The 128,718-nt window shown below is 47.1% G+C and overlaps 1 protein-coding gene across 2 annotated transcripts; it reads right to left on the bottom strand.

Moving 5' to 3' along the window:
- Positions 1 to 59,008: 59,008 nt before the first annotated feature.
- SSH3 (slingshot protein phosphatase 3) lies at positions 59,009 to 114,638 on the bottom strand. 2 transcript variants are annotated; one of them, XM_063958382.1, is made up of 14 exons: positions 114,330 to 114,638; positions 112,404 to 112,441; positions 112,091 to 112,250; positions 99,433 to 99,551; positions 98,409 to 98,480; positions 98,249 to 98,314; positions 97,973 to 98,161; positions 96,188 to 96,269; positions 95,941 to 96,069; positions 92,320 to 92,366; positions 91,542 to 91,688; positions 73,201 to 73,401; positions 68,652 to 69,174; positions 59,009 to 59,524 (listed from the first exon to the last, which is right to left on the bottom strand). In XM_063958382.1, exons 1-14 carry the CDS (start codon positions 114,390 to 114,392, stop codon positions 59,264 to 59,266), a joined length of 2,097 nt encoding a protein of 698 aa, XP_063814452.1. In that variant the 5' UTR covers positions 114,393 to 114,638; the 3' UTR covers positions 59,009 to 59,263. The 2 variants fall into 2 exon arrangements, with proteins under 2 accessions (XP_063814452.1, XP_063814453.1); XM_063958383.1 differs by lacking the exon at positions 114,330 to 114,638 and adding an exon at positions 114,194 to 114,224.
- Between the last annotated feature and the right edge of the window lie 14,080 nt (positions 114,639 to 128,718).

The following is a 128,718-nucleotide window of genomic DNA, read 5'->3' as shown; positions in this document are numbered from 1 at the left end:
AACAGAACAAGAGAGAGAGAGTAAATCAGTCAGGGGGCAGAGTGGGGAAAACAGGGCGTAAGAGGTGCAAAGAGAGAAAGATGGGGGAAGAGGCAGAAAGAAACAGAAACGAGATAGACAGAGAAAAGGAGAGAGAGATGGGTGGAGAGAGACAACGGAGGGGAAGTGGAGAAAGAGTGGGACAGAAAAACATCCGGGGAAGAAAGAGAGAGAGATGAGAAGTGTGGAGCGGAAAGAAGAAAAAAGCCCAGTGATGCCAGGAACAGCTCGCAACTTGCTGAATTAATGGTCTGTAATCAGTGGCGTAACTACAGAGGGTGCAGCTGCTACGGGGCCCTGACTGCTCTCCCTGCACCCTGCCACTGGGTACCTCCGAGGCCCGCCGCTCCCCCTTCACCCTGTGACCTCACATTTTAGTCTCTCTCTAAACTCCGTCTGCCTTAGTGATGACTAATGACAGTGACAAATTGTGTTGCTGCTTATTTCCAATGGCATTGATATCTCCCAGTACCTTACAAGGGAAAGGTGAGGGGACAGTGGATAGTTTCTCATATAGATATGTGATTGGCAGCACTAACTAGGTTTTCTCATACGTCCTAGAGGATGCTGGGGATGCTTCAATAACCATGGGGTAAAGACGGGATCCGCAGGAGACATGGGTACACTATAAGACTTTGAATGGGTGTGAACTGGCTCCTCCCTCTATGCCCCTCCTCCAGACTCCAGTTAGATTCTGTGCCCAGTGAGACTGGATGCACACTGAGGAGCTCTCCAGAGTTTCTCAGGAAAAGACTTTATTATTACGTTTGTTATTTTCAGGGAGACCTGCTGGCAACAGGCTCCCTGCATCGTGGGAGTGAGGGGAGAGAAGCAGACCTACTTCTTAAGAGTTCAAGGGCTCTGCTTCTTAGGCTACTGGACACCATTAGCTCCAGAGGGTTCGATCACTTGGTACGCCTAGCTGCTTGTTCCCGGAGCCGCGCCGTCACCCCCCTCACAGAGCCAGAAGATTAAAGCCGGGTGAGTATGAGAAGATCAGAAGACTTCAGTGACGGCAGAAGACGCGTCTGAGGTACCGCGCTGCACGCCATGCTCCCACACAGATCAAGGCACTGAGTGTGCAGGGCGCAGGGGGGGCGCCCTGGGCAGCATGGGGGGACCTCAGACAGCACTGGCATAGTAGTTAACAGTGCCGGGCACTAGTTAAGGGACCCCCGCCAGTATAAAGATTTTGAGCGGGACGGAAGCGCACCATGTAGTGGGCGGGGCTTAGCCCGCACAGCTCTGACAAGCGCCATGTTTTCTATTCACAGAAGGCTGCAGAGACGCTGGCCCTGACCTCCACTGTCACGTCTGGCAGGGTTTGAGGATCCGGCAGCTGAGATTTGCCCGAGGAGGTAGCAGGCTGTGAATGAACCAGATGAGGGGGCTGGATATAGTTCCTTCGCATGGGACACGGAGCAATGAAGAACGTAGGCGGGGTTTGAGAGTCAATGGAAAGTATTTATTATGTACAGAGCTGAGGTAGGGAACTGAGGCTGAAGCACAATGGTTAAAGACGTGGCTGGAGGTGAAGAACTGCGCACTGTGATTTGAAAGACGAGACTGTAGATGATGAACTGTGGATGGTAGTTGAAAACGTGGCTGGAAACAAGGACTGTGGACTGTGGTTTGGAAAACGAGGCTTGAAGATAATAATCTGCAGGCTGTGGTCAGTGGTACAAAGGCGTGGCTGGTGAAGGAGATCTGTGGAGTGTGGCTTGAAAGACGAGGCAGAAGACCCGGGGCCGACTGTGCCCAAAGAGTCTTACTGGACCGGGTTTTCCAGGAGCGCTTCCACAGGCAGTAGCAGGCAAGAAACGGCAGGGCTGCAGCAGCAACAGAGAGCCGACCAAGCAGGATCAGGAGGAACCAAGATACAGCAGGAATCCTGGGAGCACAGGCTAAAGCACCTACAACAGGGTTGTAACTTGAAGCACTGGCATCCCTGTCCTAAACCAGCCCCCTTTTATAGGGAGAGCTTCCCCTGGATTGGCTGGAAGAAACAGGAAACAGGAACTATGCTTAAAACTTAGTCTCCAACATGGCGGCGCCCAGTAATGCAGACCTTTTTGCAAAGCCACATTGCTCACTGCCCCTGGTCTCCAAGCAACGGTTCAGCAAGAGCGACCCGCTGTAGCGGTGTCCCGCCGCCACGAGCGGACCCCCTCACCTCTGCTACTGCTGCCCACGGATCCGGCGCAGCAGCCCACCTCCGCCGCTGCCCGCACAACGCCAAGGAAGCCAGCCCCGCGGCCCCAGCGTACCGGTAAGACTCCGGACGCTGACATCCACACTGTGCAAGTAACAGGTGCAAAACGGGGGGGGGGGCACTGGCATATTTGGTGGTTTATTTTATATGATAAAGCGCTAGCAGGTCTGGGCAGTCTTATTACTGGCCTCGGGCAGATTTATTAAGCTCGGTGAAGTGATAAAGTGGAAGGTGATAAAGGACCAGCCAATCAGATCCTTACTGCCATGTCACAGGCTGGGTTTGAAAAATGACAGCTAGGAGCTGACTGGCTGGTTCTTTATCACCTTCCAATTTATCACTTTGCCGAGCTTAATAAATCTGCCCCTCAGTACCGGGATAGGCGCTGGGTGTGAGTTGGCAGAACTCTCTCTGTGTCCCTCTTGCAGGCTTTATTGTGGGTCTATCTCCTATAGCCCCAGTGTGGTTGTGGGTGTCGGTACGTGTGTGTCGACATGTCTGAGGCTGAATGCTCTTCCCAGGAGGAGGCTGGAGTGGGGACAGAAAATAATGTGAGGGGGACCGTGTCGGCACCGCCGACGGATGATTGGGTGAATATGTTGAGTGTTTTAAATGCAAACGTGACTAAGTTGACTAAGAGATTTGATAAATCTGAGTCTAAGAACCAAACATGGAGGAAATCCATGGAAGATGCTTTGTCACAGGCCCAGACCCCTTCGGGGTCACAGGAACGTGCATTTACCCAGATAGCAGATACAGATACCGACACGGACTCTGATTCCAGTATCGACTATAGTGATGCCAGATTACATCCAAAGCTGGCTAAGAGTATTCAGTACATGATTGGGGCGATAAAAGACGGATTACGTATCACTGAGGACCCTGCTGTTCCTGATACTAGGGTCTGTATGTTTAAAGGAAAGAAACCTGAGGTAACGTTTCCTCCCTCTCATGAACTGAACGCGCTTTTTGAAAAGGCTTGGGAAAATCCTGACAAAAAGATACAGGTTCCCAAGTATGGAGAAGGGGGATTTTATGGTGTCGGTCGACATAAAAGATGCCTACTTACATGTCCCCATATATCCTCCACATCAGGCTTACCTGAGATTTGCTGTGCAGGATTGTCATTACCAATTTCAGACGTTGCCGTTTGGTCTGTCCACGGCTCCGAGGATTTTCACCAAAGTAATGGCAGAAATGATGGTTCTCCTGCGCAAGCAGGGAATCACAATTATCCCGTACTTGGACGATCTCCTCATAAAGGCGAGGTCCAAGAAGAAATTGTTGAAGAATGTTGCCCTTTCACTGACGATTCTGCAACAACACGGTTGGCTCCTAAATTTGCCAAAATCACAGTTGGATCCAACGACACGCCTGTCGTTCCTGGGTATGATTCTGGATACAGAATTGCAAAGAGTTTTTCTTCCAGTGGAAAAAGCTCTGGAAATACAGAACATGGTAAAACAGATTCTGAAACCGGCAAAGGTGTCAGTTCTTCACTGCACTCGGTTGCTGGGGAAGATGGTGGCGGCCTACGAGGCCATTCCGTATGGCAGGTTCCATGCCAGGGTGTTTCAGTGGAACCTGCTGGACCAGTGGTCCGGGTCTCACCTGGACATGCATCGGAAAATAATTCTATCTCCCAGGACCAGAATTTCCCTTCTGTGGTGGCTGCACAGTTCTCACCTTCTGTAGGGACGCAGGTTCGGGATTCAGGATTGGATCCTGGTGACCACAGATGCAAGCCTCCGAGGCTGGGGAGCAGTCACACAAGGAAGAAACTTTCAGGGAAAGTGGTCAAGCCAGGAAGCTTGTCTACACATAAACATTCTGGAATTAAGAGCCATCTACAACGGCATACTGCAAGCAGAACATCTTCTTCGAGGTCTGCCGGTCTTGATTCAGTCAGACAACATGACAGCAGTGGCGTACATAAACCACCAAGGCGGAACAAAAAGCAGAGCGGCGATGGCCAAGGCCACGAAGATTCTTCGCTGGGCGGAAAGACATACCAGCGCTCTGTCAACGGTCTTCATTCCAGGAGTGGACAACTGGGAAGCAGACTTCCTCAGCAGACACGATCTCCATACAGGAGAGTGGGGTCTTCATCAAGAGGTCTTTGCAGAAGTGACAAGTAGTTGGGGAGTTCCTCAAGTGGACATGATGGAGTCCCGCCTCAACAGGAAACTTCAGAGATATTGTTCCAGGTCAAGGGACCCTCAAGCGATAGCGGTGGACGCCCTAGTGACACCGTGGGTGTTTCAGTCGGTCTATGTGGTCCCTCCACTTCCACTCATTCCAAAGGTGATAAAAATTATAAGAAGAACAAGGGTTCAGGCGATCCTAATTGTTCCGGATTGGCCAAAAAGGGACTGGTATCCAGATATTCAGGAGTTGCTCATAGAAGATCCCTGGCCTCTTCCTCTTTGGGAGGACCTGTTACAACAGGGGCCGTACGTGTATCAGGACTTACCGCGGCTGCGTTTGACGGCGTGGCGGTTGAACGCCAAATCCTAGCGAAAGGGTATTCCCAGTGAAGTCATTCCTACACTTCTTCAGGCTAGAAAAGAAGTAACGGCAAAGCATTAGCACCGTATTTGGAGAAAATATGTGTCTTGGTGTGAATCCAAGAAGGCTCCTACGGAAGAATTTCACCTGGGGCGTTTGCTCCATTTCCTAAAAGCAGGTGTGGATGCGGGCCTAAAGTTAGGCTCTATTAAAGTACAGATTTCGGCCTTGTTGATCTTTTTTCAAAAAGAATTGGCCTCCCTTCCAGAAGTTCAGACCTTCGTAAAAAAGGTGTGCTGCACATCCAACCTCCCTTTGTGCCCCCAGTGGCACCATGGGACCTTAATGTGGTGTTGCAATTCTTGCAATCACATTGGTTTGAACCTTTGCGCAAGGTTGAGTTAAAATTCCTTACTTGGAAAGTGGTCATGTTGTTGGCCTTGGCGTCTGCAAGGCGAGTGTTTGAGTTGGCAACTTTGTCTCACAAAAGCCCCTATTTCATTTTCCATGCTGATAGAGCGGAGTTGAGAACTCGTCAGCAATTTCTGCCAAAAGTGGTTTCATCATTTCATGTTAACCAGCCAATTGTGGTGCCAGTGGCTACTGACGCCTTGGCGGAGTCAAAGTCTCTCGATGTGGTCAGAGCTTTGAAGATCTATGTCGCCAGAACGGCGCAGATTAGGAAAACAGAGGCTCTGTTTGTCCTGTGGGCTCTCAACAAGATTGGGGCTCCTGCTTCTAAGCAGACTATTGCGCGCTGGATTTGTAATACGATTCAGCAGGCTCATTCTACGGCAGGATTGCAGTTACCGAAATCGGTGAATCCCATTCTACCAGAAAGGTGGGCTCATCCTGGGCGGCTGCCCGAGGAGTCTCGGCATTACAACTTTGCCGAGCTGCTACTTGGTCGGGTTCAAACACTTTTGCGAAGTTTTACAAGTTTGATACCCTGGCTGAGGAGGACCTCTTGTTTGGTCAATCGGTGCTGCAGAGTCATCCACACTCTCCCGCCCGTTCTAGAGTTATGGTATAAACCCCACGGTTCTTGAAGCATCCCCAGCATCCTCTAGGACGTATGAGAAAATAGAATTTTAATACCTACCGGTAAATCCTTTTCTCTTAGTCCGTAGAGGATGCTGGGCGCCCGTCCCAGTGCGGGCTGTATCTGCAGTTTGGTTATAGTTACGCTCATGTTGCGTTGAGTTCAGTCAATCTGTGACTGTTGTTGGTCATGCTGTTGCATGCGTTGTTGTTGAATGCCATGTTGTACGGCGTGTTCGTGGTGTGAGCTGGTATGTATCTCACCTTAGTTTAAAATAATTAAATAAATCCTTTTCCTCGAAATGTCCGTCTCCCTGGGCACAGTTCCTATAACTGGGGTCTGGAGGAGGGGCATAGAGGGAGGAGCCAGTTCACACCCATTCAAAGTCTTATAGTGTGCCCATGTCTCCTGCGGATCCCGTCTATACCCCATGGTTCTTGAAGCATCCCCAGCATCCTCTACGGACTAAGAGAAAAGGATTTACCGGTAGGTATTAAAAATAAGAATTTACTCACCGGTAATTCTATTTCTCGTAGTCCGTAGTGGATGCTGGGACTCCGTAAGGACCATGGGTAATAGCAGCTCCGCAGGAGACTGGGCACAACTATAAAGAAAGCTTTAGGTCTAACTGGTGTGCACTGGCTCCTCCCACTATGACCCTCCTCCAGACTTCAGTTAGGATACTGTGCCCGGAAGAGCTGACACAATAAGGAAGGATTTAGAATCCCGGGTAAGACTCATACCAGCCACACCGTATAACTCGTGATACAATACCCAGTTAACAGTATGATAACAACTGAGCCTCTCAACAGATGGCTCAACAATAACCCTTTAGTTAAACAATAACTATATACAAGTATTGCAGACAATCCGCACTTGGGATGGGCGCCCAGCATCCACTACGGACTACGAGAAATAGAATTACCGGTGAGTAAATTCTTATTTTCTCTGACGTCCTAAGTGGATGCTGGGACTCCGTAAGGACCATGGGGATTATACCAAAGCTCCCAAACGGGCGGGAGAGTGCGGATGACTCTGCAGCACCGAATGGGCAAACTCTAGGTCCTCCTCAGCCAGGGTGTCAAACTTGTAGAATTTAGCAAATGTGTTTGACCCCGACCAAGTAGCTGCTCGGCAAAGTTGTAAAGCCGAGACCCCTCGGGCAGCCGCCCAAGAAGAGCCCACCTTCCTCGTGGAATGGGCTTTTACTGATTTAGGATGCGGCAGTCCAGCCGCAGAATGTGCAAGCTGAATCGTACTACAGATCCAGCGAGCAATAGTCTGCTGTGAAGCAGGTGCACCCAACTTGTTGGGCGCATACAGGATAAATAGTGAGTCAGTCTTTCTGACTCCAGCTGTCCTGGAAACATAGATTTTCAGGGCCCTGACTACGTCCAACAACTTGGAAGCCTCCAAGTCTGTAGTAGCCGCAGGCACCACGATAGGTTGGTTCAGATGAAAAGCTGATACCACTTTAGGAAGAAACTGGGGACGAGTCCTCAATTCTGCCCTATCCATATGGAAAATCAGATAAGGGCTTTTACATGACAAAGCCGCCAACTCTGATACACGCCTGGCCGAAGCCAAGGCCAACAACATGACCACTTTCCACGTGAGATAATTAAATTCCACGGATTTAAGTGGCTCAAACCAATGTGACTTTAGGAAATCCAACACCACGTTGAGATCCCAAGGTGCCACTGGAGGCACAAAAGGGGGCTGAATATGCAGCACTCCCTTAACAAAAGTCTGAACTTCAGGTAGTGAAGCCAGTTCTCTCTGGAAGAAAATCGATAGTGCCAAAATCTGGACCTTAATGGAACCCAATTTTAGGCCCATAGTCACCCCTGACTGTAGGAAGTGCAGGAAACGGCCCAGCTGAAATTCCTCCGTTGGAGCCTTCCTGGCCTCACACCACGCAACATATTTTCGCCATATGCGGTGATAATGGTTTGCGGTTACTTATTTCCTAGCTTTAATCAGCGTAGGAATGACTTCCTCCGGAATGCCCTTTCCTTCAGGATCCGGTGTTCAACCGCCATGCCGTCAAACGCAGCCGCGGTAAGTCTTGGAACAGACAGGGCCCCTGCTGCAGCAGGTCCTGTCTGAGCGGCAGAGGCCATGGGTCCTCTGACATCATTTCTTGAAGTTCCGGGTACCAAGCTCTTCTTGGCCAATCCGGAACAATGAGTATAGTTCTTACTCCTCTTCTCCGTATTATCCTCAGTACCTTTGGTATGAGAGGAAGAGGAGGGAACACATAAACCGACCCGTACACCCACGGTGTCACTAGAGCGTCCACAGCTATCGCCTGCGGGTCTCTTGACCTGGCGCAATATCTTTCTAGCTTTTTGTTTAGGCGGGACGCCATCATGTCCACCTGTGGCCTTTCCCAACGGTTTACAATCAGTTGGAAGACTTCTGGATGAAGTCTCCACTTTCCCGGGTGGAGGTCGTGCCTGCTGAGGAAGTCTGCTTCCCAGTTGTCCACTCCCGGAATGAACACTGCTGATAGTGCTAACACGTGATTTCTCTGACGTCCTAGTGGATGCTGGGAACTCCGTAAGGACCATGGGGAATAGCGGCTCCGCAGGAGACTGGGCACAAAAGTAAAGCTTTAGGACTACCTGGTGTGCATTGGCTTGGCTCCTCCCCCTATGACCCTCCTCCAAGCCTCAGTTAGATTTTTGTGCCCGGCCGAGAAGGGTGCACACTAGGGGCTCTCCTGAGCTTCTTAGTGAAAGTTTAGTTTTAGGTTTTTTATTTTCAGTGAGACCTGCTGGCAACAGGCTCACTGCATCGAGGGACTAAGGGGAGAAGAAGCGAACCTGCCTGCTTGCAGCCAGCTTGGGCTTCTTAGGCTACTGGACACCATTAGCTCCAGAGGGACCGAACACAGGCCCAGCCTCGGAGCTCGGTCCCAGAGCCGCGCCGCCGGCCCCCTTACAGAGCCAGAAGCAAGAAGAGGCCCGGAAAAATCGGCGGCAGAAGACATCAGTCTTCAACAAGGTAGCGCACAGCACTGCAGCTGTGCGCCATTGTTACTCAGGCACACTTCACACTTCGGTCACTGAGGGTGCAGGGCGCTAGGGGGGGGCGCCCTGAGCAGCAATGTAAACACCTTGGCTGGCATAAATACACCACATATAACCCCCAGGGCTATATGGATGTATTTTAACCCCTGCCAGAACTCACCAAAAAGCGGGAGAAAAGGCCGCCGAGAAGGGGGCGGAGCCTATCTCCTCAGCACACGGGCGCCATTTTCCATCACAGCTCCGCTGGAAGGACGTCTCCCTGACTCTCCCCTGCAGTCCTGCACTACAGAAAAGGGTAAAAAAGAGAGGGGGGCACTAATTTGGCGCAGTTTTAATACTAACAGCAGCTATAAAGGGAAAAGCACATTTTATAGTGGTATTCCTGTCTATATATAGCGCTCTGGTGTGTGCTGGCATACTCTCCCTCTGTCTCCCCAAAGGGCTAGTGGGGTCCTGTCCTCTATCAGAGCATTCCCTGTGTGTGTGCGGTGTGTCGGTACGATTGTGTCGACATGTTTGAGGAGGAAAATGAGATGGAGGCGGAGCAATTGCCTATTATAGAGTTGTCACCCCCTAGGGAGTCGACACCTGAGTGGATGAGCTTATGGAAGGAATTGCGTGACAGTGTCAGCTCTTTACGACAGACAGTTGACGACATGAGACAGCCGGCTACTCAGCTTGTGCCTGTCCAGGGGTCTCAAACGCCATCAGGGGCTTTAAAACGCCCGTTACCTCAAATGGCAGACACAGACACGGATACTGACTCCAGTGTCGATGATGAGGAGACAAACGTGACTTCCACTAGGGCCACACGTTACATGATTGAAGCAATGAAAAATGTATTGCATATCTCTGATAATACAAGTACCACTAAAAAGGGTATTATGTTTGGTGAGAAAAAACTGCCTGTAGTTTTTCCTGTATCCGAGGAATTAAATGAAGTGTGTGATGAGGCGTGGGTTTCCCCCGATAAAAAACTGATAATTCCTAAAAGGTTATTGGCATCGTACCCTTTCCCGCCAGAGGATAGGGCACGTTGGGAAACACCCCCTAGGGTGGATAAAGCGCTCACACGCTTGTCTAAACAGGTAGCACTACCCTCTCCTGATACGGCCGCCCTAAAGGAACCTGCCGATAGAAAGCTGGAGAATATCCTAAAATGTATATACACTCACACGGGTGTTATACTGCGACCAGCAATCGCCTCAGCCTGGATGTGCAGTGCGGGCCTGGCGTGGTCGGATTCCCTGACTGAAAATATTGATACCCTAGATAGGGACAGTATATTACTGACTATAGAGCATTTGAAGGATGCATTTCTATATATGCGTGATGCACAGAGGGATATTTGCCGACTGGCATCAAGAGTTAGCGCGCTGTCCATTTCTGCAAGAAGAGGTTTATGGACGCGGCAGTGGTCAGGTGATGCGGATTCTAAAAGGCACATGGAAGTATTGCCTTATAAGGGGGAGGAGTTATTTGGGGTAGGTCTATCAGACCTGGTAGCCACGGCAACTGCTGTAAAATCCACATTTTTACCCCAGGTAGCTTCTCAACCTAAGAAGACGCCGTATTATCAGGCGCAGTCCTTTCGGCCCCATAAGGGCAAGCGGGCAAAAGGCGCCTCATTTCTGCCCCGTGGCAGAGGGAGAGGAAAAAGGCTGCAACAAACAGCCAGTTCCCAGGAACAAAAGCCCTCTCCCGCCTCCGCAAAGTCCTCAGCATGACGCTGGGGCTTTACAAGCGGACTCAGGCACGGTGGGGGCCCGTCTCAAGAAGTTCAGTGCGCAGTGGGCCCACTCGCAAGTGGACCCCTGGATCCTTCAGGTGGTATCTCAGGGGTACAAATTGGAATTCGAGACGTCTCCCCCTCGCCGTTTTCTAAAGTCTGCTTTACCGACGTCTCCCTCAGACAGGGAGGCAGTATTGGAAGCCATTCACAAGCTATATTCCCAGCAGGTGATAATCAAGGTACCCCTCCTACAACAGGGAAAGGGGTACTATTCCACACTATTTGTGGTACCGAAGCCGGACGGCTCGGTGAGACCAATTTTAAACCTAAAATCCTTGAACACTTACATACAAAGGTTCAAATTCAAGATGGAGTCACTCAGGGCAGTGATTGCAAACCTGGAAGAAGGGGACTATATGGTGTCTCTGGACATCAAAGATGTTTACCTACATGTCCCAATTTACCCTTCTCACCAAGGGTACCTCAGGTTTGTGGTACAGAACTGTCACTATCAGTTTCAGACGCTGCCGTTTGGATTGTCCACGGCACCCCGGGTCTTTACCAAGGTAATGGCCGAAATGATGATACTCCTTCGAAGGAAGGGAGTTTTAGTTATCCCTTACTTGGACGATCTCCTGATAAGGGCAAGATCCAGGGAACAGTTGGAAGTCGGAGTAGCACTATCTCAGATAGTGCTGCGCCAGCACGGTTGGATTCTCAATATTCCAAAATCGCAGCTGATCCCGACGACACGACTTCTATTCCTAGGGATGATCCTGGACACAGTCCAGAAAAAGGTGTTTCTCCCGGAGGAGAAAGCCAGGGAGTTATCCGAACTAGTCAGAAATCTCCTAAAACCAGGCCAAGTCTCAGTGCATCAATGCACAAGGGTCCTGGGAAAGATGGTGGCTTCTTACAAAGCAATCCCATTCGGCAGATTCCACGCAAGAACCTTCCAGTGGGATCTGCTAGACAAATGGTCCGGGTCGCATCTTCAGATGCATCAGCGGATAATCTTGTCACCAAGGACAAGGGTGTCTCTCCTGTGGTGGTTGCAGAGTGCTCATCTTCTAGAGGGCCGCAGATCCGGCATTCAGGACTGGGTCCTGGTGACCACGGATGCCAGCCTGAGAGGCTGAGGAGCAGCCACACAGGGAAGAAATTTCCAGGGCTTGTGGTCAAGCCTGGAGACATCACTTCACATAAATATCCTGGAGCTAAGGGCCATCTACAATGCTCTAAGCCTAGCAAGACCTCTGCTTCAAGGTCAGCCGGTGCTGATCCAGTCAGACAACATCACGGCAGTCGCCCACGTAAACAGACAGGGCGGCACAAGAAGCAGGAGGGCAATGGCAGAAGTTGCAAGGATTCTTCGCTGGGCGGAAAATCATGTGATAGCACTGTCAGCAGTGTTCATTCCGGGAGTGGACAACTGGGAAGCAGACTTCCTCAGCAGACACGACCTCCACCCGGGAGAGTGGGGACTTCACCCAGAAGTCTTCCACATGATTGTGAACCGTTGGGAAAAACCAAAGGTGGACATGATGGCGTCCCGCCTCAACAAAAAACTAGACAGGTATTGCGCCAGGTCAAGGGACCCTCAGGCAATAGCTGTGGACGCTCTGGTAACACCGTGGGTGTACCAGTCAGTGTATGTGTTCCCTCCTCTGCCTCTCATACCCAAGGTACTGAGAATCATAAGAAGGAGAGGAGTAAGGACTATACTCGTGGCTCCGGATTGGCCAAGAAGGACTTGGTACCCGGAACTTCAAGAGATGCTCACAGAGGACCCGTGGCCTCTACCTCTAAGAAAGGACCTGCTCCAGCAGGGACCCTGTCTGTTCCAAGACTTACCGCGGCTGCGTTTGACGGCATGGCGGTTGAACGCCGGATCCTGAAGGAAAAAGGCATTCCGGATGAAGTCATCCCTACCCTGATCAAAGCCAGGAAGGATGTAACCGTACAGCATTATCACCGTATTTGGCGTAAATATGTTGCGTGGTGCGAGGCCAGGAAGGCCCCTACAGAGGAATTTCAACTGGGTCGTTTCCTGCATTTCCTGCAAACAGGACTGTCTATGGGCCTAAAATTAGGGTCCATTAAGGTTCAAATTTCGGCCCTGTCGATTTTCTTCCAGAAAGAACTGGCTTCAGTTCCTGAAGTTCAGACGTTTGTCAAGGGGGTACTGCATATACAGCCTCCTTTTGTGCCTCCAGTGGCACCTTGGGATCTCAATGTAGTTTTGGGGTTCCTAAAATCACATTGGTTTGAACCACTCACCACTGTGGACTTAAAATATCTCACATGGAAAGTGGTAATGCTGTTGGCCCTGGCTTCAGCCAGGCGTGTCTCAGAATTGGCGGCTTTATCCTATAAAAGCCCTTACCTAATTTTTCATACGGACAGGGCAGAATTGAGGACTCGTCCTCAATTTCTCTAACGTCCTAAGTGGATGCTGGGGACTCCGTAAGGACCATGGGGAACAGCGGCTCCGCAGGAGACTGGGCACAAAAGTAAAGCTTTAGAACTACCTGGTGTGCACTGGCTCCTCCCCCTATGACCCTCCCCCAAGCCTCAGTTAGATTTTTGTGCCCGAACGAGAAGGGTGCACACTAGGTGGCTCTCCTGAGCTGCTTAGTGAAAAGTTTAGTTTTAGGTTTTTTATGTTCAGTGAGACCTGCTGGCAACAGGCTCACTGCATCGAGGGACTAAGGGAAGAAGAAGCGAACTCACCTGCGTGCAGAGTGGATTGGGCTTCTTAGGCTACTGGACATTAGCTCCAGAGGGACCGATCACAGGCCCAGCCATGGATAGGTCCCAGAGCCGCGCCGCCGGCCCCCTTACAGAGCCAGAAGACAGAAGAGGTCCGGAAAATCGGCGGCAGAAGACGTCCTGTCTTCAACAAGGTAGCGCACAGCACTGCAGCTGTGCGCCATTGCTCTCAGCACACTTCACACTCCGGTCACTGAGGGTGCAGGGCGCTGGGGGGGGGGCGCCCTGAGACGCAATAAAAACACCTTGGATGGCAAAAAAATGCATCACATATAGCTCCTGGGCTATATGGATGAATTTAACCCCTGCCAGAATACACAGAAAAACGGGAGATAAGGCCGCCGAGAAGGGGGCGGAGCCTATCTCCTCAGCACACTGGCGCCATTTTCCCTCACAGCTCCGTTGGAGGGAAGCTCCCTGGCTCTCCCCTGCAGTCACTACACTACAGAAAGGGTTAAAAAAGAGAGGGGGGCACTAATTACGCGCAGTAATAAAAAATACAGCAGCTATAAGGGGAAAAACACTTATATAAGGTTATCCCTGTATATATATAGCGCTCTGGTGTGTGCTGGCAAACTCTCCCTCTGTCTCCCCAAAGGGCTAGTGGGGTCCTGTCCTCTATCAGAGCATTCCCTGTGTGTGTGCTGTGTGTCGGTACGTTGGTGTCGACATGTATGAGGAGAAAAATGATGTGGAGACGGAGCAGATTGCCTGTAATAGTGATGTCACCCCCTAGGGGGTCGACACCTGAGTGGATGAACTGTTGGAAGGAATTACGTGACAGTGTCAGCTCTGTATAAAAGACAGTGGTTGACATGAGACAGCCGGCTACTCAGCTTGTGCCTGTCCAGACGTCTCATAGGCCGTCAGGGGCTCTAAAGCGCCCGTTACCTCAGATGGCAGATATAGACGCCGACACGGATACTGACTCCAGTGTCGACGGTGAAGAGACAAATGTGACTTCCAGTAGGGCCACACGTTACATGATTGAGGCAATGAAAAATGTTTTACACATTTCTGATAATACGAGTACCACCAAAAAGGGGTATTATGTTCGGTGAGGAAAAACTACCTGTAGTTTTCCTGAATCTGAGAAATTAAATGAGGTGTGTGATGATGCGTGGGTTTCCCCCGATAACAACTGATAATTTCTAAAATGTTATTGGCATTATATCCTTTCCCGCCAGAGGTTAGGGTGCGTTGGGAAACACCCCCTAGGGTGGATAAAGCGCTCACACGCTTGTAAGAACAAGGGCTCTACCCTGTCCTGAGATGGCCGCCCTTAAGGATCCTGCTGATAGAAAGCAGGAGGGTATCCTAAAATGTATTTACACACATACTGGTGTTATACTGCGACCAGCAATCGCCTCAGCCTGGATGTGCAGTGCTGGGTTGGCGTGGTCGGATTCCCTGACTGAAAATATTGATACCCTAGATAGGGACAGTATATTATTGCCTATAGAGCATTTAAAAGATGCATTTCTATATATGCGTGATGCACAGCGGAATATTTGCCGACTGGCATCAAGTCTAAGTGCGTTGTCCATTTCTGCAAGTAGAGGGTTATGGACACGACAGTGGTCAGGTGATGCGGATTCCAAACGGCATTTGGAAGTATTGCCTTATTAAGGGGAGGAGTTATTTGGGGTCGGTCTTTCAGACCTGGTGGCCACGGCAACAGCTGGGAAATCCACGTTTGTACCCCAGGTCGCCTCTCAACATAAGAAGACGCCGTATTATCAGGCGCAGTCTTTTCGTGGGCAAGCGGGCAAAAGGTTCCTCATTTCTGCCCCGTGACAGAGGGAGAGGAAAAAGGCTGCAGAAATCAGCCAGTTCCCAGGAACAGAAGCCCTCTCCCGCCTCTGCCAAGCCCTCAGTATGACTCTGGGGCTTTACAAGCAGAATCAGGCACGGTGGGGGCCCGTCTCAATGAATTTCAGCGCGCAGTGGGCTCACTCGCAAGTAGACCCCTGGATCCTTCAGGTGATATCTCAGGGGTACAAATTGGAATTCGAGACGTCTCCCCCTCGCCATTTCCTAAAGTCGGCTTTACCGATGTCTCCTTCTGACAGGGAGGCAGTTTTGGAAGCCATTCACAAGCTGTATTCCCAGCAGGTGATAATCAAGGTACCCCTCCTGCAACAGGGAACGGGGTATTATTCCACACTGTTGTGGTACCGAAGCCGGACGGCTTGGTGAGACCGATTCTAAATCTAAAATCTTGAACACTTACATACGGAGGTTCAAATTCAAGATTGAGTCACTCAGAGCAGTGATTGCGAACCTGGAAGAAGGGGACTACATGATGTCTCGGGACATCAAGGATGCTTACCTTCATGTCCTAATTTACCCTTCTCACCAAGGGTACCTCAGGTTTATGGTACAGAACTGTCACTATCAGTTTCAGACGCTGCCGTATGGATGGTCCACGGCACCCCGGGTCTTTACCAAGGTAATGGCCGAAATGATGATACTCCTTCGAAGGAAGGGAATTTTAGTTATCCCTTACTTGGACGATTCCCTGATAAGGGTAAGATCCAGGGAACAGTTGGAGGTCGGTGTAGCACTATCTCAGGTAGTGTTGCGGCAGCACGATTGGATTCTCAATATTCCAAAATCGCAGCTGATTCCGACGACTCGTCTTCTGTTCCTAGGGATGATCCTGGACACAGTCCAGAAAAAGGTGTTTCTCCCGGAGGAGAAAGTCAGGGAGTTATCCGAGCTAGTCGGGAACCTCCTATAACCGAGCCAAGTCTCAGTACATCAATGAAATGGTTCTGGGAAAAATGGTGGCTTCCTACGAAGCAATCCCATTCGGCAGATTCCACGCGAGAACTTTCCAGTGGGACCTCCTGGACAAATTGTCCGGGTCGCATCTTCAGATGCATCAGCGGATAACCCTGTCACCAAGCACAAGAGTGTCTCTCCTGTGGTGGTTGCAGAGTGCTCATCTTCTAGAGGGCCGCACATTCAGGACTGGGTCCTGGTGACCACGGATGCCAGCCTGCGAGGCTGGGGAGCAGTCACACAGGGAAGGAATTTCCAGAGCTTATGGTCAAGCCTGGAGACATCACTTCACATAAATATCCTGAAGCTAAGGGCCATTTACAATGCTCTAAGCTCAGCAAGACCTCTGCTTCAAGGTCACCCGAAGTTGATCCATTCGGACAACATCACGGCAGTCACCCACGTAAACAGACAGGGTGACACAAGAAGCAGGGGGGCAATGGCAGAAGCTGCAAGGATTCTTCGCTTTGCGGAAAATCATGTGATAGCACTGTCAGCAGTATTCATTCCGGGAGTGGACAACTGGGAAGCAGACTTCCTCAGCAGACACGACCTCCACCCGGGAGAGTGGGGACTTCACCCAGAAGTCTTCCACATGTTTATAAAACTCGACAAGTATTGCGCCAGGTCAAGGGACCCTCAGGCAATAGCTGTGGACGCTCTGGTAACACAGTGGGTGTACCAGTCAGTGTATGTGTTCCCTCCTCTGCCTCTCATACCCAAGGTACTGAGAATTATAAGATGGAGAGGAGTAAGCACTATATTCGTGGCTCCGGATTGGCCAAGAAGGACTTGGTAACCGGAACTTCAAGAGATGCTCACGGAGGATCCGTGGCCTCTACCTCTAAGAAGGGACCTGCTCCAGCAAGGACCCTGTCTGTTCCAAGACTTACCGCGGCTGCGTTTGACGGCATGGCGGTTGAACGCCGGATCCTGAAGGAGATAGGCATTCCGGATGAAGTCATTCCTATCCTGATCAAAGCCAGGAAAGATATAACCGCAAAACATTATCACCGCATTGGCGAAAATATGTTGCGTGGTGCGAGGCCAGTAAGGCCCCGACGGAGGAATTTTTCAACTAGGTCGATTCCTACATTTCCTGCAAACAGGAGTGTCTATGGGCCTGAAATGGGGGTCCATTAAGGTTCAAATTTCGGCCCTGTCAATTTTCTTCCAAAAAGAACTAGCTTCAGTCCCTGAAGTTCAGACGTTTGTGAAAGGGGTACTGTATATACAGCCTCCTTTTGTGCCTCCAGTGGCACCTTGGGATCTAAATGTAGTTTTTGGGTTCCAAAAGTCACATTGGTTTGAACCACTTAAATATGTGGAGTTAAAATATCTCACATGGAAAGTGGTCATGCTGTTGGCCCTGGCCTGGGCCAGGTGCGTGTCAGAATTGGCGGCTTTATCCTGTAAAAGCCCTCATCTGATTTTCCATTCGGACAGGGCGGAATTGAGGACTTGTCCTCAGTTTCTCCCTAAGGTAGTTTTCAGCGTTTCACCTGAATAAACCTATTGTGGTGCCTGCGGCTACTAGGGACTTGGAGGACTCCAAGTTGCTAGACGTTGTCAGAGCCCTGGAAATATAGGTTTCCAGGACGGCTGGAGTCAGAAAATCTGACTCGTTGTTTATTCTGTATGCACCCAACAAGCTGGGTGCTCCTGCTTCTAAGCAGACTATTGCTCGTTGGATTTGTAGTACAATTCAGCTTGCACATTCTGTGGCAGGCCTGCCACAGCCAAAATCTGTAAAAGCCCATTCCACAAGGAAGGTGGGCTCATCTTGGGCGGCTGCCCGAGGGGTCTCGGCTTTACAACTTTGCCGAGCAGCTACTTGGTCAGGAGCAAATACGTTTGTAAAATTCTACAAATTTGATACCCTGGCTGAGGAGGACCTGGAGTTCTCTCATTTGGTGCTGCAGAGTCATCCGCACTCTCCCGCCCGTTTGGGAGCTTTGGTATAATCCCCATGGTCCTTACGGAGTCCCCAGCATCCACTTAGGACGTTAGAGAAAATAAGAATTTACTTACCGATAATTCTATTTCTCGTAGTCCGTAGTGGATGCTGTGCGCCCATCCCAAGTGCGGATTGTCTGCAATACTGGTACATAGTTATTGTTACCAAAAAATCGGGTTATTGCTGTAGTGAGACATCTTTTCTAGAGGCTCCTCTGTTATCATGCTGTTAACTGGGTTTGGATCACAAGTTATATGGTGTGATTGGTGTGGCTGGTATGAGTCTTACCCGGGATTCAAAATCCTTCCTTATTGTGTACGCTCGTCCGGGCACAGTATCCTAACTGAGGCTTGGGGGAGGGTCATAGGGGGAGGAGCCAGTGCACACCAGGTAGTTCTAAAGCTTTACTTTTGTGCCCAGTCTCCTGCGGAGCCGCTGTTCCCCATGGTCCTTACGGAGTCCCCAGCATCCACTACGGACTACGAGAAATAGAATTATCGGTAAGTAAATTCTTATTTTTCCGCCCATCGGAGAATCCTTGTGGCTTCTGCCATCGCCGTCCTGCTTCTCGTGCCGCCCTGTCGGTTTACATGGGCGACCGCCGTGATGTTGTCTGACTGGATCAGTACCGGCTGGTTTTGAAGCAGGGGTTTTGCCTGACTTAGGGCATTGTAAATGGCCCTCAGCTCTAGAATATTTATGTGCAGGGAAGTCTCCTGACTTGACCATAGTCCTTGGAAGTTTCTTCCCTGTGTGACTGCCCCCCCAGCCTCGAAGGCTGGCATCCGTGGTCACCAGGACCCAGTCCTGTATGCCGAATCTGCGGCCCTCTTGAAGATGAGCACTCTGCAGCCACCACAGCAGAGACACCCTGGTCCTTGGAGACAGGGTTATCAGCCGATGCATCTGAAGATGCGATCCGGACCACTTGTCCAACAGGTCCCACTGAAAGGTTCTTGCATGGAACCTGCCGAATGGAATTGCTTCGTAGGAAGCTACCATCTTTCCCAGGATCCGCGTGCAGTGATGCACCGACACCTGTTTTGGTTTTAGGAGGCCTCTGACTAGAGATGGCAGCTCCTTGGCCTTCTCCTCCGGGAGAAACACTTTTTTCTGTTCTGTGTCCAGAACCATCCCCAGGAACAGTAGACGTGTCGTAGGGACCAGCTGTGACTTTGGAATATTTAGAATCCAGCCGTGCTGTTGTAGCACCTCCCGAGATAGTGCTACCCCGACCAACAACTGCTCCCTGGACCTCGCCTTTATCAGGAGATCGTCCAAGTACGGGATAATTAAAACTCCCTTCTTTCGAAGGAGTATCATCATTTCGGCCATTACCTTGGTAAAGACCCTCGGAGCCGTGGATAGACCGAACGGCAACGTCTGGAATTGGTAATGACAATCCTGTACCACAAATCTGAGGTACTCCTGGTGAGGATGGTAAATGGGGACATGCAGGTAAGCATCCTTGATGTCCAGTGATACCATGTAATCCCCCTCGTCCAGGCTTGCAATAACCGCCCTGAGCGATTCCATCTTGAACTTGAATTTTTTTATATACGTGTTCAAGGATTTCAAATTTAAAATGGGTCTCACCGAACCGTCCGGTTTCGGTACCACAAACATTGTGGAATAGTAACCCCGTCCTTGTTGAAGTAGGGGCACCTTTACTATCACCTGCTGGGAATACAGCTTGTGAATTGCCTCTAACTCTGCCTCCCTGCCTGAGGGAGTTGTTGGCAAGGCAGATTTGAGGAAACGGCGGGGGGGAGACGTCTCGAATTCCAGCTTGTACCCCTGAGATACTACTTGAAAGATCCAGGGATCCACCCGTGAGCGAGCCCACTGATCACTGAAATTTTTGAGACGGGCCCCCACCGTACCCGGCTCCGCCTGTGGAGCCCCAGCGTCATGCTGTGGACTTAGAGGAAGCGGGGGAGGACTTTTGCTCCTGGGAACTGGCTGTATGCTGCAGCCTTTTCCCTCTACCTCTGCCTCTGGGCAGAAAGGACGCGCCTTTAACCCGCTTGCCCTTATTGGGCCGAAAGGACTGTACCTGATAATACGGTGCTTTCTTTGGCTGTGAGGGAACATGGGGTAAAAATGTAGACTTCCCAGCTGTTGCTGTGGAAACGAAGTCCGAGAGACCATCCCCGAACAACTCCTCACCCTTATAAGGCAAAACTTCCATGTGCCTTTTAGAATCTGCATCTCCTGTCCACTGCCGAGTCCATAACCCTCTCTTGGCAGAAATGGACATTGCACTTATTTTAGATGCCAGCCGGCAAATATCCCTCTGTGCATCCCTCATGTATAAGAGTGCGTCTTTAATATGCTCTACGGTTAGCAATATAGTGTCCCTGTCTAGGGTATCAATACTTTCCGACAGGGAATCTGACCACGCAGCTGCAGCACTGCACATCCATGCTGAAGCAATAGCTGGTCTCAGTATAACACCTGTGTGTGTATATATAGACTTCAGGATAGCCTCCTGCTTTCTATCAGCAGATTCCTTCAGGGCGGCCGTATCCGGAGACGGTAGTGCCACCCTAGGGGATGTTTCCCAACGTGACCTATCCTCTGGCGGGAAAGGGTACGCCATTAGTAACCTCTTAGAAATTACCAGTTTCTTATCGGGGGAAGCCCACGCTTCTTCACACACTTCATTTAATTCCTCAGATGGAGGAAAAACAACTGGTAGTTTTTTCTCTCCAAACATAATACCCTTTTTTGTGGTACCCGGGGTAACATCAGAAATATGCAACACATTTTTCATTGCCTCAATCATATACCGTGTGGCCCTATTGGAAGATACATTAGTCTCATCGTCATCGACACTGGAGTCAGTATCCGTGTCGACATCTGTGTCTGCCATCTGAGGTAGCGGGCGTTTTAGAGCCCCTGATGGCTTTTGAGACGCCTGGGCAGGCACAGGCTGAGAAGCCGGCTGTCCCATATTTGGTATGTCGTCAAACCTTTTATGCAAGGAGTCGACACTGTCGCGTAATTCCTTCCACAGAACCATCCACTCAGGTGTCGACCCCGCAGGGGGTGACATCACATTTATCGGCATCTGCTCCGCCTCCACATAAGCCTCCTCATCAAACATGTCGATACAGCCGTACCGACACACCGCATACACACAGGGAATGCTCTGACAGAGGACAGGACCCCACAAAGCCCTTTGGGGAGACAGAGAGAGAGTATGCCAGCACACACCAGAGCGCTATATAACACAGGGATCCCACTATAAATGAGTGTTTTTTCCCTTATAGCTGCTTATATTATATATATATATACTGCGCCTAAATTTAGTGCCCCCCCTCTCTTTTTTACCCTTATGTAGCTTGACACTGCTGGGGAGAGCCAGGGAGCGTCCTTCCAGCGGAGCTGTGAGGGAAAAATGGCGCCAGTGTGCTGAGGGAGATGGCCTCGCCCCTTTTCCGGCGGACTTCTCCCGCTTGTTCTGGAATTCTGGCAGGGGTATTTTTACACCTATATAGCCTTCCTGACTATATATAGTGTAGATTTGCCAGCCAAGGTGTATTATATTGCCCTCAGGGCGCCCCCCCCAGCGCCCTGCACCCATCAGTGACCGGAGTGTGAGGTGTGCATGAGGAGCAATGGCGCACAGCTGCAGTGCTGTGCGCTACCTTGTTGAAGACAGAAGTCTTCTGCCGCCGATTTTCCGGAACACTTCTTGCTTCTGGCTCTGTAAGGGGGCCGGCGGCGCGGCTCCGGGACCGAACGATCGAGGTCGGGTCCTGTGTTCGATCCCTCTGGAGCTAATGGTGTCCAGTAGCCTAAGAAGCCCAAGCTACCACCAGTTAGGTAGGTTCGCTTCTTCTCCCCTTAGTCCCTCGCTGCAGTGAGTCTGTTGCCAGCAGATCTCACTGTAAAATAAAAAACCTAAAATATACTTTCTTTCTAGGAGCTCAGGAGAGCCCCTAGTGTGCATCCAGCTCAGCCGGGCACAAGATTCTAACTGAAGTCTGGAGGAGGGTCATAGTGGGAGGAGCCAGTGCACACCAGTTAGACCTAAAGCTTTCTTTATAGTTGTGCCCAGTCTCCTGCGGAGCCGCTATTCCCCATGGTCCTTACGGAGTCCCAGCATCCACTTAGGACGTCAGAGAAATCCTATTTTCTCATGCAGTAATATAAAGAATTATATGTCGCCTGTTTATGTAGCAGCAGTTAGACACAAATTAATCCCCCCCCCCCCCCCCCCCCGAAATATTTACTGAAATAATTGATCTCCTTTGCAATACACAAAATGCAAATAAATGATGTGTATGCTTGCAATGCAACTCAGAAAATTGGTTGCTATGGGCAACATCTCTACTTCTAAAAACTCGCACTTTAGTAAATATACCCCCTAATGTTTTTGCAGCATATAGAGTGAGACACTTGGCGAGACTTATAACTTAGATGTTCCCCCAAGTACTTTTCCTGAATTTTGCATCTCATTTGCATAATAACCGGATACAGTCACTTATAGGGGGGTATCCAATTGGGTGCAAGGATTTGCCCGCAAAAAATCCTTGCAGACCAATTGAAAAAAACATTTTTAGGTGCAAGAGACGCGTCAGAATCCGGATTCCGTTCCCCATGAATCAGAATTCCACTGAGCTTTTGATACACCCAAGACAAAAACAGGTATTTTGATTGCATTGTCGTTGCCCTGTTCCCCCTGTGAAGTGCCCACTTCCAGGAAATCCAGAATAGCACAGAGATACGCAAAAAAAGTATTAATACGCATCTGCATATGCGCTGCATGCTAAAACTCTCCATTTACATCTGTGCCCCAATAATTCATTACATCCAAAATGAGTAAAGGTGTCTCCAACAGTCCCGGTCCTGGTTTAAGAGTACCCAGTGGTGCGAGTACGTGGGTATGCTCGGGTACAGCATATCTTTAATAATTTGGCAGTGGGTACACAGTACCACCCGTCACACACTTTGCACCCATGACTGCCATTATCACAATTATAATGTGCCACCGGGCAACAAGATCATGGAGCTTGGTAGCATGACGGCACCTCCCACTTTGTCAGGGCTACTGGGAGCGAGATGGTGACGTCATGAATTCACATCACGCTTCCTCCTCTGGTGGCTGTGGCTGACGCAAAGAGAGGAGCCTCGGTGCACTTTCCCGCGGCGCCCCTTGCTGGGAGCAGCAGTGCAGCTGTTTCCCTTCACTTGGCTCGTGTGACGCATCGGCACTGAGCGGCTTGTTCTTCACAGGCTGAGCATGTCTCTGGCTTCACTGTGTGGGGTACTTAATTTCTAATATAATGTGGACACTACTATTTATTTCTATTATACTGGAGGCAGGGCTGCCATCAGAAATTGTGGGGCCTGGGATTGACAAACTAGGCAGGGCCCCTCCCTCCCAGAAAAAAAAGATTCCGCCGCACTGCTCCACCCCTATGTGATGTCATACATTGTGACGTTACATATAGGTGGGGTGTTGCGGACCTACAGGAACAGTTTACAGAGAGTTGATGCACAGATAAGGCTTGTTTTAAGAAGTTCTCCCTGCCCATTAGCCTGCTGTTGATTCACAGACTGGTGCAGCTCTACAGGTATTGGTGGTAGGAGCCAGGGGTGGGCCCGGGATACCAGTCCCCACAGTTTTCCCCTGATGACTGCCCTGACTGGAGGCATTACTATATATTTCTATTGTAATGTGGACACAACTATATGTTTCTATTATACCGGGGGTACTACTACAGTATATATTCCTGCTATAATGGGAGCATTACTATATATTGTTATTAAATTGGGGGCATTACTATATATATATATATATCTATATATATCTATATATATATATATTATACAGGGGAATCATATGGTCGAACTGGGCCAGTATGCGGCGGGATGGCATATCGGCATTTCTTTCCACTGACCCGCAAGTAATTTTTTTAATTTAATTCAAGTGTGCAGCAGGAGGCGAGGGAAGTGGCCAGCCTGCTTCACTGAAAGGGTGCTGCTCCCGTCCCTGCTCGGCGCCCACATCGACTAGGTGGCTGCGTAGAGTGCCGGACCTGTGAGGCTCTCTGCCGCTTGCCACTCACAGCCGCTGACCGCTCATCGCCGCTGACCACAAATGGCAGTAGTCAGAGGGACCTCACTGCCACTGCACTGACGGCCTCCTTCTCACCACTGCCCCTGCACATGGGCTCCTCCACCGCCGCATAGCCGCCGACCACAGCCCCTTCCGCACCACCACTGCTCATCTCATCAGGTAATGTTCCCCTGCTTCCCTATGTGCCTGCTGTCACTCTCCCTGTCACTGCTGTCTGTTAGATATTGGAAACTGGCTTTGTCAGATTCACATTACTATGCATTCTGTGTTAGACTTGCAGTACCACTGTTTTGTTATTCAGTGCTATTGTGCAGCTTGCTGCAAAAGTGTGTTGCTTTATGTTCGTTTGCAGTTAAATAAAGTTGAAGCAGCATGCTGATATCAGCTCCTGGTCTCCATGTCTGTTTGTGTCAATGAGCACTTACACAGACACCACACTGTCACTCTCCCTGTCCCTGCTGTCACTCTCTCTGTCCCTGCTGCCACTGTCCCTGCTGTCACTCTCTCTGTCCCTGCTGTCACTCTCTCTCCCTGTCCCTAAATTGTGGATCATACTGTGTGGCATATTGTGAATTTTGGCTCATACTGTGTGGCATATTGTGAATTTTAGCACATTCCATGTGGCGTAATGTGAATTGTGGCTCATTCAGTGTGGCATAATGTGAATTTTGGCTCATTACGTGTGGGATAATGTGTAAGGGGCACCGGTACTAGATAGCATAAGGGGTCCTACTATTGTGGTGCATAATGTGTATATGGTGTGGTACACTACACTTATGGACATGCCCCCTTTTGAGTGACCTCACCCCCTTTTGAGTGGCCACGACCCTTTTTTTAAGAGCACGCGCGCATAATTACAGACTTCACTTTTCCATACCCCCACTTCAAAATTTCCACTTAGGCCACTGGGTATCACTTTATATTTCTGTTATACTGGAGGTATTAATATATTTCTCTTACGTCCTAGAGGATGCTGGGGTCCATATTAGTACCATGGGGTATAGACGGGTCCACCAGGAGCCATTGCCACTTTAAGAGTTTAAGAATGTGGGCTGGCTCCTCCCTCTATGCCCCTCCTACCAGACTCAGTTTAGAAAATGTGTCCGGAGGAGCCGGTCACAGCTAGGGGAGCTCTACAGAGTTTCTTTAGAAAAGTTTTTTTTAGAGTTTGTTTTTATACGGGGAGGCTGCTGGCAACAGCCTCCCTGCATCGAGGGACTGAGGGGGGAGGAGCAGTGTCCGCCCTGCGGGGTCTTGCGCCACTGCCTCTGCTGACTGGACATTGAGCCCCAGAGGGGACAGATCGCGCCCCGCCACAGGGGAACGCTCACCCCGGCAGCCAGCCGCCACCCCCTCACATAGCTGAAGTTTGGCGAGTTAGTCACTGTCCCCTTACAAGCGGGGGGTCAGTGTGAAAAGGACGGCTTAAGGGTGGGAGCGCGGTTTTAACCGTGCTCCGGGAAGGCTCACCGGTACTGCGTTGCGACGCTGTGAGGGGCGCCCTGAGCCAGCACAAAACCCTACACTGACCACATCAAGCCTGTCGGGGTCTGCGGATCTCAGCCAGCACAAAATTCCTCAGGCCAGTATAAACTTCAAGAGCGGGAAGACAGCGCCATTGAAGGGCGGAGCTTCTCAGAGCGGACCCAGCAGTGTTCAGCGCCATTTTTCCTGCCTACAATCACTGCCAGTGGATGTCCAGGTCCCTCCAGAGCAACTCCAGCTACCTGTACGGTACCAGGGGGTTGTAGAAGGGAGGGGAGGCTGTATAAAGGCTGTGTCTCCTATTAAGGAACTCAGTCAGTGCTGGTTAGGGTCTCCCTATACCTCTAATAGCGCTGTGTGTGGGTTGGCTCCAATTTCTGTGTCTCTCTGCCATTCTTGAGGGACAACTGTCTACCCAATACCCTGTGTGTTTGTGGGGTGTTTGGTGTGTGTGTGACAACATGTCTAGGGACACTGTTTCATATGCTGCAGAGGATTTATCTTCCCAGGAAGACTGCATACCATGTAAACAGGATTGCAATGTTGTAGCGCAGATCCCAGCTAGAGAGCCAGAATGGTTAGTCTCTCTGAGGGGGACTATTTCTCAGATTTCTGATAGGGTTGCTAGGACTGAGCATGCCACTCAGGTCTTACAATCCTCTATGGTCGTATGGTCGGATACTACTTCCTCGGGGTCCCCTGCGGTACATTCTCACAAACGTGCACTTGCAAAGCTTATGCAGGATGATACGGACACCGATTCTGACGCTGCAGACGGTGACGGGGATGTGTCGAGGGGGACGGCATCACTTGCTAAGGGGGTGCAGTTGATGATTGAAGCTGTAAGGGATGTGTTACACATCACTGACACAGCTCCTGAGCAGGTGGAGGAGGCCTTTTTCACAGACAGTAAAAAGCCTCCCTCACCTTCCCGGCATCCATAGAATTGAATGCTATCTTTGAAAAAGCCTGGGAAAATCCGGAAAAGAAATTCCAGATCCCTAAGAGGGTCTTAGTTGCTTTTACTTTCCCAGAAGAAGATAGGAAAAAGTGGGAGTCTCCGCCGATAGTTGACGCCTCTGTCTCCAGGCTGTCCAAACAGGTGGTATTGCCAGTCCCAGGATCTACCGCGTTGAAAGACCCAGCAGATCGCAAGGTGGATGCTAGGCTAAAATCCATTTACATGGCTTCAGGGGCTATTCTGCTGCCAACTATAGCCTGTGCTTGGATTGCAAAAGCTATTGCCAGGTGGTCAATCACTCTGCAGGAGGAATCGACTACGATGGATAAAGGTGACGTTGATTTATTTTTTACGCAATATTCAGGATTCGGCAGGATTCCTGGTAGATTCCATGAAGGACCTGGGTTCCATGGCTGCGGGGATCTCCTCCATGTTCGTCTCGGCTCGCAGAGGTCTCTGGCTGCGCCAATGGTCTGCGGAATCCAGAAAAAGTGTGGAGGGTCTTCCTTATACAGGGCAGGCTCTCTTTGGGGAGGCACTAGATGCGTGATTGCCACGGCTACAGTGGGTAAGTCTCCTTTTCTCCCCTTAGCTGCACCGGGTACAAAGAAGCCTTTTACACCAGCCACGTCACGGTCCTTTCGGCCCGCGAGGCCTAGAAAGAACAAGCCTTCGAACACCTTCTTCAGAGGTGGTCATGCTAAAGGAAAGAAGCCTGCTCCCGCTGGCTCCCAGAACCAGAAGCCCGCTTCTGATACCCCAAAGTCCTCCGCATGACAGTGGCTAGCTGGGCCTGGAAGAAGGTCAGGTGGGGGCAAGACTCCGGCATTTCAGCCACGTCTGGGTGTCGTCGGGCCTGGACCCCTGGGTACTGGATATAGTGTCCAGAGGGTACAGGCTGGAGTTTCAAGATCTCCCGCCTCACCATTTCTTCAAGTCAGGCTTACCAGCTGTGTTGGCAGACAGAACAATTCTTCTGGAAGCTATCCAAAAGTTGGTGGTGTCCAGGGTCATTGTTCCGGTTCCACCTCATCAGTGGAACAAAGGTTACTATTTGAACCTTTTCGTTGTACCGAAGCTGGATGGTTCGGTACGGCCAATTCTGAACTTAAAATCTTTGAACCCCTACCTCAGGGAGTTCAAATTCAAAATGGAGTCTCTGAGAGCTGTCATCTCAGGTCTGACGGAGGGAGAGTTCCTGGTGTCCCTGGACATCAAGGATGCGTACCTCCACGTTGCCATCTGGTCTCCACATCAGGCATATCTCCGGTTTGCACTGTTGGATGATCACTATCAGTTTCAGGCGCTGCCGTTTGGCCTCTCCACAGCACCGAGGGTCTTCACCAAGGTGATGGCGGAGATGATGGGTCTCCTGCGCAAGCAAGTGGTGAACATAATTCCGTATCTGGACGATCTCCTGATCAAGGCGTCATCCAGGGAGAAGTTGTTGCGATCCATTGCTCTCACGACGCATCTGTTCAAGGAGCACGGTTGGATTTTGAGCCTTCCGAAGTCTCATCTGGAGCCGACAAGGAGGCTGTCTTTCCTGGGAATGATCCTAGACACGGAAGTGCAGAGGGTGTTTCTGCCGGTGGAGAAAGCATTGATGATCCAATCAATGGTCCGGAATGTCTTAAAGCCTACCCGGGTCTCGGTTCATCAGTGCATCCGCCTTCTGCGGAAGATGGTTGCCTCCTACGAGGCTCTACAGTACGGAAGATTTCATGCTCGATCCTTTCAGCTGGATCTCTTGCACCAGTGGTCAGGATCTCACCTTCACATGCACCAGAGGATCCGTCTGTCTCCGAAAGCCAGGATTTCGCTCCTCTGATGGATACAGCTGCCTCACCTTCTGGAAGGCCAAAGGTTCGGCGTTTAGGACTGGATCCCTCTAACCACGGATGCAAGTCTAAGAGGTTGGGGAGCAGTCGCTCAGGGGGAAACCTTCCAAGGACGGTGGTCGGATCAAGAATCCCTTCTCCCGATAAACATTCTGGAGCTAAGAGCCGTGTACAACGGCCTTCTGCGAGCAGCACACACTCTACAGTATCGGGCTGTTCAGGTGCAGTCGGACAACGTGACCACAGTGGCCTACATAAACCGACAAGGTGGAACGAAGAGCAGAGCTGCCATGTCAGAGGTGTCAAAAATCCTCCTCTGGCAGAAAGGCACGCGGTGGCGATGTCGGCAATCTTCATTCCGGGTGTAGACAACTGGGAAGCAGACTTCCTCAGCAGACACGATCTCCATCCAGGAGAGTGGGGCCTCCATCTGGAGGTGTTCAAGGAGGTAACCGGTTGGTGGGGGGTTCCTCATATAGACATGATGGTCTCCTGCCTCAACAAGAAGCTGCGGAGGTACTGTTCCAGGTCGAGAGATCCACAGGCAGTGGCGGTGGACGCACTGGTAACACCGTGGGTGTTCACGTCAGTGTATGTGTTCCCTCCACTTCCTCTGATACCAAAGGTTCTTCGACTGGTAAGAAGAACAAAGGTTCTGGCAATCCTCATTGCTCCGGACTGGCCAAGGAGGGCTTGGTACGTGGATCTGCTGGAAGATCAAAGGCCGTTACCTCTTCGGGAGGATCTGCTACTGCAGGGGCCGGGCGCTTATTAAGATTTACCATGGCTACGTTTGACGGCATGGCGGTTGAACGCCAGATCTTAGCTCGGAAGGGTATCCCGAGTGAGGTCATTCCTACTCTGATACAGGCTAGGAAGGGGGTAACATCTAAACATTACCATCGCATTTGGAAAAAATATGTTTCTTGGTGTGAGTCCAAGAAGTTTCCTGTGGTGGAGTTTCAACTTGGACGTTTTCTCCTTTTCCTGCAAGTAGGGGTGGATATGGGACTGAGATTGGGCTCCATCAAGGTCCAGATCTCAGCTTTGTCCATCTTCTTCCAAAAACAATTGGCTGTCCTCCCTGAGGTTCAGACCTTTTTGAAAAGGGTTCTGCACATCCAGCCTCCCTTTGTGGCGCCAACGGCACCCTTGGATCTTGATGTGGTGTTGCAGTTCCTGCAGTCTGCTTGGTTCGAGCCTCTGCAGGAGGCTGATCTCAAGTTTCTCACGTGGAAGGTGGTCACTTTGTTGGCCTTGGCTTCTGCACAACGCGTGTCGGAATTGGGGGCTTTATCTTGTAAAAGCCCCCATCTGATCTTCCATGAAGACAGGGCGGAACTTAGGACTCGTCCACAGTTCCTGCCTAAGGTTGTATCGGCTTTCCATATCAACCAACCTATTGTGGTGCCAGTGGCTACTGACTCCTCAATTGCTTCAAAGGCCTTGGATGTAGTGAGGACTTTGAAGATTTATGTGAAGAGGACAACTCGTCATAGGAAAAGTGACTCTCTGTTTGTCCTCTATGATCCCTTGAAAATTGGGTGTCCTGCTTCTAAGCAGTCGATTTCACGCTGGATCAGGTTCACTATCCAGCATGCTTATTCCACGGCAGGATGGCCGTGTCCAAAATCTGTAAAGGCCCACTCTACTCGTAAAGTGGACTCTTCCTGGGCTGCTGCCCGGGGTGTCTCGGCTGTACAACTCTGCCGAGCAGCTACTTGGTCTGGGTCGAACACGTTTGCCAAGTTTTAAAAGTTAGATACCTTGGCCTCTGATGACCTCAAGTTTGGTCAAGCAGTGTTGCAGGAGCCTCCACGCTCTCCCTCCCGTACTGGGAGCTTTGGTACATCCCCATGGTACTAATATGGACCCCAGCATCCTCTAGGACGTAAGAGAAACCGGTAAATCCTTTTCTCGTAGTCCGTAGAGGATGCTGGGCGCCCACCCAGCGCTGCGTTTTCCTGCTTTGGTTTTATAGTTCAGTACTGCCTGGTTCCTAGGTAAGTTCTGCGTTATTTACTGTTTCAGCTGTTGCTGAGTTATTCCAGCATGTTAGCCGGATTTGCCTGTTGTGTGAGCTGGTATGAATCTCGCCACTATCTGTGTAATTCCTTCTCTCGAAGTATGTCGTCTCCTCGAGCACAGTTTCTAGACTGAGTCTGGTAGGAGGGGCATAGAAGGAGGAGCCAGCCCACACTATTAAACTCTTAAAGTGCCAATGGCTCCTGGTGGACCCGTCTATACCCCATGGTACTAATATGGATCCCAGCATCCTCTATGGACTACGAGAAAAGGATTTACCGGTAGGTAATTAAAATCCTATTTTTTAAAGCCCCCCTCTGCAACTGACCAAGTGATGACCTCAAAACATTGAAGCAGGAATTAACTTTTGTCATTTGAGCGGCAGTGCCGTGCTGTATGAAGTTGATAACACATCATCCAAACCTGTTACATACATACACACACACATATATATATATATACTATTTTTTTTTAAACCCACTCACTGCCAAGTCAAGGGGGCCCCAGAGATATCAGGTATCGGTCTCCAAGATTTCTATTGCCGGCTCTGATGGTGGCTGCAGCGACAGGAACAGCGCTGGGAGGGTGACTGTGTCTGCTTCCCCTGGAAATAGCAATGGAAGACAGGAGCAGGGAGTCAAGCTGCATGCGGACGGAGATAGAGCCGCGGGTTGGCCACCACTGAGTTAGACAATGACAATCCTGTAAGAACCAGTGGCACAGATACTAGTACCTTAGAAGTGTTGCCATCCAAAAGCCCACCAGAAATCAAATTTCATAAAATGGCACCCCTGCTCTTCTCTGCAAACTGGCACTCCTAGCTCTGCTGATGCCCGCAGGCTGAGTCACATTGGCAATAGGCCAGGCTCTCAGCTACAAAGTATTGGTTTTGCTGTCAAACAGGCATCTTCGTACCCTATCCTCTGATGGGGTCACTGGTATTGCTCCGTGCTTTATTTTAGAAGCAAGTGAAAGTCCTGAGAAATCAGAATTATGTGATGAGCAGAGCTCCAGTGATGACATCTGCACTGCTTGTGCCCAAGCCTCGCCCTCGCCCGACATAGGTTAGATAAAATACCCTCAGTTGCTTTAAACCAATGAGGGTCATCGCTGGATACGGCAAGGAATTCAGTATCGGCCATCTCATTACAGACACCCCTTTCCTCAGATGTCATGGCTTGTCTGTCCCCATTAAACAGATTATACAGCACACCTGCCTTAGACGCCTAATTGGAAAATCATTCCAATCAAGCTCTGGGCTGCAAGCCCTGCTTCTTTCTCCTTTATCTTCCATCATGGTGACCTGTGCTTCTGGATCAGTTCCAATGTTGGATAATTGACGGGTTGGCCTACCGCCGGCATATCAACTGCATCGCTAATTGTCACCAGTGATCCCGAAGGTGCATAAACTAATGACAGATCTGGAGGGGCAGCCTGTATGTCATCCTGCATTTGCTTCTGTTGCAGTTTTATGTTCTGTAATTTTCACAGGGATCATTATTCCAGTTAAATTGTGAATCTCCATTGAAATCCATCACGCAGATGTGTGCCAGGATTCGGGCATAAACACACAGAAACTTCAAGTAGTAATGACATTTCTTAAGTCTTCAGTTCCTGGATGGGTGGTGTTCAATGGCTGGATGCAGCAAAGGAAAAAGCAGCAAGCAGGACAAATCCAAAGTCTACACCAGAAGAGACTTGATAACATAATATGCAGCAGGAGCAAATGCAAAAGAGTGAAAGCAGCACAGAGGTCATCAGCAGGAGAGGCTTAAATGCTGGCACAGTCACCGGTAACCAGGGATGCATACCTCCCAACATGACCCTCTCCAGGAGGGACAGAATGCTCTGCTCCTGGACTTCCCTCTTAATGTATGATTGCCATCACCTGTGCTGAAACACCTTTCTTATCCATTAACCTGTTCAGCACAGGTTCCGGCAACCATACATTAAGAGAAAACTCCAGGAGCAGAGCATTCTGACCCTGGAGACGGTCATGTTGGGAGGTATGGGGATGTAAGAGGTTAGGACAAGTACTTTACTAGAATAGCTCTTATAACAGATTGCAGCTGATCAGTAACCAACACAGTCTGGATGCTGGGAGTGTGTTTAATGACCCTCTGACTGCAGGCAAGCATGTCCACCTGCAGGAGGGTGCAGAGCCATAACTACACATTTTAGTGCCCACCACTCCCATATTTCCTGGCCTGTGTAAATAAAAAATTATATATATCATTTAAAATAATCTATGAGTGTCTAACCGTTTTTCTTGTGATGGAGTGACATGGATCCCGGCACTGTCCAGTCATTTGCACCAGCTAAGTCCCCCTTGGACATCAGTAAGAAATGTACATATCAGACAGGAGCGTATCTATTAGTTGTGCAGGATTGGTGTAATAGACCCTACGCTTGTAAATAGGAAAGGGTAGAGATCTGTGCAGCAGACCCTATTCTGGTAAATAGGAAAGGGCAGGGATCTGTGCAGTAGACCCTATTCTGGTAAATAGGAAAGGGTAGGGATCTGTGCAGTAGACTCTTTTCTGGTAAATAGGAAAGGGCAGGGATCTGTGCAGTAGACCCTATTCTGGTAAATAGGAAAGGGTAGGGATCTGTGCAGTAGACCCTATTCTGGTAAATAGGAAAGGGTAGGGATCTGTGCAGTAGACTCTATTCTGGTAAATAGGAAAGGGCAGGGATCTGTGCAGTAGACTCTATTCTGGTAGATAGGAAAGGGTAGGGATCTGTGCAGTAGACCCTATTCTGGTAGATAGGAAAGGGTAGAGATCTGTGCAGCAGACCCTATTCTGGTAGATAGGAAAGGGTAGGGATCTGTGCAGCAGACCCTATTGTGGTAGATAGGAAAGGGTAGGGATCTGTGCAGCAGACCCTATTCTGGTAGATAGGAAAGGGTAGAGATCTGTGCAGTAGACCCTATTCTGGTAGATAGGAAAGGGTAGGGATCTGTGCAGTAGACCCTATTCTGGTAGATAGGAAAGGGTAGAGATCTGTGCAGCAGACCCTATTCTGGTAGATAGGAAAGGGTAGGGATCTGTGCAGTAGACCCTATTCTGGTAAATAGGAAAGGGTAGTGATCTGTGCAGCAGACCCTATTCTGGTAGATAGGAAAGGGTAGAGATCTGTGCAGTAGACCCTATTCTGGTAGATAGGAAAGGGTAGGGATCTGTGCAGTAGACCCTATTCTGGTAGATAGGAAAGGGTAGAGATCTGTGCAGTAGACCCTATTCTGGTAGATAGGAAAGGGTAGGGATCTGTGCAGTAGACCCTATTCTGGTAGATAGGAAAGGGTAGAGATCTGTGCAGTAGACCCTATTCTGGTAGATAGGAAAGGGTAGGGATCTGTGCAGTAGACCCTATTCTGGTAGATAGGAAAGGGTAGAGATCTGTGCAGCAGACCCTATTCTGGTAGATAGGAAAGGGTAGGGATCTGTGCAGTAGACCCTATTCTGGTAAATAGGAAAGGGTAGAGATCTGTGCAGCAGAACCTATTCTGGTAGATAGGAAAGGGTAGAGATCTGTGCAGTAGACCCTATTCTGGTAGATAGGAAAGGGTAGGGATCTGTGCAGTAGACCCTATTCTGGTAAATAGGAAAGGGCAGGGATCTGTGCAGCAGACCCTATTCTGGTAGATAGGAAAGGGTAGAGATCTGTGCAGTAGACCCTATTCTGGTAAATAGGAAAGGGTAGAGATCTGTGCAGCAGACCCTATTCTGGTAAATAGGAAAGGGTAGGGATCTGTGCAGTAGACCCTATTCTGGTAAATAGGAAAGGGCAGGGATCTGTGCAGTAGACCCTATTCTGGTAGATAGGAAAGGGTAGGGATCTGTGCAGTAGACCCTATTCTGGTAGATAGGAAAGGGTAGGGATCAGTGCAGTAGACTCTTTTCTGGTAAATCGGAAAGGGCAGGGATATGTGCAGTAGACTATTCTAGTAAATAGGAAAGGGTAGGGATCTGTGCAGTAGACTAGTCTGGTAAATAGGAAAGGGTAGGGATCTGTGCAGTAGACTCTTTTCTGGTAAATCGGAAAGGGCAGGGATATGTGCAGTAGACTATTCTGGTAAATAGGAAAGGGTAGGGATCTGTGCAGTAGACTATTCTGGTAAATAGGAAAGGGTAGGGATCTGTGCAGTAGACCCTATTCTGGTAAATAGGAAAGGGTAGGGATCTGTGCAGTAGACTCTATTCTGGTAAATAGGAAAGGGTAGGGATATGTGCAGTAGACCCTATTCTGGTAAATAGGAAAGGGTAGGGATCTGTGCAGTAGACTCTATTCTGGTAAATAGGAAAGGGTAGGGATCTGTGCAGCAGACCCTATTCTGGTAGATAGGAAAGGGTAGGGATCTGTGCAGTAGACCCTATTCTGGTAAATAGGAAAGGGTAGAGATCTGTGCAGCAGAACCTATTCTGGTAGATAGGAAAGGGTAGAGATCTGTGCAGTAGACCCTATTCTGGTAGATAGGAAAGGGTAGGGATCTGTGCAGTAGACCCTATTCTGGTAAATAGGAAAGGGCAGGGATCTGTGCAGCAGACCCTATTCTGGTAGATAGGAAAGGGTAGAGATCTGTGCAGTAGACCCTATTCTGGTAAATAGGAAAGGGTAGAGATCTGTGCAGCAGACCCTATTCTGGTAAATAGGAAAGGGTAGGGATCTGTGCAGTAGACCCTATTCTGGTAAATAGGAAAGGGCAGGGATCTGTGCAGTAGACCCTATTCTGGTAGATAGGAAAGGGTAGGGATCTGTGCAGTAGACCCTATTCTGGTAGATAGGAAAGGGTAGGGATCAGTGCAGTAGACTCTTTTCTGGTAAATCGGAAAGGGCAGGGATATGTGCAGTAGACTATTCTAGTAAATAGGAAAGGGTAGGGATCTGTGCAGTAGACTAGTCTGGTAAATAGGAAAGGGTAGGGATCTGTGCAGTAGACTCTTTTCTGGTAAATCGGAAAGGGCAGGGATATGTGCAGTAGACTATTCTGGTAAATAGGAAAGGGTAGGGATCTGTGCAGTAGACTATTCTGGTAAATAGGAAAGGGTAGGGATCTGTGCAGTAGACCCTATTCTGGTAAATAGGAAAGGGTAGGGATCTGTGCAGTAGACTCTATTCTGGTAAATAGGAAAGGGTAGGGATATGTGCAGTAGACCCTATTCTGGTAAATAGGAAAGGGTAGGGATCTGTGCAGTAGACTCTATTCTGGTAAATAGGAAAGGGTAGGGATCTGTGCAGTAGGCCCTTGTCACAACTGAGGGCCTGAGCTGACGGGAGGCAGCCTCAGTTGTAGGGGCTGAGATGTACCGGAACCTGGGAGGTTGTATCAGACCCCTGGACATGTAAGTAACATGAATAATAACTGCCCGAAGGCGTGACCACGACAACTTGGATAAAAGTCAATGATGTTTATTATGACAACTCCGCAACACAGCAGCAGTAAAAGAAAACGTAAAAGTCAGCAAAGAATAAATACAGTTCCTGGGTACTACAGGATGGCAGGAGCCACAGGGCACTGGTAGTGTGAGATAGTTCTTATGATCTTCTAGATGGAAAGTCCTTACCAGGCCCGACTGTAGCAATGGAGATAACCCAGGATTGTGCCAGCTGGTGTTCCAGGAAAAGCTGGGTTGCTGAAGATAAAACAGCTGCTGTGGATACTGGCTGGAACCAGACTGTTGTTAGCACGGAGTGGATACTGGCTGGAACCAGTTAAATCATAAATGAACTTGGGAGCGATGAAATATGAACTGAAATGTAGAACTTGAGAGCGGAGATATAATAATACCGGTGGAGAGTGGTAAAGTGTAGAAAGGACACCGGCCCTTTAAGGGAAGCTGTACTCTGCTGGAAGCTGAGCTGGAAGCAGGTAATGTTGTAGCTGGAAACAGATGAATCCACAATGGATTGGAGAGTCAGGCTACACCGCAGGTGGAATGCTGGTGCGGGTCTCTATGGTGGAAGTCTTGAGACAGGAGCTGGAACCTGGAAGACAATCACAGGAGAGAGACAAACAGGAACTAGGTTTGACAACCAAAGCACTGACGCCTTCCTTGCTCAGGCACAGTGTATTTATACCTGCAGCAAGGAAGGGATTGGCTAGGCAATTATGCAGATTAACAATACTGACAACAGATTGGAGGAAATGATCAGCTGACAGAATCCAAGATGGCTGCGCCCATGCAGACACTTGGAGGGAAGTTTGGTTTGTAATCCATGTGGTAATGAAAACAGTAATGGCGGCGCTGGCCACTGGAGACAGGAGACGCCAGGCTGACAAGTGCACATCCAACCACGCGGACACAGCGGAGGCCGCGGCTGACGTAATCGCCACTCTGACACTCTGCATGCAGAAGCTCAGGGACGGCGGCGGAGGCCGCGGGAGACGCCATGCCAGATGTAATATGGCGTTACTGTGACAGCGTCTCAGAGAGACAGGAGAGGATGCAGGAATGTGAACATTAGGATAACAGATGGGATCCGGTCCTGGAGCGCTGAGCCAGCCTTAGGAGGCATCTGATGGGTAAGAAATGGCGTCCAGATACCCGGATCGTGACAGCCCTATTCTGGTAAATAGGAAAGGGTAGGGATCTGTGCAGTAGACCCTATTCTGGTAAACAGGAAAGGGTAGGGATCTGTGCAGTAGACCCCACATATCCCGGGGATTTACCACCTTATACCTCCAGTGAAGTCTCTATTATTGTCATCTAGAAGCATGAAGTGGATTTGCCATTATAATGCATTCACTACCTATTGTTTGGCTCCTGCTGCTTGGTAACCCATTATTACCATTGTTCTCTTTCAATTCCTAACTACCTACAGTACCTATGCAAAGAACTATTTATTCTAATGCAATACAAGAAAAATGGTGTGGCCTGGGCGCCCTCCATTGAGTGGTTTATACCAACTCAATGGATTTAAAATACACAAATTTAAAACAGGTGAACATGAATCACCTTTAAATGACAGTGTTATAAATATAGCTAATGTTTAAAATCAAGATAAAGATTTAATATAGTAACAAGTGCAAAAAGACAATAACAATGTATCTAAACAGTAGGATAAAACAAGAGCGTACCAAATAGGTAGCCAAGGAGCCGCAGGTGGTATAATGTGGCAGGGTGGTCCGGACTTCACCCTGCTCTGGCTCCCAAGCTTACCAACGATAGTCCTGGTCCCAATACGCCAGTGTCCAGTATCCAACGCATTTCGAGATGTAAAATCTCTTCTTCAGGGCTTGGTGATCTTGCTGGTTTGCTTGAACTGGCTTTTAAAGATGGTGGAAAACTGTTTCCGGTTCAGGGGTCGCAGAGACCGGAAGTGCAAGTCCGTGATCAATAAATGACTTTTTAGGCTCTTTGGTCAAATAAAATGAATTTAACATACTTAAAAATAGGTAATAGTCTGTTTGAGGTGGTAATTCGAAGTTATGAGGACGGTGATTTAAGTGCCAGGACGTGTAACCGACCGGAAGTGACGTTTGTTTATACCGGAAGTGCCTATACCGGAGGTTGGTGTCCGTGGATGTTTGTATACATATTCTATAAAAGTATCAAATTTAAGAGATGTGTGCAGAGAAGATCTTGACATATTTATGATGGTGATAAGAAATTCCAAGGTCGGTGGTATTAGAAGCCAGGACGTATTACCGACCGGAAGTGACGTTTGTTTATACCGGAAGTGCTTATACCGGAAGTAGGTGCCCACAATGGTTATTCACTATATGAGTCTACAAACTCTAACACTTATAGAAACTTATTAATGTGTGTAGAGGGGTGTTACACAGATGTGTGTACAATAGAGACGCGGAGGTGCCGCTGCGGCGGAAGTCCCGTGTACCGGAAGTGACGAAAAACCGGAAGTGGGGCATATACCGTCGTGAGGCGGAAGTGGGGCGTCCACTAATGATAAGCATGCATAGTGATAGAGAATGAAGGATAAGGTGGTGAGCACTAGAAAGGCTGTAAAACCACAGATGTAGATTAGATGATAGAAATACATCCCTTATGTTGCCACTCATAAGTATGGATTGATCACATAGTCCAAAATTAAAATTCTCAGTCCAATATTCCCTTTTTGGTGGTACTTTTACAGTTCATTTACAGGATCCCAGATGGAAAATTTTTCTTTATGTACTCTAAAAGAGACAAAGGGGAGAAGTAAAAGAAATCAGTTGGTTAAACAGGAGGGATAAGAAGTTATCAATGATCAATATTAAATAGCATAAGTAGCAAAATAATGTCATTAAATGGAGGGGTAGAGAAAATGAATAAATTATAGAAACCACTTCAGTTCAAAGTCTTTGTTCAGACCGTTTGGACATAAAGATTGAAGTCTATAAATGAGTTTCATTTCCGCCCTTGCTAGGTTTTTTTCAACATTTCTGTCCCGCCAAGTTGATTTGATGTGTTGGAGTCCGACAAATTTCCTTATGGATGCAGGGGAACAGTTGTGTTCTATTTTGAAGTGTTCCGAGAGGTTGTGGGTTATAAGACCCTTTTTGATATTCCGTAAGTGCTCACCCAATCTGGTTTTGAGAGCTCTTGATGTACGTCCAATGTAAATCTTGCCGCATGTGCACTCCACCAGATATACAACATTACTGGTGTGGCATGTGATGAAGTCTTTGATTTTAAACGTGATTCCATTAGCAATGATTTCTGAGTACTTAGATGTTTCAGTCTTAGTTTGCTTGCATGCTGGGCACACACCACATCTATGGAATCCACTGGTTCTAACGGGGTTGATGTTACCTTGTGGTAATGCGCTCCGTACTAGCTTATTCTTTAAGTTTGATGCCTTTCTGTATATGAATGATGGTTTCTTGGGAATAATGTGCTTTAACGTGTTGTCCATGCACAGTAAGTGACAATGTTTTTTGATCACAGATTCAAAATTCAAAATTAAACGAACAGAAGAAACCTCCTCAACTCAGACCACAGAAGAACCGACGACCGTATTAACACACAGAAAGCCATCGAAATTTTACCCCACTCATATAAAAGGCATTTTCATAGAGACTTTTCAGAAATTAGTCATAGAGGACATTGCAAAAATCGACGGAAAGAAAAAAAACATTAATAGATCCAACCTTACAAGAAAAGAAAGAGAAGCAATCAAATCCCTACAAGAAGACCAGGACATCGTCATAAAACCATGTGACAAAGGGGGAGGCATAGCTATTCTGAATAAATTGGATTACATAAATGAAATCTATAGCCAACTATCAGATAGTGGCACTTATCACAAATTGAAGACGGATCTGTCCACGAGGATTAAGAACAATTTTCAAAAATTGTTACAAACGCATTTAGAAAAAGGAGGCATCTCAGCGTCTGGGTACTCCTTTTTGAATATAGATGATCCCATCACCCCGACTATCTACGTATTGCCTAAAATACATAAAAGCACCACATCTCCACCAGGCAGGCCCATAGTGGCCGGGACAGGGTGCCTGACATCCAACCTTTCAGCCTTGATTGACCATGAGCTCCAACCCCTGGTGATAAAAAAATCCATCCTACCTGAAAGATACAGGCGATACCATCAAGAAGTTAGAAGGAGTCACATGGGATCCAGAAATCATCATGGTCACAGCAGACGTCACATCGCTATATACCATCATTGAACATCAGCAAGGTATAGAAGCAACATCACATTTTCTTGACCAAACAGAACTCCCTGAAGCAAGGAAGTCTTTTATCACGGAGTCCATCGATTTTATTCTAAAGAATAATTTTTTCTTCTTTGAAGGTAATTATAACCTCCAGAAAAGAGGAACCGCAATGGGGACGCGGTTCGCCCCCAGTTTCACTAACCTTTTTATGGCGCACTGGGAGAGGGAGAACATCTATACCCACGATTCTAGGAAAGAAGAATTAATAATGTGGAACCATTACATCGATGACGTCATTTTTTTCTGGAAAGGAAACATGGACAGTTTGATACAATTCTGTGAGCACTTAAATCGGAATGATAGGAACATTATCTTCACATTTGAAAAAAGCTAAGTTGAAATTAACCTTCTAGATTTATCCATCTACATTCAAGACAACAAGATCCACACAAAGACGTACAATAAACCAACAGATTCCAACAGATACATCTCAAAAGAAAGTGAACACCATAAAAATTGGCTCAACGAGACAATTTTTAAGAATAAGAAGGAACTGCAGTGATAACACCATCTGTCTTTCTCAAATTGACAAACTGAAGAAATCCTTCATGGAAAAGGGATACCATCCGGACAATCTGGAAGTCACAAAAACTGACGTGATGAAGATAGACAGGACATCCCTCATACATCCAAAGAAACAGAATGGCATCATGACTAATCTCCCAAATCACTCGCAATGGTCCTTTATTACCGGTTACGACCACCAACACAAAAGGATTGATTCTGTGATCAAAAAACATTGGCACTTACTGTGCATGGACAACACATTAAAGCACATTATTCCCAAGAAACCATCATTCATATACAGAAAGGCATCAAACTTAAAGAATAAGCTAGTACGGAGCGCATTACCACAAGGTAACATCAACCCCGTTAGAACCAGTGGATTCCATAGATGTGGTGTGTGCCCAGCATGCAGGCAAACTAAGACTGAAACATCTAAGTACTCAGAAATCATTGCTAATGGAATCACGTTTAAAATCAAAGACTTCATCACATGCCACACCAGTAATGTTGTATATCTGGTGGAGTGCACATGCGGCAAGATTTACATTGGACGTACATCAAGAGCTCTCAAAACCAGATTGGGTGAGCACTTACGGAATATCAAAAAGGGTCTTATAACCCACAACCTCTCGGAACACTTCAAAATAGAACACAACTGTTCCCCTGCATCCATAAGGAAATTTGTCGGACTCCAACACATCAAATCAACTTGGCGGGACAGAAATGTTGAAAAAAACCTAGCAAGGGCGGAAATGAAACTCATTTATAGACTTCAATCTTTATGTCCAAACGGTCTGAACAAAGACTTTGAACTGAAGTGGTTTCTATAATTTATTCATTTTCTCTACCCCTCCATTTAATGACATTATTTTGCTACTTATGCTATTTAATATTGATCATTGATAACTTCTTATCCCTCCTGTTTAACCAACTGATTTCTTTTACTTCTCCCCTTTGTCTCTTTTGGAGTACATGAAGAAAATGTTTCCATCTGGGATCCTGTAAATGAACTGTAAAAGTACCACCAAAAAGGGAATATTGGACTGAGAATTTTAATTTTGATTTTGGACTATGTGATCAATCCCTACTTATGAGTGGCAACATAAGGGATGTATTTCTATCATCTAATCTACATCTGTGGTTTTACAGCCTTTCTCGTGCTCACCACATTATCCTTCATTCTCTATCACTATGCATGCTTATCATTAGCGGACGCCCCACTTCCGCCTCACGACGGTATATGCCCCACTTCCGGTTTTTCGTCACTTCCGGTACACGGGACTTCCGCCGCAGCGGCACCTCCGCGTCTCTATTATAAACACATCTGTGTAACACCCCTCTACACACATTAATAAGTTTCTATTAGTGTTAGAGTTTGTAGACTCATATAGTGAATAACCATTGTGGGCACCTACTTCCGGTATAAGCACTTACGGTATAAACAAACATCACTTTCGGTCGGTAATACGTCCTGGCTTCTAATACCACCGACCTTGGAATTTCTTATCACCATCATAAATATGTCAAGATCTTCTCTGCACACATCTCTTAAATTTGATACTTTTATAGAATATGTATACAAACAACCACGGACACCAACTTCTGGTATAGGCACTTCCGGTATAAACAAACGTCACTTTCGGTCGGTTACACGTCCTGGCACTTAAATCACCGTCCTCATAACTTCGAATTACCACCTCAAACAGACTATTACCTATTTTTAAGGATGTTAAATTCATTTTATTTGACCAAAGAGCCTAAAAAGTCATTTATTGATCACGGACTTGCACTTCCGGTCTCTGCGACCCCTGAACCGGAAACAGTTTTCCACCATCTTTAAAAGCCAGTTCAAGCAAACCAGCAAGATCACCAAGCCCTGAGGAAGAGATTTTACATCTCGAAACGCGTTGGGTACTGGACACAGGCGTATTGGGACCAGGACTATCGTTGGTAAGCTTGGGAGCCAGAGCAGGGTGAAGTCCGGACCACCCTGCCACATTATACCACCTGCGGCTCCTTGGCTACCTATTTGGTACGCTCTTGTTTTATCCTACTGTTTTGATACATTGTTATTGTCTTTGTGCACTTGTTACTATATTAAATCTTTATCTTGATTTTAAACATTTGCCATATTTGTAACACTGTCATTTAAAGGTGATTCATGTTCACCTGTTTTAAATTTGTGTATTTTAAATCCATTGAGTTGGTATAAACCACGGAAAGAGGGCGCCCAGGCCACACCATTTTTCCTGTATTGCATATGTCATTTTGGGGTAATTAGGAAAACCCCTAGGTGCATCCAAGGCAGCCCATTTTCTTTCCAGCGCCCAACGAGTTCCTCCACCCTCCATTTTTTCCTCTTATTTATTCTAATGTCCCAGTAACTTGCACAGACCATAGTCTGTACTCTTAAGGCTGGAGCAACCTGACAACTTGCGATAACACTGGGGAAACAGCAGGTGGCCTTGAAAATCAGACTAGATAAGACAGCAATTTAACAAGATGGTGTTACTACAATTAGACACTCCTGTTTCTGGTGTCATTTGTTTAATAAACAATGGAACTCGCCCAGGGGGAAATTGCCTCGGCAGGGACAACGCGTTTTATAACAGGTCTCAAAAACGAAACTCTTACCTGAAACCATGTGGGTACTTATTAGGGGATCAGTATGAGATCCTGGCGGTCCGGATGCCGGCGGTCAGGAGACCACCGCCGGGATCCCGGTTGCGAGCGCAGCGTGCTCTCTTGCAGGCTCGCTGCGCTGTGGGCCCGGTGGCGACCTTAGGTCACCACATCGATCTATTCCCCCTTGGGTGGTGGCGTGGACCACCACCCGAGTGGAGATGGCATTCCGACCGCCGGCAGTTCAGCAGGTATCGGGATTCCGGCGCCTGTATCCTGACAGCCAGGATCCCCACTGGCGGAAAATTGACTGCCTCCTTTAGCTGTACAGTCCAACCATATTTCTATCATGTGCTGTGAATTTTAGCACTTCCTGTACTATCCAGGAAGCCACGCCTCCAGCCGCAACCCAGTCTCATCTCAGCCAGGTACGACAAGGGAAGGGAGTCATAGCCAAGGGGTGGCAGCTGGTGTATCACATATGCGAAAGACTCTGATAGGTGATGCGATGCAACTTTAAAAAAATAAAATAAAATTGCAAAATGCAAATAAGTTTTAGACTGAATAAGACCTTAGTTTGTATATTCATATAAGGTGAATAATATACCACAAAAACACAGCAAACAATCCAGAGAGCTAATTAAACACAACAGAAAAAAAAGAAAATATAGAAGCAGCATGTAATATAAGAACAATAAATAAGGTAAAGTGGGACCTTAATTAGACAATACAACTGCCTTCATATGGGGCTCAAAGCATTGTTACCGGCAGAAACAGGACCTCACAGTATCCAAATTAGGGCAATCCACATAACATATTGTCCTTCCAATAAATAGCGGTCACCATGATATATTGTTGAATAGGGATCTGCAGTAATCAATTATGGGACTTTTTACCTCCAATAAAATGAGAGTATTAAATAAGCCCCATAAAACGTGTCCCCAAATGCAGACATATGCTCCATACATGCTACTGCCAGGTCCCAGGATAGTTAAGTCAGTAGACTGCAGGAGAAGGTCGGATTCTGGCAAACTACCAGACATTTGTATTTCTAACGCATTTCGCCACTGTAGAATAGTAACTTCCTCAGAAGCCATAATATAATTTTGAGGGGCTAGCCATTCCTAATTAGAGGAGGCTGTGACTTTATTTTTGGGGCGTTTCATGTTAGCTAAATCAAGACATTGTTGTATTTGAGCTTTCTGTAGATTGCCTGCTATTAGATACTGTGAGGTGCTATTTCTGCATGTTCTCAACATCAATCATTTTAGCTCCATTCAAGGACAGTTGCATCATCTAAGGACCCATTTTAACAGACTTCTTGTATTCAGCATTTTGCTAGCATATTATATGCTGCTTTTATGTATTTTTTTGTTTTACTGTTATTTATCTCTCATGAGTGCTTACTATTTTTATTGATAAGTAGCTGAAGAACCCGGCGTTGCCCGGGTTTAAATTTTCCAGTTATTAAGATATCAACTACTTGGATGTAACTGTCAACATATTAAAGATAATTAGTAGCTTAGCAGCTAATCCAACACACCCATAAGGTAGCTGCCCAGTGTTGTTTTTGTGGTGTCGCCAGGAGCCCTGATCCCCAGCTTTTCTTTCTGCTCAGCCTTATAATCACTTTTCCATTGTGAGATGGGTGTAAAGTTTTCCTCCTGTTATCAATGTTGCTATTCCAAGGCTTTCGGGAACTCAACATTTATTGTCTTCACACCTCAATTTCTGTCAGTTCATTTTGTTCATTGAGTTATAGTTATTTCTGACAGTCATTAGTATTCATCCAAATCCATCCACTGGAACGACCAGAATAGGCTCAGTGTGTCAAAGTTCTGCCCAGTGTACACAAACGTGAGGTCGAACCTAGCGGGATGCTGGTGGTCATTCGACCGACGCCGAAATGCCAACATCACTTGGGAGACCTGCGCTGGAAGACCGTCAGCTGTCAACCTGAAGGTAAGCAATGGGGTCACTTTTAAGGTTAGGGCCTGGGGAGGGAGTTGGGGGGGGGGCAGTGTTTGGGTGCGGTGCGGGATTTGAAGGGAAAGCTGAGGTTAAGGTTAGGTACTAATGAAGGTTAGGGTTAGCACTGGGGGGAGGGTCAGCCCTAGCCGCCAGCCCCAGGGGGCAAAAATACTTCTCCCTCCCCCCTCCGATGTCGGGATCGTCAATGTCGGATGCCAGTGTCAGTCATGTGACCAGCGTACACCAGTAGGAGGTCCAACCGGGACCCCAAACCACTAGTATGTCTTCTGGGATCCAATGTTACCACTCTGTAAAGTTTTCTTCCAAATCCATCGAGTGGAAGGCCAAGAACAGGCTCCCTGGGTCAAAGTTCTGCCCGGCCCATTCTGCTGTGAGGTCCGACTGGGACCCTAAAACCTGTCCAGGATCCAACTAGACCACCTTGTGTTGGTTTCATCCCAATCAGTGCAGGGGTGTCCGAATGCATGACTGGACAAACAGACAATTGAATTATATATTTAAGATATATGGCCCTGACCCAAAAGGGTGGATTTTTTGTTTTTGTTTAAAATAATGAAGGGTATGGTATGTGTAAGAAGTTTGGTCCAGAGCCATCAAGCCATGTAGGAGCCTATGAAATATAGATTTATCTTACGTAAGTTTATTATACAAAAGGTTATCTTTATTTTCTGCATTACAGCACCTGATTTGTGTGTTTTTTTATTAAGGCTGTGACCCTGCAAAACAGAGCAGCATAAGATTGTAGGCTGGGAAAGTAAAGGAGAGTGATTGCCCTAATTGGAAAAGAATGATGCGTCTATAGCCCGGATTGATATTTGGTCATGTTGGACTCATTACACCAGACATATAAGAATTGCATCAAGATGAATCCTGCAGTGTGTTTGCTTTTGGAGCTTATTGAATTATGGAATTTTGATATTAAATTTGTATATTTGCTTTTATCAAATCTGCTCTCATACACACAGTACATTTAGTAAAGTTGCGCAAGATTCTGGGAGAAATGTATCAAGCCGTGGAGAGAGATTAATAACCAATCACCTTCTAACGGTCATTTTACAGGCTGTGTTTGGAAAATGACAGGTTTGGTACTTTCTCTTACGTCCTAGAGGATGCTGGGGTCCATATTAGTACCATGGGGTATAGACGGGTCCACCAGGAGCCATTGCCACTTTAAGAGTTTAAGAATGTGGGCTGGCTCCTCCCTCTATGCCCCTCCTACCAGACTCAGTTTCGAAAATGTGCCCGGAGGAGCCGGTCACAGCTAGGGGAGCTCTACAGAGTTCTCTTAGGAAAAAAGTGTCTTTCTTTTCAGAGGTTTTTGTTTTACAGGGAGGCTGCTGGCGACAGCCTCCCTGCAGCGAGGGACTGAGGGGGGGGGGGGGCAGTGTCCGCCCTGCGGGGTCTTGAGCCACTGCTCCCGCTGACTGGACGTTAAACTCCAGAGGGGTCTGATCGCGCCCCGCCGCAGGGGAATGCTCGCCCCGGCAGCCGGCCGCCACCCCCTCAGGGAGCTGAAGATGTGGCGAGTGAGTCACTGTCCCCCCTTGCAAGCGGGGGGACAGTGTGAAGAAGGCGGCCAGAGGGTAAGGAGCGCGGTCTTAACCGTGCTCCTGGATGGCTCAGCGGTACTGCGCTGGGAGGGGCGCCCTGGGCCAGCGCCGGACCCTACACTGTCCACTGCAAGTCTGTCGGGGTCTGCGGATCCAGGCCAGCACAACTCCTCCGGCCAGTATAATCTTTCAGTAAGTGGGAAGACAGCGCAAATGAGGGGGCGGAGCTTCTCCTCAGAGCGGACCCAGCAGCGTTCAGCACCATTTCTCTAACGTCCTAGTGGATGCTGGGAACTCCGTAAGGACCATGGGGAATAGCGGGCTCCGAAGGAGGCTGGGCACTCTAGAAAGATCTTAGACTACCTGGTGTGCACTGGCTCCTCCCACTATGACCCTCCTCCAAGCCTCAGTTAGATTTCGTGCCCGGCCGAGGTTGGATGCACACTAGGGGCTCTCCTGAGCTCTTAGAAAGTTATAGTCTTAGAATTTGTTATTTTCAGTGAGACCTGCTGGCAACAGGCTCACTGCAGCGAGGGACTAAGGGGAGAAGAAGCTAACTCGCCTGCTTGCAGCCGGATTGGGCTTCTTAGGCTACTGGACACCATTAGCTCCAGAGGGATCGACCGCAGGCCCAGCCTTGATGTTCGGTCCCGGAGCCGCGCCGCCGTCCCCCTTACAGAGCCAGAAGCAAGAAGATGGTCCGGAAAATCGGCGGCATGAAGACTCTGTCTTCACCAAGGTAGCGCACAGCACTGCAGCTGTGCGCCATTGCTCCTCTCACACACTTCACACTCCGGTCACTGAGGGTGCAGGGCGCTGGGGGGGGCGCCCTGAGGCAGCAATAAAAACACCTTGGCTGGCTAAAATACCTCAATATATGGCCCCAGGGGCTATATATGAGGTAAATACCCCTGCCAGAATTCCATAAAAAACGGGAGAATAGGCCGCGAAAAAGGGGCGTAGCCTATCTCCTCAGCACACTGGCGCCATTTTTCCCTCACAGCTCGGCTGGAGGGAAGCTCTCTGGCTCTTCCCTGCAATTCTACAGTACAGTAAGAGGGAAAAGAGAGGGGGGGCATTAAAATTGGCACTGTATACAGTATATTATATAAAAGCTATTAGGGACATAACTCAGTTAGTCCCTGTATATATATAGCGCTCTGGTGTGTGCTGGCATACTCTTACTCTGTCCCCCCAAAGGGCTTTTGTGGGTCCTGTCCTCGTTTAGAGCATTCCCTGTGCGTCTGCGGTGTGTCGGTACGGCTGTGTCGACATGTTGAATGAGGAGGCTTATATGGTGACAGAACAGAGGCCGATATATGTGATGTCGCCCCCTGTGGGGCCGACACCAGAGTGGATGGATAGGTGAAAGGTATTAACCGACAGTGTCAACTCCTTACATAAAAGGGTGGATGACGTAACAGCTGTGGGACAGCCGGCTTCGCAGCCCGCGCCTGCCCAGGCGTCTCAAAGGCCATCAGGGGCTCAAAAACGCCCGCTCTCAGATGGCAGACACAGATGTCGACACGGAGTCTGACTCCAGTGTCGACAAGGTGGAGACATATACACAATCCACTAGGAACATCCGTGACGTGATCCCGGCAATAAAAAATGTGTTATACATTTCTGACTTTAACCCAAGCACCTCTAAAAATGGGTTTTAGGTTTGGGGAGAAAAAACAGGCAGTGTTTTGTTCCCCCATCAGATGAATAAATGAAGTGTGTGTAAGCGTGGGTTCCCCCGTTAAGAAACTGGTAATTTATAAAAAGTTACTGATGGCGTACCCTTTCCCGCCAGGTGGATAAGTTACGCTGGGAGATATCCCCTAGGGTGAATAAGGCGCTCACACGTTTGTCAAAAAAGGTGGCACTGCCGTCTTGGGATACGGCCACTTTAATAGGTACCTGTTGATAAAAAACAGGAGGCTATCCTGAAGTCTGTATTTACACACTCAGGTACTAGACTGAGACCTGCAGATAGTGCTGCTGCAGCGTGGTCGGTGACCCTGTCAAACAGGGATACTAGTTGGCAAACATAAAAACATATTAAAGACGTCGTCTTATATATGGGGGATGCACAGAGGGATATTTTGCCGGCTGGCATCCAAAATAAATGTAATGTCCATTCTGTCAGGAGGGTATTAGAGACCTGTCACTGGACAGGTGATGCTGACTTAAAAAGCGCATAGAGAGCCTTATAAGGGTGAGGAATTATTTGGGGATGGTCTCTGGGACCTCGTATCCACAGCAACTGCTGGGAAGAAATAATTTTACCTCAGGTTTCCTCACAGACAAAGGTACAGTCCTTTCGGCTTCAGAAAAGCAAGCGGGTCAAATGGCGCTTCCTTTCTGTACAGAGACAAGGGTAGAGGGAAAAAAGCTGCACCAGTCAGCCTGTTCCCAGAATCAAGATTCTTCCCCCGCCTCCTGTGAGGCCACACCATGATGCGGGTGCTCCACAGGTGTGGCCAGGTACGGTGGGGGGCCGTCTCAAAAATTTCAGCAATTAGTGGGCTCGCTCACAGGTGGATCCCTGTTTCTTTCAAGTAGTATTTCAGGGGTACAAGCTGGAATTCGAGATGTCTCCCCCCAGCCGTTTCCTAAAATATGCCTTGCTGACAACTCCCTCAGGCAGGGAGGCTGTGCTAGAGGCAATTAATAAGCGGTATTCCCAGCAGGTAATACTCAAGGTGCCCCTACTTCAACAAGGACGGGGTTACTATTCCACACGGGTTGGGGTACCGAAACCGCATGGTTCGGTGTGACCCATTTTATATTTAAAATCCTTGAACACAAAAATTCAAGTTCAAGATGGAATCGCTCAGGGCGGTTATTCCAAGCCTGGACGAGGGGGATTACATGGTATCCTGGGACATCAAGGATGCTTACCTGCATGTCCCCATTTACCATCCTCGCCAGGAGTACCTCAGATTTGTGGTACAGGATTACCATTACCAAGTCCAGACACTGCCGTTTGGACTGTACATGGCACCGAGGGTGTTTTATCAAGGTAATGGCCGAAATGTTGATACTCCTTCAAAAAAAGGGAGTTGTAATTATCCCGTACTTGGACAATCTCGTTATAAGGGCGAAGTCCAAGGAGCAGTTGGTAGTCGGGGTAGCACTATTTTGGAAAGTGCTACAACAGCATGGTTGGATTCTAAACAGTCCAAAGTCACAGCTGGTTCCTATGACACGTCTACTGTTCCTGGGGATGGTTCTGGACATAAACCAGAAAGTGTTTCTCCCGGAGGAGAAAGCCAAGGAGTTGTCATCTCTAGTCAGAGACCTCCTGAAGCCAAAATAGGTAGCGGTGCATCATTGCACGCGAGTCCTGGGAAAAATGGTAGCTTCCTACGAAGCAATCCCATTAGGCAGGTTCCATACAAGAACTTTTCAGAGGGACCTGTTGGACAAGTGGTCCGGATCGCATCTTCCGATGCATAGGCTGATAACCCTGTCTCCAAGGACCAGGGTATCTCTACTGTGGTGGCTGCAGAGTGCCCATCTTCAAGAGGGCCGCAAGTTCGGCATACAGGACTAGGTCCTAGTGACCATGGATTCCAGCCTTTGAGGCTGGGAGGCAGTCACACAGGGAAGAAATTTCCAGGGACTTTGGTCAAGTCAGGTTATTTCCCTACACATAAATATTCTGGACCTGAGGGCCATTTACAATGCCCTGAGGCCGGCAAGGCCTCTGCTTCAAAACCAGCCGGTAATGATCCAATCAGACAACATCACGGCAGTCGCCCATGTAAACCAACAGGGCGGCACAAGAAGCAGGATGGCGATGGCAGAAGCCACAAGGATTCTCCGATAGGCGGAAAATCATGTGTTAGCACTGTCAGCAGTGTTCATTCCCGGAGTGGACAACTGGGAAGCAGATCTTCTCAACAGACACGACCTCCACCCGGGAGAATGGGGACTTCCTCCAGAAGTCTTCCAATAGGATTGTACACCATTGGGAAAGGCCACAGGTGGACATGATGGCGTCCCGCCTCAACAAAAAGCTATAAAAGATATTGCACCGGGTCAAGGGACCCTCAGGCGATAGCTATGGACGCTCTGGTAACACCGTGGGTGTACCAGTTGGTTTATGTGTTCTCCCCTCTGCCTCTCATACCAAAGGTACTGAGAATAATAAGAAGGCGAGGAGTAAGAACGATACTCGTGGATGGCCAAGAAGAGCTTGGTACCCAGAACTTCAAGAATTTATATCAGAGGACCCATGGCCTCTGCCACTCAGACAGGACCTGCGGCAGCAGGGGCCCTGTCTGTTCCAAGACTTACCGCAGCTGCGTTTGTCGGCATGGCGGTTGAACGCCGGATCCTGAAGGAAAAGGGCATTCCGGAGGAAGTCATTCCTACGCTTACTAAAGCCAGGAAAGAGGTTACAGCAACTCATTATCACCGCATATGGCGAAAATATGTTGCATGGTGTGAGGCCGAAAGGGCCCCAACAGAGGAATTTCAACTAGGTCGATTTCTGCATTTCCTGCAAGCAGGAGTGACTATGGGCCTTAAATTGGGTTCCATTAAGGTACAGATCTCGGCTCTGTCGATTTTCTTTCAAAAAGAACTAGCTTCAGTACCTGAAGTTCAGACATTTATAAAAGGAGTGCTGCAGAGTCAGCCCCCGTTTGTGCCTCCTGTGGCACCTTGGGATCTCAACGTGGTGTTGAGTTTCTTAAAATCACATTGGTTTGAACCACTAAAAACCGTGGATCTGAAATATCTCACGTGGAAGGTGGTTATGTTATTGGCCTTGGCTTCTGCCAGGCGAGTATCAAAGTTGGCGGCTTTGTCTTGTAAAAGCCCTTATTTGATTTTCCATATGGATAGGGCAGAATTGAGGACTCGTCCCCAGTTTCTCCCTAAGGTGGTGTCAGCGTTTCACCTGAACCAGCCTATTGTGGTGCCTAGGCTACTAGGGACTTGGAGGACTCCAAGTTGCTAGACGTTGTCAGGGCACTGAAAATATATGTTTCCAGAACGGCTAGAGTCAGAAAATCTGACTCGCTGTTTATCCTATATGCACCTAACAAGCTGGGTGCTCCTGCTTCTAAGCAGACTATTGCTCGTTGGATTTGTAGTACAATTCAGCTTGCACATACTGTGGCAGGCCTGCCACAGCCAAAATCTGTCAATGCCCATTCCACAAGGAAGGTGGGCTCATCTTGGGCGGCTGCCCGAGAGGTCTCGGCTTTACAACTTTGCCGAGCAGCTACTTGGTCAGGGGCAAACACGTTTGCAAAAATTCTACAAATTTGATACCCTGGCTGAGGAGGACCTGGAGTTCTCTCATTCAGTGCTGCAGAGTCATCCGCACTCTCCCGCCCGTTTGGGAGCTTTGGTATAATCCCCATGGTCCTTACGGAGTTCCCAGCATCCACTAGGACGTTAGAGAAAATAAGAATTTACTCACCGGTAATTCTATTTCTCGTAGTCCGTAGTGGATGCTGGGCGCCCATCCCAAGTGCGGTTTATCTGCAATACTTGTACATAGTTATGGTTAACTAAATCGGGTTATTGTTGAGCCATCTGTTGAGAGGCTCTATTGTTTCATACTGTTAACTGTGTTTCATATCACGAGTTGTACGGTGTGATTGGTGTGGCTGGTATGAGTCTTACCCGGGATTCAAAATCCTTCCTTATTGTGTACGCTCGTCCGGGCACAGTACCTAACTGAGGCTTGGAGGAGGGTCATAGTGGGAGGAGCCAGTGCACACCAGGTAGTCTAAGATCTTTCTAGAGTGCCCAGCCTCCTTCGGAGCCCGCTATTCCCCATGGTCCTTACGGAGTTCCCAGCATCCACTACGGACTACGAGAAATAGAATTACCGGTGAGTAAATTCTTATTTTTTCCTGCCTGCACTCACTACCAAGTGGATCCAGGTCCCTCCAGAGCAATCTCCAGCTATCTGTACGGTACCAAGGGGGTTGTAGAAAGCGGGGGGAGGCTGTAAACAGGCTGTGTCACCTATTAAGGGACACAGTCAGCGCTGGTTGGGGACTTCCTATACCTTTGATAGCGCTGTGTGTGTGTGGGTTGGCTCCAATCTCTGTCTCGCTCTGCCATTCTTGGGGGGGAAACTCTGTCTACATAATACCCTGTGTGTTTGTGGGGTGTTTGAGTGTGTGTGACAACATGTCTAGGGACACTGTTTCATATGCTGCAGAGGATTTATCTTCCCAGGAAGACTCCATTCCATGTAATCAGGATTGCACTGTTTTAGCGCAGATCCCAGCTAGAGAGCCAGAATGGTTAGTCTCTCTGAGGGGGACTATTTCTCAGATTTCTGATAGAGTTGCTAGGACTGAGCATGCCACTCATGGACTCCAGTCCTCTATGGTGGTATGGTCTGATTCTGCCTCCTCGGGGTCACGTGCGGTACATTCTCAAAAATGTGCACTTGCAATTATGCAGGATGACACGGACACCGACTCTGATGCTGCAGACGGTGACGGGGATGTGTTGAGGAGGACGGCATCGCTTGCCAAGGAGGTGCAGTTGATGATCGAGGCAGTTAGGGATGTGTTACACATTTCAGACACAGCTCCAGAACAGGTGAAGGAGGCCTTCTTTACAGATCATAAGACGACGCCCCTCACCTTCCCGGCATCCAAAGAATTGAATGCTATCTTTGAAAAGGCATGGGAAACTCCGGAAAAGAAATTCCAGATTCCCAAGAGGGTCTTGGTGGATTTTCCCTTCCCTGTGGAAGATAGGAAGACATGGGAGTCCCCGCCGATAGTCGACGCCTCTGTCTCCAGGCTGTCCAAACAGGTGGTATTACCGGTCCCGGGATCTACCGCGTTAAAGGACCCGGCCGATCGCAAGGTGGATGCTACACTGAAATCCATTTACACGGCTTCAGGGGCTATATTACGGCCTACTATAGCCTGTGCTTGGATTGCTAAAGCTATTGCGAGGTGGTCAATCACTCTGCAGGAGGAATCGACTACGCTGGACAAAGGTGACGTTGATTTATTTTTACATAATATTCAGGATTCTGCAGGGTTCCTGGTGGATTCCATGAAGGACCTGGGTTCCATGGCTGCGGGGATCTCCTCCATGTCCATCTCGGCTCGCAGAGGTCTCTGGCTGCGCAACTGGTCTGCGGACGCGGAATCCAGGAAGTGTGTGGAGGGCCTACCATACAAAGGTCAGGCTCTATTTGGGGATGCGTGGATTGCCACGGCTACCGCGGGTTAAGTCTCCTTTTCTCGTCTCAGCAGCACTGGCTACAAAGAAGCCTTTTTCCTCTACCACGTCACGGTCCTTTCGGCACGCAAGTCCTAGAAAAAATAAGCCTTTGAATACCTTCTTCAGAGGTGGTCGTGCCAAAAGATAGAAACCTGCTCCCGCAGGTTCCCAGACCCAGAAGCCCGCTTCTGATACCCCTAAGTCCTCCGCATGACGGTGGACAGCTCGGCCTGGAGGAAGGTCAGGTGGGGGCAAGACTCCGGCAGTTCAGCCACGTCTGGGTGTCGTCGGGTCTGGACCCCTGTGTACTGGATATAGTGTCCAGAGGGTACAGACTGGAGTTTCAAGATCCCCCGCCTCACCGCTTCTTCAAGTCAGGCTTGCCAGCCCTGCTGGCAGACAGGACAATTCTTCTGGAGGCCATCAGAAAATTGGTGGTGTCAGAGGTCATTGTTCTGGTCCCACTTCAGCAGTGGAACAGGGGTTATTATTCGAACCTTTTTGTTCAAATTCAAGATGGATTCTCTGAGAGCTGTCATCTCAGGACTGACGGAGGGGGAGTTCCTGGTGTCTCTGGACATCAAGGATGCTTACCTCCACATTCCCAGTTGGGTGCCGCATCAAACATATCTCCGGTTTGCTCTGATGGACGATCACTATCAGTTCCAGGCGCTGCCGTTTGGCCTCTCCACAGCACCAAGGTGATGGCGGAGATGATGGTTCTCCTCCGCAAACAGGGGGTGAACATAATTCCATATCTGGACGATCTCCTGATCAAGGCGTCATCCAGGGAGAGGTTGTTGCGGTCCATCGCGCTCATGACACAACTGCTCAAGGGGCACGGTTGGATCCTAAACCTTCCAAAGTCTCATCTGGAACCGACAAGGCGGCTGTCTTTTCTGGGAATGATCCTCGACACGGAAGTGCAGAGGGTATTTCTCCCGGTGGAGAAAGCGTTGGTGATTCAAGCAATGGTCCGGGATGTCCTAAGGCCTACCCGGGTATCGGTTCATCAATGCATACGCCTTCTGGAGAAGATGGTTGCCGCCTACGAGGCTCTGCAGTATGGCAGGTTTCATGTTCGTCCTTTTCAGCTGGACCTATTGGACCAGTGGTCGGGCTCTCACCTACACATGCACAAGAGGATACGCCTGTCTCTGAAAGCCAGGATTTCACTCCTCTGGTGGCTGCAACTTCCGTACCTTCTGGAAGGCCGAAGGTTCGGTATTCAGTACTGGATCCTTTTAACCACGGATGCAAGTCTAAGAGGTTGGAGAGCAGTTGCTCTAGGGGAAACCTTCCAAGGAAGGTGGTCGAATCAAGAATCGCTTCTCCCAATACACATCCTGGAGCTAAGGGCCGTGTACAACGCCCTTCTGAAAGCAGCACACCTTCTACAGGATCGGGCTGTTCAGGTGCAGTCGGACAACGTGACCACAGTGGCCTACATAAACCAACAAGGCGGAACGAAGAGCAGGGCTGCCATGTCAGAGGTGTCAAGAATCTGGGCAGAAAGGCACGCTGTAGTGATGTCGGCGATCTTCATTCCGGGAGTAGACAACTGGGAAGCAGACTTCCTCAGCAGACACGATCTCCATCCAGGGAAGTGGGGCCTCCATCCGGAGGTGTTCGAGGAGGTAACCGGTGAGGGTTCCTCACATAGACATGATGGCTTCCCACCTCAAGAAGCTGGGGAGGTACTGTTCCAGGTCAAGGGACCTGCAAGCAGTGGCCGCACTGGTAACACCGTGGGTGTTCCTGTGAGTGTATGTGTTCCCTCCACTTCCTCTGATGCCAAAGCCCCTTCAGCTGGTAAGAAGAACAAAGGTTCTGGCAATCCTCATTGCTCCGGACTGGCCACGGAGGGCTTGGTATACGGATCTACTGGATCTTCTGCTGGAAGATCAAAGGCACTTACCTCTTCGGGAGGATCTGCTGCTGCTGCAGGGGCCGTTCGCCTATCAAGACTTACCACGGCTACGCTTGACGGCATGGCGTTTGAACGCCAGATCTTAGCTTGGAAAGGTATTCCGAGTGAGGTCATTCCTACCCTGATTCAGGCTAGGAAGGGGGTGACGTCTAAACATTACCACCGTATTTGGAAGAAATATGTTTCTTGGTGTGAAGCCAGGAAGTTTCCTGCGGTGGAGTTTCAACTTGGACGTTTTCTCCTTTTCCTGCAGGCAGGTGTGGATATGGGCCTGAGATTGGGATCCATCAAGGTCCAGATCTCTGCTTTGATCATCTTCTTTCAAAAATAATTGGCTGTCCTCCCTGAGGTTGAGCTTTTTGAAAGGGGTTCTGCACATCCAGCCTCCCTTTATGGCGCCCACGGCACCCTGGGATCTAGATGTGGTGTTGCAGTTCCTACAATCAGCATGGTTTGAGCCTCTACTGGAGGCTGACATTAAGTTTCTCACGCGGAAGGCAGTCACTCTGTTGGCCTTGGCTTCTGCTTAACGCGTGTCGGAATTAAGGGCTTTATCTTGCAAAAGTCCTTATCTGATTTTCCATGAAGACAGGGCGGAGCTCAGGACTCGTCCACAGTTCCTGCCTAAGGTTGTATTGGCTTTCCATATCAACCAACCTATTGTGGTGCCAGTGGCTACTGACTCCTCAATTGTTTCAAAGGCCTTGGATGTTGTACGGGCTTTGAAGATCTATGTGAAGAGGACTGCTCGTCATAGGTAATCTGACTCTCTATTTGTCCTCTACGATCCCAAGAAATTTGGGTGTCCTGCTTCTAAGCAGTCGATTTCGCACTGGATCAGGGTCACTATCCAGCATGCGTATTCTACGGCAGGATTGCAGTGTCCGAAAACGGTTAAGGCCCACTCTACTCGTAAAGTGGGTTCTTCCTGGGTGGCTGCCCGGGGGTGTCTCGGCCTTACAGCTGTGCCGAGCTGCTACTTGGTCTGGTTCGAACACGTTTGCCAAGTTTTACAAGTTCAATACTCTGGCCTCTGATGACCTCAAGTTTGGTCAAGCAGTATTGCAGGAGCCTCCGCGCTCTCCCTCCCGTACTGGGAGCTTTGGTACATCCCCATGGTACTAATATGGACCCCAGCATCCTCTAGGACGTAAGAGAAAATAGGATTTTAATTACCTGCCGGTAAATCCTTTTCTCGTAGTCCGTAGCGGATGCTGGGCTCCAGCCCAGCGCTTCGTTTTCCTGCCTTGGGTTTATGGTTCAGTGTTACCTGGTTCCTAGGTAAGTTCTGAGTTATTTATGTCTCAGCTGTTGCTGAGTAGTTCCGGCGTGTTGGACGGATTCGCATGTTTGTGTGGGCTGGTATGAATCTCGCCACTATCTGTGTAGTTCCTTCTCTCGAAGTATGTCGTCTCCTCGGGCACAGTTTCTAGACTGAGTCTGGTAGGAGGGGCATAGAGGGAGGAGCCAGCCCACACTATTAAACTCTTAAAGTGCCAATGGCTCCTGGTGGACCCGTCTATACCCCATGGTACTAATATGGACCCCAGCATCCTCTACGGACTACGAGAAAAGGATTTACTGGCAGGTAATTAAAATCCTATTTCTCTCTCTCCAAGTTTTAATAAATCTCTCCAATCCTACATACATCTTCCCATTTTATCAATTCATTTTGTGAAAATAAAGTAGGAACTATGAACTTTTGAATTCAAAATAGGTGGGAAGATCAGCCGCATGAGTATTAAAATGAGCCTGAAAAGTCTGGAAATAGGAGAATGTGAAACTCTAACCCTCTGTCGGGGAGGGTATCAGAATACTAAAGGCCCATACACACTTGCCGATAAAATGAGCGACATTGCTCATTTTCCCCCTCCTTGAGGGACGTCGCTCATTTTATCGGCAAGTGTGTATGCAGTCAGCGACGACCGATGCGCGGCCACGCGGGTCGGCAACGAGCGTCGCTGTCGGCAGTGCATGCATGCTCTATCTGGACGGTCGTCCAGGAGATGCATGCATGGCCGGCGGATGCGTGACGTCACTGAGCGGTCATATCGCTCAGTGTGTACAGGCGGCCGCCGACCGGCTGGCCCGGGAGGGGGAAACACTAGACGACGTCGCTCACAGAACGACATCGTCTTATGTGTATGGTCCTTTACAGTCGGGATCCAGACAGTCAGAATGCCAGTGGATCCAACCTAACCGGCACCACCAGAGGCTAACCCTCATTTGTGGTGTCAGTAACCCCGAAGGGGGCAGCTGAGGTTATCCTTTACTAAACACAGTAAAGGGGGGTACTCACGGAGCGATATTCTAAGCAATCTGACTAGATTGCTTAGAATTTGAGCATTAGCGCTCCGTGTGTACCCCCTACAGCGATAGCGATGCGCAGTCCCGCGCATCGCTATCGCTGGTGCTAGATTGGCCTGCATGCAGGCCAATCCAGCAGGTCGCTCACTTCACCCGCTGGGTGAAATGAGCAGTCTCCCCCCGCACGCTCAGCACAGATCGCGCTGGGTGAAATGAGCGGCCCCCCCGTCTCCCCCCGCACGCTCAGCACAGATCGCGCTGTGCTGAGTGGCGGGAAAGATGTGTGCTGACCGGTTCGCTCAGCACACATCTCTCCCGCATCGGCCCGTCTATATGGGCCTTAAGTTTATAAAGATAAGTCAGTTCTTACCGTGATCCCTAGGCCCCCCAACTTATAATACTTGCAAAATATAATAGTAAAAATAACAGCATGATGAAAAATACAACAGCATAGTATTGTGTGTACTCTGCTGTAGATCTGTCTGTTCTAGAGCTCAATTTTCAGTATTTAGATTAATATAAATCCAGATCTGTGAATTACTTTGGCTTAATTTATAACATAGTGCTGTAACCCACAGCAACCATTCTAATACTCGGTTTAGACTATATGAAGCATTTTAAACTGATCAAATCAAATAGAATTTTGGTTGCTCCCCACACCATTCCTGCTATTTCCACAATGTACTCAATGACGTATGGTCTTCAATAATATGGCAACAACAACCGAATTACTCCTCCCTGCTTTTATTAGAATACATATTATTAAATGGAAAAACCTTAAATTATAAATTTATGCCTATGAATAAGAGAATATGACATTTTAATGCCATCCCTGAGTCTTTCTGCCTCTTTTAAAAACCTCTCGTCTCGCATCTGGTGACGCTGTGAAAAAAAAAAAAAAAAAAGATAAAAACATTTGTACAAAAATAAAAGGATGCTCCCCAGCTATATACTGTCCACATCTGCAGGCCACGCCAGGTGGCCTATGACCCCTCTGGCGTTTCCCCCACGTTGTCTTGCCGAATGATCCTGGCTTTGCGGCTTAGTTGTTCTGCCTCTTGCAGGCGCTTGGATACGAGTGCTGCCCCCTCCAGCTCGGACACTGATTGCGACTTGGCAACACAGCCTCCCTGAAGGACTTCTATGGATTGTTGGGACACAAGCTTCTTTTTGCGCCTTGACCTCCGGCGGGCAGATGAGGAGGGAGTGCGGGGGGCTGGAGGAGGCGTACTGCTCTTGAATACCTGCAGAATGAAAACAGAAGAACAAGTCGGCATATTGAACGTCCTTCTCTACCTTCTACACCATGTACATCTGGCAGAACACCTGGTATCATTCAGGCACAACTCTGATCTTGTACCATGAGATGAGAGAGATGGGGACATAGGTATGACATATTCCTGGCAGCATGACCTATTTCACCACATTCACCAGTGGCTACCCCTACAGTGCAAGACCTTACACCAGAGGTTCCCTACGCGGTCCTCAAGGCTCCCCCAAGGGCCCAGGTTTTAAGTATATCCATGGCTCAGCACAGAAGATTAAATCAAAATGACTGAGGGGCCTATTCATGAAGTAGTGAAAAGTGTGGAGAAGTGAGCCTGTGGAGAAGTTGCCCATGTCAACCAATCAGCTGCTCTGTACAATTGTATAGTATGCAAATTATAAGTGTTCCTTCAATGCGGATTGGTTTCCATGGGCAACTTCTCCACTGGCTCACTTCTCCACACTTTTCACTGTTTCGTGAATAGACCCCTGAGATATTAAGTCACCTGTGGCCAAGCATGGAAACCTGGACCATTGGGATGCACTGAGGACCGTGTTTGGGAAACTGCCTTATACACTATTTGAATGAGCACCCCACAGTTTCTCTAGATGTGGGACTTTGGCACAGCTCTAGGCAACTAAAGTTCTCTTTCTGCAGCGGGGTACACTGGCATTCCACAGGGAATAACATTGGGGTGTAGAGTTGGATCTTGATCTACGGCACCAACAGGCTAAAGCTTTGACTGTTCCCAGGATGCACTGCACAGCCTCCTCTATAGCCCCGCCTCCAGGCACTGGAGCTCAGTTTGTAAGTTGGTGCCTGCAGTGCAGGCAACTAACAGGTGGGGCTGCGCTAGGCAGCCCTGAAAAGAGCTTTTTTAGAAGACTTCAAGGGCCGCAGCACTTTATATGTCATTCTAACATACTGTGCTGCGTCTCCATCACCTACCTCAGCGGCGCTGCATACTCCCGCGGCCTGGTTCCCAGGTACTTGCAGCGGGGATGCACCAGTTTCTAGGCACACCACCACTGCTGCTCTTCTGGATCACGTGGCTCCATGACAGGGAGGAGGTAAGAGAGTCCCCCAGGTGGGACCCGCCGGTAAATCCCGATCCAGTCTCGGTCTGGCGTGGACACTGTGGCCGTACAGGGACCCTACTATATCCACCAGGGCAGGGAGCACAGGTCAGATTTACCAAAAATCAGTTTATAATAGGCTCCATAGTACCCAGTGGTGAAGTCCAGCAGAGGGGATAAGGCGCTGACCTGTAGCCCCTTTCCCAGCTCTGAGCCCCATCTACTGCTGGTGTTCCCGCCCTGGAGCTGCATTTCTCCCTCACTCCCTGACTGAGATTTTGGCGCCATCTTCACTACTAGCTGGGCTGATCTCCGGGAAAAACCGCCTGTCTTGTCAGCGCTGTGTATTTACAGACACTTAAGTATTCTACATGTCATTTTAGACAGTGTTAGTTAAGAACAAGTGTACTGCCATATGAATATTTAGTACAAGTATTCTGTGATATACATCCAGTGTTTACTGCGCATTGTTATATTTGTATACATACATATCTATATGTAAATTTACTAGTCCAGTGCAGTCTTATTGTTTATATGTAATAATTTCTGCATTGTACCTGTGACTGTGTGTGCCTATAGCTGCTGTGTGGATTCTATTCTGTGTATCACACGTATTGCTATCACTATATTCTGTCCCTGGGTGGCTAAGTGCATCAGGGTCTCATTTAAAATATAGTGTTCCACAGTATATACGGTTTTGTATTTTTCACTGTGTTTCAGTCACCTCACACTGCTTAAATCCTCTGTTTGTGCTCTGCATTTGCTGTCAGCTAACACCATTTTTGTTGTTGCTGGTATTGTGCTGGTCTGGCTATATTGTACTGTTGCGCCCTAAGGCTACATTCCCAATAATGTCTGCTAAACAGGGCGGGAAATCCGCAGACGCTCCTGCATCATGCAGTGCTGGTGCCACGGATTTGACTGAGGAAAAGGTGTCAGCTGAGGGTTCAGGTACTGGGTGCCCTGCACCTTCCAATCAGTCTGCAGCATCTGTGGCAAATCAAGACCCACCGTGGGCTGCTTCTACAAATATGTTGCCTACACTTGTAACAAGGCTTACGCCCCCTGTGGGACCTCCTGTGCCATTGCAGACACATATTGTCCATGTAGTTAACCCGCCTTGGGTGGATACTCTGTCTACCCAGTTACAACAATTAAATCAGTCTTTGGTTAGGTAAAAACCTACCCATCTCCCTGTGGGGGCCAAGGGGTCATCTAAGTAGGCCATTTCTTCCTCACAATCCACTAATATTTCGGATGATTCAGCCGATGAAGATGGGGATTATACTGATCCGTCAGACACTGATACAGTTGCTTCTGATGAGGAATCTACAAACCAGGTTGATGTTCCTGACCTAGTGGAGGCTATCAAGCTGACTCTCCAAATTGATTTTGTCATTGAGCCCCCCCCCCCCCCCCCCCCGCTACATCTAAGAAACCTGATAAGTTTAAATGTCAGAAAGTTGCTAAAGTAGTTTTACCGCTTTCTGACCTTTTAATTGACATACGTCAGGAATCCTGGTCATCTCCAGGAAATAAGTTTTCCCTGTCCAGAAAGATGCTAGCTCATTACCCTATCCCTGCGGAGTTGAGTAACAAGTGGGAAACTCCACCGCCGGTGGACTCTCATGTCGCTCGTCTAGTGGTGTCTTCTACTCTGCCTGTCACCACTGTAGGAACTGACAGATAAGCGTGTGGAGGGATGCCTGCAGTCTATTTACACACTGGTGCTGTGCATATACCCACTATGGCAGTCTCTTGGGCTGCAAAAGCAATTGAAGCATGGGATCAGGCAAATGAGAATGAGCTGCCTCAGGATTTTTCTGACACTGTCAGACAATATCTGTCGTATATTACCACAGCCTCTCACTATATTCAGGAGGCGGCCTCTCATGCAGGCGTAATGGCGGCCAAGACGTCTACTATGTCTATCCTGGCTCGCTAGATTTTGTGGTTAAGGCCCTGGAAAGTGGACCTTGGAGGTTCTCCCTTTTAAGGGAGACATACTATTTGGGGAGGATCTGAACAAGATTGTGACTGACTTGGCAACAGCTAAGACTGCAAGTCTCCCAAGTGCTAATCCTTCTGCTCCGAAGGTAAAGAGTACCACTTCGTTCCTTTTGACCTCCAGGTAAAGCAAAGGGTCAGGCGAACCCGATACAGGCTTGTACTTCCAAAACCACCAAGCCCAAGTCAAAGCATTCTTGGGCCGCCCGTCAGCCTGCTTCCAAACAGGACAAGTCTGCGGCATGACGGGGAGGGCCTCCCCCTGGGGGACCCCAGGGTGGGAGGCCGACTTATGCAGTTCGCCCAGGCCTGGTTAAAGACCACTTCAGACGCCTGGGTGCAGGAAGTTGTCTCTCACGGGTACGCAATCTCCTTCAAGAGACGACCCCCGCACTAGTTCTGCTCGACGGTTATCCCTTCGGATCCGCTGAAAGCACAGACTTTGCACTTGGTTGTACATTCTCTCCTAGATACTGGAGTAATTGTGCCGGTACCTCCGTCTCAAAGAGGCAGGGGCTACTATTCGACCCTGTTTCTAGTCCCGAAACCAAATGGGTCCTCCCGGCCTATACTCAACCTCAAATCTTTGAACAAATTTGTGAGGGTATCCAAATTGCGTATGGAAACTCTGCGCTCTATTGTTCTGGCCATGGAACCCAAGGACTATATGGTATCCCTGGACATACAGGATGCTTACCTGCATATACCTATTACAGTGTCGCATCAGCAATTTCTGCGGTTTGCTATTGTCAAACTACATTATCAATTCCAGGCCTTGCCTTTCGCACTGCCCACGGCTCCTCGGATCTTCACCAAGGTCATGGCAGTCATGACGGCTCTTCTCCGCCGTCAGGGTGTCAGGATCATGCCGTATCTCAGGGATGGGGAACCTTCGGCCCTCCAGCTGATGTTGAACTACACATCCCAGCATGCCCTGCAACAGTTTCTGCATGGCTAAATAGCAAAACTGTAGCAAGGCATGCTGGTATGTGTAGTTCAACATCAGCTGGAGGGCCGAAGGTTCCCCATCCCTGCCGTATCTGGACGACTTGCTGATCCTGGCTAACTCCCCAGAGGTCATCTGGAACGGACGGTCCAATTCCTACAAGCCCACGGTTGGCTCATCAACTGGAAGAAGTCCTCACTGGTCACTGCTCAGAGCATGGTGCACCTGGGGGCATTGTTGGACAGACACAACCAACTATTGTTCTTGTCTCCAGAGAAGGTCCTGAAACTTCAGGACAGGATCAGATACTTCCTCTCTCGCCTGAGAGTGTCAATACACTCGGCGATGCAAGTTCTAGGCCTCATGGTGTCGGCATTCGACATGGTAGAGTACGCTCAATTTCAGTCCCGCCCTCTCCAGAGGTTAATCCTTTCCAGGTGGGACGGCCTGCCTCACCGGATCAGGTCTCAAATGATCTCCTTGACTCTAGAGGTTCGTCTGTCACTGAGCTGGTGGCTACAGGACCAACAGTTGAGCAGAGGCCGTCCTTTCTGGATCTCCAACTGGGTCCTCCTGACAACGGACGCCAGTCTGCGAGGTTGGGGCGTGGTGTTGAAGCAACACTCTCTCCAGGGTCGGTGGACCAGGAAGGAATCTCTCCTCCCGATAAACATTCTAGAATTGCGGGCAGTGTTCAACATGCCTGTTCAAGTACAAACAGACAACGCCACCACGGTGGTGTACATAAATCATCAAGGTGGCACCCGAAGACGCATGGCAATGATGGAAGTGTTAAAATAAATAAATCCTCCAATGGGCGGAACGCCATCTGTCAGCCATATCGGCAGTGTTCAATTCCGGGAGTTCTCAACTGGGAAGCGGACTTCCACAGTCGTCAGGACGTGCACCCCGGAAAGTGGAGCCTTCATCCAGAAGTCTTTCAACTCCTAGTGGACAAGTGGGGCCTACCAGATGTACAACTGATGGCATCTCGACACAATCACAAGGTTCCAGTCGTCGGAGCAAGGACAAGGGATCCTCAAGCAGCGTTCGTGGACGCACTGGCAATTCCATGGAACTTTCGGCTGCCACACATGTTCCCTCCGGTGTCACTCCTGCCCAGGGTAATAAGGAAGTTCAAGCAAGAAGGAGGAATACTACTTCTAATCGCTCCAGCGTTGCTCAGAAGGCATTGGTTCTCAGACCTGCAGGGTCTCTCGATAGAGTGTCCTCTTCTACTTCCTCAACGCCCAGACCTCCTCGTTCAGGGCCCTTGTGTCTACCAGGACCTGGCCAGAATGGCTTTGACGGCGTGGCTCTTGAAGCATCACTCCTGAGAGCAAAAGGATTCTCTGTGGCGGTCAAACTATGCTGAAAGCCCGTAAACCCGCTTCAGCTCTGATTTATTACAGGGTCTGGAACTCTTACTTCACCTGGTGTGCTGGTAAGAATTATGATGCATATGCTTTCAAAACTTCCAGACTTTTGGCTTTTCGACAACAAGGCCTGGACTTGGGCCTTCGTCTGGCCTCCCTCAAGTTTCATATATCTGCCTTGTCGGTGTGGTTTCAGAGAAAAATTGCGTCCCTTTCTGACGTTCACACTTTCACTCAGGGTGTTCTCCGTGTGTCCCTCCTGTGGCTCCGTGGGATCTGTCTGTTGTTCTGAATGGCCTACAAGAGTCTCCATTTGAACCTTTTGAGTCTGTGGACCTTAAATGCCTTACGCTTAAGGTTATGTTTCTGTTGGCTATTGCCTCTGCTAGGAGGGTGTCGGACTTAGGCGCTTTGTCCTGTCGTCCACCCTTTCTGATTTTTTACCGTGACCGGGCAGTTCTTCACATTCGCCCAGGTTATTTGCCTAAGGTGGTATCATCTTTTCACCTTAACCAGGAGATTGTGGTTCCGGCCTTTATCTCTTCTGGTTTGTCCTCCAAAGAAAGATCTTTGGATGTGGTATAGGCTCTCCGTATTTATGTGGAAAGGACTGCCTCTATCAGGAGGTCAGATTCCCTTTTTGTAATTTTTGGTTTTCACAAACATGGCTGGCCTGCAAATAAGCAAACCTTGGCCAGATGGATTAGAATGGTGATTGCACAAGCCTATGCGCAGGCTGAACTCCCAGCTCCTGCTGCTATCAAATCCTAGTCTACTCTGTCTGTTGGACCTTGTTGGGCGGCCCACTGTGGCGCGTTCGCAGAACAATTGTGCAAGGCGGCTACGTGGTCCTCAGTGAATACGTTCATCAGGTTCTATGCCTTTGATACTTCTAACTCCCAGGATGCTTTCTTTGGACGCCGAGTTCTTGTGCCCGCTACAGTGCATCCCCGCCCATGAGGAACTGCTTTAGGACATCCCCGATGTTATTCCCCGTGGAATAACAGTGTACCCTGCTGCAGAAAAGGAGATTTATGGTAGACTTACCAATGTTAAATCTCTTTCTGCAAGGTACACTTAAAGTACTGCAGCCACAGAGGTTATGCAGAGGTTATGTGATGTGAGGATATGGCATTACTTGCATAGCTTCAATGACATTTGCATTTGGACTATTACAGGAAAGGAGAATACCGCTGGACTTTTAAACGGGGAAAATTAAATGCTTTTATTCTAAATTTGTATGTATCACATTTTATACTGAATATGTGATTTATTAGTAACACTGCCTAGACAATATTTTCTCATGTACAGGACTACATTAATGTGTCTATGCAGGACAGTGCGTCTCTAGCGTTTTCTAACCGCCCAGTGAAACCACATCTCTGTACTATCCCTACTTCTCCTCTTTCTATCCTTCTGCACAATAATGCCGCGAATCACGGGCTAGAAAAAATTCCACCAGACAAAACAAATACACAAAAATATTACATAATATTTACATGTGCTTTTTTTTTCCATTTGACTATGTATGTTCCGAGCATGTGTCCACCCATAAAGGAACACTTAGATTACACCACAATAGATTCAAAATGGCGTAATGATATAGCAGGAACCACATAGTGTTCAAATACTTCCATGTGACAACCTAGGACAATGGTAGCCAACTCTGTTCCTCGAGAGCTACCAACAGTTCCCGTTTTCCAGCTCAGCTAGCAGGTGCACAGGTGTAGTCATTACTCACTGACACACTGGAGCTCATTACTTAACTTGTGATTATGTGAGGAGACCTGAAAAACATTAACTGTTGGTAGCTCTCGAGGACCAGGGTTGGCTACCCATGGCCTAGGAGAACAGATTGCAACTTGTGCATAGCTAAAGTGAACAGTGGGACTGATTCAGGTCGCATTGCGACCGCATTTTTTGAGAACAGGGCCTAGCGCGCACGTGCAGGTCCCGTCCTGCATGCGCAGTCAATGCGGTCGTCCCGTATTAACTGCGAACACCTCTGCCTGATTGACAGGCAGAGGCGCTCGGGGGCGGGCAGGGGACGGTGACTGAGCATTTTCGTGGTGCCTTCGGGAAAAGGGGGGCGTGTCGGCGGCATTTTGAGGGATACCGAGTGTCGTCACACGCAGCCGCTCTGATAGAAAAAATGGGGCGGGACTCCTGCCTTCACAGCCAGGCAGCTACCATAGTTTCTGCGACCACGCTCTAATTGCGTTGCGATCGCAGTGGGTGGGCGGTGGGTAGCATGCTGGACAGTCGTCTTGTCCTGTGATGGGTAGCCCCCAGGATGCGATTGTAAGGATAGCGGTTTCCACTAAAAGCAGAATCTGCAATCCAAGGGGGAAAGGGATCTGGGAGGTAGGGGAGCTTGATGTACAGGTGGGGATAAAGGGGGACATGTACTAAGCAGTGATAAAAGGGGAGAAGTGAGTCAGTGGAGAAGTTGCCCATGACAACCAATCAGCATTGACGTAACATTTATACTTTGCATACTATAAAAGCATACAGAGCAGCTGATTGGTTGCCATGGGCAACTTCTCCACTGGCCCACTTCGCCACTCTTTTTACTGCTTAGTACATGTCCCCCAAAGTCTTGCGGTATGTACCGGTGGTGGGTACTCCTGTGCCCTCTTCTCCGGTTATTCTAGCAGCTCTGCAGTAGCTGCCGGGTGCCTGTACTGGGTCAGACCAGCTGTGTTGAAGTGGACAAGATGATGATGGATCTCTGCTGAGACATTCACCGCAGTGGGTATGCGTGTGTGGGGGGGGAGGCGCAAGCTTCCTTGGTCTCCGGCTGTTACCCAGGATTGAGAATGGAATTGGGATGCAGGAGGTTGATGAGGCTGGTCCAAAGTGTTTTGGTCCCTTCAGGTGTTTTTTAAGGAGGCAACAGTGGTAATGCCCTATTCTTAGGATATTTTGCACTCAAGTTACTCGGGTGATTTCATCTCCAGGTGTCGATACTTACACCACTGGTCTGTACCTTAGGGGTCCTACCTGAGGATTTGTAAATATACCATACAATATGTTATTAATACCTGCATGCGTACTAAGGTTTGCATCGCTGGCTCCTGGTTGGCCCCATCAAGGTCAGACTTTGGTATGTGGGTGGCATTACTAAACACTAATGTTAATCAATGAAAAGTATGTGTACATGGGTCTAAATACGGAATCGAAATTCAACTACATCTGGCATAAATATCAGAATTGTACATTTGATAACGCAGGACACTTTACCCTCCCCATCGCCCTCTAATTCCCCTGACTGACATGTTTAGCCTAGGTATGGGACCTATCATGGGTTACAGATGCTGCCCTCCTGGACCCATATCACATTGTACTCATATCTCTGAACAAATGACTCTATTCGTACTGTATTGTGACCTGTTTTTTATCATTATGATATGCATACATAACGCAAATAATAAGTGGATGTCACAGTTATCATACATTATTGCGGATACCCTGGAGTTCTTTGTCTTTTATTACCTGTATATTTCTTTTTGCTATGCGAGTTATTTTGTATGTATAATGTGTGAAATTTTCAATAAAGATCGTTCAATTTAAAAAAATAAATAAAAAGGGTCTAGATATTTGTATGACATAAGTGCTGATGTTGAGGTAGATGTTCTATGCATGTTTTTTGATACTATTGTCTGCAAAGAATTAAAATGTCAATGATCTTGTACTCACCTCATCTACAGAGGTGCTCTCCTCAAGCTTTGTGTTGTCCTTTATTGAGGTTCCTTCTAATTCCTGGACATAGGTGTCTGGATGCTCCATTTGGTTTAAACTCTCTTCTTGGTCCATAAAGTTTATTGGAGAGCCGTGAAAGCTCTCATCCAACGAAGACACACTGTCCATCTGCTCCAACAAGCTCTGATGCCCTTCAGACACACTGTCCAGCTGCTCCAACAAGCTCTGATGCCCTTCAGACATACTGTCCAGATGCTCTGGCACACTCCCAGGCCTTTCAGACTCAGCGTCCAAAAGGCCCGGTTGGCTCTCTTCTCTACCTTTTCCTTCCTGTGGCTCTGGAACATGGTCTGAGGTGTCCATCTCACTGATGGACCTCATAAGAGCACGTAGGTTCATTTTCCTCTTTGTAGAGGTTGGTGCTGTGATAGTAGAGTCAGGCAAGTGGTCTGGAGGGGGTGGCACCTGCGGGAATTGGGCCTCGGAACTGGGATGCCACAGATAACTGTGCCTTTGTTTACTACGAGCATTGGGTGAGTGGATATGAAAGGAAAAGTACACAAACAAGAAAAATATTAGTGTTTTGAAGAAATGAGCAATTAAAAAATGAAAATAAAGCTGATAATACTACATATATATATATATATATATATATATATATATATATGGTCGAAAAGAGAAACGGGGGCGCTCAGATATCACGGTGCACTACCACTAATAAATAGTGAAGATATGAAATCAAGTGTATAAAATAAGTGACACTTCCTCTAATATAAGAGTGGCTGCAACCTTAAGCAATAAATATGTGCTTGGAAAACACATAAATAAAATTTTTAGAAAGTGAAGAAAAGGTCGCCTACTAGTGTCTAATAAAATTATAGAACTGATGTGATTGAGAACAGGAGACTACTTATCTGTCATAAATAGACTTTTGCTTCAGTCATAGGACCAGTACAGGTACATGAAAAAAGAAGAACAAAATAACATAGCGCGTACTGTTTTCACGCAATCACAATCTACAGATCATATAAACAAATTGTGTGTTAAAAAAACTTTCTGGGTAAAGGTAAATCCCATAAATTTAAAATCCACAGCCAGGGACTTTGTATCGAAAGTTTTTCACCATAAAACACACATAAAACAAAGGTAGAAGTACAAAATATATAGTTTTCAATCTATAGATAAAATGGACCAATTATGTGTTTAAAAACTTTCTGGGTATATGCAAGTCCCAAAAATTTAAAATCCACAGCCAGGGATTTTTTTAAAAGTTTTTTCACAAAATTTAATAAAACACATAAAACATGAAAGGTAGAAGTAATGCGAGCGTACAAGATAAAATTGAATAACAAGCTTATCTGTCCATATTAGGACTGGGATACATCAGATCTTTCGTAAGCATCCAAGATAAATAGTAAAATTTCAAACGTACAAAAGTTAAATATTAAAACAGCTTATCTGCCCATAAGGGAAGTTCAGGTGCATCAGTCCCAATGCGTTTCGTCCTTAATTAGACTTCATAATCCATGAAATTTTGTGAAAAAACTTTTAAAAAAATCCCTGGCTGTGGATTTTAAATTTTTGGGACTTGCATATACCCAGAAAGTTTTTAAACACATAATTGGTCCATTTTATCTATAGATTGAAAACTATATATTTTGTACTTCTACCTTTGTTTTATGTGTGTTTTATGGTGAAAAACTTTCGATACAAAGTCCCTGGCTGTGGATTTTAAATTTATGGGATTTACCTTTACCCAGAAAGTTTTTTTAACACACAATTTGTTTATATGATCTGTAGATTGTGATTGCGTGAAAACAGTACGCGCTATGTTATTTTGTTCTTCTTTTTTCATGTACCTGTACTGGTCCTATGACTGAAGCAAAAGTCTATTTATGACAGATAAGTAGTCTCCTGTTCTCAATCACATCAGTTCTATAATTTTATTAGACACTAGTAGGCGCCCTTTTCTTCACTTTCTAAAAATATATATATATATATATATATAAATTGTTGAATGTGGCAAAACACAAGTCTGGGAAGGTCGCCCTGTATTATGATAATGTGTTGAATGTCTTTTTGTTTCCAAGGACTGCATGTCTTCAGATCAGATGTTAAGTGCTAATGTCACTGGAAGGTTTATTGACTTTGCTCTGTATAAAGTGATGACCCTATGTGATACTGTAGCGTGACTGCATGTCTACACGAGAACTTCCACCGTGCCACTTGTATTGGTGTACCTGCATTATTCCAAGGAACTCACCACCGTTCCTCAAATTAACCAAATCGCACATGACTATGACAACTAAGAGACATCTAACACATCATCACAATACGGGACTACTTTTTCAGACTTGTGTTTTGCCACATTTTTCATTGATTTTTCCCATTAAATTTCATATATGTATTGTCCTTACTGTGAAGAAACCTTTCCATCTCTTTGTGCAAAATCTCTTCTCCTCCAACCTAAGCGGGTGTCCACGGGTCCTTTTTAATGATCTTGCCAAAAACAAATCCCCCGCGAGCTCTGTGTATTGGTTCCTTAAATCTTTGTAAATGTTAATCATGTCCCCTCTTAATCTCCTTTTTTCCCAATGTAAACATGCCTAGCCTAGCAAGCCTTTCCTCGTATTCTAGAGTCTCCATCCCCTTTATCAATTTGGTCGCTCGTCTCTGAACCTTTTCTAATTCCAGGAAAATCCTTTTTGTACTATAATGCCCATAATTGTGCACAGTATTCAAGATGTGGCCTCACTAGTGATTTATATAGAGGGAGTATAACACACTCATCCCTTGAATCAATTCCCTGCTTAATGCATGCTAATACCTTGTTTGCCTTTTTTGCTGCATTCCTACGTTGGCTACTACTGCTAAGTTTGTTATCTATGTGAACACCTACATTTTTTCCAGTACAGAATTCCCTAGTTTCTTCCCATTTAGTATGTAGGTAGTTTTCTTATTCTTGCTACCGAAGTGCATTACCTTACATTTTTCTATATTGAACCTCAGTCTCCATTTTGAAGCCCATGCTTCCAGTTTAAATAAATCTTTCTGAAGAGACTTTGCATCCTCCACCAAATTTATAACCTTACACAATTTGGTATCACCTGCAAAATTGACACTATACTCTCTAAACCTGTTAAAAGATCATTTATGAAAATGTTGAACAACAGTGGTCCAAGTACAGACCCCTGTGGTACACCGCTCAGTACCTCAGTCCATTTCGAAAAGTTCCATTTACCGCCACTCGCTGCTCCCTTTTATCCAACCAATTACTCACCCAAGTGCATAAATGTGTTCCCTAGCCCAAGTTCTCTTAACTTGTAGATTAGTCTCGGTGGTACTCCGCCGTCAAGGGGTCAGGATACTGCCGTATCTGGACGACTTGTTAATCCTGGCAAATTCCCCAGAACTTCTCCTACGTCATCTAGATATGACGGTCCTGTTTCTACAAGCCCACGGGTGGCTCATCAACTGGAAGAAATCCTCCCTGATCCCTGCTCAGAGCATGGTGCATCTGGGAGCACTATTGGACACTCACAACCAGCGGTTGTTCTTGTGTCAGGAGAAAGTCCTGAAGCTTCAGGACAGGATTCGTTGCTTCCTTTCTCGTCCGCAAGTGTCGATACATTCGGCGATGCAGGTGCTGGGCCTCATGGTGTCAGCATTCGACATGGTGGAGTATGCTCAATTCCATTCTCGCCCTCTCCAGAGGCTGATTCTAGCCAAGTGGGACGGCCTGCCTCACCGGATCAGGTCTCAAATGATCTGGTTAATCTTAGACCCAGATTGGGGTAATGGAGGTGTGAGGTGTGGTGCCTCTCGACTGGCTGAGCTGGATGGCCTTAGTGTGGCATACCTTTACATTCTATTAACACTTTTCACTTATTAATTTTTTAACACTATTTCTCTATTTTAATTACATTTCATGTTTGTATCACCCTCTCTATAGCTTCTGCTTCCTAAATACTAATTTATTAACACTATAGTTTTTTCACTGGTATGCTACGCTGGGCTTTCTGGCTTATGCTGGTGTTTTGGGGTGCCACACCCTGCACCTACATATAGCGCTAGGGACCCCAAATATACAGAGACGCCTTGATGCGGCTTTGGGGCTTAACCACACATTTGCGCAAATATGTGTAACGAAGATCTCTGAATTCTATTATTATGTGGGATTTATATCTGGTTACTGTTATCATTCAGGGTGCTGGGGGAGATATGTTTGATCACTATAGCGCAATATAAGCGCAGTTTACTAAAACTCACTAGATTGGCATATGGAGCTGCCTGCAACTCAGTATCAGGACCACTTTAACTAACCTGCGGATTCCTAACACTGCACCCTGAAGGTCAGGAACTACAAAGACATTTAGGGATTTTATTAAATTGCAAATGTGGAAACATCATTATTAACAGGACAAACGTGTCCAAATAATTAATCAAATCTCTCCAAAATAACCACTGTGGTTGGTTCTAACACGTAATTAAAGAAGGAATATAAATCGGTTGTATTCAACCCCCTGCCCTCCTCCATGGTGCTTACCTTGCTCCTAGGATACCCTGGTAAGTCTGTAACTGTCGCAGGAAACCGGCATTGGGTTGTACAATGCTCCGTCTGTCCTTAACGTGTTTTAAAGCGTCTTCCAACGTCCACTCATATTCCTTCATGGCATATGCAATAACGGTGGAGGCTGAGCGAGAGACGCCCATCTTACAGTGTACCAGGACATGGGAGCCTTGGCGTCTGTGGAGAAGACAAATCAGATAAGAGGAGTCTAAAACTGTCATGCAGAAGGGCGATCTGTTATCTCAAAAAAATTGAGAACAAAAACATCCAGCCCAAACACCCCCCCCCCCCCCTACAAAAAAACCCATAAAAACATAAAAACAAACAAACAAACAATAAAAATCTTGGTCTGATCAGATAACTACTGTATATAATAGGACAATATAAGAACCAAAATAATTTTGTGACGCTGATCAGATGCTTAATCATACACTGTCTTGGTAGAAACAGCAAAACAAGACACTAACAAGACATTAACATTAAGACATCAACAAAATATCAACAAAGCAAAGGCTGGAAGTACATACTACAGATATTAAATATTAACAGGTGACTGAAAGTCCCCATTCCATTAAGCTCTGTACTTTAAAACAGTTATCACCCCACAATACTACTTCCCCAGTGAAGTCACTATAATTGTACATTGCTAGTCTCTGGATGTCCACGCTTCTGCCTGTGTCATGCTACTGGTTTCATAGGACATCACTAATTAGAAAGTGGAGACGCTATTTATCGCGTCATCTGATTACAAAAATATAGAGCCAGAGTATAGTACATCTTTGGCCTGAATGTCTTAATATAATGGACACAAGTCATTTAGTGATGTTGCAAATATTAAAAGTGTGCTGTCATGTAACGATTCTACTTTTGTGAGCTGAAATGTCACTGGGCGAATGAGTAACAATGATCTCACCGTGTGTTCACACCTTCAGTTGTAGCTGTAACTGTGTGTACACACTGAGGATTGCAGAGTTCTATTTGGCCAACCAGTTGGATCGATCAGATTTTTCAGTGTCCAGAACCCATGGGGCACTGTCAGTGCTGTTAGTCAGTGACTGCACACATAAAGCGATAAGCACCGGCAGCTGATTGGTCAAAAAAAAAAATGAAATCCACACGGATTGCAATTGTTTTGATGCATGTGATTCTGCTTAGCCACTTTGCAATCACCTACGGGTTTGGTAATGCATCGGTCACCATACCACTGCCAAGATGCCCGGCAGGGGGGCAAGTGCAACGAAGCCCCTTGCGGGCTCACTGCGCTCGACACGCTGTAGGCTCGGTGGCGAGCGGACACCCACGAGTGTGAAAAGTCCCTGTTAGACTGCATGCCGGCTGCTGGTGGCATAACTACATCCCGGTTATCTCCATAGCTCCCTATACTGCTCAGCCTTGCAGGTACTGACTGTAGTACTCTAGCGCTCAGAACACTGCACTGTGGTTGCCGGATCTCAGCTGAAACAGTAGGTTTTTACTCTACATACACCTATTCCTCACAGTCACGCAACTTAAATAGTTAGATTGTAAGCTTGCGAGCAGGGCCTTCCTACCTCTATGTCTGTGTTTTTACCCAGTTTTGTTCTATTACTGTTGTTCTAATTGTAAAGCGCAACGGAATATGCTGTGCTATATAAAAAACTGTTAATAAATAATAATTCAATAAATAAAAGGAAAGCACAACATTAACACAAATGCGATCAATGTGAAGAAGAGGCTCTACAATGCAATTTATCGTCAATTCTACAACATTTACGAAAATTCTGAAAACTTCAACTTAAAAACCTATTGGGAAGAAGAAGATCTATTTACTGCTCCATAACACAATTATTTCCAAAAAACAACCACAGCAATTTAAGTGCAAAATAAACGTAAAAAAATAGGATTTTAATTACCTACCGGTAAATCTTTTTCTCGTAGTCCGTAGAGGGTACTAGGAATCCATTTAGTACCTTGGGGTATAGATGGGTCCTCTAGGAGCCTTGGGCACTTTAAGAATTTGATAGTGTGCGCTGGCTCCTCCCTCTATGCCCCTCCTATCAGACTCAGTCTATGAAACTGTGCCCGAGGAGACGGACATACTTTGAGAGAAGGATAGTGGTGAGAGATTACGAACCAGCACATAGAACAATAGGAAAGCCATGCTAACCAAACTTGAAACATGAACAGCAACAGCTGCACAAACCAGAATACTTAACCAAGTAACAGTGCAGGAAGAACGAAGCACCGGGCGGGCGCCCAGTATCCTCTACGGACTACGAGAAAAGGATTTACCAGTAGGTAATTAAAATCCTATTTTCTCTAACGTCCTAGAGGATACTGGGAATCCATTTAGTACCATGGGGATTTACCAAAGCTCCCAAACCGGGTGGGAGAATGTTGAGGTTTCTGCAGAACTGATTGACCAAACTGAAGGTCCTCAGAGGCTAAAGTATGGAACGTGTAAAACTTTGCAAACGTGTTCAAACCTGACCAAGTAGTTGCTCTGCAGAGCTGTAAAGCCGAGACACCCCAGGCAGCCGCCCAGGAAGAACCCACCGACCTAGTAGAGTGGGCTTGTACAGAATTTGGAACCGGCAATCCTGCTGTGGAATAAGCATGCTGGATAGTGAGCCTGATCCAGCGTGCAATGGACTGCTTTGAAGCAGGACACCCAATTTTATTGGGATCATAGAGGACGAACAGCGAGTAGGATTTTCTGTGACGAGCTGTTCTCTTTAAGTACATCTTCAAAGCCCTCACAACATCCAAAGACTTTGAAGAAGCAGAGGTGTCCGTCCCAGCTGGAACCACAATAGGTTGGTTGATGTGAAATGCAGAGACCACCTTAGGAAGAAATTGCTGACGAGTTTTGAGTTCAGCTCTGTCCTCATGGAAAATTAAGTAGGGACTCTTGTGAGACAACGCCCCTAGCTCCGACACACGTCTTGCTGAGGCCAAGGCCAACAGTGTGACGGTCTTCCACGTAAGGTACTTTACGTCAACCTCATGTGACGTTTCAAACCAGTCCGATTGGAGAAACTGTAGCACCAAATTGAGATCCCAAGGTACTGTGGGAGGCACAAAGGGAGTCTGGATGTCCAGAACATCTTTCAAGAACGTCTGGACCTCAGGGAGAGAAGCCAATTGTTTCTGAAAGAAAACAGACAAATCCGAAATCCTGACTTTAATAGAGCCTAGGCGTAGGCCCATATCCACTCCCGACTGCAGAAAAAGCAGGAGACATCCCAGATGAAATTCCACCGCAGAATATTGTCTGCTCTCACACCAAGAGACATATTTCTTCCATATACATTGGTAATGTTTAGACGTTACCCCTTCCTGGCTTGGATCATAGTCGGTATGACCTTGTCAGGAATCCCTCTCCTGGCTAGAATCAGCCGTTCAACTTCCATGCCGTTAAACGTAGCCGCGGTAAGTCTTGATAGACGAACGGGCCCTGTTGCAGAAGATCCTCGCGAAGAGGGAGAGGCCACGGATCTTCTATCAGCATCTCGAGAAGATCCACGTACCAGGCCCTTCGAGGCCATCCGGAACAATGAGGATTGCTTGAACCTTTTCTTTTTTTATTCTTTTTAGAATTCTTGGGATCAGAGGAAGTGGAGGAAACACGTACACCAGTTGGTAGACCCACGAAGTTGTCAGAGCGTCTACCGCCACTGCTTGTGGGTCTCTCAACCTGGAACAATACCGCTTGAGCTTCTTGTTGAGTCGAGAGGCCATCGTGTCGATCTGTGGATATCCCCACTGAGTGTCAACCACCGGAACACCTCTGGGTGGAGGCCCCATACCCCCAGGTGCAGGTCGTGTTTGCTGAGGAAGTCTGCTTCCCAGTTGTCTACTCCCGGAATGAAGACCGCCGACAACGCCACGGCGTGTTTTTCCGCCCAGAGAAGAATGCTTGACACCTCTGACATTGCTGCTCTACTTTTCATTCCGCCCTGTCGGTTTATGTACGTTACCACCGTTACATTGTCCGACTGGACCTGAATGGCCCGATTCCGAAGTAGAGATGAGGCCTGCAGAAGGGCGTTGTAGATTGCCCTGAGTTCCAAGATATTTATTGGAAGGACGACTTCCCGACTTGACCATCTTCCTTGAAACTGCATCCCCTGAGTGACTGCTCCCCAGCCTCTGAGGCTTGCGTCTGTGGTTAGCAGAATCCAATTCTGAATCCCGAAACTCGACGAGGTGAGGAGTCTGTAGCCACCACAGAAGGGAGATTCTGGCCTTTGGCGACAGACAGATCCTCTGGTGCATGTGAAGATGCGATCCGGACCATTTGTCCAAAAGATCCAGCTGGAAGGGCCTCGCATGAAACCTTCCGTACTGAAGCGCCTCGTAAGAGGCCACCATTTCCCCCAGAAGGCGAATGCACAGATGCACCGAGATCCGGGTTGGCTTCAGGACAGCCTGAACCATTGACTGGATTTCCACAGCCTTCTCCAAGGGAAGGAACACCCTCTGAGACTCTGTGTCCAGTATCATTCCCAGGAAGGAGAGCCTCTGCATCTGTTCCAGATGAGATTTTGGTAAGTTCAGAATCCACCCATGATCCAGGAGTAGTTTGGTTGAGAGGCCAATGCTGTCCAACAACCGCTCCCTGGACGGTGCCTTTATCAGAAGATCGTCCAGGTACGGAATTATGTTCACTCCCTGTTTGCGGAGTAGAAACATCATCTCTGCCATCACCTTGGTGAACACTCTCAGTGCCGTGGAGAGACCAAATGGCGGGACACTGGTAGTGGCAGTCCAGTCCTGCAGTGCAAACCGTAGATAAGCCAGATGAGGCGGCCAGATCGGAATGTGAAGGTACGCATCCTTGATACCCAGAGACACTAGGAATTCCCCCTCCTCCAGACCTGAGATCACCATTCTCAGAGACTCCATCTTGAATTTGAACTTGTAAGCATGGGTTCAATGACTTGAGGTTCAAAATCGGTCTTAACGAACCGTCTGGCTTCGGTTCTACAAACAAGTTGGAATAATACCCCTTGTTTTGCAGATGAGGTGGAACTGGAACAATGACCGGAGTCTGTACCAGTTTTTGAATGGCGTCCTGTAAGGTTACACTTGCTTCCTGTGAAACTGGTAAACCTGATTTGAAGAATCTGTGAGGTGGGAGCTCCTGGAACTCCAGTCTGTAGCTCTGTGAAATAAGATTTATGACCCAGGGATCCTGGCTTGATGTTGTCTAGATGTGACGGAAAATTTTTAGTCGAGCTCCCACCTGCCAATCCTCCAGGCATCGCGGCCCACTGTCATGCTGAAGGCTTTGAGGAAGCAGAACTTGAGCTCTGCTCCTGTGAACCGGCAGTTGCTGGTTTTCGTGGTTTACCTCTAGCGCCTCTAGTGGCTGCCTCTGGTTTTGCCCTTAAACTTGGCAGTGCAAAAGCACTGTAGATTAGGTCCTGAGTAGGCCTTCCTGGCTGGGGGAGCTGCAGAAGGAAGATACATAGACTTACCAGCAATAGCTTTGGAGATCCATTTGTCTAGTTCATCTCCAAATAAGGTCATATTTTCTAAACTGAGTCTGGTAGGAGGGGCATAGAGGGAGGAGCCTGCGCAAACTATCAAATTCTTAAAGTGCCCAAGGCTCCTAGTGGACCCGTCTATACCCATGGTACTAAATGGACCCCAGTATCCTCTAGGACGTAAGAGAAAATAAGATACGGCTTGTCATAACAGCATTGCTGCAAGTCATTTATGTACTAAATGAAGACTGGTCAATAGTAATAAACATTAAATACCAAAGGTTTTAAGGTTTCCCAACCATGGTCTTCAAGGCACATTAACAGTCCAGGTTTTAGGTATATCCAGGCTTCAGCACAGATGGTTAAATTAAAATAACTGAGGTAATAATAAAGACACCTGTGCTCAAGTATGACTATCCTTAAAAACAGGATTGAGGTGATTAAAGCACTGGTGTAGAACGTCTGAACAACGGGTCAGGTTTCAGTTATAGAGGAACTAATATTCCGAGGCCCATATTCAATTACAATGGGCCAGATTTAGGTTTGTAAGCAAAGCAAAAAAAGCACACAACTGGGCAAAACCATGCTGCACTGCAGGTGGGGCAGATATAACATTTGCACAGAAAGTTAGATTTGGGTAGGGTGTGTTCAACTAACATCTAGCTTGCAGTGTAAAAATAAAGCTGTCTAACATGTGTGGGCTACATGCAAAAACAGCCCGTATTTACCGTGCACAGAAAAAAATATAACCCACCCAAATAAAATCTTTCTGCACGTTACCTCTGCCCCACCGGCAGTGCAACATAATTTGGTCCAGATTTGTGCTTTTTTGCTTTGGGCCTGATTCAGGTTTGTAAGCAGTGTGCAACTGAGCACATCTTGGCTTGTAACATTAACCCAACATCAGTTGGGTACCAGGAAAAATCTGCTATGTTTGTGGATGAAGAAAAGATCGGGCTGCCACCGCCTGGCAGCCATCACGGATAACTGAATCCCCCCCCCCAGAATCCAGTATGCACATTTTCCAGCAAATAACCTACACAGGGCTCTCATTACTGTCAGTCACTGACCCACAAAAATATTTTTCATTTTTTTCTAGGCTACAGCATCAGAAGTTAGTAGTAGTACCCTGGAACGCCAGGGCAGCTACATATAGGTTATTCATTTCAATTTGTGCAGTTTGCAGGATAGTAAATGAGGACATTATCTGTCTGTATGTTGTATCTTTGCATGATGACCTATCCTATGTCCAACAATGCATTTATATACTGATGTGTCCTCATACATCCAGCCTCAATACACCAGGCAGCACAAGATGCCTGGAGTGAGTGAGCCGCCAGGTCCTGTAGAGCTCTGCTAAAGTCGGTTTCTTTTTCTTTTTTTTTTGCTGAAAATGGGTCTTAACTGCAATGCAGTGCATATAGGACGCACAAAGAGACTGTGCGGATTAATTTGACATATGACACTTTTATATCTGTGTGTGACATACGGGTATATTCAACTGGTGTCTGATCCTCTCCGACAGAGAGGATCCGACACAGCACTATTCAATTTGCGGGCATTTCCGACAGGTTTAGCCTGTTTTCGACAATGCCATTCGACTTTAAAAATTTTTTTGTTGAAAACAGGCCAAAAACCTGTCGGAAATGCCCGCAAATCTGACAACATATGTAGATCCACGGCTAATCTGCTGATCCACATGGTTTCCGACAACTCAGAATTCCCAACTTGACAGAAAAACGGCACTTGACTTGAATAGGTCGAATCCAGATTCGACCTAAAAAAGTTGGAAAGTGCCATTTTTCCGACTTGATGGCAATTCCAACTTGAATTGAATAGACCCCCTAAGTCTATATACGGAGCAGAATGGAACTTGTATTTGGGAAAAAAAAGCTGTGGCTGCTACATTGTAGCACTTCGTATACAGATTCAGAGACTCAGTCGCACACAGATATACAAGTGTCATTGTGTTGCAAGTAAGATGCATTTTCGCCAAAGAAAAGCAAAAAGACGCCTATTGCTAGAAGATTCTCATGTGACCTGGCGTGCCAAGAGGGGCTGTTTGGCGTGACTGCAGTAAAGATCTATGAGGACACAGTCAGTCAGCCAAATGGGTTCCCCAGTATTTCCTCCGTGTAAACAAATGTCTAATAAGAAAGTAGAGCACATTGATCTGCATTACAGACCTGGAATACAGTGCATCCGGAAAGTATTCACAGCGCTTCCCTTTTTCCATATTTTGTTATGTTACAGCCTTATTCCAAAATGGAATAAATTAATTTTTCCCCCTCAAAATTCTACACACAATACCCCATAATGACAACATGAAAAAAGCTTTTTGAGATTCTTTGCAAATTTATTAAAAATAAAAAACTAAGAAATCACATGTACATAAGTAATCACAGCCTTTGCTCAATACTTTATTGATGCACTCTTGGCAGCAATTACAGCCTCAAGTCTTTTGGAATATGATGCCACAAGCTTGGCACACCTATCTTTAGGCAGTTTTGCTTATTCCTCTTTGCAGCACCTCTCAAGCTCCATCAGGTTGGATGGGAAGCGTTGGTGCACAGCCATTTTCAGATCTCTCCAGAGATGTTCAATCGGATTCAAGTCTGGGCTCTGGCTGGGCCACTCACGGACATTCACAGAGTTGTCCTGTAGCCACTCCTTTGATATCTTGGTTGTGTGCTTAGGGTCGTTGTCCTGCTGAAAGACGAACCGTCGCCCCAGTCTGAGGTCAAGAGCACTCTGGAGCAGATTTTCATCCAGGATGTCTCTGAACATTGCTACATTCATCTTTCCCTCTATCCTGACTAGTCTCCCAGTTCCTGCCGCTGAAAGACATCCCCACAGCATGATGCTGCCACCACCATGCTTCACTGTAGGGATGGTATTGGCCTGGTAATGAGCGGTGCCTGGTTTCCTCCAAACATGATGCCTGGCATTCACGGCAAAGAGTTCAATCTTTGTCTCATCAGACCATAGAATTTTGTTTCTCATAGTCAGAGTCCTTCAGGTGAATTTTGGCAAACTCCATGCGGGCTGCCATGTGCTTTTTACTAAGGAGTGGCTTCCGTCTGGCCACTCTACCATACAGGCCTGATTGATGGATTGCTGCAGGGATGGTTGTACTTCTGGAAGGTTCTCCTCTCTCCACAGAGGAATGCTGTAGCTGTAGTGACCATCGGGTTCATGGTCACCTCCCTGACTAGGGCCCTTCTCCACCAATCGCTCAGTTTAGATGTCCAGCCAGCTCTAGGAAGAGTCTTGGTGGTTCCAAACTTCTTCCATTTACGGATGATGGAGGCCACTGTGCTCACTGGGACCTTCAAAGCAGCAGATATTTTTCTGTACCCTTCCCCAGATTTGTGCCTCGAGACAATCCTGTTTCGGAGGTCTACAGACAATTCCTTTGACTTCATGCTTGGTTTGTGCTCAGACATGCACTGTCAAGTGTGGGACCTTATATAGACAGGTGTGTGCCTTTCCAAATCATGTCCAATTAACTGAATTTACCACAGGTGGACTCCAATTAAGCTGTAGGAACATCTCAAGGATGATCAGCGGAAACAGGATGCACCTGAGCCTAATTTTGAGCTTCATGGCAAAGGATGTGAATACGTATGTACATGTGATTTTTTTTTTTTCACATTGTCATTATGGGGTATTGTGTGTAGAAGTTTGAGGGAAAAAATTAATGTATTCCATTTTGGAATAAGGCTGTAACATAACAAAATGTGGCAAAAGTGAATACTTTCCGGATGCACTGTAGGTGGAAGGAGGGGGTAGGATTTAACAAACCTATACCAAAAGTTTATCTGAAAGACAACAATGATCCTTCAAATGAGCTGTTTATTTGTAGCAGGCATATAGCAGCACACAGCGTAGAGATCATGATTCAGGTTTGTTAGCAAAGCAAAATGGCACACGGCTAGACAAAACCATGTTGCACTGCAGGTGGGGCAGATATAACATGTGCAGACATTAGACTTGGGTGGGATATATTATTTCTGTGCAGGGTAAACACTGGCTGCTTTTGCATGTAGCCCACAAATGCTAGATAGCTTAATTTTTACACTACACTTTAGATTTCAGTTTGAACACACCCCACCCAAATCTTACTCTCTCTGCACGTTACAGCTGCCCCACCTGCAGTGCAGCATGGTGTGTGCTTTTTTGCTTTGCTAACAGACCTGAAATCAGGCCCGGAGAGCTTTTCTGTACAAATAGTTACATAAGTGCGTATAGCTCCATGAAATAGGGAAAGCTCTAAAAATGGGGTTAATATGCCAATAAATGTAACTAGTCAAGAGATGGCCACACGCACAGGTGATCTAATTTGGGTCACATTACTATCGGGCATTGGGGCAATGTGGGACCCCACACTGCGACAACAGGCCCAGTATACGGGTGCAGTGTGCTTGTACGTAGCTGAATATGAACTTGTATCTGTTTGGATCTAGCAACAATTATGTTTTATGACCTCTCACAGCCACTTATCATTGTTGTTTATTCGGTCTTTCATTAGAGACATCCACATTCCTGAATCCTCCTCCTTCCAAACCATGAGTCTCATATAAAACATATGGTAAGGGATATCGGTTATGAAAATAGGATTTTAATTATCTACCAGTAAATCCTTTTCTTGTAGTCTATAGAGGATACTGGGGTTTCATTTAGTACCATGGGGTATAGACGGGTCCACTAGGAGTCATGTGCACTTTAAGAATTTGATAGTGTGGGCTGACTCATCCCTCTATGCCCCTCTTACCAGACTCAGTCTAGGAAACTGTGCCAGAGGAGACGGACATACTTTGAGAGAAGGATATAAAGGATAGTGGTGAGATTCCGAACCAGTACACACACAAACCACAGGAAAGCCAAGCTAACCCAACTTTAAACAGGAACAGCAACAGCTGAACTAAACAACAATACTTAACCAAGTAACAGTGCAGGAAGTACGAAGCACTGGACGGGCGCCCAGTATCCTCTATGGACTACGAGAAAAGGATTTATCGTTAGGTAATTAAAATCCTATTTTCTCTTACGTCCTAGAGGATATTTTCTCTTACGTCCTAGAGGATACTGGTGTTCCATTTAGTACCATGGGGATGTACCAAGCTCCCAAACCGGGTGGGAGAGTGCTGAGGTTCCTGCAGAATTGATTGACCAAACTGAAGGTCCTCAGAGGCCAAAGTATCGAACTTGTAGAATTTAGCAAACGTGTTCGAACCAGACCAAGTAGCTGCTCGGCAGAGCTGTAAAGCCGAGACACCCCGGGCAGCCGCCGAGGAAGTACCCACCGACCTAGTAGAGTGGGCCTGAACAGATTTTGGAACCGGCAAACCTGCCGTGGAATAAGCATGCTGGATAGTGAGCCTGATCCAGCATGTAATGGACTGCTTTGAAGCAGGACACCCAATTTTATTGGGATAATAAAGAAGATTTTCTGTGACGAGCTGTTCGCTTTAAATACACCTTCAAAGCCCTCACAACATCCAAAGACTTTGTAGTAGCAGAGGTGTCGGTGACAACCGGAACCACAATAGGTTGGTTGATGTGAAACGCAGACACCACCTTAGGAAGAAATTGCTGACAAGTCTGAGTTCAGCTCTGTCCTCGTGGAAAATTAAATAGAGGCTCTTGCGAAACAAAGCCCCCAGCTCCGACACACGTCTTGCTGAAGCCAAAGCCAACAGTGTGACGGTCTTCCACGTCAGATATTTTACGTCCACCTCCTGTAATGGTTCAAACCAGTCTGACTGGAGGAACTGCAGCACCAAATGGAGATCCCAAGGTGCCGTGGGAGGCACAAAGGGAGGTTGGATGTGCAGAACACCTTTCAAGAACGTCTGGACCTCAGGGAGAGAAGCCAATTGTTTTTGAAAGAAAATGGACAAGGCCGAAATCTGGACTTTTATGGAGCCCAAACGTAGGCCCACATCCAGACCTGCCTGCAGAAAAAGCAGGAAACGTCCCAGATGAAATTCCACCGCAAAATAATTTCTGCTCTCACACCAAGAGACGTATTTCTTCCAAATACGGTGGTCATGTTTAGACGTTACCCCCTTCCTGGCTTGGATCATAGTTGGGATAACCTTGTTAGGGATACCTCTTCTGGCTAGAATCAGCCGTTCAACTTCCATCCCGTCAAACGTAGCCGCGGTAAGTCCTAATAGACGAACGGGCCCTGTTGTAGAAGATCCTCGCGAAGAGGTAGAGGCCACGGATCTTCGAGGAGCATCTCCAGAAGGTCCGCGTACCAGGCCCTTTTTGGCCAGTCCGGAGCAATGAGTATTGCTTGAACCTTTTTCCTTTTTATTCTTTTTAGAATTCTTGGGATCAGAGGAAGTGGAGGAAACACGTACACCATCTGATAGACCCATGGAGTCGTCAGAGCTTCTACCGCCACCTACCTGGATCAATACCGATTTATCTCTTGTTGAGACGAGAGGCCATCATGTCGATCTGTGGATATCCCATCGACGTGTCAAGCACCTGAACACTTCCGGGTGAAGGCCCCACTCCCCCAGGTGCAGGGCATGTCTGCTGAGGAAGTCTGCTTCCCAGTGGTCTACTCCCGGAATGAAGACCGCTGACAACGCCACAGCGTTTTTTTCCTGCCCAGAGGAGAAATCTTGACACCTCTGACATTGCTGCTCTGCTTTTCGTTCCGCCCTGTCGGTTTATGTACATCCCTGCCGTCACATTGTCCGACTGGACCTGAATGGCCTGATCTTGAAGAAGATATGAGGTCTAGTTCATCTCCAAACAAGGCCTCTCCTGAGAATGGTAGGCCTTCCACGCCTTTCCTGGAGTCCACGTCAGCAGTCCACATTGGCGTAGCCATAAGCCCCTGCGTGCTGACACTGCCATAGCGGTGGTGCGTGCATTAAGCAAGCCTCTCTCTTTTATGGCTTCCACCATAAAGTTCGCAGAGTCCTGTATATGCTGTAGGAGTAAAACAACATCCCCCCCTAGACAAGGAATCTAACCCCTCAATTAGGTTACCTGACCATTTAGCAATGGCTTTTGTGATTCACGCACATGCAATAGTGGGTCTCTGGGCCACCCCAGCAGCTGTGTACAATGATTTGAGTGTAGTCTCAATTTTACAATCAGCAGTGTCTTTTAGGGAGGCTGCACCAGGGACAGGCAATACAATCTTTCGTGACAGCCTAGAGACTGATGCGTCCACTATCGGTGGATTTCCCATTTTTTCCTATTCTCCAGAGAAAAAGGAAAAGATGAGAGCAACCTTTTAGGGATTTTAAATTTCTTATCAGGATTAACCCACGGTACTTCAAACAGGGTATACAATTCCTTTGACACAGGAAAAAAAGTGACTGAGGACTTATTTTTTACATTAAAATAAGATTCCTCACACTCCTCTGACACCTTATTAGGAATCTGCAGAACATCTCTGATAGCCTCTATAAGAGCCTTTATTCCCTGTGACAGAGTAGCATCCCCCCCTCAAAATCCACCTCACCCTCCTCCGTGTCTGACCCGTCAGAATCAGACTGCAGGATTTGGGTCAGAGATCGTTTTTGCGGACAAATGGGAGGGGATTGAGACGCTGGTTTGGGGACTGAGTCTCTATTTATAAACTCATCCACAGTCTGTCTTAAGTATTGCGTCTCTTTCTCATTGCGGGATAATTTAGTAGAAATATTGGAGATCATTCATTTAATAGAATTAACCCACTCCGGGTCAGCCCTGCTATTATGGGAAGGTGCACTGCCCTGAGTACCCAGTAGTGAGCGCCCTGGTGAAGAGGAACACTCCACTCTACAAGAAACACACTCTTTGCCTGACATAATGTAAATGTGACAGCACACACACACACACACACACACACAGTAAAAGGTTAAGCACAATTAACCCACAAAGAGCCCTTCAGGGAGAGACAGTTATTTGGAGCCAGCCCCCACCGCGCCCTTATCGCTAATGCTGACTAAGTACCCTGACAGGGAACTTAGTACACTAATAATCGCTCCCCCCCTGCTATGACCCCTGGTACCACTGAGGTAAATTGGAGTCACTCTTGAGGAGCTGCGCGTCCCTGTCCTGTCAGCATCTGTGTTCACTGCAGAGGGAAAATGGCGCTGGTGAGCTGCTGGATCCGCTCATAGTGAAGGCCCCGCCCCCTCAATGGCGCGCGGTCTTCCCGCTTTTTTATACTGGCTGAGTTAATCTGGTGTTTAAAATGGAGAGAAAACCGTTTTAGGGCTGATTTTGCCAGTGTACATTGTACTGAGATGCAGCTGTGTACCGTGTCTGGAGACGCATTCCGCCCTGGTTAGAAGTCATGCATCTCCATACCCTCATGCCGCCATAATGGCCGTCGCCCCGCTAACCGAGACGCCGGCTTAGTACTCACCACTCTTCATTCTTCTGGCTCCGTTAGGGGGGGCGGCGTGCTGCGGGAATGTACGCTCGCCGTGGTGGGGCTTGCAAATAGTTCCCTCAGGAGCTCAGTGTCCTGTTAGCGGGGAACAGGACCATTAACCCCCAAGAGGTTAGGCCGTTTTCCCCCCTAAGTCCCACGTAACAGGCAGGCTGGTGCCATCCAGCCCTACCTGAAAATAACAAATATATAAAATAAATGCAGAAAACTCTTCAGGAGCTTCCATAAGCGTGACCGGCTCCTCTGGGCACATTTTCTAAACCAAGTCTGGTAGGAGGGGCATAGAGGGAGGAGCCAGCCCACACTATCAAATTCTTAAAGTGCCCATGGCTCCTAGAGGACCCATCTATACCCCATGGTACTAAACGGAACTGCAGTATCCCCTAGGGCGTAAGAGAAAACTACGTCATTAATTGTTGAGATTTTATTTATTAGCAAAACACTGTCTAAAACATATTTAATTTGTCCTTTAAGGCTTATGGCACAAAAAGCATCCATGTACTGGTCAAAGCGGATTGGACCAATTTTAGGTAAAGCGTTCATATGGCTTTGGTTTACATAAAAAAAAAAAAAGTGAATGGTAGGGAGGGCAGGACATAGGGCAACAGAAACAAACACGATGCACAACAGCCAGCAAAGCAAAACCAAGGACAAACCCTGTTGAGGAATGGGGCAGGCAGCAGACAAGAGCAAGTCCTGGTAGCGGGCAGAAGTCAAAATCAGGAAAGCAGGATGCAGGAAGAGTGGACAGGAAAGTGGTGGTACTTGTATCCGTAACCTCCTTCACAGGAAGCAGGGTTGATACAGTCAATCAAAATTAACAGTGATGAGAATGTCCAAGCAGAACTGAGAAAATGAAGAACAGAAAAGTGAGCAGAGATTAATTGTGTATCATTCAAAATGGCAATATCCTAAGCTTTACATACAAGTCCACTATACTGAATGGACTGTAATACAGGATGACTTGTACTGCCTAATTATTACTTTGACCTTCACAGCATCCAAAACACGCGTTTAGGTGATACACTCCCACTAGTGTTGTCCTGCAGCAGCTTCAGGGTATGGAGCCATCCTACAGCTAGCACTAGCACCATGTCGTCATGGAAACAGCTATCTCGTTTTATAAGTGACGTTCTGTACCCATCATCGGCTCCAAGTGCACCCACACTTGTACACAAAGGCAACTCATACTCAACACAACACAGAATCTGTGCCTTTAATACATCTTAAAATAAGGTTTTATTTTTATTTTAGTTTTTTTAAATAGATAAATAAAAAATGACCTTGGAATTTTTGTATTTCATGCAAAGTTAAAATACAAAAAAAAAAAGTGGAGCTCACACTTGACTCCCTATGAGAGAGATACCTGGGTTCCATTCCAGAAGAGGACAGATGGGAGGAGATGAGAGATTAACTAGTAGCGCCATTTCCACTTTAATGATGGAAACTGTCTAGAAAATACAGGTGCTATTACACTGCAGATAGATTATGCAAGATGTTCCTTATTTCTGATTCTGGATGCTGGAGGCAAAGCCGTTCCTAGACATAAGCCATATACTGTACAGGACTGCCTAGGGCACCATTGACCCAGACAGGCGCCCAACAGGCAATGCTCGGTTGTGGGATTGGCTGCAATTTAAGGTGCACCAGCTAAAATCTTGCTTAGGCCACAAATTTGATCAGGGCCAGTCCTCATCTTGGGTAACATACAGCTCTTTTTTAATTCAATGCTTCGAACTCCTGTACAAAAAATACCCCTAGATATTTCTCCTGTGTTGCCTTTCCCCAGAATTTAAACACACAACAAAAATCCTAATTCGGTTCTCAAAGTCATATTACAGTCCATGTTTAAAGGATATCCTTTTTTTCACTGAGCCACAACCTTAACCTCTTTGCTGCGTAGGACAAGCCACCGTGATCACCAATTCACCCAGCGCAATGACAAAACAAAAACAAAAAAACATTTCATGGATAGGGGAGGTGGTATGAAACCCAACTCTTCCCCTTCTAGTGTCAATTAAAAAAAGTGATCATTTAATAGAGTAGATAACAAAAAAAGTTGGAGATATAAACTTAACCAGCGCTCCTTAGTATTTGCACCTTGATAAAGACCCCAATCAGGGGTAGAAACGCGCCGGTGAGGAGGCGTTCCAGTCTCATCCAGCGGTGAAACTACCTAACAACAGGCATAGTGACGGGTTATTTTAAAACGGAGGGACAATATATGGAACCAAGTGAATATACATTCTACTAAAGAGCGCTGGTTAAGTTATATCTCCAACTTTTTTTTGTTATTTGCACTATTGGTGAAGGGTGGAGGACACCTTCAAGGAGTATTTAACTGACAGGCTGCACCTGTTTGCGCACAGAGTCACTTTTCGTTAAATATCATTTTCATTTAATAGAGTAGGTTGCCTAGTTTAAAAATCAGGCTCCAGTATTATTCCTACACATAGGAAGCGGTTAAATCAAGAGGGCACACATAGTTAAATCAAGATGGCAAAAATAAGAAAAATAAATACATTTATTTCAAGTGTAGATTTTCTTTTTATGATATGGAAAAGGTTGATTACTGGTAAAACAAAAACCACAAAAGTATTTCTTTTAAGACAAAAAGGGGGAGATTCAAATGTTTGAAAAGTCAGTTGGGAGTCTGTATATTCCTATCTAGTAGACAGGAAAAACAGACACCCAACCGACTTTTCAAACATTTGAATTCCACCCATAGTATTTTCTGAAATACCATAAGTGTTTTGGGGGTAAAAAAACCCAGCAAAGTATAAATTTGTGTAGACGCTGCATAAAAATAAATAAAAAAATCAGTGATACGGATGCTAGAATGTGGCCAGAGCAAATCTGAAAACATTGCCTCTGCACAGGGGTAAAAAAAAAAAAAAAACCTTCAGCAGCGAGAGGGTTAAGTTACTATAATGTAATAAATTATCCCACTATCAATAATATTGAGAGCGGGGCTCTGGGAGAAGATAAAGGCATTATAGGGAGTGATTACAATAAACGCTGGATGGTAAATTCTGCAAATCAATTTATCATTAAATGAAAATGTATTACTCCCTATACAGGAACACTCTACATTTACCCTTTAATGCTTACATTACACAAACATAAAGGGAAGAATGCTGACATTACACAAACATAAAGGGAAGAAGTAGGATAGAACCGGCGTTATGCTAAGCACACAACCACTCTTTGCTCCTGGACTTTATGGAAGGATGACATAAAACGAGTTGGGTATGGGTGACCGGCGGTTGGGATCCCGGGAGTAGAATGCAGGCGGGAGGGATGAGCACATTGAAGCCCCTTGCGGGCTGGCTGGCGAGCTGCGATTCCCTCTCTATGAGGTTATATTTAGGCTTCCTTGGGCATGGTTAAGGTAATGGGGGTAGCGCTAGCATACTTACCTGACCACCTGTCGGGATGCTATCCCGTATCACACCTATTTTAGCTTAATGTCCTTTTAATATGGCGTTTTGTACAACTCCTGATTAAACAGCTCTTTGCACTGTGCTGTAATCACACAACAGAAAGTCTGGAGTACACACAGAAGTCTTTACACTATTCAAATACAAACAGCATTGGCTTAAGACCTGCAAATGCTTTGGAATATGTCATAGACATGTGATACTGTGCAGCCTCCAGCATCTGAAGGCAGAGCAAATATACAGCTGTGTAATTCACTCATCTACATTATGGCAAAATATTCTCACAAGTTTTGCAAGACTGGCTTTTTTTTTCTTCTTAAATGAGCGCCGTATGTATTTAGCTTTGCATATATTTTCAGCAACATTTAGATTCAACTATTACTAGATAAGCTGTATAAACATAAGGCAACGTCAGCATGTGATAGCGTTGCATCCTGGGATATCAGGACAAATATGGCTGCCACAAGATAAGAGCAAGCTGTCCGTTTTACATTTTGACAATGCACCGAATTTTAGGTTAAGAAGCAGTGTAAGGGTCTATTCTCACAAAGGGAAAGTTAATAAAAGTAATAAAAGCCAGGAAGTACAAAAGCATACCTTGCCATAGCTACACAGCCATTTAGAGCCCAGGGGGCACATTCCAGCAGCTGAGCTGACTGTAAATGTAAACATTATAGAAGTATAAGTAAAGTAAACTTGGGGACAAACACAGGAGTTTTATAGGCACGGTGCCACCAGTCAGTACTTCAGGCCAAATTTAATTTAGCATAAGACTACCGAGACTGCACTGCATGAAGACAAAGAGTCACAAACAGGACGACGAACAATGTAAAACAATATAACACACACAAAAAAATAATAATAATAATATAGATAGATTAGATAGATAGAGATATATATATATATATATATATATATACACACACACACACACACACACACACACACACTGCAATTTTTTTTTTTTTTAGAGCAGCCAGGGTGAAGACCTACTTGGCAGAGGAGATGAAGTTATACGTCTCCTTCCAATACTGCAGTAGGTTTGTGCTCTCCTCATCCAGGACTCGGATATTTAGGTACTTAAATGTCTCAGGAAAGAAGTTATCGATCTCTCGGGTGACGTTCAGTATGTGTGTGACCCTGAGTATGTAGTGGGGGAAAAAAATACATTAATATTGCAGAAAATTCTATATGAACTACTCTACTCTCATAGTGTACATTATAAAGATATTATAAGTCACCAGGGCTACAAAAGTGCCAAATTCTTTTAATTTGGGTAAGGCACAAGGGAGAGCGTGGGTTACAGAGACGGAGGAGGGGGTGATTAGTGGCCCCTAATGTGGGTTTGTTAGGGATCAGGGGTCTATTTACTATGCTTGGATGGAGATAAAGTACCAGCCAATCAGCTCCTAACTGCCATGTCAGAGGCTGGGTTTGAAAAATGACAGTTAGGAGCTGCTTGGCTGGTACATTATCTCCATCCACTTTACCTCCATCCAAGGCTTAGTAAATAGACCTTAAACTGTAACCTCCATTGGGGAAGAGTTCCCCTGGTGTGAATGACAGTGGATGTGTAATATGGAGGCGATACACAAATAAACAAGAATACTTTTTGACGTAATGACATTGCAAAGCAGCAGTTACGTTGTTGTGTACTTTCTTTGTCGGAGTTTATACATGTGGTATGTTGTGTACATGTATTAATTCCAGCTGTGTACTGTACTGTAATTGACTAGACATGATAAAAGATTCTACGCTGATGGGATCTTACTTGTTCTTCTGAAGCTCTTCCAAATTGGAGGCATTCCACTCTGACCCCTGCAATGAATAAGCAAAATAGACAACATGGAAGTTTCAGTGAGTAGGAACAAACCAAGACCCCGCCCCCTCCCCAAAAGCGCCCTCTAGTGGTCGACCTGCTTTAATGACAGAATGTACTGTACAGACAGAACTGCCAGAAATTTACAACAGTAAAAGTCTTGGGGGTTAACTCATGTGGTTTCTAATCTAATACGCATTTGACAGTGGAAAGGAAGAGAGATGGAAGCCATCGGAGCAGTGTATACTATGCAAGTTCACATCCCTCCTCCCCTCCACTGTGCAAATAGGTACAGATAAGAAGCAACACTCATGTGCACAAGCCTGTATTCTGTCATTTCTAATATTTATAGCATACGCTCGTGTTTACATACATGTTCTTGTGAGATGTTTGGTTTGCTTATGTGGCCAGGACAATATTTTGTGCTGGAGTCTATTTTAAGGTGCAACCTGATCGTCGACACCACTTAGGTCAACGCCAATTGGTCAACACCTGAAATAGGTCGACATGGAAAAAGGTAGACATGAGTTTTTTTATGTTTTTTTGGTTTCGTTTTCTCCGTAATGTGACCGGGAACCCCAATTAGTGCACCGTTTACCCTCACATGGTTAGCTTTGCTCGCCATGCTTCGGGCAAGGTGCCTCGCTACGCTACCTCTGCGCTTGGAACAGGTTACCGTTCCCAATTGTAGTCCACATGGATCGTACAGTATGAAAAAGTTCAAAAAATGAAAGAAAAAAAAAAGTGAAAACTTTTTCCATGTCGACCTATTTCAGGTGTTGACCTAAGGCGTGTCGACCAATTGGTGTCGACCTGGAGTCAGGATACCGAGTGTGCTGATCACGTGGGAGTCTCTGATCTGTCCTATGTGACTGGGTAAGCGAGGCAGGGATACAAATGATACGGGCTGTGACATGGTAGGAGCAGTGGAATGGAGGCAACCACGAAGCCACAGACTGAGAGTTACATAGCGGAAGAACAAGAGTACTCCAACAGCACAAATACTGGTGCAGGAAACCCGCCCTTTAAGTTATTATATTCCACCTGAAACATGGCATAAGCTCACAGCAGTTCAGATGTCATTGTTAACACATGCTCTACCACTGGGTGAGCAGACTTCTCCTCCTAGGACTCACACACCAGATGGGAACCAGCGCATAACAACTGTGAGCTTATGCAGTGGAACTGGAGAGGTCAGTGACCACTTGGTTCTGTTTTGGCATAATAAGCACAACTGCGAGTGATGGAAACCACACAAGGAATGGAGACGGCTGTGAAAGTCACACATAGCTTGTATACTTCTTGAAATAGACTCATAAGCACTGAACAGAATCCGGTGGAATCATGTAGCACTCTTCATGACGAACACCTTCCTGTTCATGCAGGAGAGAATCTGCTTCTCACTCTACACTCTGAGGGGGTCATTCCGAGTTGTTCGTAGCTGTGCTAAATTTAGCACAGCTACGATCATTTACACTGACATGCGGGGGGACGCCCTGCACAGGGCTAGCCCGCCCCGCATGTCAGTGCCGCCCCCCACCCCACCCCCCAGAAGTACAAAGGCATCGCACAGCAGCGATGCCTTTGCACTTCAAGAGTAGCTCATCGCTCCCCGGGCCGCAGCAGCTGCGGAGCGGGGAGCGGAGCGATGATCCCCGCAGCAGCTGCGGCCCGTGGAGCGATGATCCCCGCACGGTCTGGCCACGCCTGCGCTGGCCAGACCGCCCTCTCCTGCCCATCGACCGCCTCTGCCTGCCGATCAGGCAGAGGCGATCGTAGCGGAGCGATGGGCGGCCATGCACCGGCGCATACGCGGTTCTGACCTGACCACTACGCTGTGAAAAACTGCAGAGTGCGATCGGGTCAGAATGACCCCCTAAGACCGAAACACAGCAGTTTGAAGAGAAGTCTGTGCTGGCCGGGAAGTTGCTAAAGGTCATCCTCATGTTCTTCAAGCCAAGGCTAAACATTACTGGCTGTGTGAATGGGGGCATTGTTATCTTGAAAAACTGCATCATTGTTGGGAAATGTCTGGACCATGGGGTGCACCTGCTTGCCTAAAATATCCACAGTCACTGGCGGCAATTTAGTGCTTGAGAGTATTAACAGCAGCAGCAGAATACAGAGATATGGCTGCCCAAGCCATCACAGGTCCAACTACATGGTTCACAGCTAGAACCAGGCATTCAGGAATATAGATTTCCTTGGGAGTTGGTCACATGTGAACTTGCCCAGATGTAGGAAACATTGTGCAGGGTCACACCTTGGGCCATATTATGTTTCCAAGCATCACTCGTCCAGGATTTACAATCCTGCAATATTTATTGTATGGTAACTGCAGCTCTACCATAGACGGATAGATTTACAAAGCTCTCATTCAGTTGTTTTCATGGAAACAGGTTTTCAACATAACTACTGCAGTAGTTCTACAGTTAGTAGGCTCAATCCCTGTCAACGTCCGGTTTTGGTTTGCGGTCGCTGTTCCTCTTAGCCATTTATGTTTTTGCATGCTCCTGACTTTGGATATTGCTGCTCTGGGTAAAATCGACAAAAACAGTTGTTGTGACAGATGCTCCACCTAGCCGCACACCAACAATCATCCCACGTGGAAAATCTGATGGGTCTCCAATTTTACATCCCACAATCTGTAAAGCACTGACACTGGAACTGCACATCATACACAAGGAAATGGTAGATCAGGACACCAAATGTTCTTGCAGTGTAGACAATACAAGCAGTTCAAATCCCTACACTGTCCATTTGTTTTATGTCCGACCATCCCCCTTCCCCCACAGCCAGCCATGATTTCCAGAATCACAGGTGAATGTGTCACAATATTTTTCGGCCATGATGCTCTTTTTATAAGGGATCTGGCAAACATGTATGTTGGGGAGGCCTGTAAGCACCGTTAAGGACCAGTGGTTGGTAGTTCTAGAACATAAGAGGGAACTGATATAGGAATTCAAAACGATTTTCAAATCCCTGGCCCCAGCAAACCTTCTGCCCAGTATGCTGGGATTACCACTGCCTCTCTGCTATTCTTGATAACGTGGATCTGTGTATTTTCATCTTCTCTCCGTCTAATGCATGCGGAACAGTGAGAAACAGGTACGCAAAACTCGCACCTTCTTTCTGGTCTAATGTTCAGTCCTTAAAACTAGCTACTCAGAAGCAGTAAATCTGTGAAATGCCGTCAGAAATTAATAAAATAAGTACCTGTTCCTTATCAGGAGCATGGAAGCTGCTATATATCCTGTATCAGCCTATAACTATCAGACTACGCGCAACTTTCTGGTAGCAGTTATATTTGTTGGTTTATAACAATAATTTCCATAATAGCCCTTTTATCTGGGACACCTATGATTTACACAGGTCCCATGGCTGGCTAAATTCCAGCCTACATTTCCCCTGGTTTTAATTAGCCACAGAACCTGTGTCAATCATAGGTGTTCCAACTTAAAGGGATATCATGGCAAGCCCATATATATATATAACCCATCCTAAGAGAATCTGCTGATCATACGCAAACAACACAATCAACATGACAGTACACAACAAAATGCACCACAGTACCAGATAAAGATAAGAGAAGATCTCAGAGGGCCGGTCCATCTGAGCCAGGATCATGATCATCTCGTTATCGATGAACTCTGTGTAGTCCTGCAGAGCACAGTGAGTGTGCTGTTCCAGCGCGTTCCGAACCTGCAGAGCATAGACCAGATATGAAGACAAAAATAGAAGAAAGGAGGACGGAGCAGGAAAGAAAGAAAATAAATGTGAATTTGTCACCTACACCTGCGGGAATCCTCCAGCTCCTTACCTGCTTAGATGTAATGTTCTCAAGATCACTCTCCCTCAAGATATCTCGCAATTTTTTTCGGATTATTTTCTCTGTCTCTTCTCTGTGCGACAGACAGTAAATAGCATAAACTTTGCAACAGCGCACTTATAATGGGAAAGACAGTGCTAAATAATAGTACATCAAACAATAACAAAGATAATAAAGTAAAACAAAGCAACAACAAAAACAAAAGTAGGAGAAAAAAAGTATTAACCATAATCTATCAAAAACACTTCAAGCTGGTGTAACACACCAACATTTAGTTGTAACATCCTCCCATCCCCCATCATTGTGGTGTCTAACATCAGGACTATGAGGATGTATGTGCTCTGTACGTTGTCATTTACACTCTGCGTGCCTGTGCGTCCTCTCTGGTGTCATCTCCTCCCCATCACTTTCCCTACGGGAGGAGGCACAGATTTAAGTCAATGGGGAAAGACTATGGTAGTAAGTCAGGTAATGCCTGCATTCCCTACATAGCGTAATGCCCTGCAAAATTAATTCAATACGTTAAAAGCACATTATTAGGAGATGAATATGCTTTTACTGGTTTGTGTGACAACATAAAACTTCTCAATGGCAAGTTACACAATAGAAAACACAGGAATTTAGGGTGACGTGACATCTACTGCAAACAGTCATCTGGAAGCATAAAATTATATGTACTGTCTTTAGATCACTTCACACATCCATATATACAGTGATGTACTCCCTTTGTATGTGCCCTGGAGAGCTTCATACAGAGAGCCAGATCAGAAAAGAAACAACTATCTAATAAAATTATATATATATATATATATATATATATATATATTCACAGAGAGAGAGAGAGAGATGATTTCCATTAACTCCTCGAGTGGTGACTTTTTTGAAGTTGGTCACACCTCCCAGGGTGGGTTTTGTTTTTTTTTAACCTGCGCCTTGCCAGGGGTTTTATGCGCGTTGCCAGGAGTTTCATGCACTGTGTCATGCTTTTTATGCACGGATCCATGCTTGTTGCCACGGGGAATGCTGGTTGCCTAGGGGTAGCTAGAGATGGCCATCGATTCAAAATCATCGATGGTCTATGACCGATGTCAAATACTTTTATAATTGATGGGGAGAACTAGATGGTTTCCCGCCATCGTTAATTCATTGATAACGAATTGTGGGTTGTTGTTTTTTTCAAAGCGTCAGGGCACGCCCACCAAGCCACTTCCCCTGGTTCGCCCGCATTATTACTGCAAAGCAGGCATGACCATCGATGTGTAAAACTATCGATGGATCCATTCCAGTTGGTTTTACACCATCAAGGTTATCCATCGATGGTCACCATCATGACGTTGGCAATCCCTAGGGGCAGCATTTGAAATCCTCTCCTACCTTGTACTCCGCTCGGCTGGCAGAGTTTTGCGGAATAACGCAATTGCGTCATGACGTCACGACAAGATCGCGTCATTCTTCAACAGTCCACTAGCCGAGCGGAGTGCAAGGAGGAGGGAGGGGGAGCAGTGCCATGCACCGGAAAATTTCTGGGGTAGCCAGTCTGCACAGCGCAGCTGGCCCCGGAAATTTTCCAGGCATACCGCTGAAGCAGTTAAGGGGAGGTGTATCAAGCCTTGGAAAGAGATATAGACAGTTTCACTTTAACAACTAGATAGATAATTAACAGAAGCTAATTGGTATCTTTTGGCAAATTCTCCAATGTATCTCCCCCCTCCCCCAGTCATTGTGCTACTGTTTATCCTAGCTCTGTAATAGACCATTGCAATCCTTTCCGCTGACCTCTCTGGGGTGGTGGGATCTCTCCATGTAGATGTGATGTCTGGCGTGGCTGTCCATGCACTAACACATCCGGGGGGTGAGCATTTATGATCCTGGTAATACACAAGCCCAGGATGGAGACTGCTGCCCAGGATGTAGATGTTTGTCTCTGCAGCCTCACAAGCTTTGTGGAGCTTCTGTAGCAGCGACCTACAACAGTTAGAAAGCTATTACCAAAAACACAAAACATAGCAGCGGGTAACACACAAGTTGGAAACAACTTTATGTACAACTTACCACATAGTTTGAACAGATATAGGTTTAAATGCCCTGACATCCATCCCACATGTAACACTGAATCCCCTGTAAGAAAAAAAAAAAAAAAACCATAACGGAGGATTAATTACCCAGAGGTGAGGGTAACTGACGGACTGCCCGAAACAGCCGGAACACTCACCCATCTCCATCTATGAAGACCTGCGTGTTACTCCACACTGGGAGAACAGTACCTATAGTGCAGCCATTAGACCTGTACAAACACAAAAGCGCACGGGTAATTAGAGGCTACAAACCTTGACTGGATTTCTCACAGCAGACTCACACTTATTCCAAACCCTTCCCTTACTGATTATTAATCAATGCTAACCAGTTTTAAAAGGAAAATCCTCTTTCACGTTGTGACGCCCTAAGCAGAAGGAAGTGTATGTGCGGGCAGAGCCATGTTCTTCGGAGCCAGTCATGTACCTTTTAGCGTAACCTTGAAGGCGCCATACAGTGCCCAATGACTGTAAAATGTGTAAGAGTACAACCCAAGCTCCTAGGCCGTGTGATGTCAAATCAACGTTACAACAAGCAGGGAAGCACAGCTTATTGCCATGTTTAAGCACAGAAATTCCTTTATTTAAATTCCTCACAACAATTTATTAGAGAACTATAGTCTATGTATAAGAACTATAGTCTATAAGTGTAATTTTATATTTTATTTTCACATGAAAGTACTGCAGAATAATTGAGCGTATGTTTTACAACACGGCACACTTACACTAATTAGAAAAACCATGTTACTAAAATACCATCAGATCTAATGGACAAACTACACAATCCTGGTGTTATAGTCACATCAGGTGCTCAATATACCTTGCAGGTTAATCCAACCCACAGCTGACAGGTCACATGATCAGGCTGGCACACTTACATCTGACAGCATAGGCAGCAGAGCACAGTGCGCCAGGCTTTCGGAACCCCAGGAAAGAGACTTTTCAATCACTGAATTATCAGCTTTGGCTGGAATTATACCATAAGGTGGTGCCTGATGGAAAGACGCTCCTGCCTAATAACAGTCCCTGCTGCTAATGAAAGTATGATGTATAAAATGAAGGCAGATTTTATAGAAACATTTCTCACGGCTTATTCATCAGCGTGTACATGCCCAGCGTCTCACTAAGCTGCACTTTATTAGCAGTCTCGTAACAAAGTCTTACCCGCTGTGAGGAAAGTCCACACCCAGCAGAACAGTTTGTTCCTCGTTGGCTCTTCCCGAGCAGGAAACCACCAGCAGATATCTGGTTAGACATGACCGGACTGGCTCCAGACGGACAGCCTGGTGGGAGAGATAACCACTACTTCAGCTGCCAGGGAGAACACAGCACAGCCCTATAGGTGATTACGTGGTTCTGTATATGCCCCTATGTGTGCGGCTGTCAGTGACTGTGGTACCATAGGGAAATTAGGCTGCAAGTTCCACTTGGGCAGGGGCTGATATGAATAAGCAGCACTGCCTTCCTTCTATGTTGGAGTTCTGGCAGGGAAGGTTCAGAACATACAGACACGACTGCAGACCTGCACACTTACGTTTAGCTACAACTGGGGGAGGCAAGACTAGTACTAATGGAGGCCAAATACAGTAATGGCATGATTATGCAAATAGGGCTCCTGCAGACCTACGGAAACACTCATCTACGGCGGCCGCTAGGAGGGTGTCTCTTGTACCAGCGACAGAGCAAGTACAAATATATCCTGACGATGATCTGTTATAATCTAGGAGCATATTCTGCCAATGCCGAAGTAAGGCATATCAAGATATGTACGTATAGCTCTGCATATGGGTAGAGCTGCATTGCTTTATTTTTATTTACATTGTTTTATGCCTATTTTGCCAACAACGCTGCATCATCCCCCATGTGTGTGCCTATGCAGCACCAGAGAATATTGACGCATTTTTTAGTTTACCCATTGTAAATAGGATTTTAAATACCTACCGATAAATCCTTTTCTCGTAGTCCATAAGGGTTATTGGGGACAGATTAGTACGATTGGGTATAGACGGGTCCAAAGGAGCCAGTGCACTTTAAATTTCTTCAACTGGGTGTGCTGCCTCCTCCCCTCTATGCCTCCTCAGTCAGGTCAGTTATAGGTAAAACAGTGCCCGAAGGAGAAAGGACATACTTGAGAGAAGGAACATAACAACAATAAGTGTGGTGAGATTTACACACCAGCACACCAACATAAAACTTAGCCAGCAACATCTGGCAACATTAACAGCTGAACAGGTAACACCCAACAGAGAACCTGCAGAAAGTCACCGCACAGAGACGGGCGCCCAATATCCCTTATGGATTACTAGAAAAGGATTTACCGGTAGGTATTTAAAATCCTATTTTCTCTAGCACCCATAAGGGATATTGGGGACAGATTAGTACGATGGTGATGTCCCAAAACTTCCAGAACGGGCAGGAACGTGCGGAGACATCTGCAGCACCACCTGCCCAAACTGGGTATCCTCTTTGGCCAGGGTAGCAAACTTGTAGAACTTCACAAAGGTGTTCTTCCTCGACCAGGTAGCAGCTCGACATAGTTGTAGGGCCGACACTCCACGGGCAGCCACCCAGGAAGACCTCACCGATCTCGTAGAGAGGGCCTTCAGAGACTTTGGAACAGGTAAGGCTGCCGACGCATAGGCCTGTTGGATAGCAAGCCTTATCCAACAAGCAATGGACTGCTTAGAAGCAGGGCAACCCTTTTTCTGTGGATCATAGAGCACGAACAAGGAATCAGTCTGTCTGATCCGAGCCGTCCTTTTGACATGGAGTTTCAAGGCTCGCCCAGCATCCAACTCCTCCGGAGGAGCAGAAGTGCCACAACACGTTGATTCAAGTGAAACGCGGAGACCACCTTCGGCAGGAACTGCTGTCTAGTCCTGAGATCCGCTCTGTTCTCGTAAAAGACCAAGTACGGGCTTTTGCACGACAAGGCCCCCAATTCTGAGACACGCCTAGCAGAAGCCAGGGCCAGTAACATCACCGTTTTCCACGTGAGGTACTTATCTTCTACCGTCATCAGAGGTTCAAACCAGGAGGATTGTAGAAAGCGTAACACTACATCAAGATCCCAAGGTGCCGTAGGCGGCACGAATGGAGGTTGTATGTGAAGCACCCCTTGCAAGAAGGTCTGAACTTCCGGCAAGAGAGCCAACTTCTTCTGGAAGAATATGGAAAGAGCTGAAATCTGGAACTTAATGGATCCCAGACGTAAGCCTTTATACACTCCAGCCTGCAGGAACCTTCCCAAGTTGAATTCTGCTGAGGGATATGTGCGTTCCTCGCACCAAGAGACATATCTCCACCAGATATGATGATAGTGTTTTGACGTCACAGGTTTTCTGGCTTGCACCATAGTGGCAATGACCTTTTTGGAAAGCCCTAGGATGTTCCACTCAACTTCCATGCCGTCAATCGAAGCCGCCGTAAGTCCGGGTAGACGAACGGTCCTTGTTGAAGAAGTTCCCTTCTTAGTGGTAGAGGCAAGGGTCCTCTACGGACGTGTCCAGAATAGCCGCGTACCACGCTCTTCAGGGCCAATCCGGGGCAATCAAGATTGCTTCCACTCTTTGATGTCTGATCCGCTTGAGCACCCTTAAGATCATTGGAATTGGAGGAAACAGGTAGTTCCCTGGTTCATGAGCAATAGCAGCGAAGCTTCTTGTTGAGACGAGAGGCCATCAAGTCGATCTGTGTGCCTCCCCACCTGTCGATGATCTGTTGAAACACCTGAGGGTGTAGTCCCCACTCTCTCGGATGGAGGTCGTGGCGACTTAGGAAGTCCGCTTACCAGTAGTCCACTCCCAGAATGAAGATTGCGGACAGTGCTCTTGCATTTCTTTCTGCCCAGAGGAGTATTCTGGACACTTTTCGCAAGCAGGCTTTTTGTCCCTCTTTGTCTATTGATGTACGCCACAGCCGTGGCGTTGTCCGACTGCACCTAGATCGCCTGATCCCGGAGTAGAGGGAATGCCTGAATTAGAGCATTGTAGATAGCCCGAAGTTCCAGAATGTTGATCGTAAGTAGGGCCTCTTGGGCAGACCACCTGCCCTGGAACTGTGCCCCTTAGGTGACAGCTCCCTATCCTCTCAGACTCGCATCCGTCGTGAGGAGGATCCAATCCTGAATCCCAAAGCGTCGACCTTCCAGCCAGTTAGAGGACTATAGCCACCACAGGAAAGAAATTCTGGCCTGAGGTGACAGCCGAATCATCCAGTGCATCTGAAGATGGGAACCGGACAACTTGTTCAGGATGTCCAACTGGAATGGTCTGGCATGAAACCTTCCGAATTGAATCGCCTCGTACGAGGCCACCATTTGTCCCAACAATTTTATGCAAAGATTAATGGAGACTCGAGTAGGTCGGAGCACCCTGTGAACCATTTCTTTAAGTGTTCTCACTTTTTCCTCTGGGAGGAACACTTTCTGTGCTACAGTATCCAGTAGTATCCCCAGAAACAGGAGCCACTGAGACGGTTCCAGGTGGTACTTCTGCAGATTGAGGATCCACCCGTGGTGCGACAGAAGTTGGATAGTGTTGAAACATAACTTCCTCCATCAACTTAGTGAACACCCTCGGAGCTGTAGACAGGCCAAAGGGTAACGCCTGTACCTGGTAGTGATCGTTTAGTAGGGCAAACCTCAGATAGGTCTGATGAGGAGGCCAAATTGGAATATGTAGGTAAGCGTCCTTGATATCCAGGGACATTAGGAATTCCTCTTGTTCCAGGCCTGCGATCACCGCTCTCAACTTGAATTTGAAAACCTTCAGGTAAGGATTCAAGGACTTCAGATTCAGAATGGGTCTCACAGACCCGTCTGTTTTTGGTACTATGAATAGACTGGAGTAATAACCCTGTCCTTGTTGTAGAAGGGGCACTGGAACAATAACCTGGGACTGGACCAACTTGTTTATGGTCAGTAGCAGCGTACCACGCATATTTTCCAAAGCTGGTAAGCTTGATCTGAAATATCATTGGGGACGAGCACCGTTGAACTCCACCATGAGAGATAAGGTCCCTTACCAAGCATCTTGGCAGGAACCACCCCAGATGTGGCTGTAGCTACGTAACAGAGCTCCACCACAAGATTTCCTCGGGGTCGGAGGGCACGGTCATGCCGAAGGCTTTGCGGCAGTAGAACTGGTGTTTTGGTCCTGGGATCCGGCAATGGCTGGTTTCTTAGGCTTTCCTCTGGAGCCTCTAGCTGCGTTGGAGCCCCTCTGGCTCTAGATCGAAATCTGGAGGACCGAAAGGACAGAGTAGACGGTCCCGGGTAGGTACGTCTAACAGGTGGAGCCCCCGAAGGGAGAAATGTGGATTTCCCAGCAGTAGCTTTGGAAATCCATGCATCCAATTCACCTCCAAAGAGCCATTCACCTGTGAAGGGAAGAGATTCCACATTACGTTTGGAGTCAGCATCAGCAATCCACTGACGCAACCATATGGCTCTGCGCGCAGACACAGCCATAGCCGTGGTCCTAGCATTAATATTGACAATCTCTTTAAGGAAGTCACAGATGACTCTTGCCGTGTCCTGAATGTGATTCAGCAAAGTAACAGTATTAACTAAGGTCATATCACCCGAGAGACCTTCCTTAATTTGATTAGCCCAGGAATTAATTGCATGTGTCATCCAACAACCTGCAATGGACCGGCCTTTGAGCAACACCTGCAGCAATGTAAATAGATTTTAGAATGGTCTCAATTTTCCTATCTGCCGGGTCCTTTACTGTAAAGGAGTCCGGAGCAAGGAATACCGCCTTTTTAGAAAGACAAGAGACTGAGATGTCTACTGCTGGAGACTCTTCACAGAATTTTCTGCCTTCAGGGGTAAAGGGGAATGTATGCAAAAACCGCTTTGACACCTGATATGTTTTATCTGGATTCTTCCAGGCTATTTTAAATAAGTCATCCAATTCCTTGGAATCAGGAAATGTGACTGTCGGTTTGTCTTGTGGAGGATAAATGACTGCTGAGTATTAGCATCCTCCGGGGGGATCTTTAACACATCCCTAATAGCCAATATGAGGGGCTCAATACCCTGTATAGGGGTGGAATCCCCACTTATGGAGTCCACATCATCCCCATCATCCTGTATATCATCATCAGTATCTGAGAGGAGTGTAGGTAGAGCACGTTTTTGTGCACCTGAAGCAGACGGGGGGGACGTTTAGTAGTTAGGCTAGCCACTGCTTGTTGCAGTTCCTGAGTCTTATTGGCATTTGCAGTGAGTTGAGATGACATATCAGACATCATAGTTTTGATAGCACCCAACCAGGAGGGCTCTGGACTCTCCCCACATTGATATCAGCATTCTGAGATGACTGACTACACTGCTCACATGATACTGAGCCAGATGAACTAGGAGAGAATCTAGCATTACATACACTGTATAACTGCTGTTTTACCATTGTGAAACAGCAAAAAATAGGAATAATACACACACAACACAGCCTTATATATATTACAAGCCTGCCCTACTGCATGTGAGAGGAGACACAGGAGAGAGGACCCCAGCGCACCCAATGCTGCACAGCCCCAGTGAGGCTGTGAGCGTTTTTTGTGTAAACAACAGTGAGACTGTAATATGAAAAATCCCTCAGAGGGATGTTACTTGTGCACAAATATAGCGGCTCTTCCCTTCTACACCCGGTACCAGCGATCCAGGGACTGATAGGGAGGAGCTGTTGAGGCTGTTGCTGCTGCTATGCAGAGGAAGGCACCAAAATGCAGCTGAGCCCTCTCTTGTGCAGCTCCGCCCCCCACCATGGCGCCAGAGCTATCACTGAATATTTATACTGGCCATATATCCCAATGTATGTAGCCTCACATAAATGCTTGGTACAACTGATATCAGCCAGTCTCACGCAGGGGCTACAGCGGGCCTCCCCCAGGAGGAACCCGTACGCCTCACCTGCGCTTCAGCAGCACATTAAACCGGGGGACCCCCCTGGTGGGGCCCCTGGTTGGTACTCAGCACCGATGATCACCTTCAGGCAGTGTTAGGGGTGTACGGCATTCTGCGGCAACCAAGGCGCCATGCCCTACTGAACAAACTGCCCCTCAGGACGGTGGTCCTGCAGCAGGGAAGCGGCTCTGCACCTCAAGAAGCCGGTGACCGCCCCCACCTAATTCCCACAGTTCAGGTATGCTGTATCCCAAACAGCATACCAAAAGAAATAAAACTTTAAAAGAAATTGAATAAAAAACTCTGGAGCTTGCAGAGTGTGCATCCTCTCCTGAGGGCACTGTTTTCTAAACTGACCTGTGGGAGGAGGCATAGAGGGGAGGAGCCAGCATACCCAGTTGAAGAAATTTAAAGTGCACTGGCTCCTTTGGACCCGTCTATACCCTATCGTACTAATCTGTGCCCAATATCCCTTATGGATGTTAGAGAAAATAAGAATTTACTTACCGATAATTCTATTTCTCGGAGTCCGTAGTGGATGCTGGGGTTCCTGAAAGGACCATGGGGAATAGCGGCTCCGCAGGAGACAGGGCACAAAAAGTAAAGCTTTAGGATCAGGTGGTGTGCACTGGCTCCTCCCCCTATGACCCTCCTCCAAGCCAGCTAGGTACTGTGCCCGGACGAGCGTACACAATAAGGGAGGAATTTTGAATCCCGGGTAAGACTCATACCAGCCACACCAATCACACCGTACAACTTGTGATCTAAACCCAGTTAACAGTATGATAACAGCGGAGCCTCTGAAAAGATGGCTCACAACAATAATAACCCGATTTTTGTAACTATGTACAAGTATTGCAGATAATCCGCACTTGGGATGGGCGCCCAGCATCCACTACGGACTCCGAGAAATAGAATTATCGGTAAGTAAATTCTTATTTTCTCTATCGTCCTAGTGGATGCTGGGGTTCCTGAAAGGACCATGGGGATTATACCAAAGCTCCCAAACGGGCGGGAGAGTGCGGATGACTCTGCAGCACCGAATGAGAGAACTCCAGGTCCTCTTTTGCCAGGATATCAAATTTGTAGAATTTTACAAACGTGTTCTCCCCTGACCACGTAGCTGCTCGGCAGAGTTGTAATGCCGAGACCTCTCGGGCAGCCGCCCAAGATGAGCCCACCTTCCTTGTGGAATGGGCCTTAACCGATTTAGACTGTGGCAGGCCTGCCTCAGAATGTGCAAGTTGAATTGTGTTACAAATCCAACGAGCAATCGACTGCTTAGAAGCAGGCGCACCCAACTTGTTGGGTGCATACAGTATAAACAGCGAGTCAGATTTTCTGACTCCAGCTGTCCTGGAATATATTTTCAGGGCCCTGACAACTTCTAGCAACTTGGAGTCCTCCAAGTCCCTAGTAGGTGCAAGGCACCACAATAAGCTGGTTCAGGTGAAACACTGACACCACCTTAGGGAGAGAACTGGGGACGAGTCCGCAGCTCTGCCCTGTCCGAATGGACAAACAGATATGGGCTTTTTTGAGAAAAAACCACCAATTTGACACTCGCCTGGTCCAGGCCAGGGCCAAGAGCATGGTCACTTTTTATGTGAGATGCTGCAAATCCACATATTTGACTGGTTTTAAACCAATGTGATTTGAGAAATCCCAGAACTACGTTGAGATCCCACAGTGCCACTGGAGGCACAAAAAAGGGGTTTGTATATGCAATACTCCCTTGACAAACTTCTGGACTTCAGGAACTGAAGCCAATTCTTTCTGGAAGAAAATTTACAGGGCCGAATTTGAACCTTAATGGACCCCAATTTGAGGCCCATAGACACTCCTGTTTGCAGGAAACGACCGAGTTGAAATTTCTTTGTGGGGCCTTCCTGGCCTCACACCACGCAACATATTTTCGCCACACGTGGTGATAATGTTGTGCGGTCACCTCCTTTCTGGCTTTGACCAGGGTAGGAATGACCTCTTCCGGAATGCCTTTTTTCCCTTAGGATCCGGCTTTCCATCGCCATGCCGACAAACGCAGCTGCGGTAAGTCTTGGAACAGACATGGTACTTGCTGAAGCAAGTCCCTTCTTAGCGGCAGAGGCCATAAGACCTCTGTAAGCATCTCTTGAAGTTCCGGGTACCAAGTCCTTCTTGGCCAATCCGGAGCCATGAGTATAGTTCTTACTCCTCTACGTCTTATAATTCTCAGCACCTTAGGTATGAGAAGCAGAGGAGGGAACACATACACCGACTGGTACACCCACGGTGTTACCAGAACGTCCACATCTATTGCCTGAGGGTCCCTTGACCTGGCGCAATACCTGTCCCGTTTTTTGTTCAGACGGGACGCCATCATGTCCACCTTTGGTATTTCCCAACGGTTTACAATCATGTGGAAAAAAACTTCTCAATGAAGTTTCCACTCTCCCGGGTGGAGGTCGTGCTGAGGAAGTCTGCTTCCCAGTTTCCATTCCCGGGATGAAAAACTGCTGACAGTGTTATCACATGATTTTCCGCCCAGCGAAAAGTCCTTGCAGTTTCTGCCATTGCCCTCCTGCTTCTTGTGTCGCCCTGTCTGTTTACGTGGGCGACTGCCGTGATGTTTTTCCCACTGGATCAATACCGGCTGACCTTGAAGCAGAGGTCTTGCTAAGCTTAGAGCATTATAAATTTACCCTTAGCTCCAGTATATTTATGTGGAGAAAAGTCTCCATACTTGATCACACTCCCTGGAAATTTTTCCCTTGTGTGACTGCTCCCCAGCCTCTCAGACTGGGCTCCGTGGTTACCAGCATCCAATCCTGAATGCCGAATCTGCGGCCCTCTAGAAGATGAGCACTCTATAACCACCACAGGAGAGACACCCTTGTCCTTGGATATTGGGTTATCCGCTGATGCATCTGAAGATGCGATCCGGACCATTTGTCCAGCAGATCCCACTGAAAAGTTCTTACGTGAAATCTGCCGAATGGAATTGCTTCGTAGGAAGCCACCATTTTTACCAGGACCCTTGTGCAATGATGCACTGTTTTTAGGAGGTTCCTGACTTGCTCGGATAACTCCCTGGCTTTCTCTTCCGGGAGAAACACCTTTTTCTGGACTGTGTCCAGAATCATCCCTAGGCACAGCAGACGTGTCGTCGGGATCAGCTGCGATTTTGGAATATTTAGAATCCACCCGTGCTGATTGTAGCAGTATCCGAGATAGTGCTACTCCGACCTCCAACTGTTCCCTGGACTATGCCCCTATCAGGAGATCGTCCAAGTAAGGGATAATTAAGACGCCTTTTCTTCGAAGAAGAATCATCAATTCGGCCATTACCTTGGTAAAGACCCCGGGGTGCCGTGGACAATCCAAACGGCAGCGTCTGAAACTGATAGTGACAGTTCTGCACCACGAACCTGAGGTACCCTTAGTGAGAAGGGCAAATTTGGGACATAGAGGTAAGCATCCCTGATGTCCCGGGACACTATATAGTCCCCTTCTTCCTGGTTCGTTATCACTGCTCTGAGTGACTTCATCTTAATTTGAACCTTTGTAAGTGTTCAAAAAAAAATTTTTTTAGAATAAGTCTCACCTAGCCTTCTGGCTTCAGTACCACAATATAGTGTGGAATAATACCCCTTTTCTGTAGTAGGAGGGGTAATTTAATTGTCACCTGCTGGGAACACAGCTTGTGAATTTTTTCCCATACTACCTCCTTGTCGGAGGGAGACTTGGTAAAGCAGACTTCAGGAGCCTGCGAAGGGGAAACGTCTCGACATTCCCATCTGTACCCCCGGGATACTACTTGTAGGATCCAGGGGTCCTGTACGGTCTCAGCGCCATGCTGAGAACTTGTCAGACGCGGTGGAACGCTTCTGTTCCTGGGAATAGGCTGCCTGTTGCAGTCTTCTTCCCTTTCCTCTATCCCTGGGCAGATATGATCTTATAGGGACGAGAGGACTGAGGCTGAAAAGACGGTGTCTTTTTCTGCAGAGATGTGACTTAGGGTAAAAAACGGTGGATTTTCCAGCAGTTGCCGTGACCACCAGGTCCGATGGACCGACCCCAAACAAGTCCTCTTCCTTTATACGGCCATACTGTGCCGTTTGGAATCTGCATCACCTGACCACTGTCGTGTCCATAACATCTTCTGGCAGTTATGGACATCGCGTTTATTCATGATGCCAGAGTGCAAATATCCCTCTGTGCATCTCGCATATATAGAAATGCTCTATAGTCAATAAAATACTGTCCCTGTCAAGGGTATCAATATTTTTAGTCAGGGAATCCGACCAAGCCACCCTAGCTCTGCACATCCAGGCTGAGGCGATCGCTGGCCGCAGTATAACACCAGTATGTGTGTATATACTTTTTATTATATTTTCCAGCCTTGTCAGCTGGTCCTTGAGGACGGCCCTATCTATAGACGGTACCGCCACTTGTTTTGATAAGCGTGTGAGCGCCTTATCCACCTTAAGGGGTGTTTCCCAACGCGCCCTAACTTCTGGCGGGAAAGGGTATACCGCCCATAATTTTCTATCGGGGGGAACCCACGCATCATCACACACTTTATTTAATTTATCTGATTCAGGAAAAACTATGGTAGTTTTTTCACATCCCACATAATACCCTCTTTTGTGGTACTTGTAGTATCAGAAATACGTAACACCTCCTTCATTGCCTTTAACGTGTGGCCCTAATAAGGAATACGTTTGTTTATTCACCGTCGACACTGGATTCAGTGTCCCTGTCTGTGTCTGTGTCGACCGACTAAAGTAAACGGGCGTTTTAAAACCCTTGACGGTGTTTTTGAGACGTCTGGACCGTACTAATTGTTTGTCGGCCGTCTCATGTCGTCAACCGACCTTGCAGCGTGTTGACATTATCACGTAATTTCCTAAATAAGCCATCCATTCCGGTGTCGACTCCCTAGAGAGTGACATCACCATTACAGGCAATTGCTCCGCCTCCTCACCAACATCGTCCTCCTACCTGTCGACACACACGTACCGACACACAGCACACACACAGGGAATGCTCTGATAGAGGACAGGACCCACTAGCCCTTTGGAGAGACAGAGGGAGAGTTTGCCAGCACACACCAAAAATGCTATAATTATATAGGGACAACCTTATATAAGTGTTTTCCCTTATAGCATCTTAATATATATATAAGCATATCGCCAAATTAGTGCCCCCCCTCTCTGTTTTAACCCTGTTTCTGTAGTGCAGTGCAGGGGAGAGCCTGGGAGCCTTCCCTCCAGCCTTTCTGTGAGGGAAAATGGCGCTGTGTGCTGAGGAGATAGGCCCCGCCCCTTTTTCGGCGGCCTCGTCTCCCGCTCTTAACGGATTCTGGCAGGGGTTAAATATCTCCATATAGCCTCCGGAGGCTATATGTGAGGTATTTTTAGCCAAAATAGGTATTCATTTGCCTCCCAGGGCGCCCCCCTCCCAGCGCCCTGCACCCTCAGTGACTGCCGTGTGAAGTGTGCTGAGAGGAAAATGGCGCACAGCTGCAGTGCTGTGCGCTACCTTAAGAAGACTGAGGAGTCTTCTGCCGCCGATTCTGGACCTCTTCTTACTTCAGCATCTGCAAGGGGGCCGGCGGCAAGGCTCCGGTGACCATCCAGGCTGTACCTGTGATCGTCCCTCTGGAGCTGATGTCCAGTAGCCAAGAAGCCAATCCATCCTGCACGCAGGTGAGTTCACTTCTTCTCCCCTAAGTCCCTCGTTGCAGTGATCCTGTTGCCAGCAGGACTCACTGTAAAATAAAAAACCTAAGCTAAACTTTCCTAAGCAGCTCTTTAGGAGAGCCACCTAGATTGCACCCTTCTCGGCCGGGCACAAAATCTAACTGGCTTGGAGGAGGGTCATAGGGGGAGGAGCCAGTGCACACCACCTGATCCTAAAGCTTTACTTTTTGTGCCCTGTCTCCTGCGGAGCCGCTATTCCCCATGGTCCTTTCAGGAACCCCAGCATCCACTAGGACGATAGAGAAATATAATTTAACTATCATAGCAGGAAACACACGCGGTGATCACGCCAGGTGAGCGGTCAGATTGGATTAGATGTGGCCAGTCAGACTCGGCCAAGCATCTAGGTCACTTTGTGCAGAAGAAGGAGTTATATGTGAAAGGGGCGTGTACAAACTCCAACCTAAACTGCTTTGTAAAAATACAGCATCTCTGGGCTACATGCAGAAGCAGACACTATTTACCCTGCATCCAAAAAAAACCATTAAAAAAAAAACCCCTGCATCTCTTGCATTGCAACACGGTTTGCTCAGGTGCAAAGTTACTTGCTTTTTTTTGGTTAGCTCCTAACCCAGAATGTAGCCCCTTTGTGTCATTGAAGCCTGTCTGTGCATCTCAAGCCGGTCATCTCTTCATCCTGCTGAATCTTTCAATATGCCTGATAAATGAATCTTGCAATTTCCATAGGATCATTTCTCGCCACATACATTACACTAAGGCCATATCGGAGACAGTTTTGTCCCATGCCTGATATAACCTGCAGTGCAGCAGAGTGAGGCTAGCATTTATCACACTTGGGGGTAAATTTACTAAAGGTTCTAAAAATGGAAAGTGGTGATGTTTCCCCATAGCAACCAATCAGATTCTCTCTCTTATTTTCTAGGATGCAATAGAGAAATGATAGACAGAATCTGGATCGGTTGCTATGGGCAACATCACCTTTAATTTTTAGAACTTTCAGGAAATGTACCGCTCGATGTACAGACGTGTACTTGTTAGAGCCATCTCTCGCTCTTTTACAATTTAGGCTGCAAGTAACAAATGTGCGTTTTACAACCCGATGTTGACCTAGGAAGAACCTGTAGAGTTGGCCTTTGAACAACAGATGGAGGGAGCAGATTGTCAGGCACCTCCAATGCACATAATGATGTTATCTAGATCTCCTCACCAATTGAAGAGTGTCTTCGTCCCGCAGCAGTCTCAGCATGGCCTGCAGGTGGAGCTGTTGTTCACTGGGGCCTGATGTTTGTGGAGGCTCTGTGATCTCCTCGGGTTCCCCCTCATCCTGAAGTAGAAGGGCAGCTCCTTTCACCATGACAAAGCTCTGCCTGTGTAGGGATGAACATGATATGGGTGAGAGCGAGTGTAAGCGACATGGTGTTGACAGGGAGAGAGTACAAATGGAAAGTAACTAGGTAAAAAAAACACCCCATAGATAACGGCTGTTGAAAGCTTAGTAAGAAAGAATATTGTTTTCTCACCGTCTTTGCATTCGCCTCCTTCTGCTTTTTTCATCATCCTAAAAATAACAATATATATGGTCAGGGGTCATTGCTATAGGTTATAGGGGACATATTACACAACCAGTATTAAGCATGCCAGGGACCTAAGGGGTATAGGGGGGAATCTATCAAAGCTTGGAGAGAGATAAAGTGGAGAGAGAAAAAGTACCAACCAATCAGTCATGCCATTTTTTTCCAAACACAGCCTGCTGCATGAGTTAGGAGCCGATTGGTTGGTACTTATGGGCACATTTATGAAGCAGTGATAAGAGCGGAGAAGTGAGCCAGTGGAGAAGTTCCCCCATCAACCAATTAGCAGCTCTGTATAATTTTATAGTATGTAAATTTATAGATGTTACTTCAGTGCTGATTGGTTGCCATGGGCAACTTCTGCACTGGCTCACTTCTCCGCTTTTATCGCTGCTTAGTAAATGTCCCCCTAAATCTCTCTCCAAGCGTTGATGCCTCTCCCCCACTGTGACACAACCTGACTGAATACAATTGGATATTTCTGCAGTGCTGTATATAACATTCTGAGAAGGTTAGTCTATAAAAGTGGAGTATGACTAACATTCCCGCAGTAGTACAGAAATCTGTTTATTTTCCTTGTAATCTGAATGCAGCAAGCAAAGCAGTGTCGTATCTGGCCCATGAGAAGACAACTCTGACTGTATAAATACAAGGCTGAAAAGCACAGAGAGGAAACCAGAAATATAAAGCAACGTATTTAAGAGCCAAAACAAGTCCAGGGCCTGCTCCATGTGGGGGTTTTTTAAGCCATAGATGAGACGTCACCGGTTTAGGATCCTGGTAAAGATATTACTGTAAGCAGCATGCATAGGAAATCTGTGGGCAGGAACTACAGTATATTACGTTAGTGGCCACATAATCTATACCTTGTCAGTTGTTGATATGGGGGTGGGTCTATTGTTAAAAGTGTACATACAGAAATAAGGGGCATGACAAATACCACTTTATATCTATAAATACAGTTCTGAAACAGAAGCATTGTCCACCCCACATCGTACTTTGTACTGTTTACTTATTCTTCCTGTGCGTTAGTACCATACAGCTTCCTGACACATATAGCACCATAATGCCCAACTCATACTACCCCCGTCCCCACCTAATCTTCTGCCCTGAGTGTACTGGTCTCATACTGCCTCTGGGTGTCTGTGCATTGCAATAGGAATGTCACTTGGTTTGTGGGTTACAGTAGCGGTGTGCGGCTTGCACTATGGGAGGAATTTACTGACATGGAGCACTAATTGTAGATGTGTTGTTGCTATTTTGCTTCTATGTTACGTCGTCATTGTATGTTATGGTATCCTGGGTCTGTAGCTTCCTCATTGGGTCAAACAGCGACTAATATCTGATAACAGCTAACAAATCACCTTCAGCATGTGAGCTCAATGCAGTACTGCAAGACATCAGCCTTGCACCATCCCAGGCAGAATGATACATAACTACACCCCAGCAATAACTTCTTCTTTCCTAGCCTGCAACCCATCCTGTGCATAGTTACACATGTGCAATGTCAGAGTAGCATACACCATATCAGCTATAGACCTGCTACTGACATAATAATAATAATAGACTGCAATGCACTGTACTATTACTACATGATCGCATTACTTGCATGCATTATGTTACGTGTGTGTGTGTGTGTGTGTGTGTGTGTATGTGTATTTTATATATATATATATATATATATATATATATTTATATATATTTATTTGTGGTCACTAGAGTGCAGCAGCAATAAATACCTGGCTATAGATTACATAGGGAGGCCAATGTACAGGAATGTAGGACACACAGACTATATGACCCACTCTTAGGGTAATGCTGCACAGCACCCAACGTGTAACACCGCTGCACGCCCATCAGCCTGGCGCCGGTTACCTGGGCAGGTGTGGGTCCTGTCCCCCCCTCCAGGGAGGACAGCTGCAGGGTGACCAGCGCCATCAGGCTGCCCCCGGCCCTCTCCCACCGCTCCCGGCTGCCTCTTCCCCGGACTTTCCCCAAGTCTCCGTCTCTTTCTTGCCGTCTGCTTGGCGGAGGCGGAGGCGGCTGCTGCAGCCTGCAGTGACCAGGAAGAGAGAGCGAGACAGAGAGACAGCCCCGGGAGGAGGGGCCGGGAGACCGGGCGAGAGAGGTATGTGCGGGGGGAGACAGTGACAGCCACAGACATGCCCCTAGAAGGAGGGAAGGGTGAGAGCTGGGAGACAGCTGGGCGGGAGGAGTAATGCGGTGGCTGCTGTCTTATCATCATCATCATCATCATCATCATCATAGTACACAGTGGTGTCACACAGTGACAGCTAGGGCTGGTGGAACTACCACTGCCACCTCTCGCTCTCTCACTCTCTCTCTCTCTCTCTCTCTCTCTCTCTCTCTCGCTCGCTCTCGCTCTCTCTCTATACTAAAAGTTCAGAACACTTACTTAAACCTATGGGAGGAATCCAGTTGTTTTGCGCTCCCGTCTAAAGTGATGTTAAATAGTAGATTCAGTAGATTCAGTTTTTTTCTCGCGCTGATCGCGCCCAGACGGGTCAGGTTTAGCCGTGTTAAGCCCAGTTTCAGCGCTCAAATGGATCACTTTTTGCGCAGTGCAGCTCACCACCCCCACTGGTTGCGAGCTGGAATCCAGAAAAAAAAAATCCCCCCCATGTTATAGAGATGTGCACCGGAAATTTTTCGGGTTTTGTGTTTTGGTTTTGGGTTCGGTTCCGTGGCCGTGTTTTGGGTTCGAACGCGTTTTGGCAAAACCTCACCGAATTTTTTTTTGTCGGATTCGGATGTGTTTTGGATTCGGGTGTTTTTTTCAAAAAACCCTAAAAAACAGCTTAAATCATAGAATTTGGGGGTCATTTTGATCCCAAAGTATTATTAACCTCAATAACCATAATTTACACTCATTTTCAGTCTATTCTGAACACCTCACACCTCACAATATTATTTTTAGTCCTAAAATTTGCACCGAGGTCGCTGGATGACTAAGCTCAGCGACCCAAGTGGCCGACACAAACACCTGGCCCATCTAGGAGTGTCACTGCAGTGTCACGCAGGATGGCCCTTCCAAAAAACACTCCCCAAACAGCACATGACGCAAAGAAAAAAAGAGGCGCAATGAGGTAGCTGTGTGACTAAGCTCAGCGACCCAAGTGGCCGACACAAACACCTGGCCCATCTAGGAGTGGCACTGCAGTGTCACGCAGGATGGCCCTTCCAAAAAATACTCCCCAAACAGCACATGACGCAAAGAAAAAAGAGGCGCAATGAGGTAGCTGTGTGAGTAAGCTAAGCGACCCTAGTGGCCGACACAAACACCTGGCCCATCTAGGAGTGGCACTGCAGTGTCAGGCCGGATGGCCCTTCCAAAAAATACTCCCCAAACAGCACATGACGCAAAGAAGAAAAAAAAGAGGCTCAATGAGGTAGCTGTGTGACTAAGATAAGTGACCCTAGTGGCCGACACAAACACCTGGCCCATCTAGGAGTGGCACTGCAGTGTCACGCAGGATGGCCCTTCCAAAAAACACTCCCCAAACAGCACATGACGCAAAGAAGAAAAAAAAGAGGCGCAATGAGGTAGCTGTGTGACTAAGATAAGTGACCCTAGTGGCCGACACAAACACCTGGCCCATCTAGGAGTGGCACTGCAGTGTCACGCAGGATGGCCCTTCCAAAAAACACTCCCCAAACAGCACATGACGCAAAGAAAAAAAGAGGCGCAATGAGGTAGCTGTGTGAGTAAGCTAAGCGACCCTAGTGGCCGACACAAACACCTGGCCCATCTAGGAGTGGCACTGCAGTGTCAGGCCGGATGGCCCTTACAAAAAATACTCCCCAAACAGCACATGACGCAAAGAAGAAAAAAAAGAGGCGCAATGAGGTAGCTGTGTGACTAAGATAAGTGACCCTAGTGGCCGACACAAACACCTGGCCCATCTAGGAGTGGCACTGCAGTGTCACGCAGGATGGCCCTTCCAAAAAACACTCCCCAAACAGCACATGACGCAAAGAAGAAAAAAAAGAGGCGCAATGAGGTAGCTGTGTGACTAAGATAAGTGACCCTAGTGGCCGACACAAACACCTGGCCCATCTAGGAGTGGCACTGCAGTGTCACGCAGGATGGCCCTTCCAAAAAACACTCCCCAAACAGCACATGACGCAAAGAAGAAAAAAAAGAGGCGCAATGAGGTAGCTGTGTGACTAAGCTCAGCGACCCAAGTGGCCGACACAAACACCTGGCCCATCTAGGAGTGGCACTGCAGTGTCAGGCAGGATGGCCCTTCCAAAAAATACTCCCCAAACAGCACATGACGCAAAGAAGAAAAAAAAGAGGCGCAATGAGGTAGCTGTGTGAGTAAGCTAAGCGACCCTAGTGGCCGACACAAACACCTGGCCCATCTAGGAGTGGCACTGCAGTGTCAGGCAGGATGGCCCTTCCAAAAAATACTCCCCAAACAGCACATGACGCAAAGAAGAAAAAAAAGAGGCGCAATGAGGTAGCTGTGTGACTAAGCTCAGCGACCCAAGTGGCCGACACAAACACCTGGCCCATCTAGGAGTGGCACTGCAGTGTCAGGCAGGATGGCCCTTCCAAAAAACACTCCCCAAACAGCACATGACGCAAAGAAAAATGAAAGAAAAAAGAGGTGCAAGATGGAATTGTCCTTGGGCCCTCCCACCCACCCTTATGTTGTATAAACAGGACATGCACACTTTAACCAACCCATCATTTCAGTGACAGGGTCTGCCACACGACTGTGACTGAAATGACGGGTTGGTTTGGACCCCCACCAAAAAAGAAGCAATTAATCTCTCCTTGCACAAACTGGCTCTACAGAGGCAAGATGTCCACCTCATCATCATCCTCCGATTCATCACCGTGTACATCCCCCTCCTCACAGATTATCAATTCGTCCCCACTGGAATCCACCATCACAGCTCCCTGTGTACTTTGTGGAGGCAATTGCTGCTGGTGAATGTCTCCATGGAGGAATTGATTATAATTCATTTTAATGAACATCATCTTCTCCACATTTTCTGGAAGTAACCTCGTACGCCGATTGCTGACAAGGTGAGCGGCGGCACTAAACACTCTTTCGGAGTACACACTTGTGGGAGGGCAACTTAGGTAGAATAAAGCCAGTTTGTGCAAGGGCCTCCAAATTGCCTCTTTTTCCTGCCAGTATACGTACGGACTGTCTGACGTGCCTACTTGGATGCGGTCACTCATATAATCCTCCACCATTCTTTCAATGGGGAGAGAATCATATGCAGTGACAGTAGACGACATGTCCGTAATCGTTGGCAGGTCCTTCAGTCCGGACCAGATGTCAGCATCAGCAGTCGCTCCAGACTGCCCTGCATCACCGCCAGCGGGTGGGCTCGGAATTCTGAGCCTTTTCCTCGCACCCCCAGTTGCGGGAGAATGTGAAGGAGGAGATGTTGACAGGTCGCGTTCCGCTTGACTTGACAATTTTCTCACCAGCAGTTCTTTGAACCCCTGCAGACTTGTGTCTGCCGGAAAGAGAGATCCAAGGTAGGTTTTAAATCTAGGATCGAGCACGGTGGCCAAAATGTAGTGCTCTGATTTCAACAGATTGACCACCCGTGAATCCTTGTTAAGCGAATTAAGGGCTCCATCCACAAGTCCCACATGCCTAGCGGAATCGCTCTGTGTTAGCTCCTCCTTCAATGTCTCCAGCTTCTTCTGCAAAAGCCTGATGAGGGGAATGACCTGACTCAGGCTGGCAGTGTCTGAACTGACTTCACGTGTGGCAAGTTCAAAAGGTTGCAGAACCTTGCACAACGTTGAAATCATTTTCCACTGCGCTTGAGACAGGTGCATTCCACCTCCTATATCGTGCTCAGTTGTATAGGCTTGAATGGCCTTTTGCTGCTCCTCCAACCTCTGAAGCATATAGAGGGTTGAATTCCACCTCGTTACCACTTCTTGCTTCAGATGATGGCAGGGCAGGTTCAGGCGTTTTTGGTGTTGCTCCAGTCTTCTGTACGTGGTGCCTGTACGCCGAAAGTGTCCCGCAATTCTTCTGGCCACCGACAGCATCTCTTGCACGCCCCTCTCGTTTTTTAAATAATTCTGCACCACCAAATTCAAGGTATGTGCAAAACATGGGACGTGCTGGAATTTGCCCATATTTAATGCACTCACAATATTGCTGGCGTTGTCCGATGCCACAAATCCACAGGAGAGTCCAATTGGGGTAAGCCATTCTGCGATGATCTTCCTCAGTTGCCGTAAGAGGTTTTTAGCTGTGTGCGTATTCTGGAAAGCGGTGATACAAAGCGTAGCCTGCCTAGGAAAGAGTTGGCGTTTGCGAGATGCTGCTACTGGTGCCGCCGCTGCTGTTCTTGCGGCGGGAGTCCATACATCTACCCAGTGGGCTGTCACAGTCATATAGTCCTGAGTCTGCCCTGCTCCACTTGTCCACATGTCTGTGGTTAAGTGGACATTGGGTACAACTGCATTTTTTAGGACACTGGTGAGTCTTTTTCTGAGGTCTGTGTACATTTTCGGTATCGCCTGCCTAGAGAAATGGAACCTAGATGGTATTTGGTACCGGGGACTCAGTACCTCCAACAAGTCTCTAGTTGCCTCTGCAGTAATGATGGATACCGGAACCACGTTTCTCACCGCCCAGGATGCCAAGGCCTCAGTTATCCGCTTTGCAGCAGGATGACTGCTGTGATATTTCATCTTCCTCGCAAAGGACTGTTGGACAGTCAATTGCTTGGTGGAAGTAGTAAAAGTGGTCTTACGACTTCCCCTCTGGGATGACCATCGACTCCCAGCAGCAACAACAGCAGCGCCAGCAGCAGTAGGCGTTACACGCAAGGATGCATCGGAGGAATCCCAGGCAGGAGAGGACTCGTCAGAATTGCCAGTGACATGGCCTGCAGGACTATTGGCATTCCTGGGGAAGGAGGAAATTGACACTGAGGGAGTTGGTGGGGTGGTTTGCGTGAGCTTGGTTACAAGAGGAAGGGATTTACTGGTCAGTGGACTGCTTCCGCTGTCGCCCAAAGTTTTTGAACTTGTCACTGACTTATGATGAATGCGCTGCAGGTGACGTATAAGGGAGGATGTTCCGAGGTGGTTAACGTCCTTACCCCTACTTATTACAGCTTGACAAAGGCAACACACGGCTTGACAAATGTTGTCCGCATTTCTGTTGAAATACTTCCACACTGAAGAGCTGATTTTTTTGGTATTTTCACCAGGCATGTCAATGGCCATATTCCTCCCACGGACAACAGGTGTCTCCCCGGGTGCCTGACTTAAACAAACCACCTCACCATCAGAATCCTCCTGGTCAATTTCCTCCCCAGCGCCAGCAACACCCATATCCTCCTCATCCTGGTGTACTTCAACACTGACATCTTCAATCTGACTATCAGGAACTGGACTGCGGGTGCTCCTTCCAGCACTTGCAGGGGGCGTGCAAATGGTGGAAGGCGCATGCTCTTCACGTCCAGTGTTGGGAAGGTCAGGGATCGCAACCGACACAATTGGACTCTCCTTGTGGATTTGTGATTTCGAAGAACGCACAGTTCTTTGCTGTGCTTTTGCCAGCTTAAGTCTTTTCATTTTTCTAGCGAGAGGCTGAGTGCTTCCATCCTCATGTGAAGCTGAACCACTAGCCATGAACATAGGCCAGGGCCTCAGCCGTTCCTTGCTACTCCGTGTGGTAAATGGCATATTGGCAAGTTTACACTTCTCCTCCGACGATTTTATTTTAGATTTTTGAGTCCTTTTTTTACTGATATTTTGTGTTTTGGATTTTACATGCTCTGTACTATGACATTGGGCATCGGCCTTGGCAGACGACGTTGATGGCATTTCATCGTCTCGGCCATGACTAGTGGCAGCAGCTTCAGCACGAGGTGGAAGTGGATCTTGATCTTTCCCTATTTTTGGAACCTCAACATTTTTGTTCTCCATATTTTAATAGGCACAACTAAAAGGCACCTCAGGTAAACAATGGAGATGGATGGATACTAGTATACTTATGGATGACGAGCGACTGCCGACACAGAGGTAGCTACAGCCGTGGACTACCGTACTGCGTCTGCTAGTATAGACTGGATGATAATGATATAAAAAATATATATATCACTACTGCAGGACAGGTATATATTGTATAATGACGGACCTGCTGGACACTGTCAGCACTGCAGACTCCTAAACTACTAGTATAAAGAAGATAGAAAAAAAAAAAACACCACAGGTAGGTATACAATTATGGACGAGCGACTGCCGACACAGAGGTAGCTACAGCCGTGGACTACCGTACTGCGCGTCTGCTAGTATAGACTGGATGATAATGATATAAAAAATATATATATACCACTACTGCAGGACAGGTATATATTGTATAATGACGGACCTGCTGGACACTGTCAGCACTGCAGACTCCTAAACTACTAGTATGAAAAAGATGGAAAAAAAAAAAACCACCACAGGTAGGTATACAATTATGGACGAGCGACTGCCGACACAGAGGTAGCTACAGCCGTGGACTACCGTACTGTGCGTCTGCTAGTATAGACTGGATGATAATGATATAAAAAATATATATATATCACTACTGCAGGACAGGTATATATTGTATAATGACGGACCTGCTGGACACTGTCAGCACTGCAGACTCCTAAACTACTAGTATGAAGAAGATGGAAAAAAAAAAAAAACCACCACAGGTAGGTATACAATTATGGACGAGCGACTGCCGACACAGAGGTAGCTACAGCCGTGGACTACCGTACTGCGCGTCTGCTAGTATAGACTGGATGATAATGATATAAAATATATATATATATATATCACTACTGCAGGACAGGTATATATTGTATAATGACGGACCTGCTGGACACTGTCAGCACTGCAGACTCCTAAACTACTAGTATGAAGAAGATAGAAATATAATGAATGACGGACCTGCTGGACACTGTCAGCAGAATGCGTTTATAGAATAAAAAAAAAAAACACCACACGAGTGTTTAACTTTTTCAGGCAGACAATATACTGGTGGTCACTGCTGGTCAGTCACACTGGCACTCTGGCAGCAAAAGTGTGCACTGTTAAATATGTACTCCTGCTATAACTGCTCCCCAGTCTCCCCCACAATTAAGCTGTGTGAGCAGTGAGCACTACTCAGCACAGTCAGATATACATAGATGATATTATCATGCAGCACACTGAGGCTGAGCACAGATATGGTATGTGACTGTGTATCGTTTTTTTTCAGGCAGAGAACGGATTATATTAAATAATAAATAAAACTAGTGGTCACCACTAGTATAACTATCAGCAAAACTCTGCACTCTCTGAGTACTCATAAATTCCTAATGCTCCAGTAAATCAAGTGTCTCACTCTCTATCTAAACGGAGAGGACGCCAGCCACGTCCTCTCCCTATCAATCTCAATGCACGTGTGAAAATGGCGGCGACGCGCGGCTCCTTATATAGAATCCGAGTCTCGCGATAGAATACGAGCCTCGCGAGAATCCGACAGCGGGATGATGATGTTCGGGCGCGCTCGGGTTAGCCGAGCAAGGCGGGAAGATCCGAGTCTGCCTCGGACCCGTGTAAAAAGCGTGAAGTTCGGGGGGGTTCGGATTCCGAGGAACCGAACCCGCTCATCTCTAGTATCTAATCCAGTTTCCAAACTTTTTGGATTCACAGCGCCCTAGAGTACCAGAATTGTTTTCACGGCTCCCCTAGGCCAAAAGTTTCTTTAAAAAAATAAAAAATTATATATATATATATATATATATATATATATATAAAATAATTATTATTACCTTTTATTTATATGGCACCACAAGGGTTCTGCAGCGCCCAATTACAGAGTACATATGCACATAATCAAAACAGGAAAACAGCAACTTACAGTTGACGACAAAATAGGACAAGTACAGGGTAACTAAACATAGCTACATATATATAGATATTATTAAGGAGACGAGAGGTCATAGGCGTTTCTATAATGGGTGGGTCCTATGTGTGCAGTGCACGCGGGCCCCTGGGTCCAGGCCGGGGCCCACACCGCAAACACTGCACCCATTTTTAATACTTCCCTTTCCGGAATCCAGTATCGGCCGCTGCAATCGCGGTGAAAATCACTGCCAAAATGACTGCCGCGCATGTGTTTTTGGCGGGTGCCATGTTTCCGGAGACCTGCGCATGCGCAGTACGCTCCGGCACAATGCCGGAGTCTACTGTGAAGTACAGAGGAGGGGGCCGTCCCGGGAGAGCACACGGGCCCCCTCCTCTGTTAAAACACACCTGCAAGAGGTCTTACAGTAATGACCTATGCGGAGGTCCAAAAACATTGTCAAGTAATATAACCTATTTAGGCAAATCAATATATTATTAAAATGCTCAGTGCATAGCCTGTAAAAAACAACCAGGCCAAAAGTTTCTTATTGAGAAATTTAGAAAGAAATCTTAAATATTAAGTAAATTGTGTTTATACGTCATCCTTAGAGTCAGTCATGTGGTGAGGGACAGGATTCACTTTTGTTTGTCCACATATTATATGATTGGCAGCCACCAGCACTGGTTTTGCCTATTACATTGGCCATAAATAATTTGAATTGGTCGTGAACCACCAATCCAAGGCACCCCTGAAAGTGTCCCGAAGCACCCCAGGGTGCTACAGCATACAGTTTGAGAACCACTGATCTAATCTATCTATCTAAATAGTAAAAATGCAGAACACTTAACACTATCTATCGATCTATCTATCTAGTTGTTTCCTTGTAAGCGCAACAAAATTTACTGCACTATAAGAAACTGTTAATAAATAATAAAATCTATCTATATCATGGTAAGTACCAATAAGTTGTGGTGAGCTCAGTGGCTAGGGACTAGAGTCACGACTAGTATCAGAGTCAGATTTGCTCACACATATATATGAGCTAGTGGTGAGTTTTGACTTTAAAAATGATAAGAATAATACAAAGTTGATATTTATAGGTTACAAATTTCTTCTTTGTATTATTCTAATCACTAGAGTATGATATGTGAGGCTCTACCTACCCTGACTGCACGTCACCGGTAAGTACCCCTGCTATGAATAAGACATCGATAAGCCATGTTTCCTGAGCATCAAGGGTTTTTTATTCCTGAGGGCAGTGATTTTCCCATTTGATGGTCTTCCGATGCTATACTTGAGCCATTAAAAATCTGTCCCAATCACACGCAAACCAGGTAACTTACACATGTGCAAACCATTGGTATGGTTCTATCTGATGGATTGGAGGCGCTGGTAACCAACCATCACATCATATGCTTCGATCACTACCATTCATTGCCAAGTTCATCACACCAAACGTTCAAGGCGTGTGTCACAGGATCCCACCGCAGCAACAGGAGAAGCTAGCACCCAGAGGACCAGGAACAGGGGGTAAGTAAAGGGGCCCCCAGAAGGGGGGTTACTAATTACCTGGGCCGGGGGACGTGGCGCTGGGAAGTATAGTATTTTCCATTATTTTTTTCCCCAGTAGGGTCCTGACCACACCTTCCACATTTGCCATACACACTTGTCCTGTGGCTGTCTCATCTGGGTAATTATATAGGGGCATGGCGGGAGCGGATTAGGTAACACAGCACACGTCAGGTCCATTTACTAGTCTGCTATAAACTTAATTCTTGAAATGGGCCTTCACTGTTGATTTAAGTCTCAATTGCATCTCAGGGATAGATCCACACACAGGAAAGGCCAGCTATAGTTTAGCATATTTTTACAAGCATTTATTTTGTAAATGTTGAGTAATGTATGTATTATTTAAATTTATATGTGTTTCACACTCAACAAAAAAAACCCTGAAATGCAGATATGGTCACCTAAAGTAATATATCAATACACTAAACAAGCTCTTGCAAGATAAATTTGAATATAGAGAACTGGCTTTAATCATATCAAATTGTAATCATAGTAGACTAAAGACACAGACAAATAAAAATGAGTAAGCATTCATCAATTCAGATAACAACAAATACTAAAAGGCCCAAGCATATCGGAAGGACATGTCTTACTTCTGACTTGCTATTTGGAAATAACTTGATTAGTGATAGTAATAGGAGGTCCGTCAAGGATAGTAACTCTAATAATCTCCTATGGAGTCAGTGTACAAGTCCGATACAGGAATTAAAGTTTTTGGGTAGCGATTGGCATCCCGGCGGACAGCATGCTGACGGTCATGTGACCAACGCTGGTATTCCAACACCCCTCAAGAAACCGGCCGGGACATCCCGAAGGTGAATATTGGGTTGGGGGTTAGGGCCCGGAAGGAGGGGGGGGGGGGGGTTAGGGTTAGCCATAGCCGACACCCCTGGAAGGTTAGCCATAGCTTCCACCCCCAGAGATAGGGAAGGGGAGAGGGGTAAAATACTTACCCCGGTCCGGAGTCAGGTTTCTCACTGTTGGGATGCCGCGGTTGTTCATGTGACTGCCGGCATTTCATACCCAGCCCAAAGTTTTTATAGTCATGTAAGAAGAAGATTTCATAGGAGTAGACTGTCCACCAGTATTAATGACCTTCTTCCTATATACAGTCATGTAAATTTTCCTCCTATGCCAGCTGGCTCGGCTGTAATGTCCTTCCTGACTGCATTTGTAGCTTAGTACTAAGAGAGATAGTTCCGCAACAGGTTAAGATTGCAGACAATAACCACTAATGGATAATAGTCTGATTACCGACTTTAAATAATAATGTACACTAAGTGTAGCGATTAGATGTCTGTGGTGCTCCCAGAGTCAGTAAGGGTTCATTTGTAGCTTAGCAAGGTTTCTAGTGGCAATTGTGTCCGCGGCTGTACTCAAGAATGACGAAGTTTATGCAGCAGCCGTCAAGGTGACAAATATAAGCAGGTGGTCTTGTTTCCAGTTTGACAAGTGCGATGAGGTACTGTCACCGACGCGTTTCAGCAGGTCAAGTGCAACGTTCTCAAGGATCTAAAATGTACCATATCTAGAGAATCAAACTATAACAAACCATTGAATAAGAGAAGAGGCGGCGGAGTAGACTAATATATTTAAATGCATTATTAGCCGAGTACTTTCCAGTATAAGTTAAAAAATAATAAATAAAACCCAGAATAGAGGTGTTCTAAATATTCAAACTGGTTTGCATCACAGCACAGTGACACAGTAGTCAGCATTGATGACGTACAGCAATGAGGTCAATAGTTTGATTCTATCCAGGGCCCTAACTGCGGTTTGGGTGTAGGGAATGTTGACTGCAGGCTCCATCGGGCAGGGACCAATGTGAAGACTAAATATTCTATATAGAGCGCTGTGTAATATATGGGCACACTATTACAAATGTAAATAAATGAATTAGATGGAATTTGGATGTTGTGAGGGCCTATAACTTGTCTGCTTGTTCAAACTCAAATACGTAAAAAAAAAAGTATTTTCTTTTATTATTATTATTATTCAAACAGCTACCGTTACTTAGTATACATTACTCTACAATGTAAGCTTGCACGTTTAAACCTGTTCACATTGCTTGACTCAGCTCAAATTTGTAGTCACAATTTGTATGAAAATTTAGAATGTAAAAACTGATTCCATCACAGGAACAGATTATGAAATACATTTGATCATATTTAGTCCAGAGTGAATGGAAGCCCTACAACTGGAGGGGAAAGCTCAAAAAGTTCTGGTTTCACTGAAGGAATAGTTAAGGAACAAATATTAGCAAATGCACTTGAAAAAGAAATGTAATCACACTTAGGATAAGCAATAATAAATCTGTCCTTCTTTAATACACTGCTCAAAAAAAATAGGATTTTGGTACTTACCAGGTAAATCCTTTTCTTTGAATCCATAGGGGGCACTGGAGTACTCTTGGGGATATGGACGGCTTTAGCAGAACAGGGCACTGAATATTTAAATTTAGTAACTCTCCTCTCCTCCATATTCCCAGAGTACCTCAGTGTTTTTTACTGAGCCGAACAGGAACGATAGAGAGGTTGACAATGGAGAATTACATATAACATAACGGACAACAATAAAGTTGACACATAACGTTACTGACAACTAAACAGTTGACACCATAACCGATAGAACTTGAAAATTTGAACCAGTCGGTGAGAATGTGTTACCATAAGATCCCCTGAACTTACCACAAACCAGGTAAAACTGCTCTGGGTGGGCGTCCAGTGCCCCCTATGGATTCAAAGAGAAGGATTTACCTGGTAAGTACCAAAATCCTATTTTCTTTTTCATCCACTAGGGGTCACTGGAGTACTCTTGGGACGTACCAAAGCTTCCCCCGTGGGCGGGAGAGCTGTTTGGCACCTGTAACACTAGGCGGCCAAAGCTAGATGCTGATGCCGCAAACGTATCAAACTTGTAAAAGCGCACAAACGCGTGCACTGATGACCATGTAGCCGCACGGCAAAGCTGCGTCGTAGAAGCCCCACGACCAGCTGCACATGAAGTTCCCACAGAACGTGTGGAATGAGCTGTTACTGATGTAGGCGGCTGTAACCTAGCATGAAGGTAAGCTTGACGTATAGTCAGTTTAATCCATCTGGATAAGGTCTGCTTAGAAGCTGGCCAACCCATCTTGGCAGCATCATAGAGAACAAACAAAGTATCCGTCTTACGAACTGTAGACGTTCGGGATACATAAACGCGTAGTGTGCGTACCACATCCAAAGTTACAGAATCTTCTGTTAACACAGGAACTACTATTGGTTGATGTGAAAAGATGACACTACCTTTGGCAAGAAAGCGGGATTCGTCCGAAGTTCCACTCTGTCATGAAACACCAAATACGGTGGCTTGCATGACAAGGCACCCAAATCTGAAACACGCCTTGCCGAAGCTAAGGCTAGTAGAAAAATTGTTTTCCAAGTGAGAAACTTAATATCCACTTGTTGTAAGGGTTCAAAATATGAAGACTGTAAGAAATCTAAAACCAGATTCAAGTCCCATGGCGCTGTAGGTGAAATGAATGGAGGCTGTACTCTGAGGACACCTTGCAGAAAGGTGTGTACAGGCGGCAATAGAGCCAATCGTCTTTGAAAGTGAATTGACAAAGCAGATACCTGCACCTTTAGTGTAGATAAACGCAGTCCTCCATCTAACCCTGTCTGTAGAAATAACAAAAGACGGGATAACTTGAAAGATGATGTCGGAAACTTCCGAGTTTCACACCAACCTATATAGGCACGCCAAATTCTGTAATAATGAGTTGCCGTAACTGGCTTCCAAGCTCGTAACATGGTTGGTATAACGGAATCTGGAATGCCCTCTTTTCTTAAGAGGGCGGTCTCAACAGCCACCCCATCAAACGCAGCCGCGCTAAATCGGGGTAAAGGAACGGACCCTGTTGTAACAGGTTCGGACGTAGCGGGAGCGGCCAAGGATCGTCTGCGAGTAGTGCACGGAGATCCGAGAACCAAGCTCTCCGAGGCCAATGAGGCGCCACTAGTATGACTGTGGCAGACTCTCTTTTGATCCGTTTTAGCAACAGAGGGAGCAGCAGAAACGGTGGAAACAGATACACGAGGCTGTACGGCCACGTGATTATGAGAGCATCCACCGCCACTGCCTTTGGATCTCGCGTTCTGGACACATACTGGGGCGTTTGGTGATTGTGGCGAGATGCCATCAGATCCACTTGTGGGTAACCCCACCTCTGGACCAACATGTGAAACACTTCTGGATTTAAGGCCCATTCTCCTGGATGAAAATCCCGGCGGCTGAGATAATCTGCCTCCCAGTTGTCCACTCCCGGAATGAACACTGCCGACTATATCACTTGGTGATGCTCGGCCCAATTGAGGATTCGCGCTACTTCCCGCATGGCCATGCGGCTTCTCGTTCCTCCTTGTTTGTTGATGTACGCGACCGCCGTCGCGTTGTCTGACTGCACCTGGACAGTCTGAGACCGAAGCATGTGCACTGCTTGTCGTAGCGCATTGTAAATTGCCCGGAGTTCCAGGACTTTTATAGACAGCAATCTTTCGTGATCCGCCCAGAGACCCTGGAGCTGACAATTTTGAACTACAGCTCCCCAACCTCTGAGACTCGCGTCTGTCGTTAGAATTATCCAATTCCAGGCGCCGAACCGCTTCCCTGCGGTTAGATTGTGTACTTTGAGCCACCAGAGTAGAGATACTCTGGCCCGTGGTGACAACCTCACCCTCTGGTGAATCTGCAGATGCGAGCCCGACCACTGTGCGAGCACATCCAGTTGAAAAGGACGTGCGTGAAATCTTCCGAACTGAAGCGCT

This window comes from Pseudophryne corroboree, chromosome 3 (genome assembly GCF_028390025.1).
Source record: "Pseudophryne corroboree isolate aPseCor3 chromosome 3, aPseCor3.hap2, whole genome shotgun sequence".
Taxonomy (NCBI): Eukaryota; Metazoa; Chordata; class Amphibia; order Anura; family Myobatrachidae; genus Pseudophryne; species Pseudophryne corroboree.
This window is presented reverse-complemented; position numbering and strand designations above follow the sequence as displayed.

What these genes read in the sequence shown, in the direction of transcription:
- SSH3 (XM_063958382.1), bottom strand. Translation starts at nt 114,392, where the DNA reads ATGGCGCTGGTCACCCTGCAGCTGTCCTCCCTGGAGGGGGGGACAGGA. An exon ending in ATATCTGTTCAAACTATGTG is followed by an intron (nt 98,162 to 98,248) that starts GTAAGTTGTACA and finishes TAACTGTTGTAG; the next exon opens with GTCGCTGCTACAGAAGCTCC. An exon ending in GAAGAGCTTCAGAAGAACAA is followed by an intron (nt 91,689 to 92,319) that starts GTAAGATCCCAT and finishes CTACATACTCAG; the next exon opens with GGTCACACACATACTGAACG.